Source organism: Notolepis coatsorum (genome assembly GCF_963971535.1).
Source record: "Notolepis coatsorum genome assembly, chromosome: 13".
Lineage (NCBI taxonomy): Eukaryota > Metazoa > Chordata > Actinopteri > Aulopiformes > Paralepididae > Notolepis > Notolepis coatsorum.
In genome coordinates, this window is record NC_140177.1 from 2313544 (window position 1) to 2438729 (window position 125186).

General features: G+C 42.4%; 2 protein-coding genes across 4 annotated transcripts in view; both read right to left on the reverse strand.

Moving 5' to 3' along the window:
* Nucleotides 1-7330: 7330 nt before the first annotated feature.
* On the reverse strand, nucleotides 7331-116314 carry spire1a (spire-type actin nucleation factor 1a). Of its 3 annotated transcripts, XM_084327943.1 has the most exons (18): nucleotides 115689-116314; nucleotides 104107-104144; nucleotides 69259-69498; nucleotides 63114-63239; nucleotides 53440-53523; nucleotides 49599-49763; nucleotides 41507-41593; nucleotides 39628-39757; nucleotides 32830-32877; nucleotides 31491-31642; nucleotides 29891-29972; nucleotides 27317-27459; nucleotides 17803-17832; nucleotides 15879-16016; nucleotides 11388-11458; nucleotides 11247-11274; nucleotides 10875-11038; nucleotides 7331-9362 (listed from the first exon to the last, which is right to left on the reverse strand). In XM_084327943.1, the coding sequence occupies exons 1-18, from the start codon at nucleotides 116119-116121 to the stop codon at nucleotides 9086-9088; spliced, it is 2436 nt and encodes an 811-aa protein (XP_084184069.1). In that variant the 5' UTR covers nucleotides 116122-116314; the 3' UTR covers nucleotides 7331-9085. The 3 variants fall into 3 exon arrangements, with proteins under 3 accessions (XP_084184069.1, XP_084184071.1, XP_084184070.1); XM_084327945.1 differs by lacking the exon at nucleotides 32830-32877; XM_084327944.1 differs by lacking the exon at nucleotides 17803-17832.
* An 8751-nt stretch (nucleotides 116315-125065) lies between these two features.
* LOC311238851 (brain and acute leukemia cytoplasmic protein) overlaps nucleotides 125066-125186 on the reverse strand; it is a gene marked incomplete at both ends in the record, with an annotated part of 4164 nt that continues 4043 nt past the window's right edge. The window contains one exon of the mRNA XM_084327051.1: nucleotides 125066-125186. This exon is cut by the window's right edge and continues 5 nt beyond it. Coding sequence (XP_084183177.1) covers nucleotides 125066-125186 — 121 coding nt within the window.

Consider the following 125186-nt stretch of genomic DNA (forward strand, 5'->3'; position numbering starts at 1 on the left):
GTTTTGCATGAACAATATTACGTCGTCCGCATATAAACACATTTTTTGTTGTGTGCCCTTGATTACGATTGGTTCTATGGATTGGGATTGTCTTATATATTGTGCTAAAGGCTCTAATGATAGATTGAATAGTCCGGGACTAAGAGGACAACCCTGTCTGGCAGAGCGTGATACCGGAAAGATTTTGGAGATGATTGTGCCTGTTGTAATCATAGCCGATGGGTCTTTGTATAATACTTTAATCATATCAATGAATCCTTTTCCTAACCCCATCCTTTCTAATACTGCCCATAGATACGACCATTCCAGCCTGTCAAAGGCTTTCATAGCATCCAGGGACAGCATCGCCTTAGGTATGTTGTCATCCTTGTCGGCATCTAGTACGTGCAGTATTCGTCTTATGTTATCAGAGATCAGGCGGCCTCTTATGAAGCCAGTTTGGTCCGGGTGAACTAAAGACGTCATATGCTTTTGTAATCTGATGGCTAATACCTTAGAGTACAGTTTGATATCGGTTCCGAGGAGGCTTAAAGGTCTATAACTACCGCACTCGTTGGGGTCTTTGTCTTTTTTAAGGAGGACTGTTATGAGTGCAATATTGTCATTCTTATGGAAGTTCCCCTCCTTGACTGAGTATAAGATCATATTTAGTAATAAGGGACCAATTATGTCCCAACAAGAAAGGTACATTTCTGATGGGAAACTGTCTCTTCCAGGAGCCTTACCACTTTTCATTGCGGTTATGGCCTTCTTGAGTTCCTCTAGTGTGATCGGTGTTTCTAACTGTTTAGCGTCATCCTCTGAAAGTTTAGGGAGAATAATTTGATTAAGATATGTGTCCATTTTGTTTTGATCGAAGGTCGTTTCTGCTTTATATAAGTCGGAGTAGAATTCTTTGAATGTATCGTTTATTTTTACAGGATCTGTTACAAGTACTTGTTGTGCTCTAATGGTAGTTATATCTGCAAATTTTGCATTAATTCTTAATCGCATGGCTAATAGGTGACTAGGTTTGGAACCATGGGAGTACTGCTGTTGTCTTGTGCTGCGTATTTGTATTTCCGATTGTTGTCTGTATATGGCATTGATCTCTATTTTTAGTACGTTAACTTGATTCTCTAGTCGAGTTGAGTTGTTGTATTTTAGAGAATTAAATAACGTTGAGTAAAGCGTTTCCATCTCAGCCAGTTTTGTGCATTGATTCTTGCGCATTTTGGAGGAAAAGCTATCCGTGAAATCTTTGATCATTCCCTTTACCGACATCCATAATATTTTGGGGTCTTGCACCGAGTTTGCATTCTCCCGTTGGAATACTATAAGAGCTTCTTTGAGTTGTGTAATGAATTCCTTGTTATTAAGCAGCAACGAGTTAAATCGCCATCTTGGGGCTCGGGAGGATCCTTTTGTGTGTGTGTGTGAGAGCAAGAGAGAGAGAGAGAGAGAGAGAGAGATAGTTCTCCAACTTGTGTGAGTTGCAGTGATCTCCTGGTTGTTCCCCACCTAGGTTATCTAACTATTGCGCTGCTGCAACTAGAAACACTGGCCTGGCCTGCTTCTAAGTTCAGTGGCCTGACTGAATAAAAATAAAATATTGAAATCTTTTTTATTAAATTTTTTTATCATCTGGCGACCCGACTTTAGATTTATATATATATATATATTACAGAGAATTTGAGGGGAAAGTAGGTTAAGTGAAACGTTTAAAGGATAAGGCCAGTGTAATATCAATTTCTTTCTTATTGTCAACATAGCCTATGGAAAGACCAACACCCACAATGCATTTCTTCTCATTTCTGATCTATCAGGCCAACAGCAGGTTATAACTCATATGTCCAGAAGTCGATTGTTGTCCAAAAACTCCAAAGGCAACTGTTGTCAAAAAGTGAGACATTTGATTGAAAATGTAACTAATGTATACAAATATACCACCATAATGTACATGCCTTGACCTGCACATATAGTCTGTCATGACGCCCACTTTTAGTTATCGTCAGTGAGGTACATCCTTACCTGTTACTTCAGCAATGAAGTATCAGAACATGATGAATGGAATTGAATGAGATATGATTATTATCTCTGACTTGTGGGGAACTGCAACACCCTACAAGTTCCATTCTGATTAGATTTAATACATCTGTACAACATTAACTGCATTTCTTAAATGATTGATCTTTATGTCATAAACCTGACATGTCATCTTGTCCTTTCAAAGTCAAATATTCCTTTACTTAACAGGCAGGAGTGTGGAGAGACAGGCAGGAGTGTGGAGAGAGACAGACAGGAGAGACTGGGTGGAGAGAGACAGACAGGAGAGACTGGATGGAGAGAGACAGACAGGAGAGACTGGATGGAGAGAGACAGACAGACAGGAGAGAGACAGACAGGAGAGACTGGATGGAGAGAGACAGACAGACAGACAGGAGAGAGACAGACAGGAGAGACTGGATGGAGAGAGACAGACAGGAGAGACTGGATGGAGAGAGACTGGATGGAGAGAGACAGACAGGAGAGAGACTGGATGGAGAGAGACAGACAGGAGAGAGACTGGATGGAGAGAGACAGACAGGAGAGACTGGATGGAGAGAGACAGACAGGAGAGACAGACAGGAGAGAGACAGACAGGAGAGACTGGATGGAGAGAGAGACAGGAGAGACTGGGTGGAGAGACAGACAGAATGAATGACGTTTCAAATGTAATGTAAATCACAAATGTACATATTCAAGGCAAGCTCACACACAGAATCCAAAATCAACGACGAAAAAAAGGAATATATCCTTTACAAATTCTTAAAAACTCAATTACATTTTAATATAAGAAAGAAAAACTTTAAATATGCTGCAAGATATACTTTTTTGAAAGAAAAAACAAATGTTGGAGAGAGGGTGGAGAGAGAGACAGGAGAGACAGACAGGAGAGAGACAGACAGTAGAGACTGGATGGAGAGAGACAGACCGGAGAGACAGACAGGAGAGAGACAGACAGGAGAGACTGGGTGGAGAGAGACAGACAGGAGAGAGACAGACAGGAGAGAGACAGACAGGAGAGAGACAGACAGGAGAGAGACAGACCGGAGAGACTGGATGGAGAGAGACAGACAGGAGAGAGACTGGGTGGAGAGAGACAGACAGGAGAGAGACAGACAGGAGAGAGACAGACCGGAGAGACTGGATGGAGAGAGACAGACAGGAGAGAGACAGACAGGAGAGACTGGATGTAGAGAGAGACAGACCGGAGAGACTGGATGGAGAGAGACAGACAGGAGAGAGACTGGGTGGAGAGAGACAGACAGGAGAGAGACAGACAGGAGAGAGACAGACAGGAGAGAGACAGACCGGAGAGACTGGATGGAGAGAGACAGACAGGAGAGAGACTGGGTGGAGAGAGACAGACAGGAGAGAGACAGACAGGAGAGAGACAGACAGGAGAGAGACAGACCGGAGAGACTGGATGGAGAGAGACAGACAGGAGAGAGACTGGATGGAGAGAGACAGACAGGAGAGACTGGATAGAGAGAGACAGACAGGAGAGACAGACAGGAGAGAGACAGACCGGAGAGACTGGGTGGAGAGAGACAGACAGGAGAGAGACAGACAGGAGAGAGACAGACCGGAGAGACTGGGTGGAGAGAGACAGACAGGAGAGAGACAGACAGGAGAGAGACAGACAGGAGAGAGACAGACAGGAGAGAGACAGACCGGAGAGACTGGGTGGATTGGTGTTTTTGTAGTTGTGCACAGATTGGAAAATGTAATTAAGATGGTCCCTTCCTCTGATACTATTGTTGCCCTCTGATAGAGCCATATGAAATCCGCGATCACGGAATCGCGGACGGAATCGCGGAATTGAGCAATAAAAATGGAATCAACTGTAAATTAAAAAAAAAAAAAAATGTGTCAGTGCTGTAAAGTTTAAACCTTTTTAAATCTTAGACAAACAAAACACTTTGCTTTCATGAAATATTGTAAGCCGTCATTTGAGGCTTTATAAAAGCAGCACAATGAACACAAATCTGTCTGTGCCGAGTCCGACCTCATCTTAAATAACAGACAGCATTGCTTGTTGTAGTTAACAAAGAGAGGCAGAGTTGATTTTGCACAAAAATATATATATATCATTTATATTTTTATATTTTTTAATAATAAAAATTTATTTTCATATTTGAATCCCATGCGAAGCTTCAAAGTATTTAAGACAGCCCTATTAAATGGACTGTTATATCTTATTAAATTGTGGACATTTATTAATTCCCACTTATTAGACACTATTTCTGATGGTAAAATGAGCGTACAAAGCAAAATACAGAATTCTGAAATATTAAAACGAAAAAAACGGAATTTGGAAAAAAATTAAATGGAATTTGGAAAAAAATAAAACGGATTTCATATGGCTCTACCCTCTGACTCTGAGATAAGATAGAGATACTGGATAGAATGGGCAGTTTTTGTGTCTACAGTGACATCTTGTGGTTGTGAAAAGACATTACAGGGAAATGCTTGGTTCTGTATGAGCCCCTGAGAATGTGCTTCATACAGTAAAAAGTAAAAGAAGAATAAAGTCCCAACACTATACAAATATACAACTAAAGTACAACCTAAGGTACAAAAATGCAAAAAAAAAATAAAATAAAAGCTAAATGCAAAAATGAGCTTTGGATGTAGTGCAATTTTTTTTTCTAATAAATAGATCAAATATGGTGTAGTGTTTAAACAAACAAAACTTGATTTTCAGTCTAATTGTCGTTCATGTTAATGCGGCCCTTGGTTATCCAATTCGGTAGGTAGGGCCGTGAAAAAACTAGGGTCCTAGAAATGCGCGGGTCCCATGACTGCAGCCTCAGGTACAGCAGCAGCAACATGCTACTCATGATGCCCGCTCTCCTGCAGTGATGCCACACATTACTTGTAAAAAATTATCTGATTAGATTATTCCTTTAAAAAGTTATCTAGTTACTTTACTGATTACTTGATTATCAAAGTAACTGTAACTAGGTTACGAAGTCGTCGTCGTCGTCCCCCTGCTGCTGCCACAACATAAGAATGACAAGTTTTATTTTTTATAATGCTTTATTGAAAGTGCATAATGTCATAAATCATGATTGGCTGCTCAGCCATCAGGCCATATAAGGTCACAGCTGTCCACTGCTCAGGCACTCTAGGACAGCGCACGGTTCCCAAACGAAATAAAATAGAAAATGTATATAATATAATTTTAATTAAAAAAAAATTGTAAAACCGTTGTGTAATATAAAACATGGTATTATAGTTTGTTATTCTCATGTGTGTGTGGCTGTGTGCGTGCGAGGGCGAGCGCACGTCCCATCTCCGGTCTAGCTGACTGTACCCCTGGCTGACTTGGAAAAGTAACTGTAATCAGATTACTGGCTTGTAAAAAGTAACAAGTTAGATTACTATTTACTGAAAAAAGTAATCAGATTAGAGTAACTAGTTTTACTGGCATCACTGCTCTCCTGATAGGATCATCCATGTCGGACACGTTTTTTGATTGATTGATTGAACATTTTATTAAGATTGCAGAATGGGTACAATACAGTACGGCTCAATACACACAATTGTTAAGGGGATGCAGACCAGAGAAAGACTTTCGTCTTGTTTACATCAGGGTCCCCCATTTTCAATTCATAATGACATTTATGACATACACGACATACAGATATGTATCATTCATGACATTTATGACATAGCCTACAGTACTGTTACATTTATGACATACAAGATATACAAATATACAGTAGTGTTTAACAGAGATCCTAACTGAAAATATATACATTCAAGGGGGAGGAAACTGTACATTAGGAGGGGGTTGGGTGGGTTTGGACATTTACGGGGGCCAGTTTCGAATGGCAGCCTCCCGTATAGGTGCTCTTTGAGGGCGGTTTTGAAGGTGGGTAGGGATTCTTTTACGGCTGTGGGCAAGTCAAGGACACACATCTGTTCTCTACCTCCTCCAAGGGGGCTATGTTTTAACCCCAAATATAACTTTGAATTGGGCGCATACAAAGTATATGATGCCTTGTTCATAAAGACATGAGTTACTTTAATATAAGATAGGATAGGCTTTATTGTTCATAAAGACATGTTACTTTAATATAAGATACAAATAGGCTATAATGTTCATAAAGACATTGGTTACTTTAATTTGTCGAAGTGTCCTTAAGATGACCTTGTTGGCACCTTGCATGGTTGCCTCTGCCGATGGTGTGAGTGAATGGGTAAAATGTGAGGAACAAAATTGTAAAGCACTTTGGATAAAAAGCTCTATATAAATGCACCATTTATAAAGACATGAGTTACTTTAATATAAGATATGAAAGGTTTTATTGTTCATAAAGACATTCGTTTTCATCATGTAGTACATGTTGGAGAGATTGGGAGCTGTGGAGGAAAACCATGGTTGAAACCTTTTTTTTGGTTCTGGGAAAATGGTTTACTTGAACACTAGTCATTGTGCGTATTTTGTCATTAATGTTTAACTATTATCCCATCTGTCCACTTTTTGGATGCCTTAACACTGCCCTACTTTGAGGAAAGAACCTGGGGACCTTTGTGGCCCACATGGTAAAGACTTTAATCACACAACCTAATGATAATATACCATGAATATATTGAATCACACAACCTAGCACAGCACAAATGCATGGAAGCGGATATGGACCAGCTAGCTGCAGCTGTTGATCAAAAAACACCTCCTGGAGTTTTAAGCTAGGCTAGCTGATCCGTATCGGCTTTCATTAATTTGTGCTAAGCTAGCCTAGCTTCCGGCTGGATAGCCTTCTACTGAACACACACGAGGGTAAATCGGTAAACCCATCAGGAAGACAGTAAGCTCATTTCCCCATAAAGTTTGTGTATTCTTTTAATTCTAGTCTAAATAACTAAAACTAGTAAAAACTCAATCGTGGTCCTTGGACCTGTGGCCTAATCATGCAACAATCTGCTGGTTTTTGATATGAAAGGGTTTAACAACCACGGATGTAGAATATACAACAAAGCCATATAAAAGTGTGAGACTTTTATTGTAGTTTCTTTAATAATAATAAAAATTAAAAAAAAAAAAATCCCAGTACAGCATGCACACCATTCATTCCTACCTGGGGTCTAGTCAGATGTGACCTACCACTTCATTGGAGCAAGACATCGTCTCTTAACCCTTTCACTGCCACACAACAGCATGTTAACCCTTTCACTGCGACAATACACAGAAGGTTAACCCTTTCACTGCCACACTACAGAAGGTTAACCCTTTACTATCACACTACCGACGGTAGTGTGATAGTAAAGGGTTAACCTTCTGTAGTGTGGCAGTGAAAGGGTTAAACATGGTGATCTATTCCTTTCCCAAAAATGGGCTAAAAAAAAAAAAAATCTAAAACTCAAATATAGCTAGTGATTTTGCGAGTTTATGCACGTGCATGCACATGTAAAAATGACGGATCATGAAAGCAGGATGGAAAAGCAGGCTGTTTCATGTTTATTACAATGACAAACTATACACATAAAAAAGTCAGTGTAAAGAAATAATAAATGTGTTCTACATTCAGTTGGTTATTTCGTTTTTGGCCTAAAACTAACCACTCACTCAGTCTCTGACACACACGCACACACACACGACAAACCCTGGGAAATGGCACTGCGGACACCCCCCGCCCCCCCACCCCCCAAAAAAAGAAAATTAAGAAACTAAATTAATTAAGACAAAGTCAACATAAACAATACATTGGTCCGATAAAAGTGCTGTCTATAAATGTATCTGAACGGAGATGAGTCCATAGTACATTTCCCCAAGGGGATCAATAAATGTATATCTTATCTTATCTTACATACAAAAACAAATTCAAATTTTATTATTAGCTTAACGGAAAATAAAATAAAATTAAGGATACAGATATAATAAAGATTTTAAAATCAAGTCGAGATTTTGATATGTACAGAATGTACGCAATGTACACAATCATAACCCAACAATTGTATACACCGATCACCCAGCTGGTAAAATGATGGATGGGGATGGGGGGGGGGCACCAAAACACAAGAGTCCCCTTTTAATACCCCATTTAATCTTTTTACAATGTACAATAGGTCCATAATTATACAAGTATTCAGAGGAGTTGTTATTTTGGCACAGAATTTAAAACATAACCTTACCAAGTGGATAAAACCCACCCAGAAAAACTGACCACTCGCTTTCCAACGTGACACCACATCATCATCCGAGAGACTAGTAAATATATATATATTATGTCAAATCTCTTAAAATGTGACAGAGGAGCGGCTAAAAATGAATGACATTTGGCATAATCTCATTGGTAGAAAGGAGAAGAAAGGAAGGGAGAGTCAGAGAACTAGCCAGACAGACCCGACTAGTGGATCTGCGGAGCGTTTCTGTCGGTTAGTTCTCCCTGAGTGCTTGGAGTAAACAGGAACTGGAGAACGTATTTACAGATCAAGATTTGAATGGGCCTTCATACTATTTACAAATTAATACTCCACTGTCCGGTATGTGGAGCCACAGTATCATAAGCTTCTTTTCATACTATTATTATTAATTTATTTATTATGTATTATTTATTATTACTACTATATATATATATATATTATACATTCTCTTGCTTGGTTCACGATGGCAACCTCAGCAGCTACCATTACCTGGTCCTAGTTTACCAACCGACAAATCCCCCCCAGATGTATGACCGTCACTGATTGGAATGAACCGCCTTCCACTGTTTTTCAGACAGCCAATGAACTTATAACAAAGGGATTCCAAACCTATGCATGGCTAGTCTCATGGCAAGCACTATAAAGCAAGCCAACTTTCCTGAGAGGGGGCGGGGAAAGGTAGGAGAACCCATGCTAAATTGGGGGGGGGGGGTGGTTTGAGTCAACCCTCGACACTGATCACCATCATCATAAACATTACAGTGATTCTGTAATTAGATTAGTCTCAAAACTAGACTGAACAAGAAGATGTCATTCAAGAGAGTCGTTTTCTTCGTTTTAACAGAGTTGGCCAACGCTTCCCATCTTTCTGGGGGGGGGGGACACATACAGGGGGGGCGATGGCCACTTCCTACACCTCCTTGATGCTGCGCTCGGAGGGCCTGAAGTTGGCCGAACTTGGCGACGACATGTAGAAAGACTGAGTCTTGCGTTTGAGGCGGGCACGCTTGGTGGCCAGCGAAAGGTTACGTTTGCTGGAGGAGATGATCTCGGTGATGAACTTCTTGCAGTCGACGCAGACTTCCATGGTGGCCCAGTCCTCCGTCAGCTCCTTGGGAAGCTCCAGCTCATCGCGTGACCCGCCCTCCAGGCTGCTGCTGCCGCCGCCACTGGTCAGTTTGGACGACCTGGAGGAAGAGGAGAGAAGGAGGAGGGTGAGAGACAGATCTGAGCCTGCATCCACAGAGCTTGAATGGATAAGAGGGGGCCTTTCCTCGTGCATCATGGCGATTGACCCGTGACTCAAACCCCTCCCTCTTTTCTTGAACCTCCATTCACAACCGATGCTTCCCTCGGACAGACTTAGTAAGATCAAGAAAAGAGGGCGGGGCTTGAGACGGGTCAATTTGCTTTAGTCCACTTTTACAGGCTACTCTCGCAAGGCTGACTTTCTGTCGGATTTCCGGTCAAAAAGACGGGTAAAGAAAGGCAAATGGAAGAAAATTAATGAATACACAGAAATAAAGATGAGGTATACTGTAAACTACCTGCCCACTTCTGCCATTGTTATTTTACTTCCAATAGACTGTTTCAAATTGGGTTTATTTGATTTACCACTGGGAATACATTCCTGGCACTGTAAGGCTGTGGCGGTCCATCTTTCTACAGGCACACACAAGTGTCCTCTGGCACAGGGACACAGAGATGGTGCAAAACAGTCCACTTTATTTGAAGAGAGATGGCGAGATGGTACAAGCCAGAACAGAATGGCATGTGCCGACATTTCAGAAAGCTCTTCCCCCCCCCCCAGTGTGTGACGGGCGGTTTGACTTGTGTGCATCCACCACATCGACGCACGACAGCCAACCTTGCTGCCGGGTCCAATTAGCTTGACCCAGGAGAGGTGGATTCGTCAATATTTAGGATTTAAACACGCAGCCGCTCGACTGGAGGAGCTCAGAGGACCAGTCCAGACCAGCAAAAGTATTATTTGCACGCATGGCTTATTTCACTCGGATTAAGCTGCGAAGGAAGTCACAGGGTGAAGACACGCACCGCTACAGCCCTCGTGTCTGGAGAAATACGTTAAAAACCACCGCAGCACTTGACATTTCCTACCCTCTTTCCCCATCCATCTTTCTCGTTGGCGATGATAACAAAAAGCAGCATTCTGCTGGCGACTAGGTGGTGTAGTGGGCAAGGCACTCGCCACCAATGTGGAGACGCTGGGTTCGCCTGTTCGAGCCCAGCGCTCCACATTGTTTTCAGTTTAGCTGGTCGTCCGTACTAATACACATTGGCCGTATTACGGGGTGGGAAACTGATGGGTGGGGATCGGGCGTTGTGGACAGCGACTCCTACAGGTCGGTTGGTGCGCCTGCGCAGTAGAATCAGAAAGTGTCGGGGGCAGCGTGAGCCTCCCACGCGTTACTCCTCGCCACTGAGAGATCGAGCTGCGCAGGTGAAAAGATGCGACTGCTGTTACCTCAAGTACCGGAGGGGACTTGTGCTATGTATGACTTAGTCCACATTGCAGCCGGCTTGTGGGAGGCAAGAAACAGCGTCCGTGACAGGGGGGGGGTTGAATTGGATGATACGAAATTGGGATGGGAGAAAATATAGAAAATGGGAGAAAAAGTAGATTTATATATATAAAAAAAAAAAAAAAAAAAAAAAAAAAGCATTCTGCTATAACGTACTTTGATGGGGTCCTACGCAGGCTGTGTCGGTGGTGTGCGGATCCAAAGGGGGACGGGTCTGACGGGGCGGGGGTCGAGGATGCGCCGGTCTCCTCCTTCACCATGGCGCTGGGACCCAGTGAGTAGATAGGCAAGGTGGCGTAGGGCTTAGAGGGCAGCCTCATCTGAGGTAAGCATGGTAACAAGGTTATTATTACATAAAGAGTATTTCATAAAAATGTGGCAAGGCAATACACTATGTGAACCCCCTATCCTATATGATATAATATGAAAAACTCCATGCAATGTTTTTATTATTAGCATCGTGGATTGGCCGAGAGAGGTGTCGACGTGAAAGCAGTGCTGAAGCAGAGGTCAAGAGAGCCCGCCTACCTTTTTACAGCACTGGGAGCAGACGGGCCTGGAGGGGAATACACCACAAGAACTTCGAGTCATTACTTTCATCAACTACTGCTGCACCAAACATGAACAAAACATGATGTTTAGTTGTAGAAAACCGTGATTTCATTTTACCGTTTACAGAACTGGCAGGTGTACGACCAGGTGAAGAGGGAGAACTTCTTGGTCCGACACGAGAAGCAGAGCTAAGGTGGAGGGGAACAGACATTTAGACAAACAAGGTGTCCGACATTATACTTAAAAAGGCCCCAATAAGTGATCCAAAATGTGTAGCCCCCACCACAGAAAATAAAAAAGGGACACATATTTTCAGTCTCTAGTTGATTGACTGAGTTCTTGATACAAGGACTAACACAACTAGACAACAAGGACTAACACAACTAGACAACAAGGACTAACACAACAACAAGGACTAACACAACAAGGACTAACACAACACAACAACAAGGACTAACACAACTAGACAACAAGGACTAACACAACTATACAACAAGACTAACGCAACTATACAACAAGGACTAACACAACAAGGACTAACACAACAAGGACTAACACAACACAACAACAAGGACTAACACAACTAGACAACAAGGACTAACACAACTAGACAACAAGGACTAACACAACTAGACAACAAGGACTAACACAACAAGGACTAACACAACAAGGACTAACACAACAAGGACTAACACAACACAACAACAAGGACTAACACAACTAGACAACAAGGACTAACACAACTAGACAACAAGGACTAACACAACAAGGACTAACACAACAAGGACTAACACAACAAGGACTAACACAACTAGACAACAAGGACTAACACAACTAGACAAGGACTAACACAACTAGACAACAAGGACTAACACAACAACAAGGACTAACACAACTAGACAACAAGGACTAACACAACAATAAGGACTAACACAACTAGACAACAAGGACTAACACAACAACAAGGACTAACACAACTAGACAACAAGGACTAACACAACAACAAGGACTAACACAACTAGACAACAAGGACTAACACAACTAGACAAGGACTAACACATCTAGACAACAAGGACTAACACAACTAGACAACAAGGACTAACACAACAACAAGGACTAACACAACTAGACAACAAGGACTAACACAACTAGACAACAAGGACTAACACAACTAGACAACAAGGACTAACACAACTAGACAACAAGGACTAACACAACTAGACAACAAGGACTAACACAACAACAAGGACTAACACAACTAGACAACAAGGACTAACACAACTAGACAACAAGGACTAACACAACTAGACAACAAGGACTAACACAACTAGACAACAAGGACTAACACAACAACAAGGACTAACACAACTAGACAACAAGGACTAACACAACTAGACAACAAGGACTAACACAACTAGACAACAAGGACTAACACAACAACAAGGACTAACACCCCTAGACAACAAGGACTAACACAACTAGACAACAAGGACTAACACAACTATACAACAAGGACTAACACAACTAGACAACAAGGACTAACACAACTAGACAACAAGGAATAATACTAACAGACAGGTAGTGGGACCAGTATTATTATGAGACTATTAAACCAGTATTATTATAGAACTAGCAGTGGGACCAGTATTATTATAGGACTATTAAACCAGTATTATTATAGGACTATTAAACCAGTATTATTATAGGACTAGCAGTGAGACCAGTATTATTATGGGACTAGCAGTGAGACCAGTATTATTATGGGACTAGCAGTGAGACCAGTATTATTATAGGACTAGCAGTGAGACCAGTATTATTATGGGACTAGCAGTGAGACCAGTATTATTATGAGACTAGCAGTGAGACCAGTATTATTATAGGACTAGCAGTGAGACCAGTATTATTATAAGACTATTAAACCAGTATTATTATAGGACTAGCAGTGAGACCAGTATTATTATAGGACTATTAAACCAGTATTATTATAAGACTAGCAGTGAGACCAGAATTATTATGGGACTAGCAGTGAGACCAGTATTATTATAGGACTAGCAGTGAGACCAGTATTATTATAAGACTATTAAACCAGTATTATTATAGGACTAGCAGTGAGACCAGTATTATTATAGGACTATTAAACCAGTATTATTATAGGACTAGCAGTGAGACCAGAATTATTATAGGACTATTAAACCAGTATTATTATAGGACTATTAAACCAGTATTATTATAGGACTAGCAGTGAGACCAGTATTATTATAAGACTATTAAATCAGTATTATTATAGGACTAGAAGTGAGACCAGTATTATTATAGGACTATTAAACCAGTATTATTATAGGACTAGCAGTGAGACCAGTATTATTATAGGACTAGCAGTGAGACCAGTATTACCGTAATTCCTCTAATAGTAACCGGGTCTCAAATACAAGCCGGGTCTCTATTAATGGCCGGGTGCGCTCTTGAGCTAAGCAATTATAAGCCGGCCTCCTAATACAAGCCGGGTTACTAATATACTGAGCTGCATACTGAGCTAGTTACTTGATTTCACTTTGAAAACGTTGAAATGACCAGTGACCACCTGTAATTGCACTGTTTACTATTTCATACAGTACTTGGTTTCAATAAATGAACCCAGTACATTTTACTGGGTTCAAACTGACACAAAATGTTGATTTATTCATTATGATCCGTTTGAAAATTTAAAATATAGGCCTCCCTCTTATACAGGCCTCCTCCTAATACAAGCCTGGTACCCGCTACAGTTGAAACAAATACAAGCCGGGGTTACTATTAGAGGAATTACGGTATTATAGGACTAGCAGTGAGACCAGTATTATTATAGGACTATTAAACCAGTATTATTATAGGACTAGCAGTGAGACCAGTATTATTATAGGACTATTAAACCAGTATTATTATAGGACTATTAAACCAGTATTATTATAGGACAAGCAGTGAGACCAGTATTATTATAAGACTATTAAACCAGTATTATTATAGGACTATTAAACCAGTATTATTATAGGACAAGCAGTGAGACCAGTATTATTATAAGACTATTAAATCAGTATTATTATAGGACTAGCAGTGAGACCAGTATTATTATAGGACTAGCAGTGAGACCAGTATTATTATAGGACTATTAAACCAGTATTATTATAGGACTATTAAACCAGTATTATTATAAGATTATTAAACCAGTATTATTATAGGAGTAGCAGTGGGACCAGTATTATTATAAGACTATTAAACCAGTATTATTATAGGACTATTAAACCAGTATTATTATAAGACTAGCAGTGAGACCAGTATTATTATAGGACTAGCAGTGAGACCAGTATTATTATAGGACTATTAAACCAATATTATTATAGGACTATTAAACCAGTATTATTATAAGATTATTAAACCAGTATTATTATAGGAGTAGCAGTGGGACCAGTATTATTATAAGACTATTAAACCAGTATTATTATAGGACTATTAAACCAGTATTATTATAAGACTAGCAGTGAGACCAGTATTATTATAGGACTAGCAGTGAGACCAGTATTATTATAGGACTATTAAACCAGTATTATTATAGGACTATTAAACCAGTATTATTATAAGATTATTAAACCAGTATTATTATAGGAGTAGCAGTGGGACCAGTATTATTATAAGACTATTAAACCAGTATTATTATAAGACTATTAAACCAGTATTATTATAGAACTAGCAGTGGGACCAGTATTATTACAAGACTATTAAACCAGTATTATTATAGGACTAGCAGTGAGACCAGTATTATTATAGGACTAGCAGTGAGACCAGTATTATTATAGGACTATTAAACCAGTATTATTATAGGACTAGCAGTGGGACCAGTATTATTATAGGACTATTAAACCAGTATTATTATAAGACTAGCAGTGGGACCAGTATTATTATAGGACTATTAAACCAGTATTATTATAAGACTAGCAGTGGGACCAGTATTATTATAGGACTATTAAACCAGTATTGTTATAGGACTAGCAGTGGGACCAGTATTATTATAAGACTATTAAACCAGTATTGTTATAGGACTAGCAGTGGGACCAGTATTATTATGAGACTATTAAACCAGTATTATTATAAGACTATTAAACCAGTATTATTATAGGACTAGCAGTGGGACCAGTATTATTATGAGACTATTAAACCAGTATTATTATAGGACTAGCAGTGAGACCAGTATTATTATAGGACTATTAAACCAGTATTATTATAGGACTATTAAACCAGTATTATTATAGGACTAGCAGTGAGACCAGTATTATTATAGGACTATTAAACCAGTATTATTATAGGACTATTAAACCAGTATTATTATAGGACTATTAAACCAGTATTATTATAGGACTAGCAGTGAGACCAGTATTATTATAGGACTATTAAACCAGTATTATTATAGGACTAGCAGTGGGACCAGTATTATTATAAGACTATTAAACCAGTAATATTATAGGACTAGCAGTGAGACCAGTATTATTATAGGACTATTAAACCAGTATTGTTATAGGACTAGCAGTGGGACCAGTATTATTATAGGACTATTAAACCAGTATTGTGTGTCTGTACCTTTCCTTTCTTGAGGGCGTTGTAGACTTCCTTGTACTGCTGGAACTTCTCCAGCTCAGCCTTCACCAGCACCTGTCTGATGTGCATCACCTCCTCCACGGTCAGCGCCAGGCACTCCACCGGGTAGCAGAACTCCTCCTGGAGGGAAGACAGACGTGAGCGGCACACTCAGCAAAACGGCTAGGAAAAAGGTGCCCTCTGTAAAGATTTTAAATCGTTTTTTTTTTAATAGAGGACAGTGTAATCGAGTATGATTGGAGTGGGATCGGCAATGTGATTTACCGGTCGAGTCTAGACGGCCATCACACCCGTCTGACCGGTAATGACGACAGTGTATACTCATTGTTTTATGTATATATATATCCCACATAATTCGTCACCGGATAATCGTTCCTAACGATTTAAAATCCTACGTAGTTCACCTTTAACCTTTGTGTAGGTAAGCAAATTGATTTCCCAAGAAGGCACAGCCGCATGGAGGTGATTGTGTCGATTGCCAAAGAAAAATGTAAAATGCAAAGACGCCAACATCATGTCGGGGTCTACGAAATGAAAGCCATTACCCCCATGTGAACAAACGTGCCCACAGTGTGAATAATGTGCATGATGATGTGAAGGCGGGGGCCAGGATCAAACACCAACTCAAAACACCCAAGTGACCAATCAAGGAAGTGGTCAACTTTAACGACCACTTCACTTATTTTCAACCACATCTCAATGTATTTGTCATAATACAAAGTACTTGTAGTGTATTTTTAGTACACCGTCTCGGAGGCGGGCTCTTATTCACAACCCCAACACCTACGCCCGATGATGCAGTCATAAGTAATGCAGCAGCCAAGGAAACTAACGCGGTAGTCCTCAGTGCCGCTGCCCACGAATGAATCATCAGGCCTGGGACCGGGGGTGTGGTGAATAGAGCCAGGGTGCCGATTAGTGTATGTAAGCACTGGGACTAATGTCAGTACTTGGAGATGTGAAAATCTGTGAAGTGGTCCATTAAACCACAAAATAGGTCAAATCTTTACTCATCCAACACTTCATTTTTACCCTTTTATATTATTAAACCTGCACTGGGGTTTCTATTATTAAACCTGCACTGGGGTTTCTATTATTAAACCTGCACTGGGGTTTCTATTATTAAACCTGCACTGGGGTTTCTATTATTAAACCTGCACTGGGGTTTCTATTATTAAACCTGCACTGGGGTTTCTATTATTAAACCTGCACTGGGGTTTCTATTATTAAACCTGCACTGGGGTTTCTATTATTAAACCTGCACTGGGGTTTCTATTATTAAACCTGCACCGGGGTTTCTATTATTAAACCTGCACCGGGGTTTCTATTATTAAACCTGCACCGGGGTTTCTATTATTAAACCTGCACTGGGGTTTCTATTATTAAACCTGCACTGGGGTTTCTATTATTAAACCTGCACTGTGGAACAATATTGCTTCAGTATTAAGTGAAATCATGGAGTTGGGCTGAACAAAAGAATGCTGAACAACACCAATGCATGAAAAACAGAAATGAAATACGAGCTCTTCTGATTGGACACGACCACAAATCCTTAAAAAGGCTACAGTATCCCAGGCTAAAGTCAACTTGCCTAATGATTTTGATTTTCTTTTGCCATTTTCTCTTAACCTCTCTTGGCCACAGGGTGGCAATGTTCCATAGTGCAGTTTTAACGTGTGGCTCTAGCATTGCTTTACGGTGGCCCCATTTTCCATTCAAATACATGACTGACATAAGATCCCATAACACTTGTGCATCTCGATTCTGATTGGTTTAGTGGAAGGAAGTATGGGTGATTGGTTCCCCACACCATTTTAGTGTTAAAAGAGTGCAGAGGTGATAATGAAAGGGAGGCAATGGGCATTAGTTGCAAATGTAATTTGATCATGTAATCACAGTGACATACCCCGCCCTGAGCACCGCTGGACAGTTCCACCTGACCATTAGAAAAGAAAATACACATCACATTGAAAATATAAATGTCTATCCAAACTAATTAGATGCTCTCTCCCCCCCTCAATCTCTCTTATTCACCATGTACGCCCTGGCCCCTTCTGCAATCGTTTCTTTACTTCCTATAGATGGTTCCAAAGTCACATTGTTTTACTTCCTATAGATGTTCCAAAGTCACATTGTTTCTTTACTTCCTATAGATGTTCCAAAGTCACATTGTTTCTTTACTTCCTATAGATGGTTTCAAAGTCACATTGTGTCTTTACTTCCTATAGATGGTTCCAAAGTCACATTGTTTCTTTACTTCCTATAGATGGTTCCAAAGTCACATTGTGTCTTTACTTCCTATAGATGGTTCCAAAGTCACATTGTTTCTTTACTTCCTATAGATGGTTCCAAAGTCACATTGTGTCTTTACTTCCTATAGATGGTTCCAAAGTCACATTGTGTCTTTACTTCCTATAGATGTTTCAAAGTCACATTGTTTATTTACTTCCTATAGATGGTTCCAAAGTCACATTGTTTCTTTACTTCCTATAGATGTTTCCAAAGTCACATTCTTTCAAAGTCACATTGTTTCTTTACTTCCTATAGATGGTTCCAAAGTCACATTGTTTCTTTACTTCCTATAGATGGTTCCAAAGTCACATTGTGTCTTTACTTCCTATAGATGGTTTCAAAGTCACATTGTGTCTTTACTTCCTATAGATGGTTTTAAAGTCACATCGTTTCTTTACTTCCTATAGATGGTTCCAAAGTCACATTGTGTCTTTACTTCCTATAGATGTTTCCAAAGTCACATTCTTTCAAAGTCACATTGTTTCTTTACTTCCTATAGATGGTTCCAAAGTCACATTGTTTCTTTACTTCCTATAGATGGTTCCAAAGTCACATTGTGTCTTTACTTCCTATAGATGGTTTCAAAGTCACATTGTGTCTTTACTTCCTATAGATGGTTTTAAAGTCACATCGTTTCTTTACTTCCTATAGATGGTTTCAAAGTCACATAGTTTCTTTACTTCCTATAGATGTTCCAAAGTGACATTGTTTCTTTACTTCCTATAGATGTTCCAAAGTCACATTGTGTCTTTACTTCCTATAGATGTTCCAAAGTCACATTGTGTCTTTACTTCCTATAGATGTTTCCAAAGTCACATTCTTTCAAAGTCACATTGTTTCTTTACTTCCTATAGATGGTTCCAAAGTCACATTGTGTCTTTACTTCCTATAGATGGTTTCAAAGTCACATTGTCTTTACTTCCTATAGATGGTTTCAAAGTCACATTGTTTCTTTACTTCCTATAGATGGTTTTAAAGTCACATCGTTTCTTTACTTCCTATAGATGGTTTCAAAGTCACATAGTTTCTTTACTTCCTATAGATGTTCCAAAGTCACATTGGAACATCTATAGGAAGTAAAGAAACAATGTGACTTTGGAACATCTATAGGAAGTAAATAAACAATGTGACTTTGGAACATCTATAGGAAGTAAAGAAACAAAGTCACATTGTTTATTTACTTCCTATAGATGTTCCAAAGTCACATTGTTTCTTTACTTCCTATTAGGGATGCTCGATATTGGCTTTTTTACCGATACCGATATTCCGATATTGTCCAACTCTTAATTTCCGATACCGATATCAACCGATACCGATATATGCAGGGTTTCCCCCCCCCAAAAAACTGAATAATTTCAGGTAACTAATAATTTCACTGGATATATATATAACAAATATTGTTATTGTTTTTTTTCTTTTTTAACCGATACCGATATTTTCCGATATCACATTTTACTGCCGATATCGGCCGATAATATCGGTCGGCCGATAATATCGGACATCCCTACTTCCTATAGATGTTTCCAAAGTCACATTTTCTTTACTTCCTATAGATGGTTTCAAAGTCACATTGTTTATTTACTTCCTATAGATGTTTCCAAAGTCACATTGTTTCTTTACTTCCTATAGATGTTTCCAAAGTCACATTGTTATTTACTTCCTATAGATGTTCCAAAGTCACATTGCGTCTTTACTTCCTATAGATGTTTCAAAGTCACATTGTTTCTTTACTTCCTATAGATGGTTCCAAAGTCACATTGTGTCTTTACTTCCCATTAGGGATGTCCGATATTATCGGCCGATATCGGCATTAAAATGTGATATCGGAAAATATCGGTATCGGTTTTAAATTTATTTTTTAATTTTTAATTCTTTTTACATTTCTATAGAAATGATGTCCGATATTATCGGCCTACCGATATTATCGGCCGATATCGGCATTAAAATGTGATATCGGTTGATATCGGTATCGGAAATTAAGAGTTGGACAATATCGGTAAAAAAGCCAATATCGAGCATCCCTACTTCCTATAGATGGTTTCAAAGTCACATTGTGTCTTTACTTTCTATAGATGGTTTCAAAGTCATATTGTTTCTTTACTTCCTATAGATGTTCCAAAGTCAGTTTTACTTCCTATAGATGGTTTCAAAGTCACATTGTTTCTTTACTGTACTTCATATAGATGGTTTCAAAGTCATAGTTTTACTTCCTATAACTGTTTCAAAGTCACATTGTTTCTTTACTTCCTATAGATGGTTTCAAAGTCACATTGTTTCTTTACTTCCTATAGATGGTTCCAAAGTCACATTGTTTCTTTACTTCCTATAGATGGTTTCAAAGTCACATTGTTTCTTTACTTCCTATAGATGGTTTCAAAGTCACATTGTTTCTTTACTTCCTATAGATGGTTTCAAAGTCACATCGTTTCTTTACTTCCTATAGATGTTCCAAAGTCACATTGTTTCGTTACTTCCTATAGATGGTTCCAAAGTCACATCGTTTCTTTACTTCCTATAGATGGTTCCAAAGTCACATTGTTTCTTTACTTCCTGTGTAGTGTACCGAACAAATACAACGGTAGGGCTGAACGATTAATCGATTTTAAATCGAAATTTGAAATGATGAAATTAGCAAATCGCAAAAAAGAAAATATCGCAATTCTTTCTTCTTTTTTTTACCAGGAAGTCCCATTGAGATACAAGATCTCCTTTGCAAGTTGTTGTTATTGTTGTAGGAACGGTTTGGGAGAGGGAGGTAAGGGGTTTTAGATTGTGTGCTGTGGTTTAGACTTCAGAGAGGGAGAGTAAAGTACAGAAGAAAAAAAAGGTACCGTTGGGTACCGGTATCGATTCCCAGGTAAAAAGAAAGATTTTCAGGCTCGGTGTCCCGAACAGACCCACCGTGTAGGCCAGATGCAAGACGCATTTTACAATAAACCTCTGTGGGGCTGCTTAAAAAAATATATTTTTATCACAAATGTAATCGCAATCGCAATATCCATCAGAAAAATCGCAATTAGATTATTTCCCAAAATCGTGCAGCCCTATACAACGGTATGTTAACCACTAACGACCGCCCACCGGGGGCTGTTTTTTTCACAATCTAATATAATTATTATTATTTTTAAATTAAGTCGATTATTAATTTCAACATAGAATATTTGTTGACAGGGGCGGCTGATTGGCGCAGTGGGCAAGGCGCTCGCCTATAATGCAGGAGACGCTGGGTTCAAGCCCAGCTCTCTGCGTTGCTACCGGCTGGCCGGTCATTCATATACTAACACAATTGGCAAGTGTTAGAGGGTGGGAAAGCCGGTGGGTGGGGATTGGACGTTGTGGACAGCGACTCCTACAGGTCGGTTTGGTGACACCGGTGCGACGGAAGCAGGAAGTGACGGGGGAAGCGTGAGCCTCCCACCCGTTACTCCTCGCCACAGAGTTCGAGCTGCTGCGGTGAAAAGATGCGACAGGCTGCCTCCTCGTGTACCGGAGGGGACACGTGATGCAAGGCTTCTGTCCTCACTACAACCGACCTGTGGGAGGCATAGTCTAGCAACGTTCAAGACAGGGGAGGGAAGAATTGGATATACGAAATTGGGATGGGAGAAAAATTGAAAATGGGGAGAAAAAGTGGATAAAAAAAATAATAATATTCGTCGACAGCCCTACAAGTACAATTAGTTACTGCACAGTGCACACTACATCACCCATGAGTGGAACATAGAAAGCCAAACTTTCCCCCACATGCGACTTCAAAACCGAGGTACGTACCGTCGTTTTTGTGTACCGTTACACCCCTACTTCCTATAGTATAGATGTTCCAAAGTCACAACAATAACAGGGAGAACAACCGGGAGAAATCTGTGCCACGGTAGAGATTTGATTCTACTGGATGTACCGGTAGAGAGCTACTTTTAGGCTCTTTGAATGTAAAAATACTTTACATTTGTAAATGTGACAAACAAAAAAAATACTAATTGGTTGGAAAGAAAGGTGCTTCGTCCATAATTTGGACGTGGTTTGGGTTTAAGAGAGTTTTTGGCGGGGCGGCTACGTGGCGTAGTGGGCAAGGCGCTCGCCACGAAATCTGGAGACGCTGGGCTCGCCTGTTTGAGCCCAGCGCTCCACATTTGCTTTCAGTTTAGTTGGTCGTCCGTACTAATACACATTGGCCGTATTAGGGGGTGGGAAACTGATGGGTGGGGATCGGGCGTTGTGGACAGCGACTCCTACAGGTCGGTTGGTGCGCCTGCGCAGTGGAATCAGGAAGTGTCGGGGCAGCGTGAGCCTCCCACGCGTTACTCCTCACCACTGAGAGATCGAGCTGCGCAGGTGAAAAGATGCGACTGCTGTTACCTCAAGAACCGGAGGGGACTTGTGCCATGTATGACTTAGTCCACATTGCAGCCGGCTTGTGGGAGGCAAGAAACAGCGTTCGTGACAGGGGAGGGTTGAATTGGATGATACGAAATTGGGATGGGAGAAAATATAGAAAATGGGAGAAAAAGTGGATACACAAGACACAAGCATCGCTAGCAGAGTCATTTTCCAGCGGCTATCCTATAAGAAAAACAAGCAAGCAGTGTAAGGACATTAGCGATTCCAAAATGGAGCACCTATGTAAGGACATGGTGCCAAGACCAGCGTTCCACCTGCATTCGCGACTTAAAATAGATGTGTGCGAACCAGAAAAAACGATTTAGGAGCACATGTGCGAATAAAGACTATATGCTACAAAGTGACAGTTCAATGACCTAAACTAACGTTGCTAATATCAACTAAGCTGATCCCAAATCAGCTAAAATAACCCTGGAGCCGCTCATATCGGCACTCCGATCGTTATGATGGGGGGAGGGGGGGGGGGGGGGGGGGGGGGGGGGCGCTGAGCCCAAGATACTTTCTTTCTCTCCCTCTCTGTACATTCAAGGATTGTAAGTAGTCAAACGTTACACTATTAAAAACTAACTGGATTAGCTGAAACATTCTAAAATCAAAACGTCTGCTGTAAGCCATTCGCCCTCTTGTGTGTGTGGAGTGTTGTCCTACAAGCTGACAGTTCAATGACCTAAAGTAAACTAACACTTAAGTTCAATGTCAAGTTTGTCATAATATACAGATAATACTAATGGAAGTGGCGGCTGGGTGGCGCAGCGGTCTAAGCGCTCGTCACCAACGCGAGAGACACCGGTATCGAATCGGGCTGTCAGCGTTGCCTCCGGCTTGGGCCGGCCGTCATACTGACTCAATTGGCAGAGTCAGCGGGAGGGAAGCCGGTGGGGTGGTATCCTGGTCGTTGTAAACAGCGACTCCTACAGGTCGGTCAGGGCGCCTGCACAGGTAAGGACAGGAGATGGCGAGGGTAGTGTGAGCCTCCCACACCTCGCCAATGAGAGTCCGCGCTGGCAGGTGAAAAGATGTGGCTGGCTGACTCCGCATGTATAGGAGGGGACATGCGATAGTATCCATCAACCCTCCCTACGACGACCAGTGGGGGGCAACGATCAAGACAGGGGAGGGGGAAATTGGCACGACTAAAATTGGGATGGGAGAAAAACACAGAAAAAGGAGAAAAAAGTAGATACAAAAAAAAATAATACTAATGGACGAGCCCAGTAGAAACCTCATAGTTAACCCCCTGGGAATAAATTGTTGCCATCCCAGAGTCTTGTACTGCTCCTAAAAGCCTTGCTTTTTATTATTATTTTATTATTATAACAAACAAATATACCGTGATATACACAGTTACCGTCCAAAAATCGAAATATACCGCGATATAAATGTTAGGTCATACTGCATTTCCCGTCGCAATGTTTGCTAATGCAATAACTGAATATACTTTATATAGTTAAGAGGTTAATATTTATTGTTATATTGTAGAAATGTGCACATCGAAATGTCTGTAAAGTCTCGACGACATTGAAAATGAGGGCGACCTCGATTGTCTCGAGTATAAATAAAGGTCGATGATGACTTTGGTCCAAACTGTTCCCTAGCAACAGAATTCTTAGCTAGGTTATTATCTTGCCAACAAAGATATTTGTAAAGAAATAACAAGTAGCTTGGCATATTTCATTCAAACTACGTCAAAGGCTAATATCTCTTTCTAGATACAGAAGGCTCATATAGGAAGCTGTCCCATACAGCCGATAGAGCCCCCACGCTGAACCCAGGGAGGGGGGAGAGCCCCCACGCTGAACCCAGGGAGGGGGGGAGAGCCCCCACGCTGAACCCAGGGAGGGGGGAGAACCCCCACGCTGAACCCAGGGAGGGGGGAGAGCCCCCACGCTGAACCCAGGGAGGGGGGAGAGCCCCCACGCTGAACCCAGGGAGGGGGGAGAGCCCCCACGCTGAACCCAGGGAGGGGGGAGGGAGAGCCCCCACGCTGAACCCAGGGAGGGGGGAGAGCCCCCACGCTGAACCCAGGGAGGGGGGAGAGCCCCCACGCTGAACCCAGGGAGGGGGGAGAACCCCCACGCTGAACCCAGGGAGGGGGGAGAGCCCCCACGCTGAACCCAGAGAGGGGGGAGAGCCCCCACGCTGAACCCAGGGAGGGGGGAGAACCCCCACGCTGAACCCAGGGAGGGGGGAGAGCCCCCACGCTGAACCCAGGGAGGGGGGAGAGCCCCCACGCTGAACCCAGGGAGGGGGGAGAGCCCCCACGCTGAACCCAGGGAGGGGGGAGGCCTCATTACATTAGTCTAACAATATTCACCCGACAAAAGGCATAATAAAAAGTTATACTTGACTTTTCCATTTTCTATCACACACACACACACACACACACACACACACGCAGGGAGGTTCAATGCTAAGGAAACAACAAGATGGGATATGGCGGAGTGGGCATGGTGGAGGTGACATGGTGGAGTGGGCATGGTGGAGTGGGCATGGTGGAGGTGACATGGTGGAGTGGGCATGGTGGAGGTGACATGGTGGAGTGGGCATGGTGGAGGTGACATGGTGGAGTGGGCATGGTGGAAGTGACATGGTGGAGTGGGCATGGTGGAGTGGGCATGGTGGAGTGGGCATGGTGGAGCGGACATGGTGGAGGGGATGACCAGGTTACCTTGGCGCTTCTGGGATCCTTGGGCAGCTGCGGGGTTAGGTAAAAAGAAGGAGATTACTTGGAGCCGAGTGTCCCTGCTAGAGGAGAGGAAGAGGAGGGGAAGGCTAGAGGAGAGGAAGGCTAGGGGAGAGGAAGAGGAGAGGAAGGCTAGGGGAGAGGAAGAGGAGAGGAAGGCTAGAGGAGAGGAAGGCTAGGGGAGAGGAAGAGGAGAGGAAGGCTAGAGGAGAGGAAGGCTAGAGGAGAGGAAGAGGAGAGGAAGGCAAGAGGAGAGGAAGGCTAGAGGAGAGGAAGAGGAGAGGAAGGCTAGAGGAGAGGAAGGCTAGAGGAGAGGACTGCTAGCTCATGTCATGTAAGCAAAGAGGGGAACATCGCATGGGAACAGATGGAGAGAGTTGGAGAGAGAGAGAGGGGAGAAGAGTTGCAGGCTAAAAGGACAAAGGCTTCACTGTTTGGCATCGCTGTATATGCTATTAGTGAAGCTCAACTCAAGGGAAAACACGTTCTTCAGTCCGTGAGAGAGAGTGTGTGCGTGTATAAATACAGAATGTATGGGAAACATTACCTCTACTTAAATCATGTTACACAACCGTTTTTAAATAGTTAAAGTTTGAGCAGGGGGCACGAGTAACATACAGATTACTGCATTATTAACTACTCAACTCCCCTGGGATTCCTGTTCACTTGTGTACTAGTCTCTCGTAGTAAAATAATATAAAGAACTTACACATTTGAGCAGGTTGATCAGTTTCCCCATGTCTGATTGTTAAACTGACACAACCATTGTGTCTGCCACCAAAAGACACAGAACCATTAATTTTCTCTCGATTCATCTGCAAAGACATTTAACTCCACTCTGACGGCAGTTATAACTTAGCTACGTCTTTAATTAATGTCCTCCGCTTGCATGCTGTAGAACAGTGGTCACCAGCCGTCGATCGCGATCGACTGGTCGATCTTTGAGACTTTCCCTGTAGATCTTTCCAGAAAAAAATAAAATTACAAAAAAATAAATAGATTTTTTTTTTATCTTTCCCCGAGAGTCCACATTACAGTTCTACTTTTGTTTTGATGTGAAAAGTGATGCTGCACTTATCACTGACTGCACTTGGCACTGACTGAGAAAGTACACATTACAATTCTACTTTATAAAATGCCAATTGTAAATATGTTTGTCAATGTTAATAATATGAGAAAGTCCACATTACAGTTCTACTTTTGTTTTGATGTGAAAAGTGATGCTGCATAAGATGACTGCACTTAGCACTGACTGAGAAAGTACATATTACAGTTCTACTTTGACGTTTTAATGTTGGACCAAAGAATTGCATGTAATTAGAATACAGGCAAATAAAAGTCATTTAGTTTAAAGTACAATCTTGGCTGTCTTTTTCTCTCAACGCTTCAATAGGTAGATCTTGCCTTCACCAAAAAAAATAAGTGATCTTGGGCTTAAAAAGGTTGGTGACCACTGCTGTAGACATTTCTTCTGTATCAAAAGTCTATGAATGCCACGTAAAGTAGGCAACATGGTGTACAATTTGGAGATGTACAAACGCGAACCATTGTTTTTATCTGGCAACACTAAGGTAACTGTATTCCAACGCAACAAACGGTTATTTTTCCTGGCTCTCTCTCACACACACACACCTCACAGGATTTCAGAGACTTTCATTTGGGTGAGCAATCCATTTCCGGAAGTCTCCCCCTCAACATTCCTACTGTCTCAATAAAGTAAAAGGAAAGTAAATATATTATACGGGCGTGGACCAAAGTAAGAAAAATAAACATAATCTACTAGCATTGCTAAATCATTATTATTTTCAGCTTCAGCTTCCAATCCCTCCAACAACAAAGGCGCTATGGGCTTCCTAAAATTGGGGACCATCCTCTATTTTAAGGCCAAGTGAAGTCAATATGGCTGCATGACATCATGACCGGTGATCTTCAATCAGCTCTCCTCCTCTTCTTGTAGCCCCCCCCCCCCCCCCCCCCCCACACACACACACACACACACACACACACGGATGAACCCCAGTATAAGTGGCCCCTGAGGTCAACGTACCAAAGACTTGGAGACCTGTCTTGAAGGAGCCAGGAAGGGCTGTACGCTGGTGGGGCTTGCCTTCTCGATAGTGTGTCTCCTCTGGGGTGTCTGGCGCTTGTCCGGCATGGGGGTGGACGACATGGGCAGGAACCTTGGGGGAGCTGGAGAGAGAGAGAGAGAGAGAGAGAGAGAGAGAGAGAGAGAGAGAGAGAGAGAGAGAGAGAAAGGGGGAAAAGGGTCTCAACATTAAAGGAAAACGCCAACATTTTGTGAAATTAGCTTACCGTCTTCTCCAGACTGAGGGCATTTTCACACCTGTAGTTCGTTTGCTTTGTTCCGATTCAGGGAGACACAGGGACTATAATGATACAATGTTGCACTTGTCCCTTAGTTTGTTTGTGTTCACACGACTGTGTTAACAGCGGACCAAAACAAACGCACGCGCGAGCAAACCGTCACTCATTGGTCAGATTTTGGGGTGTCCCCCCCCCCTAACCCTGAATCTCCGCGTTACATTGAAATCGGGGAGGGGAGAGCGGGGGGAGCAAATGAATGAATGTGGATGAGAGCTGTGATGTAAGTGGTTGCAGATACGGCTGTGGGGGTGCTAGAGACATGATCGAATAGACTTGTATGCACCAGAATCTCCTGAACACGGCGCGAGCCATTCCTAAATCGATCAGAACTAATTCGGCAGCGAAAAAGCCCGTTTTTAAGCAGAGCATCCCCCATGCACATGCGCAGATTGCCCACGGATTGTGATGCAACGCACACCCGCCCTGGACTGTTCCATCAGAGGGGGGAGCTTCGGTGGCCAGTGTCCTTTCAGCCGAACAGGATAATGAAACAATGATCCCACTAAATGACCAGACGCGTCTTATGGCGACATCTACAATTACCTCATTGAGTCTCCAGGTAGACTAATGTTTATATTTAAGTGCAGTGGTCTGTAGCCACTTACATGACCATCGAAGCTCCCCCCTCTGATGGAACAGTCCAGGGCGCGTGTGCGTTGCGTCATCATGCAGCGCGTATACAGTACGGCAAGTGAGTTGCGTCGGTTCGTTAAATCGATTGCATTCTCACAGCGTGCGAGTCGCGTCGGGTTCGTTTGGAAGGCCCGTTTGGAAGGCCCGCTTGTTTTGTTCCGCAACAGAATGCGATTGCTGTGTTCATATATGCCCAACTGAACCGAAATAGGGGGTAAACGCTCCAGGTTTCGGAACAACAGCTCCAAACGAGCTAGGTGTGAAAACGCCCTGAGACAAGAAGATAGGTACCAGTTTCCTCTCTGTGCGTTCAGTAGAAAGCTATCTGGCTGCATGTTAGCCTAGCTTAGCACAATGAATGGATGCGGACATGACAGAGTAGCCTTCGGGAGAGGTGTTAGTTGGACAATGGCTAGGCTACCCGGTCATGTCCGCTTCCATTCATTGTGCTAAGCTAGGCTAACATGCAGCCAGATAGCTTTCTACTGAATTTTGACCATAAGGTGAACCGACACGGTGTACATTTGGTAGAGCTGTCCCCGACTAAGGATTTGGATAGTCGACTTTGATTGACCGAAATTTTCCGATAGTCGACTGGCAAACTACCCCCCTGAATGCAAAAAAATTATAATAATAATAAATTATTTTATACATGTATATATTTTTTTATCATTCCATTTGGGCTGTGCTTAATGTCTGAAGGAGTCGAGTGAAGGCTCCTTGTCCTCTGCAAAAGCATGCAATTGGTCCACTGATGGATACATCTTGATATTTGTCTAGTCTAGTGTGTTCATTAGATGGGTGAAATCCTCTTTCAGTGCCTCCAGTGTTTTCTTAGGCAGTTAGCCTCGCTGGCATGCGCACCATTAGCGTTAGCCACGCTTCTAGGCCTCTTTGCTTTTGGAAAGGATGAAAAAAAATAAAAATTATAATAATCTTTATTTTTTTTTGCATTCGACTAAGAGGTTGGCAGTCGACTACGGCTCCTTTCGATCGATTAGTCGACTAATCGGGGTCAGCCCTAACATTTGGTAAGTTTTTTTGCAAACTCTTTAGACGATGGAATAGTACCATCACAATTCACGGAGACTAGGGCAGCTGGGTAGCGCAGTGGAGAATGCACTCGCCTACCACCGCAGAGACTCTGGGATCGAATCCAGCGGTCAGTGGTACCTCCGGCTTGGTCAGTCGTCCCTACTAACACAATTGGCAGTGTTAGCGGGGTGGGAAGCCGGTGGGGTACAGTATGTGTCCTGGTCGTTGTAAACAGCGACTCCTACTGGTCGGTCGGAGCGCCTGTTCAGCAGGGAGGGGATCTGGGGGTAAATAGCGTGAACCTCTGCATGCGTTACGTTCCCCCAGTGAGAGTCCTCGCTGTCAGGTGAAAAGAAGCGGCTGGCTGACTCCACATGTATTGTAGGAGGCGTGTGGTAGTTCTACACCCTCCCCAGGCCGACAGTGGGGCAATGCGCGCAACGACCAGGAAGGGAATTGGCATAACGACTAAATTGGGATGGGAGCAAAAATACAGAAAAAGTGAGAAAAAATATATATATAATAATAATAATAAATAATAATAATTCACGGAGACCTGAGCTCTTACATTTCACCCCCACGACCGACTCTGGAGACGTGTCCTCTTGCATAGATGTAGACGGGCTGGAAGTGCTCCGCGTGGGCTCCTCCTAGTGTCAACCAGAGGAAGTGCATATCACACCGTTACCAACACAGACCAAACCAACACAGTTAATCCATCAGACATACTGGTGATGACTAGAAACAATATTTAAAAACACAGATGTGTAAACCGAGAATTCAGAGTGACGTTTCCCAGGGGATATCGTGGCACTAGGATCATCTTTGATCTTAGTACGGCCCTTCTAAGGTTTCTCTCCTCCACATTGCCTGTGGTGCATTTTTTCCTATTGCTAGATTTGAGTGAGTTTTTCGTTACCTTCGCGTGGGGTATGTCTGGGAGTGTTGCATTTATTTATTTTAAATTTTTTGGACTTCATGGTGTTTTTGTTTTGTTATTGATTTATTGTGATGTTTCTTCTTGACTTGTTTAACACATTGGCGGCCACTGGGATGAGTCTAATATCACTAGAGACGACCAGCATATGTAAACAGACTTGGGGCTGTTTGTAGAGCTAAATCTATACTTTATAGTATTGCTATCTGTCCATTCTCATTGTCAATTGAGACCATAAACCGTCCCTTCAAAAAATGTCATCAATACGTTCTCATTTTATAGCGCCGTGAATATAAGCGTTATACGGCATTTGGTCTAGTATATTTCCTGGAAGGCTAGATAAAGGGCTAATAGCTACTAATGTTATATCCAATGGCATTTCCGTTATATAGAAGCTACAGTTTAAACTCAAACTGCATATGATCGGTACGATCCTCAAGCATGTATGCATGAAAGGGGGGGGGGGGGGGGCGGGGGACGTGGTTTCTTATTATTGATTAGTGATTACCAATAACCGTGTTCGTCTAAGTAGCCACATAGGCCGATCGCCTGGATGGCTATCAAAACAATGCCCGATCGGGTTGTACTTTACGTGAAAAAGATCTTACCATGAGCCGGTTGGATCCCCCCGAGCATTTCCCCGTTATCGATCGCCATCTGGTAGATCGATATGTCCATTGGCTGATGATAAATCCCCTTATTGCATAGTGAAATCCGCAATCCAGGTGAGTAGAAAACTACATTAGAGATAAAAAATAAAAAAAGACAACTTCGGCCACAGGGAACACTGCATTATCGCGATAGCGCCCCTAAGAGGATCTGGCCGGTAATGATCTTACTTCTAAAAAGGTGTGACCCAACATGTTTAGGGTTCGATTCCCACCTGGTATCACCCATAGTGAAAGTGTATCAATTTGCATTAGTGGGAGGGGCTTTGGATAAAGGATGCATGCTTTTGGGGAAACCATAGCCAGGTGTCTTTGCCGTGCGGAGGTGGTGGTGGTGGTGAAAAGAGAGACGTCCCAACGACGACATCCGCCGTTTACCGAGGGAAGACGGTTTAACCCTTTCACTACCACACTACAGACGTGATAGTAAAGGGTTAACCTTATGTAATGTGGCAGGCAGTGAAAGGGTTAACCTTCTGTATTGTCGCAGTGAAAGGGGTTAACCATTTGGTAGTGCGGTAGTGAAAGAAGGGTTAAGACGTGACCACCACCAGTGATCTTACGTCGGAGCCGGAGCTGTCCAGCTCGGCCAGCGTGGGCGCCTTCAGGAGCCTCTTCCTCTGGCCGAGAGCCCCGCCCACCCCGTGACCCGGCGGCGTGCCACTGGCCAAGGAGTGCGTGCTGTCGGCCAACTTCCTGCGGCCGTCGGGCGTGTCTGTGGGCAGAGGAGGAGGAGGTTCAGAGTCAACCAATCACAAGAGAGAGGCCAATAGGTTTTTTTTAAGACATGTACAACACACACCAGCGTGAACAATGCTGAGTCTATGGTGCCGGTCAACCATATCCCCCTTCCCATCTGGACAAGTGGTCATTGTGCTTCCTGTGTGAACCGTAGGCGTCTTTGCACGGCGAGGACACGGGGTGACAAAGACGGTGTCCTCAAGACAACATGTGTCGAACACGATAGGGCCGTGTGCCCTATGTGTGCCCTATGTGTGCCCTATGTGTGCCCTATGTGTGCCCTCTATGCTAATGCAGCAGTTTGTTGATGGTTTTACCTAAATAAACAGACGTAACAAAACATAATGTGATGCAACATATCATTGTGTTTAATTAAGGCCGAGACGATGTGCCATTTGGAAGAATCGATAAATCGGGACAAAATTATCGATAAATATCGATATATATTTGTATTATTATTATTATTATTATTATTATTATTTAAACAACAAATGTATGTTTATTTTGCAGCAATTCTTTGTCGTTGCCGCCATCTTTAGTGTTACAGATTTCCCTCCATTCAAAACCACCACAGTGATCCTTCTCATGTTACAGTCGGTGGTCTCTGGATGTGATGGAGGAGTGCACTGCATGTTGAATGCACGGTGCAGAGTTGCAATTCAACTGAATTTACATGAAATGGGGATGTTTTAACTAAAACAGGCCACAAGACCTAGTATTTTAGTATAGTATAAAGTATTTAAAACATAAAAAAAAATGAAAATGTACACATGCAAAAAAATCTATTTCACGCAGTTATCGATAAGCGATATATATTTAAAAAGTACATTCATAATATAATCTCATCCGTTCTCCATTCAAATGGCTGCTGAACCACCAAAGGTGACCAGACCTCCCCTCCTGTGAGAATGAAGCTCACACACACACACACACACACACACATACGTCAAAGGGGTGAGGAGCAGACAGTAATTATTATTACTGCACCGGAAAATATGATTGTTCGTTACGTCTTTAGTGGAGGGACGCTAAATGCGACACACAACAAATGGCAACAAGACGACACCAGTCCACCATCACACAACCAAACAAGGGGTGAAGGCAGTTACACACACCTTCCAATACCAGGTGCGGCATGGCGACACTTGATGCATACTTTACCTGAGCTGCGGAATAAATCCTGTGGGGTGCTGATGCTTTTCCCTGCGCCTGCGGAGGGAGGGAGGGATCGAGGGAATATAGCATTCAATATGACCCCACAGTCATCATGACATAACCAACATCATCCTTCCTGAGGACAGTCTGGTGCGCTACACACGGGTCACAGCCAGTGGGGGGTGGTGGGGGTTACAACCAATCAGCACCCATGGTCGGTCGCAGAAGGTGTGAATCGAAGCGCGATTCTAGCTGGCAAAACATTGACGTGCAAACACACAATATAAACTGGAAAACACAGCCGATGCTCAAGGGGTGAATAAACAGATTAGTAGTGCGTCAAGATGCCACAGACACCATGAGTGGAAGCAGCGGATGAAGGAGCGAGGGGTCAAAGGGCAAACTTGAACATTCTACCCTACATTCACCCGCCCGGTGGCGGTATAGCAGCGCTGCGTTCAGGGGCGACACACTGCAATGTGGAGTTCCAAGTGTTACGTGAGGAGGCGGTTATGCAACTCGTCATATGCCACAGCGATGGTGGATTAGGACGACGGGGTGGGGTGGGGCGGGCGGGCGGGCTGGCGGGCTGGCTGGAGGCAGGGTGGCGATATGAAGGTAATCCCTCATCACTGACAACAGATCACTCCGCTAAGTGGCTAGCACTGCTAGGGCTTTTCGAATGCCGTCAAGTACAAAATAGTGTAGTTAAATTATTTTTTATAAAAACAAATAATACATTTGGTGAATTAGAAATGGGTGTAATGGGCTGCAACTTAAAACCTCCCAATTAGCACTGAAACTGACTTCAATCCAGACGTACCTAAACCGAGTGAACGGTGTGGTTTCTGGTCATCACAGATTAACTAAATTGCAGGGCTGCTGACTCATCCTTTGCTCTAGTCAGTGGATGTCTAACTTTGGCATCAACAGCTACAGCTAGCGTGACAGTTTAGTGGTGAATGTCTGATTTGGCATCGACAGCTAGCATGACAGTAGAGTGATGGGTGTCTGAGTCAGCATCGACAGCTAGCATGAGTCAGCAGTGCGTTTTCAAACACACTCCACGCGTCACAAGAGTGAAATGAAAAAGGAGATAGGGGTGTGTCAATCAAGTGAGGGCTGGAGCACAAGCAAAAAAACAAACACAAACAAACAAGTGAAACAAGATGTGAACAAATTAACTTATCGTACAGAGTGCAATGTGTGCGAGTCGCCACTAGGGGCGCCAACAGTGAATGAGTGACATTGCCGGTATAACATTGCATCTAACAACAACGAGCAGGGGGACCGCACACATCATCAACACATACATCACAGGTGAAGCAGGAAGATCTTTACCTGATGAGTCAAAACTGTAAGACATGCTAAGCGGTCGAATGACTGAAAGATATGGCCATGTTTAAAAAGAGGAGAAAGGAGCAAAAGGGAAAGAAATAAACAAAGAAATCAATGAGGCAAAATGGATGGCAAAGACACTTATGCATGTTGAAACGCACTTCACTCGCTTGAGGAAATGGCACCCTCTATACTTCCCCACTTAGATTCTGTTTGTTATTGTACACACACACACACAAAAAAACACACACACACACATTGAGGTGGACAGGAGGCGCTAGCAGAGCCTTTATCCTGCTGGTATATCAGTGGTAATGGCAACAATGACTTATTTTTTTTGCAGCACACCTGTGCTGACAATTCTGGAAAAACGTGTGAGCTTCCAGCAGTCAAGCTTTTGGGGCTCTAAAAGGTCCACTCTGTAATGTCGTCAAACAGCGACCTTTAGGCAAAAGAAGCCCGCTTGGTATATTGCACTTTGTTTACATGGTAAATAAATGGATTGCATTTATATACCGTAGATTAAGATTTAAGTTTATTTATAAAAAATTTACCCAGGGACGGTGCACATTAATCAACATCTTCAGTTTCCACATCAATGTAAATGAGCCAGAATTGCATGTCTTTATGATGTGGGAGGAAGAAACCAACGCGAACACGGGGAGAACATGCTAACTCCGGCGTTGTCGTGCCTTCTTCACTACACTGTCAATGTGTGTGGTCCATGTCAAGTCCTCGGATATGTGGACTCCGAGGTACTTAAAAACTGCTCACTCTCTCGACCGGTGCCCCGTCGATGCTGAGGGGGCTGTAGTCCCTGACTCCCGACCTCCTAAAGTCCACAATCATCTCTTTGGTCAAACACCAATGGCGGAGGCAACCACGAGAGGTGCCAACCTGCTCATCGGGAGCAGTTAGGGGATAAGTGTCTTGCTAAAGGACACGCTGCCGGAAGGAGCCGGAAACTAATCAGGACCCTTCTGATGACCGCTCTACCTCCTGAGACACTGTCTAACGCTAACCTTCAGATTACCAGACGACCTGCTCTACCTCCTGAGACACTGTCTAACGCTAACCTTCAGATTACCAGACGACCTGCTCTACCTCTTGAGCCACTGTCTAACGCTAACCTTCTGATGACCGCTCTACCTCCTGAGACACTGTCTAACCCTAACCTTCTGATGACCGCTCTACCTCCTGAGACACTGTCTAACCCTAACCTTCTGATTACCAGACGACCTGCTCTACCTCTTGAGCCACTGTCTAACGCTAACCTTCAGATTACCAGACGACCTGCTCTACCTCCTGAGCCACTGTCTAACCCTAACCTTCTGATTACCAGACGACCTGCTCTACCTCTTGAGCCACTGTCTAACACTAACCTTCTGATTACCAGACGACCTGCTCTACCTCTTGAGCCACTGTCTAACCATAACCTTCAGATTACCAGACGACCTGCTCTACCTCCTGAGACACTGTCTAACCCTAACCTTCAGATTACCAGACGACCTGCTCTACCTCCTGAGCCACTGTCTAACGCTAACCTTCTGATTACCAGACGACCTGCTCTACCTCCTGAGCCACTGTCTAACCCTAACCTTCAGATTACCAGACGACCTGCTCTACCTCCTGAGCCACTGTCTAACGCTAACCTTCAGATTACCAGACGACCTGCTCTACCTCCTGAGACACTGTCTAACCCTAACCTTCAGATTACCAGACGACCTGCTCTACCTCTTGAGCCACTGTCTAACCCTAACCTTCTGATTACCACACGACCTGCTCTACCTCCTGAGACACTGTCTAACGCTAACCTTCTGATTACCAGACGACCTGCTCTACCTCCTGAGCCACTGTCTAACCCTAACCTTCTGATTACCAGACGACCTGCTCTACCTCCTGAGACACTGTCTAACCCTAACCTTCAGATTACCAGAAGACCTGCTCTACCTCCTGAGACACTGTCTAACCCTAACCTTCTGATTACCAGACGACCTGCTCTACCTCCTGAGACACTGTCTAACGCTAACATTCTGATTACCAGATGACCTGCTCTACCTCTTGAGCCACTGTCTAACCCTAACCTTCAGATTTACCAGACGACCTGCTCTACCTCTTGAGCCACTTTCTAACCCTAACCTTCTGATTACCACACGACCGCTCTACCTCCTGAGACACTGTCTAACGCTAACCTTCTGATTACCAGACGACCAGCTCTACCTCCTGAGACACTGTCTAAACCTAACCTTCTGATTACCAGACGACCAGCTCTACCTCTAGAGCCACTGTCGCCCCGCCTCATGTTATGTTTTGGTCTGATGTGGGGTTGGAGTTAAGTGGGGATAGCTTTGTGGATGGGTCGCTATTGCTTGCCCCACCTCAGGCTCTGCCAAGAGGTCTGGAGAAATTCCAAGTATAATAAATGACTCATCTCCAACCCACACATCAGACAAAAACAAAAATAAACAAAAGTGCAATACCAAACAGGGATCTTTTGCCTAGAGGTTGCCGTTTGACAGCAGCGTTACAAATTCTACCTTTATGGCATGCTACAGTATATATGCCCGCAATACATATGGATTTGTAAAAATACCTTTCATTATGTACAATTATGCAACAGTTTAGTGATATTGCCCTCCCAATGACCTTAACAAGAGGCAGCCTGTGCATTATGCTGCATTGTACTGGGCAGTACATTTTTACATTTAGTCATTTAGCTGACGCTTTTATCCAAAGCGACTTACAAGTTCTGTACGACAAGTCATCAGGAAGGGCACAACTCTATCAGCTGAGTAACAAACCTCTTAAAGCCTTAACCCTTTCACTGACGCACTACCAAACGGTTAACCCTTTCACTGCGACACGACAGGTTAACCATTTTACTGCCACACGACAGAAGGTTAACCCTTTACTATCACACTACTGACGGTTAACAGTCTATAGTGTGATAGTAAAGGGTTAACCTTCTGTAGTGTGGTAGTGAAAGGGTTAAAAAAATATTAGTATTGGCTATGAACTCTGGCTAACCCTGCCGACCACCACATCGTGACCTGTGCAGACCATCCAACTCTGTGACCGTCTGTACAGTAGCACTTCAAACAACCCCGACGGTGGTACATTCTCCAAACATTACAAAGAAACACAAACTAAAGAAATCGCCATTTTGATCAGTCAGGCTTCGCAGCAGCACCTGCCCCAAAAGGTTAGAGAAGCAGGCTTGTGATCGGAAAGGGTTGCCGGTTTCAATCCCTGAACCAGCGGGGAAATCTGAGCTGGGGAAGCTCCCCACTTCCTGAACAACTACCAGCGAGGTGGCCTTGAGCAAGGCAAACGAAGCCCCAACTGCTCTGTGGCCAACAGTAGGAGAGTGTGGCTGTACTGGGCAGTCCCCAGGTAACGTTATGTGTACGAGCGCGTTTGTGTGCAAGTCCTGCCTCCCCCTGCAACTACTAATTACCATTGCTGTGTAAATAAAGTGTTTTTAGTCGACTTGCCTGGTTAAATAAGGGTTTAAATAAAGCCATTAGCCCAAATAAGAACCATTTCACAAGAACAATCTTGTTTTTATAGCAACAGTCTAGAAAATATTTACCCTCCCATAACCTCCCCCCCCCCCCCCCCCCCCCCAAATGTCGCCACTTGCAACTATCCACGCCCAATGAAACCGCTGACCAGAATGAGTGGAACCATGTAGGAAGACATTAGATTAACAGCCATCATGACGACTGAGGTTTAGAATCATGGAATAAATTTCAGTTAACGGTTCCGTCCTGCATTGACGACGCAGGGTTATTATGCTAGTAAAGAGCAGCCATGCAGAAGGAAAACAAGACACACTGGATTAGTGTCAGTCAATGGGCTAATGATGCACGCCAATGGTGGATGTCCTCATTTGTCCTCAGAATGTCTCACACTGACATTCACACAAAAATGTTATATCAAATATTGCATGCTCACACAAAATCTCACCGGCCACAGGTAAGAGCAATTTAACGTCAATTTCAGCTTGGTTGTGCATTTTTCTCATAGCCATCGCCCTGATCAGTGTATGCTGTTGTACTAACGAATGCCGTTATTGACAATCAATTAATCAGAAACGACGCCCCCCCCCCCCCCCCCCCCTTTCATGCATGCATGATGGAACATAATATACCGATCATATGCATTTTTTTTTTATTGTAGCGTGTATAGGGACGAAATGCCAATGGATTAAGTATAATATGCGTCGCGGTCTATTACTGGCCTTCCAGGAATTACCCTAAACTCCTCTAAATCCATAACTTATATTCACCAGGGTATAAAACGGGAATGTATGGATGGAAAAAAATATTCCTTATTCACATCTTGAACGATAGATACTCGATGCCAAATGGGCCATAGTATTGAATATATAGCTATAATATTTAAATAGTTATAAACCCGCAAACAAGGTGAGCGACTCCATAGGTTTAATGCGTTGGCAGCACATAAGTCATATCCCGTTCCCAACGTGGCGGTCAATGAGTTAAAGTGACAGCCCTATAGCAGGATGAGCCACAGGGTGGAACAGTGTAATGAGTAGACGACAGACGTGATACATGCAGGCTGCCCTGGAGCTGGAGGAGGAACAACAACCAGCCGTGACTCCATTCTGAATCATTCAATGACTTGAAACCTCGGCTACTCATCTGTGGCATTGCATCCTACGGGTACTAGGCATGACACGGCCATGAGAATACCATCACAGCTGAACTGAGTTTGTATGTGGGCGCTGCACATGGGTTCTTGCTATGTACATGTGTGCGTCTGTATGTGAATGTGAGGGCCTTATGCAGGGGTGTAAAAAGTACCCAGATTATTATACTTGTAAGTGAAAGTATGGGTACCGTCTCAAAATCGTACTCAAGTAAAAGTCAGAGTATCTGGCTAAAAAGACACTTTAATAAAAGTCAAAAGTTTCTACTTTTAAATGTACTTAAGTACTAAAAAGTCAAAGTAAAAACTTTTTTTTATTACGGGGCAATGAAATGTTCCGTTTCGTCCTCTTCATCACTCGTACTAGCGTTTGTGGCCGTCTTCTGTAGCTCGTCACTCTGACCGTCTATGATGGGGATTTGATTGGCTGGTTTTAAATAAAGTGCGGCCGCAGGATTAATAACGTTAACGTTAGTTCGGCCAGATAAACAAATATACTAATTAAAATGTTTGGACCTGTGAGATTTGTACTTTGTAGGTCTGCATTTTAAATGTAATGAGTAAAAAGTATGTTTTTTTTCCTCTGAAATGTAATTGAGTAAAAGTACAAGTATACAAACATAATAATACTTGAGTAAAGTACAAATCCCCAAAAAACAGTACTTAAGTATTGTAACAAAGTACAATTACTCCGGTACTTTACACCCCTGGCCTAATGCATGTGCCTCTATGGCAGTCAAAGGCTCAGGTATGAGAGTGTCATGCGTCTGTGGGCGTGTTTAGTTATCTCACCCAGGCGGTTTCGGCGCACCATGTCTGGCGAGACGGGGCGGAGCTTCCTCTCAGCCTTGATGCCCTCCAGCAGCCGCTCGTGGAGGCTCCGGGGCCGGGGGGGGTGGGGCTTCAGCTTCCGGGCTGCCGCCTGCCATGACAAGGGGGCGCTTTGAGTCAGGGGCGTCGTTTTGGTATGGCACTCGCCATACATTGGCAAATTAATATATAAAAAAAGATTTAAACTTTTTTATTTATTTATAAAAATGTTTAATGTTGATTTAGATTTCGAATGTCAACATTATGAACGAAGCTTCAAACTATTTGGTACAGCCCTAGCATGTTTTGATATTAAAGGAAAATGGAGATACGGACGTTTTTTAATCAAAGGGCAGCAGAGACAAGTGATACAGGGACACAGGTGGTCTTACAATGGCTTAGTGATTATAACAGTGCAGTTCAGCATTCAGTAACCCATACTCTTTGTGAACGTGTTTTTGATACTACATTCTGTTGAACGCACACCTCAAAATCATACCTAAGGAAAATTGGCTCAATTGCAAGAAAAATAAATAGACAGCTATGATATTACATTCTGCTCAGCATAATTTGTATGCAAAATATTGTGGTTCCCTGCTTTAGTCTGTTGACACATTTCTATACCAAATGATTTTGTAGTCCTGTGTCATACCAAAATGTCATACAAGTGAAATTGTATAGAAACAACTCACCAAACACAACTGATTTGACAAAAAAAAAAAAAAAAAAAAAAAAGCCACCCTCCCTCCTTGCCATACCTTGGCTCTTACTGAAATGATGCCACTGCTTTGAGTTAACACCTGGTCATCGTCTCCGGGGCGACCGTGGTGAGGTTTACCTCAAGTCCCTGGACAAGTCCATGACTGTGTCATTATCAGCATGGTATTGATTGACAGGCAGCCGTTATTATTGCCACTCGAGTTAAAAGGTTAAAAGTAGGGATGTTTTTTTAAGAGCCCAACTCTTAATTTCCGATACATGCAGGGTTCCCCCCCGCCCAAAAAAACTGAATAATTTCAGGTAATTAACATTACATATCTCTTGCCGTGGAATTAACACAACATTATGCATACTTTTGACAATAATTAAAATGAGAATTAGTTCTTACTTGCTTGCCTGGGTAAATAAAGGTTAAATAAATGTAAAAAAAAAAAAAAATTAAGAATATTTGAAAACCGATACAGATATTTTCCGATATCACATTTTAATGCCAATACCGGCCGATAATATCGGTAGGCCGATAATATCGGACATCCCTAGTTAAAAGATATGTTTTTTTTTTATTTTAAACACATTCTGGTGACCGTATGGATACTTGATTTTAAACACATTTGACCGTATGGGTACTTGATTTTAAACACATTTGACCGTATGGGTACTTGATTTTAAACATTCTGGTGACCGTATGGGTACTTGATTTTAAACATTCTGGTGACCGTATGGGTACTTGATTTTAAACACATTTGACCGTATGGGTACTTGATTTTAAACATTCTGGTGACCGTATGGGTACTTGATTTTAAACATTCTGGTGACCGTATGGGTACTTGATTTTAAACACATTCTGCTGACCGTATGGGTACTTGATTTTAAACACATTCTGCTGACCGTATGAGTACTTGATTTTAAACACATTCTGCTGACCGTATGGGTACTTGATTTTAAACACATTCTGCTGACCGTATGAGTACTTGATTTTAAACACATTCTGCTGACCGTATGGGTACTTGATTTTAAACACATTCTGCTGACCGTATGGGTACGTGATTTTAAACACATTCTGCTGACCGTATGAGTACTTGATTTTAAAAACACATTCTGCTGACTGTACGAGTATGGGTACTTGATTTTGAGAACTCACAGGGTTGAGTGGAGGTCGTGACCTGATGAAGTCCAGGATGACCTCATGGGCACTCTTCTTTAATCTGGGAGGGATGGCGCCGTTGACCTGGATTAACGTGGGAAGAGAGAGAGCAGTGTGTTACGATTACCATCGCATGATCACCATGGCATGATCTCAGAGACCAGGGGATTACAGTTTTCCAAGAATCTCACTGAACTTGAACAAAATTAAAAAGATTTAACAAAATTTTTTTACCCAATATTTATAACCGAGTCACAGGTCTAAACCTAATATTTAGGTTTAGGTTTACGGATTCAAATCCAAAACATCAAGATATACAGTAATTAAAATGTCTTCATTAGCTACCTTGCTAATCCTGCTTTGTGAAATACTCTCCTAAGCACAACAACTAGAGGGCCAAGGGCAAACTAACAGCAGCGTGATCAGCATTCCTGAGAGACTTTTATGGTACAGCTCAGCGAGCACCACATGCACTTCGTCCATCAATAACCTCTTATCTGACAAGGATACGTTTCATCCATCAATAACCTCTTATCTGACATTAGGATACGTTTCAAAGGTCTGAGGTAACGCCTCTGTATAGGGAGGTGTAGTCCGACGTCGCTTTTGACCGCCCGCGAGGTCCACCCGTATAGGTATTTAACTATTTATCATTGGGAAAATGGATTATCGGCTATTGTAACAATTCTGCCTCATGAACATTGGAAAGCTTTCCGGCGGGAAACGGTAATAAAGGAACCACTACACCTCCCTATAGAGTACCGATATAAACCCTGCATACAGTCAGTGTATAATGGAGAGCAGTGTTCCGATACCACACACACACACACACACACACACACACACACATACACACGGGGGTCAACGGGGCCTTGAGCCCAGTGGGGCATTACTCTTCTTCAACACAGCTGTGCTAAAAACAGCTCCACAAAATTATGTGTTTTTTTTACTTTATAGCCAAGTCCCGATACACACCATGAAAGAATGTTGTAAAATATGTCGTCTGATGGGATAAGCAGCAAGGGCTATACATTACAGATGCAACCAAGAACAATGTCAAATATAAATCAACATGTCAAGGTAAGATGTTCTATTGGAACAACAACATGGAACACGGATACATCGGTGGCACTTTGACCAACAATAACGATGTATCGGCGGATCAGTCTAGCCCTAGTAAACCGTGGCACTGAGGACGATGGTGACGTTATACAAACAGTAGGTCATACACAACATTGGTAACAAACACCAATTCCAATCAAGAAAAACTAATATATATGTTCCTCTGCTTTCATTTGACTCGTTTCCTCGTGTCCATGTTTGTTGAAAAGCGCTTCTAAATAAAAAAAGGCATTACTAAAATGCATCCATCACACTGACTAGCACATTACCTATATTACCCACAAAAAAGAAAATGTGTGTTTTACATGGAGACTTGATGGAAGACCCAGTCGAGCTGATCCACAGTCTCAACTTTTAAAAATCAATAAAAAGGTGTATTGGAGATTTACGGTAAATAATAAAAAAAAAGGGGGAAGAAAATCCAAATGATGAATTCTAATATGTTATTTCCGTGGCCTCGGGACAGTTCGCTCAATATTTGTGACCTACTCTCTCCCAGAAACCAGAGGAGTTAGACCTACTCTCTCTCTCTCCCAGAAACCAGAGGGTTAGGGTTAACACACTACACACACACAGTACAGCCACACAGTGGCGGCCGGTGGGTACTTCGCCACTAGGGGCGCTATACCAAATATTTTGCAAACATGTACAGTACAGTACTGTACCACGCAAGACTCATGGCAAGACGTGAGCGATTCGACTCACGCTCACGGCAATGAATCGGCTCTTATGAACGAGTCGCTCAGCTGTTACTACAACAACACACAACCAGTCAAATAAAGTATAGTCTAGACTCTAATTCACAACTTGAAACACAATATAAATAGAAAAGTTAGAAACAAAACTTGCCCGTCTCCAAACACAGGCAGATCTCTCCCTCTCTCCTTCTCTCTCTCACACACAGCGCGACGTGGAATCGATTCGTTACACAATCAGACCTATTATATACCAAGAATAACTTCAGTATGAGTACAGGGCTGTACACATATTTTGCATATTGTTAAACGAGCCAAGGCTAGCTATTAAACTATCGATATGAATCGAAAATCTGGGACCCTGATGTAAACAAGACAAACGTCTTTCTCTGGTCTGCATCCCCTTAACAATTGTGTGTATTGAGCCGTACTGTATTGTACCCATTCTGCAATCTGTTAATAAAGTTCTCATTCATTCAAACATAGACGATATTGAACAAGCCATAATCCACGTATTTTCAATCCGAGAGAGCTGCAGTAGTTAAATCAATGAGCCATCGACATAGTCAGTGTGGTAAGTAACGTTATTATTGCATCCAAGATTGATACACGGCTGGCTAGGCAGTTACAATCAGCAATGTCTCGCTTCATGAATGGCCAGCAGTAGTACTGCTCCTAAAAAAAACTATTTACAAACGTTAACGTTAAGCACAGAGAGAGAGAGAGAGAGAGAGAGAGAGAGAGAGAGAGAGAGACTCACTGTTTAGTTGAAACGTCCAGGGCAGGAGAGCTTGATAAACGTGTATAATCCGCCATATAGCTTGTTAGCCAAGTGTTAGCTGAGCTCGTTAGCACAACACTCAACAAGTACATTCCTTTGTCCATTTCCGCTCGAACAGACTGCAAACTACCTGGCGTTCTATCGCCATGCTCTAAGACAAACTCTAACCTTAACCAACTTTGAAAGAGTGCCTAAGCTTAACAGTCTAAAGAACTTGCAGTCACGGCAGTGACGGCACGCTCTAAGACAAACAACCTAGACCAACCTAGGAACCAAGCTAGAAGCTAGAATTGGAACATTAGAAATTGGATTCGGCCAATCAGAGATCGTCTCTGTGAAATTCTGCCATGGAAAAAAATACTGGCGTCGGCCAATCAGAGAGCGTCTGAGCGAAATGCGGCTATGGAAATTCTTCACGGAAGTTCACGCTGCTGCCTAGACCGCTTCAAATCGCGCTCGGATTCCAACATAATAGTCATATTTCAACGCACAACGCCGTATGCACTGATTGGCTGTGACGGAGACAGCGATCAAACTGTGACGCGCACTCAGAGCGCTATCGCTTCTAGCCCGGGCGAGAAATACGAAAAAATAAAAAAAAACGTCACTTCCTGCTCATGAAAACGATGTTTTTTTAATTTAGATAATAACGTTATATTGTGCATTGGAAATACAAACACTTAAAATGAGTAAATATTATTCATTTTAAACATGTTTATATTATTTATAGGGCTATAAAACACAAAAACGAAAAAGTTTTATTGTCTTCTTCTCTGATTTAACAGCAGCTGGCCAGCAGGTGGGTCGGCGCCCTTGCGCCCCTAGTGGCGAGCCGCCACTGCAGCCACACCACCATGTGAATGCAACACAAGCCAGTAAGTACCCACCACCCTGTGAATGTACACGTAACAAATAGTAATCTCCGTTCTGAAAGAAGACATGTTTCTGTGCACTCAGAACACCCCCCCCCCTCTCAATTATGTCACCTATAACATCGTTACCAATTCATCGTCTATGGAGCAGCTCCAGACTTTATACTCGATGACATCACAGGTTTTAGCACTCTAGTTTTTGGATGTGGAAGAGTGGTTCGTTTCTCATATCTTTGGATTTTCTAAGATCATAGGAATAACATGCATGCATTCTTAAAAATTGGACGTAGTTCCCCTTTAAAAGATGCATTGGGAGCTTGTCATTGATAAATGTGTACTGGAAGGAACTAAGAGTAGGTTCTACTCCGTGTTCTAAAACATGTTTGACCGCATTCGAGAAAACATTTGCTGGTAAAGCCTGGACAATAGTTTTCATTGTATTGCGAATAAACAATATCATTTATCATTCCAGACAAGAGAATCTTTTTTCATTCATGACTAGGGCTTGGTATCAATGGAAAGATTAGTATAACAATACTGGTTCTCATTCCAGTTTTAAAATACCATGATACTTTTGTAGCATGAAAGCACTTTGTTTAAAATGTTCAGTCCTCCATCTATACAGGAGTCCATCTAAACCCGAGTCCTCCATCTATACAGGAGTCCATCTATACAGGAGTCCATCTATACAGGAGTCCATCTATACAGGAGTCCATCTATACAGGAGTCCATCTATACAGGAGTCCTCCATCTATACAGGAGTCCATATATACAGGAGTCCATCTATACAGGAGTCCATCTATACAGGAGTCCATCTATACAGGAGTCCTCCATCTATACAGGAGTCCATCTATACAGGAGTCCTCCATCTATACAGGAGTCCTCCATCTATACAGGAGTCCTCCATCTATACAGGAGTCCTCCATCTATACAGGAGTCCTCCATCTATACAGGAGTCCTCCATCTATACAGGAGTCCATCTATACAGGAGTCCTCCATCTATACAGGAGTCCATCTATACAGGAGTCCTCCATCTATACAGGAGTCCATCTATACAGGAGTCCATCTATACAGGAGTCCATCTATACAGGAGTCCTCCATCTATACAGGAGTCCATCTATACAGGAGTCCATCTATACAGGAGTCCACCATCTATACAGGGCAGACATACCCGTTTTTACAGGTGGGCCCTGAAAAACTGATTTATATCCATCAACTTGAAGAAAAGTAACCCAACATTTTGAAGGACAGCGATTTCTTTCGATACCTTGTAATCGTCCTCTCAAACTCCACCCTCTTTTCTTGTTCCCTTTTCTCGTTCTCTTCCTTAGTTTGTCAGAGGGAAGCAACCGTTGTGATTGGAGGATCAAGAAGAGGGCAGGGTTTGAGATAGGTCCATTCATACTGTGAGTGGGCTTGCTACAGCATGATCAAATCAAATCAAATTTATTTGTAAGGCCCGACAACACACGTTAACACATTGCTAAATTGACATTACTATGGCCCAGTCAACATCGATTATCTATCGTTCAGAATGTAGGAACGTTTAACCTTTTCATTCACACATTCATACGAAAATACCGTCTAGAATATAAATATGTTTTTATCGTTTTCTGCAGTAATTCCTAGAACGTGAGATATAGGCATAAATGCATATATAGATTATCAAATGCCGTTTGTTGCCGATCCACGCTATATTAAAATTTCAACTGTACATTATCCTAAACGTTATGACTGATCATGTGCGGATGGACGGAGGGTCATTTATAATTCCGTGATAGTCGTTAAATGCTTTATGTAGTATGGGTGATATATAGATCCGAGCAGTTTGCATGGATAATAATAAACAAACAGGCTGAAAGTAACGTCAGCATCCTCTTACCGTTGGGCGATGAGACTGGAGCAAAAAGATCCCAGTTATTTGATGGGGATCGAGTCGATCCATTTCCGGTTTGTATAATAACAATACACGCCCAAATCATGTCGATTATTGAGTTATGGCAGAGATCCATATCCACGGTGTGTGGCTAGAGTCCTGCAACGATATGCGAGTGGCCGGACGCATTTAGGAGACGCACCGATATCCAACCGGCCATTTCCGGTTTGGCAACTCGCCGATCATCCACCAGGGGGCAGTATTGAAGCGTTGCAGAGTTGTGCCGGCTCACACAGCATCAGACCAGGCTCCGTGAGGGAAATATGAATACCATGGCAAAAATATGAAATATGATCTCAATAACGTCGTACGCCGTGGATTGGCAGAATTCGCATGCACTTGAAACACGTCATACAACGTGATTGGCGGGGAAAGTGTTAATGTCCCCATGGGCCAATTAACGTGTGTTGTTAAAATGATGGGCATCATTTTCCAATAGCGGGCCCAGCTGGTAGAGACTCTGCACACGTAACACTCACTTTAGACTAGGGATGTCCGATATTATCGGCCTACCGATATTGGCATTAAATATCGGAAATTATCTGTATCTTTTGGGGGGGGGGGGGGGGGGGAACCCCGCATATATATCGTATCGGAAATTAAGAGTTGGACAATATCGGTATATCGGATATCGGTAAAAAAGCCAACATCGAACATCCCTACTTTAGACACTTTAACACTACATTATATGTATCTATTATTAAAGAGATTTGCACTACATTCATACCTCATTTGAAATTGCACCTTACCACAAAGTGTTGTACCTCATTTTCTGCATTGTACCTCACTTGTTTACTAATTTTTACTACTTTAGATTGTATATTGTATATTCCTCTTAACCTTTTTTTTTTTTTTAACTTACTTTCTTACTTTAAAAAAATTATTTGGTATGAAGTACACTCTCAGGGGCTCATACAGAACCAAGCATTTCACCGTGAAGTACCTGTATTTTATTGTGATATTTAATAGAGACAAGAACAAACTGCAAGGTGTTGTCAACCTTAGCTCAACAATTATCGGCAGAACACAAAGATCCCGAATGCAGTTTTACAATGCTCAAGTGCTCAAGAAAGCACATAAAATAATTGATGACCCCACACATGTCCTTCATGTGTGTTTTGACCTGCTGCCCTGAGGAAAGCGCTTTAGACAGCCTGCCTGCAAAACAAACAGAAGAAAATGTGGGTTTGTACCAGAGGCCATTCGACTGGTGAATGGCCACAGTACAAGGAAAGGTCAGTTTACTAACGTGCACCCTTTGACCCCTTGATTTTAATATTTTTGACGAAAGTGCACTTTTTATACCGACCGAATCCATTTATTTATTTATTCGACTGACTGATCAATAGTGGCAGTGTCATGTCTTTTATGCTTTGAAGTGTCATGTATGTCTCGTGTCCCCTTTTTCTTTTGCCGTGTCATGCCTTAAATTGCCCCTTGCGGGACTAATAACGTTTTTTTTTATTGAATTGAATTGAATTGAATAAACAAACTTGAAACTTGAACTTGGTGCAAAGTCTAGGTCTACACGCTCTACATGGACAGAGGCAAGCTGGTTATCTGTACCAAGACAAAGGCAGTTAGAAATGCCTCTACTATAAATCATTGGTAGAATTAGGGTAATGGATGATTAGTAATAAGAGTCTAATAAAAACATTTAGACTAGATTTAGGTCTAAATAAGACCAAACGCCACATGGGTAAGTCAGTGTTTTTTGGAACCCCCAGAACCTGGAGGATTAATTAGAGACCTCACATTTTATTCTATACAATTAAAACGTTTATTTATTCATTCAGCAAAAGCCAGACTGAGCAAATGGTAAGGTCAAACCTATACCTTTGTGTAACGGAGATACATGTCTATCGTCTACACATTTATTTGGTCTGCACAGAGAGCTGCAGTGGGGTGTTGTGCTAGGCAGCAGTTTCGACTACAGTTGCCTTCCTGTTGGGGTTTATTCCCGTTTGCCAATGACGTAATGTAATGAACCTTGGCCAGGTATATCTCTATGACCGTGATAAACAGTTGTTGTACAGCTTAGAAAAATACAATAACTACTACTTTCCTTTATTTGGAAGTCCCAAATAATGTCAACAACGGTCAAGACATAAACGATGCCTCGGCTGTAGTGACAGTTCAGTTCTAGAACTCTGTGGTCAAGTTGAAACCAGCTACAGTCTAAATACAGACTTAAAACTGTATTGCACATTGCATTCTACACACTGCTAAAAATGTGCACATTGCTCATCACACTTTTTTGGAACTGTACATGTTTTTGTTATTCAATTTCATATAGTATAATACCTACATCCTGATCTGCAATGCACACTTTTTAAGAACTGTATATAGTCATCTTTATTTTAGTCATCTTATTTTATTCTACGCTAAATGTATTGTATTGCACAGCACACTTTTTAAGAACTGTATATAGTCATCTTTATTTTAGTCATCTTATTTTATTCTATGCTAAATGTATTGTACTGCACACTTTTTAAGAACTGTATATAGTCATCTTTATTTTAGTCATCTTATTTTATTCTATGCAAACATTTTTGTATTTGTATTATTGGAATCCGCTATAGTCGAGGGACCACTAAATAGATGTTCACTCTTCTCGCTGTAGAGTACTGAAACAAGTGACGCTAAAGGAATCTGAATGGGTCCAGCAGAGTGCAACCCTCACCATGACCGTGCGCAGCTTGAAGCGCTGCGAGCGGATGTCGTCCATCAGCATCTCGTAGGGCGACAGCTGGAACTCGATGGCCAGCGGGTTGTACTGGCGCTCCTGGACCTTCTTCAGCTGGACGCCGTGACGCAGGTCCCTCATCACCTGCACCCAGAACCGCGCCTACGGCACAACCACACAGTTGATAAGTTTTATCTTACACATTATTTTCAGTGGAACAGGGACATGCATAGTATACCCATAACACCAGAGCCAGCATTGTTGACCTGCGTATTCCAAGGTTCAAAACAAATATGGGCAAATGTTCTTTTAAATTCTGGGGGAGCCACAAATTGGAATTTGCTACCTTCACAGCTAAAATGCATCAGTAGCAGACACAATTTAAGAAAAAAGTCAAATCATGGCTCCTTGACAATGTCAAAAAATAGATGCATGAAAATGTTGTCTGATACATTGTTGCCTGTGGCTACGTTTGTACTGCATTTAAAATGTTCAAGTCTATGTAGTTTGTCAAATTGTTATTTGTAGTCATGTTTTGTGTCGCTTGTCTGTCTGAGACCAAGGACCACAATGGAAATAAGTCTCGACTTTTTTGTGTAGCATCCTTGACGTTTTTCTGGAATCTTGTATTTTTTTAAATGTCTAATAAAATAAAATAAAATTTAACATAGCTGTTGTGTACATGGTTGGAAAACATAGTTAATAGATACAGTGGAAAGGCTGTAAAGGTAAAAGTGATGAAGTGCTATGGGTGTATCCATTAGGGATGGGTACCGCTACCGAATTCGGTACTTTTAAGGTACCGAACCGAAACACGTCGGTACTACCGAGTATCGATTCAAGTGAGATACCGGAGAAAAAATAAATAAAAAGATTGAATTTTTCTTTTTTTTTTACCTTTTTTCTTTTCATGTCAACGTTCACACGCACAATATATGCTTACCTAGGATTTGACTTGATTCAACAACAAAGCAGTCGGAGCAATGGCAAGCCGAAAACGGTCTAAATATACAGTTAAGTTAAGTCAGTTACATACACAGTGAGGTTGGCAAAGAATGTCTATGTGGTTTTCGGATAGTACTAGGGATCCGATCACGTTTTTTTGCTCCCGATCCGATCCCGATCATGTGATTTTGAGTATCTACCGATACCGATATTTCCCGATCCGATCAATTTTTTATTTTTTATTTATTCAACAAACATGACCATGTTCACGTCTTAAACTCATACTGAGGCCTTAGTTTTTGTTTTAAATTGCATATCATCATTCATTTATTTATTGTCACACAGAGCAGAAGAATTTTGCCAAAACAAACCAATAGTATCCAGCTGCAGAACGGCAGACCAGCCACACTCTCAGACCCAAACGCATTTCCTTTGATTTAATAATACATCAAATGATTTATGTCAAGGATTGCAATGCCTCGCTTGAATGAAGTTAACTTTTCACCTGGATAACGTCAACATTCAGGGTGAATGTAATGTGAGAAATTGGGATTAAAAAAAAATTATAATAAATAAATAAAAATTATTTGGGTCCGAGAGTGTGGCTGTTCTGCCGTTCTGCAGCTGGATACTATTGGTTTGTTTTGGCAGAATTCTTCTGCTCTGTGTGACAATAAATAAATGAATTTAATTTAATATGCAATTTAAAACCAAAACTAAGGCCTCAGTATGAGTTTAAGACGTGAACATGGTCATGTTTGTTGAATAAAAAAAAAAAGTATCGGAAAATCACGTGATCGGCCCCGATCCCGATCACGTGATCGGATCGGGACATCCCTAGATAGTACCATACATTGGTGCTTGGTAGAGTTGAGCGACGTGGCCACAAAGAGTCATTTTTGCTTGCGGCCCGAAGCGTGCCAGAAACCAAGGTTTAATGTACGATTCAGAATAACTTTTGAGAATATCTCAGGCATGAGGAAAATAACTTTAAAAAAAAAAAGAAGGAAATAAAGCTTTCACTCACTGATTTTAGGAAGAAAAATGCATCGTAACATTTTGCACACCTGCTTTCTCTGGACAGGTGTGTAGGAGAAGAATGTTACGTTGAGAGAGAATAGTCCTGCATAGAGCTGCCATGGTTACCACATTGCCGCGGCAACGCAGTGCAGAGGATGATTATGTCTTATTCACAGCAGCTGAGTAGATGTAAATGCACTCATGTGTAATGAAACGCAGATAAGTGCATGCAATAGCAACTGCACATTTTGAAAGATAAAAAATAGAGCTGATGGCGGATCTATTTGAGGTGGGGGGGGGGGGCAGAGAGGGTTGCATCCTCCCGGTCATCATCACGGGACGTTCAACACTCCGGTCATCATTGGCAGAGGCATCATGTCCACACATATACTGATATAGTATTTTTATATTTTTTTGTATCCACTTTTTCTCCTCTTTTTCTCTTTTTCTCCCATCCCAATTTCGCTGTGCCAATTCTCCCCTCCCCTGTCTTGACCGTTGCTCGCATATGCCCCCCACTGGCCGGTTGTAGGGAGGATAGAAGCCTTGCATCACATGTCCCCTCCGATACACGAGGAGGCAGTCTGTCATATCTTTTCCCCTGCCAGCGCGGATTCTCATTGGCGAGGTGTAACGTGTGGGAGGCTCACACTACCCCCGCCATTTCCTGTCTCTGCTGTGCAGGCGTTCCCCAACCGACCTGTAGGAGTCGCTGTCCACAACGTCCAGATTACCACCTATCGACTTCCACCCGCTGACTCTGCCAATTGAGTTAGTATGACGGCCGGCCAAAGCCGGAGGCAACGCCGACAGCCGGATTTGAACCCGGTGTCTCTTGCGTTGGTGACGAGCGCAATGTCCGCTGCGCCACCCAGCCACCATATCATAGTATTTTCTGTGTTTTGGCACATTAACATTATGATCAATGCTCTCATCCACATGTATACAGATATTTTTGAAAACTGAGTATTTTCTCTGCAACCAGGACCATGGAGAGATCCCTGCAGTCTGCCTTCGGCTGAGTTCATAATATGTGCGTTTTTGCGTCGCAAAAATGGCATTTGAAAATGCCCTCCCAGACTATAATAGAAAAGCCACCATTCTGAGCTCTGCTTCAGGGATAAAGAGGTATGTGGGTCTAGGATGATTTGGGGAGGATTTTCTTTATGGCGGTTACCGCGATGGTTTGAATAATTGCTTCATAATTTGTACGGTAAGGGAAAAAATCGACACCATCGTGGCAGCTGAACATTTGGGTCATACGACCATCATCAGGCGTTATCGGTCGTTATGACCGAAAGGTTGTCTGTTATGAATATGTTGTGTGAATGTTGAAAAGTGAAGACTGTCTGCAGCAGCGGGACTACCGGTGTTCTCTTTTAGGACGAAAAAAAGTGATGGCCTTACAGCTCGGAAAATATCCCAGTAGAATCACCATGGGTATGGTAGGTACCCATGGCGATTCTACTGGGATCGAAAAATCACCATGGGTACCATCATAATATGTCCCAGTTAAATCACCATGGGTACCATCATAGTGTCCCAGTTAAATCACCATGGGTACCATCATAGTGTCCCAGTTAAATCACCATGGTTACCATCATAGTGTCCTAGGAGTTAAATCACCATGGGTACCATCATAAATAATATATCGCAGTTAAATCACCATGGGTACCATCATAGTTCCATTATTCACCATCTATGGAGCAGCTGCAGGATTTGACGTTCAATGACATCACTAAATTCTTCTCTCTTTGGAGTTTAGTTTAAAAACAGATTATTCATATATTCACACATGGAAACTGAGCTAATTAGTATTATACAAGTTAACATATTATGGCAAATCTTGCTTTTAACAAAAGATGCCTCTTACCCAATCAGCATTCTGTAGCTCCGTGAGCTCCTTCGAGGGGTCCTCCCGTGTCTCGAGGGGTCCTCCCTCCATCTTACGCAAGTTCTATCCATCCCAGAGGAAACAGAAAGGAGGGGGGGGGGGGGAGATAAAAGAGATGAGAAAAAACATTCATGAAGTAGCCCAGTATAGTATGATCACATTTAACATTTAAAACAATGTTAAAGTTGTTTAAGTCAAAGTGAATAGATCTTTGTCTGTGAAACACGTAAAGCCACGGGATCAGCAGTGTTCCACCCATACTGTCTGCCAGGTTTGTTAATCGATGCCTTTTTTCGTTTCACACGAGCATCGTGCGTCTGGTTCAACACTGACAATGTCCTGCTGGGAGCAAAAATCAATGGTGAACGAATGACAGCTTTTAATCTCCATGTAAACGCCAAGTCCTCTCTGTAGACTGTGCCAGCTAGAAGGGAGGCGCCAATACTGGCATCCCATATCAGGCTGATCATGTATATACACACAAAGAAAAAAGGATGGGTACTGTGTAAAAGTAAAGGATGGGTACTGTGTAAAAGTAAAGGATGGGTACTGTGTAAAAGTAAAGGATGGGTACTGTGTAAAAGTAAAGGATGGGTACTGTGTAAAAGTAAAGGATGGGTACTGTGTAAAAGTAAAGGATGGGTACTGTGTAAAAGTAAAGGATGGGTACTGTGTAAAAGTAAAGGATGGGTACTGTGTAAAAGTAAAGGATGGGTACTGTGTACAAGTAAAGGATGGGTCCTCTGTAAAAGTGATGAAGTGCTATGGGTGTATCCATTAGGGATGGGTACCGAATTCGGTACTTTTAAGGTATCGATTCAAGTGAGATACCGAAAATAAAATAAAGTTTTTTTTTACCTTTTTTTCTTTTCGTGTCAACGTTCACACGCACAATATATGCTTACCTAGGATTTGACTTGATTCAACAACAAAGCAGTCGGAGCAATGACAAGCCGAAAACGGTCTAAATTGTAGTTATTTGAAGTTTGGATTTTTTCTTTTCACGACTGAGGTAGGTAAATTAAGTTTTTTGAGACTAAAGTACCGAAAAAAGGTACCGCTGGGTACCGGTATCGATTCACAGGTACCGGTACCGTATCAAATGTGAAAGGTACCCATCCCTAGTATCCATATATAGAAGGGCTTGGATGAGGACTCTAATGAGGAGGAATGTTAAATATGATTGTTAGGTAAATATAGATATCTATATATATATATATATATATGCACGACTACAGTGTGCTTAAAGGAACACGCAAACATTATGGGAAATGCACTTGCCGTCTTCCTGATAGATGCCAAGTAACGCTGTGTTCAGTAGAAAGCTATCCGGCTGCAAGCTAGCCTAACTTGGCACAAAGGAATGGAAGCGGATAAGGACCACTAACCTAGCTTAAAATCACGAGAGAGGTGTTTTTGGCTAATGGCTAGTGGTTCGTATCAGCTTCCATTCTTTTGTGCCAAGCTAGGATAGCTTGCAGATGGATAGCTTTCCACTGAACACAGAGGAAATTGATATCCATCTTCTTGTCCGTCTTGACTGGAGAAGGACAGTAAGTGCATTTCCCATAATGTTGGCGTGTTCCTTTAAATACAGTCGACATACATAAGCCATACATTTACATCTGATGTGGTGTCTGCAGTGAAGTACTTTAGTCCTCCGGTCATCAGGATTTCACAGTGGAGACCGACGACACAACAGTATATCCTCAGGGACTGCAGTCCTCTCTCTCGCCTGTCTTCCAACACACACCATGTTTTCATTTCTGTCTTCCAACACACACCATGTTTTCATTTCTGTCTTCCAACACACACACCATGTTTTCATTTCAGTCTTCCAACACACACACACACCATGTTTTCATTTCTTTCTTCCAACACACACCATGTTTTCATTTCTTTCTTCCAACACACACCATGTTTTCATTTCTGTCTTCCAACACACACACCATGTTTTCATTTCAGTCTTCCAACACACACACACCATGTTTTCATTTCTTTCTTCCAACACACACCATGTTTTCATTTCTTTCTTCCAACACACACCATGTTTTCATTTCTGTCTTCCAACACACACCATGTTTTCATTTCAGTCTTCCAACACACACACACACCATGTTTTCATTTCTTTCTTCCAACACACACCATGTTTTAATTTCTGTCTTCCAACACACACCATGTTTTCATTTCTTTCTTCCAACACACACCATGTTTTCATTTCTGTCTTCCAACACACACCATGTTTTCATTTCTTTCTACCAACACACACCATGTTTTCATTTCTTTCTACCAACACACACCATGTTTTCATTTCAGTCTTCCAACACACACACCATGTTTTCATTTCTTTCTACCAACACACACCATGTTTTCATTTCAGTCTTCCAACACACACACCATGTTTTCATTTCTTTCTACCAACACACACCATGTTTTCATTTCTTTCTACCAACACACACCATGTTTTCATTTCTTTCTACCAACACACACCATGTTTTCATTTCTTTCTACCAACACACACCATGTTTTCATTTCTTTCTACCAACACACACCATGTTTTCATTTCTTTCTACCAACACACACCATGTTTTCATTTCTTTCTACCAACACACACCATGTTTTCATTTCTTTCTACCAACACACACCATGTTTTCATTTCTTTCTACCAACACACACCATGTTTTAATTTCTTTCTTCCAACACACACCATGTTCTCATTTCTTTTTACCAAACCAAGACGCGCAATTCCTCATCCTCAACTACAGCTCTATGGCGGCATCATCTCCGTCTCCAAGCCTGGTTAATTAAACAGGAGCTATTCATTCTAGGCCAGATTCATCAAAACATGATCTACTCCCTATTCTAGGGCATCTCTCTCTCTCTCTGCCAGACCCCCAGATCAAAGGGAGAAGGAGAGCCTGGAGGATTGGCTGCCGACTTTGGCTTTTTCCTACTCCTCAACCCCCCCTCCCCCCCCCCCCCCCCCTTTCATCTTCAACGCCCCCCCCCCTTTCATCCCCACCATCCCTAGTTCAGCAGCTCTTCAATTCCTTCCCAGCCCACTCTCTCTGCATGCCCCCCCCCTTTCACCCATCATCAAATCTTCCAATTCACCCCCCACCATCTCCCACTACCACTACCCCCCCCCCCCCACCTAGTTTCTGCATCCTCACTTCATCTCAACTTCTATTGACTTCCACCATGTCTCTTTCCCTCCCATACACACAGCTAAATAAACTAAAGGGAGAGAGGGAGGCAGAGAGAGAGAGAGAGAGAGAGAGAGAGAGAGAGAGAGAGAGAGGCAGAGTGACAGAGAGAAAGAGAGAGGGAGTGAGAGGGGCAGAGGGAGGGAGTGGGAGAGAGCGACAGAGAGGGAGAGAGAGTGACGGAGGCAAAGTGACCGAGACAAGAGATCTGTGTCAGTCTTCAAATATAACCGGTGTGTGTATTGTGTTACGCCTCCTCAACAGTTATAATGATATAACCTGTGTGTTGGTGATTATATAACCGGTGTGTGTATTGTGTTACGCCTCCTCAACAGTTATAATGATATAACCTGTGTGTTGGTGATTATATAACCGGTGTGTGTATTGTGTTACGCCTCCTCAACAGTTATAATGATATAACCTGTGTGTTGGTGATTATATAACCGGTGGGTGTGTGTATTAGTGATTATATAACCTGTAGTGTGTGTATTGTGTCACGCCTCCTCAACAGTTGTAATGCTATAACCTGTGTGTATTGTGTGTAGTATTAGTGATTATATACAGTGTGTGTATTGTGTGTCACTCCTCCTCAACAGTTGTATTGATATAACTATGTAGTATTAGTGATTATATACAGTGTGTGTATTGTGTGTCACGCCTCCTCAACAGTTGTATTGATATAACTATGTAGTATTAGTGATTATATACAGTGTGTGTATTGTGTGTCACGCCTCCTGAAGAGTTCTATTGATATAACTATGTAGTATTAGTGATTATATACAGTGTGTGTATTGTGTGTCACGCCTCCTCAACAGTTGTATTGATATAACTATGTAGTATTAGTGATTATATACAGTGTGTGTATTGTGTGTCACGCCTCCTCCTGAAGAGTTGTATTGATATAACTATGTAGTATTAGTGATTATATACAGTGTGTGTATTGTGTCACGCCTCCTGAAGAGTTGTATTGATATAACTATGTAGTATTAGTGATTATATACAGTGCGTTTCTGAAGGCCTCAGCAGGAGCCGTGCCGCACGCTAAGCTCCTTACAGTAATAACGAGGCACCACGGTGGCTTCGTGTAACCATGATGCATTACATAAGATGAAACGCAGGGAGAAAGACCACAGCGTTCAACACACAGCAGGCAGCCAGTGCCGCTGGATGATATCAACCTGTAGAAACTAGAAAGTGGCCTCGTCTGCCCTCGACACCAATTCAACCAGGTGGAACCAGAGCTCAGTGGTGCGCTGGCTCCGTCTCTGAAGTGACATAACATTGAGAAGTTCAATGAGGAGGTGGAATCATAATCAGAAGACAAGGCAGGACTAATGATGTCCTTCTGTTTCATAATGATCTTTTATGAATTGAAGAAAAAAATAAGAAAAGGTGCAGCCACCATGACAAAAGAAATGGAAGGCATTTGTGTTATGTGCAACAAAAGCAATATCTACCAAAGTGTGTGTATGAGAGAGAGAGAGAGAAAGGAAGAGAACGCAAGAGAGAAAGAGCAGGTTAAAAGAATTCCCAAAATGCCTCCCGAGGTCAACGTCATAATGACGGTGAATCTGACACACCCACCTTTTAAAAAGTAATCACATGAACATGTGAGCCATTAACAAAAGCACAAAGGGTCACAGATAGATAGAACTGGTCGTACACAAAGTGAAATGCTTATGAGCCGCCACTAGGGGCAGAGTGGCTAACTGACTGGCTGTCAGGCTATGGGGTGCTTCACATCTATAAAAAAAAAGTACAATTAGGATTAACTAGGGCTGGGTGATATGCCCAAAATATAATATCACAATATGTTTTGGAGTTTTGACTGTATAACACCATTTAACGATGACATTTTCCAGTAGTGGTCGACTGATTCATCGGGCCGATCTTTGACATTTTCAGATAATCGGCATCGTCCTGATTACCGAGCTCACTAGGCCGATACACAAAACCTGTCTGCAGACACATCTTACTCGGGTGGGGAAATAAATAAGCCTCATCAACCACCAGGATCTGCTTTCCTAAACACATTCAAATGTAGACTATACAATCCAGTCTCAACAGAACCGTCTGTCCCATGTCTTATTTACTAGAAGAAGAAGAAGAAAATATTTTTTATTGTATATAATGTATTATAGTGAAATGGATGTTGATGGATGTAGTATAACCCTGTGATGTGCTCTTGGTTCTATGTATTAATAGGTTGGCCTCTGGGCTTCAGCCTGGCCTGTGTGACTGGGTGTGTCTCTCCCCTTCTCACAGTCATAACATTATATTATTGCTCGAGGGGCTGTAATATCTGACTCCAGTGGAGGGTTCTCCTCTCCAACCGTCGATGTATCTTGACTGATCATTAGCAAAAAAAAAAGAAAAAAAGGTCTCCTTGATGGATAATAAACGTAATATGTACCCTCCTCTGAATCCCTCTCTAAGCTGCCCTAGTGTCTCAAAGGGAAGAAGAAAAACTAAAAAAACAAGGGGACTGACTATTTTCTTTTTTTTAATAGTTAAATAACATTTCCCTGGGGCAGCTGGGTAGTGTAGAGGTCTAAGCACTTGCTTGCCACCAGAGAACCGGGTTCAGTTCTAGGGATGGGTGCGAGTAATGTTTTCCCAGATCAAGTACTCGAATGAATTACTCTAGTGCTCAAGTAATTGTTTAGGGAAATAAATGTTTAGAACGCATCTCAAAGCGCATGGCAGCAGCAATAACAAGATTTGCACGGAGTCACACACACTACCGATTTTATTATGTCTCGCTCCAGAGACAACATAATGCACAGCAATATACCCGATGCTTATCGTTACCATTTGTATTAATTACATCATCTCCACTGTCTGCAACAGGTCTCTCCGCTCATGGAACGGCAGGTCCGTATCAATACTAGTCTATGAACGCTATGCAAAGTTGGCGACATATTGTTGGCACAGTTTTGAAATGCAAACATAAACAGTTTTTATCTTTTAGATAATGTTAAGCTAGCTTTCAGCGCAACAAAGCTTTCATGATGCGCTCAATCTCCAAAAGCTAACCAGTGTCGTCTTCCTGCAACAACTCGCACCTCGCTGGATTTCAGAGTGAGAATTCTGTTTCAGTGGCACAAAATGAGCACTTTGTTGCTTAAAAAAGAAAATCGAGCACCCTCAAAAACCACTCGGGTGCCGTTTAAACAGTGAGTACTTAGTTGTACCACCAACACAATTGTCAAGTGTTGGTGGGTGGAGGAAAGTCAGTGGTCTGCGAGTCTTGGGTCATTGCAATAGTGCCTCCTATTGGTCGGTTGGGGCGCCTGTTTAGCAGGGAGGGGATCTGGGGGAGATAGCACAAACCTTTGCGCGTGTTAGACTCTCCAAGTGAAACTAGAGAAGCAGCTGAAGACTCCAAGTAGGCATGCGGTAGTCTACACCCTCCCCAGACAGACAGTAGGGCAGCATGTGGTAGTCTACACCCTCCCCAGACAGACAGTAGGGCAGCATGTGGTAGTCTACACCCTCCCCAGACTGACAGCAGGGCAGCATGTGGTAGTCTACACCCTCCCCAGACTGACAGCAGGGCAGCATGTGGTAGTCTACACCCTCCCCAGACTGAAACAGCAGGGCAGCATGTGGTAGTCTACACCCTCCCCAGACTGAAACAGCAGGGCAGCATGTGGTAGTCTACACCCTCCCCAGACTGAAACAGCAGGGCAGCATGTGGTAGTCTACACCCTCCCCAGACTGAAACAGCAGGGCAGCATGTGGTAGTCTACACACCCTCCCCAGACTGAAACAGTAGGGCAGCATGTGGTAGTCTACACCCTCCCCAGACTGAAACAGTAGGGCAGCATGTGGTAGTCTACACCCTCCCCAGACTGAAACAGCAGGGCAGCATGTGGTAGTCTACACCCTGCCCAGAACGACGGCAGGGCAGCGCAAAGACCAGGAAGGGAATTGGCATAACGACTAAATTGGGAGATAAGAGCAAATTATACAAAAGGCACAAAAAACATTTGGAATGAGGACGGTGGAGACTCAACCATGTACAATTACAGTATGTGTAATAAGCAGGTCATTTAGTGTTTGTGTCTAGTCTACACAGTCCTCGCATGCTTATTCCAAGTAACTGTACGTGGGCCGCGTGCCAATTGATCGACGATCGTAGTCGGAAGAGCTACTTGATGATCCACTTCACCGAATAGACAACAGATTGGAAGGAATGTGTGTTGTGTTGTGGCGCCCGTGGTGTCTGTGTCACCTAGCCAGGCTGAGGACATTAGGTCATGTTTGTCATGATGAGGAGACAGTGGACCAGAGGAGCTCACTGGGTTAATCCTCTTTGCCGTCAGTCAGTCAGTCAGTCAGCTAGTAGAGTGGCTAGACGGAGAAACACAGCAGGGGAGAGCAAAGCAGAGACACCAAGGAGGGCCAAGCCAAACAGAGTCTTAAGGATGACTTGGCAACCAGCTAGTGTTTTAAATTTTAAAGGTTTTTACTAGGGATGCTCTATTGGCTTTTTTACCGATATACCGATATTGTCCAACCCTTAATTTCCGATACCGATATCAACCGATACCGATATATGCAGGGTTTCCCCCCCCCCAAAAAATTGAATAATTTCAGGTAATTAACATTACATATCTCTTGTTGTGGAATTAACACAACATTATGCATACTTTTGACAATAAATAAAATCAGAATTTGTTCTTACTTGCTTGCCTGGGTAAATAAAGGTTATAGAAATGTACAAAAAATATTTTAAAAAAATTTAAGAATTGAAAACAGATACCGATATTTTCCGATATCACATTTTAATGCCGATATCGGCCGATAATATCGGACATCCCTAGTTTTTACATTTTAAAAAGGTTTGCATTTCATACCTCATTGTTTGCATTTTGTACTTTAGTTTGTATATTATGTATAGTGTTTGTACTTTATTCTTTTAACTTTTTTACTGTATGAAGTACATGTACTTCTCAGGATGAGGAGAGCATTGTGGGCAGCAGAGTCTTGGACATATTGGAGCTTATTGAGGATGTTATTTGATGAGCCATAAAGGATGCTGTTGCAATAATCAAGCCTGGATGAATGCATGGACCAGTGCTTCAGCGGCAGAGAATGACGGGGAGGGTTGGGGACAGGCCCGATGTGGTGAAAGGCTGTTTCTGTGATCTGGTTTACATGGGGGAGGAATGACAGGGAGGGTTGGGGAGGATGCCAAGGTTGTGGAAGTGAGTGGAGCAGGCGACGATGGAACCATCGATGTTTAGGATGAAATCCTGGGTGGTGAGGGAGTTCGGTCTGATTTCAGAACTGGTGATTATTGAACCGAGTCAGCGGCTGTATTTGACCACAACTTTATTACACCATTCATTGGCACTGGCGATCATGGATATAAACGGCTTAAACTGGTTTGTGTGTGCATGTGGGAACAAACGCCTGTAGTGTTCTAGTGACTTGCGAGCAGCTTAACGATAGCATAAATAATGTGAATTGAGTTTTATATTTACTTTCAATCATTTCCGTTTCTTTTCACTCTCACATCGTCAAATGTTGGTTAATTCCTTAATGGTGAGTCATATGATATCTGGAACATTCAACTCTATTCCAACCACGAAGCTTATCACACATGTAGCGGCTCATCAATACTAGTAGGGGTGTAACGGTACACAAAAACCACGGTTCGGTACCTACCTCGGTTTTGAAGTCACGGTTCATTTCGGTACAGTTTCATTTTGGGGAAAGTTTGAAGAACGTGGCTTTTCCACTCGGGGGTGACTTAGTGTGCAGTTACTGTTAAGTAGGGCTGTCGACGGATATTCTATATTCAAATTAATAATAATTTGTAAAAAAAAAAAAACATGTTTTGATTGAATTAAGTTCTGCATGCAAAAAAAAGTAACGTATTCGTTGTATTCGTTCGGTACACAGAGAGTACTGAACTGAAGGTCCGTTCTGAAACGGTTCGGTACGAATACGTGTACCGTTACACCCCTACTAGCAAGTCAATTTGGTCCACAAGATCTAATTTAATGGCCAGTCATTATTGTTGTTGGCCTGCAACTTGTACAGCAGTGAACAGAGAGTGATGGTTTCAGTCGAACTGTGTGGCTGGTGAACAGCTTGGACTACAGTTTGCTGCGTTTGCTAGTATCAACGGCTGACGGGAAATCAAATGTAGAATGTTCTAGAACCGTGTGTGTTCTGCACTAGCTGGCCTCTGACATCTCGGGGTAGCTCAAGTTGTGTTTCATTTGTCACATAAGGTACATGTGACATGTTGGGAGTTTTCCTTTAAACTCTTGCTTTTGACCCATATCTTTTAGCAGTGTGAAAAGCGCTATATAAATCCAATTTCTGCAACTGCAATTATCACTCTGCAGGCGCTGCTTCTCGGTTCCCGCTACTACTAGCAGACATCCGGGAGGCGCCAGCAGGCCCAGAAGACGAGGGGGCGGCGCTCACCTCCTTTGCGCTCTTGATCTTCTCCAGGAAAGTCCGCAGCTCCCTGGTCTCGGTGAAGAGGGCGCGGCACACCGCCTGGTAATGGTCGGGGGCGTCCGACGGGCTGGGAAGGTGGGATGTACATAGCTGTAGAGAGAGAGAGAGAGAGAGAGAGAGAGAGCGTCAGGGTTACATGTTGGTGCCTGTGTAATAGTCACCACTAGTGATGCATCACCAATATGCTATAACTGGTGAACATCATTCATGTAGGGCAAGTGCACATAGTTATAACACAAAATAGATCAATAAAATCAACAACAAAAAGAAATATATGAACTAATCCATTACAGGAATTGCATTCCTCTAACACATAAATGTATGTTTTTGTATAGTAGTCATTAGTTAGTATAGTAGTTACATATAGTTAGAGTAGACGACAGAGTACAGCAACTTGCAATGGGCCTGGTCTACAAGATACACTACGCGACCAAGGTACATGTCAAAATACTTCCCAAAGGTCAGTGAATACCACGATCACAACACCAGCACCAGAGGGAGCTCCACAAATCATGTTAAACCCAGATTCGGCTCAAACAAGGGACTAAACACGTTTCGCAATTATGCCACATCAATGTGGAACGCCCTACCCAAAGCTGTAAAGGAATGTGAATCACTACCCACTTTCAAAAACACTCTCAAAGAACACCTACGGGAGACTGCAATTCGAAACTGGCCCCTAGAAATGTCCTAACCCAGTTGTACAGTAAATGACCAAGTATGGCTTTGTCAGTATTCCAATGTACAGTGTACAATGTCCCCCCCCCTACTCAACCCCCCCCACCTCCAATGTACAGCCCCCACCCACCCAACCTCCCCCAATGTACAGTTTCTACGTCAAATGTATATACACTCTTTTTCTGGACACTTTTTGTATCACAAACAGTACTGTATTTGCAAATCTGATATGTCATAAATGTAGCAGTACTGTCTATCTGTATGTCATATATGTTATGATGAATTGAAAATGGGGGACCCTGATGTAAACAAGACGAAAGTCTTTCTCTGGTCTGCATCCCCTTAACAATTGTATGTATTGAGCCGTACTGTATTGTACCCATTCTGCAATCTGTTAATAAACTTTTCAATCAATCAATCATGTATATTGTATAGTAGTGTATAGTGTATATAAGACTCATTACCTTTAATTTGTAAGCTTAGCATTGTATAGTATTTTATCTTAGTACCTTTTATCATGTCCATCTATTATCTATTCTATTATTTGTATTTTATTGCACAACCAAGGCGGGCATTGCCACCTTCATTTCACTACATGTCTTGTGTATGTATGTGACTAATAAATAAAATGTTATTACAATTATAGGCTAGTTCTTTAAGATTTATGAAAGGGACCCATATTCGTCTTGGACTTAACCTCTTAACTGGCACCGTTTTTAAGGACGATTTGCCCACCGGCGCGACACGCCACTTCTGCGACCTCTAGCGGCTCGGGTGTGCATATTCTTTAAAGCACACACACTCCATTTGTACAACTGTAACCATCTGGTTTAGCCACCTCCTGAAGCAGGGAAGGGAAGGTGATTTCCAGTTAATTTATTAAATGATTTTGGCAGCCAACATTCCAAGCATTTAAAACCAGTTGTTCCTCTATGTGGTCCCCAGACCAGCCTCTGAGACAGTCGGCTCAGAGTCATGTGGAACGTCCCTTTCATAGACTTTAGAGAACCATTGAAATATACTTGACCAAAGAGACAAAAGACAGCTGCCCTGCAGTCCCGTCCATGATCCACATACTTTCAAGTCATGCGTTTTACCATCAGTCATTCGAACCAGACATGTAGCTTCTCTGTACATCGCTGGCATGAAATCGGTCCCTCCCAGAACCTGACGGTCCGGTAACTGTACCTTTCACACAGACTTGCGTCAAAAGCATGCCCCAATTTAAAAATGGCGTGCAAAAACACACGTTCCATTTAAAGTCATGACCCGCGTGGTACTATTCCATTGTGACAACAGCAACCAGCAGGGCCTGGTAGGAAAAAAACATCCAATTATAAATCGGGAACAAAAAGAGAAGAACCGGACGGGTGACATTTTTCCACCTGGGCTCGGTGCTGCTCAGGAATGCCTGTTGTCAGCACTGTGTCTTCTTCCTTCTCAGGTACAGTAAGTAAAGTAGTCACAGGAGGAGTACGTAATAGGGGTGGGAATCACCAGAGGGCTCACGATACGATAGTATTGCGATACTAAATATATTGCGATACGCTGAGTATTGCGATATTAATATTGCGATATATTGCGATTTATTACCTTTTTTCAACTGCAAAGTCAAACTTTGTCAACGTGTTTTATCTAATAAAATAATGTTCAGTCTGTTCATCTCACTTCAATCATTTTTATTGCAGAACATGGTATTTTCTCAAGCAGACAGATGTCACTGTAATCTGTGTTGCATGTACCTGACAAACTGAACCGTTTGTATTACAGAGTCATATTCCAACTTAACTGAATGTGCACACGTGTGCATGTGTGTGGACTACTGTACTATTGCAGGTATTTAAATGAACAATGAAACGTCCAATAATTTTTTTTTTAAATAAATAAATAAATAAATATCGATACTTGGCGTCCCTGTATCGATACAGTATCGCCACGCAAAGTATCGCGATACTACCACGTATGGATATTTCCCCCCACCACTAGTAAGTAAGTAGTAACGGAAAGTCACAGGTAAACCTCAGCAGTGGGAGTGTTTTGAAACAGCACTGTGTAAGTGTTTCCCACAGATTCTTATCAGACAAGAACAACGACACAGATGACAACAGTTTTGTATAGGGGACATCGTGAGCAACTGTAAGCAAGATAACCTCCGAGGGGACCTAGAGCTGGAAAATTTAAGCCAAAAAAAACGGTAGTGGTTCTTGTATAGTAAATAGATGGATATAGCAAGATAGCATAAGGATATATAGTATAACTGTAGATTGTATAGTATAGTAGTGTACATAATACCCAGTGCCTCATCCGTAGCTAACATTGTATTGCACTATCGCAGGACCTTAGCATGTCTTTTACCATGCTTTTTGTAAACTTTATGTACATTATACCCGTTATGTCTTATTCTTATTGCACAAATGTCTTATTCTTATTACTTGTATTATTGCACAATCGCTGCGGGCATGACCACCCGCATTTCACTGTATGCCGTGACAAATAAAACTCTTTACTTGAACTTACATTCTGCAAGTAATCTCTCTTTTAAAAAACTGTTCCACATCAATCTGCAGCCACAGATTGAAAAACTATGAAGATGAGGAACTGGTCTTTAGCTGTTCCACAGCCAACTCCCTTACGCTAAAGCAATGGGCAAAGCCCTATGCTACATTAAACATGACCTCTGAAGTGCTTCCTCTAGCATAACCCGTCACATTCGTTCATCCTCAGCCCTCCCGGGACCCTCTCACCTACTCCCACCTATCTCCGTCACGGATCATCAGATGAGATCATGGGAGTGAAGAAGGTAGGCAGGGAGGCCAGTTAGGAATGTACCGTTTCTCTCATCTAGCCACGCTCGGGGTTCCCCACTCTTTTTGAGAAATCATCTTCCAGGTCTTTTCCCCCCGTTTTTGACGATCTACAACAGCACTTGGCACAGCTCACAAATGGTAATATAATTTACCGGTAGTATAGACACATTCAACCCCAGTTTTATTCCTCATTTTTTAATGATGCTGGGTGCATGATGAAGTGTTTCACATTACAGGTGAACACACCAATCACAATATGTACGTTTTGTAGTCATTACAGTTACAGCACCAAAAAAAAAAAAAGCAGAATAAGCATGAGCTTGTCAAATGCCATGGTGGCCAAAACAAAGGGAGTGTGGTCCACTGCTATAATCCTACCAATATACGACAGTATATTGTATATTTGGGGCGACAGTGGCTCGGGAGGTAGAGCAGTCGTCTGGCAATCCTGAGGTTCCCGGTTCGATTCCCGCTCCTCCCGGGCAGCGTGTCGATGTGTCCTTGAGCAAGACACTTAACCCCTAATTGCTCCCGATGAGCAGGTTGGCACCTTGCATGGTTGCCTCCACAGTCGGTGTGAATGAATGGGTAAAATGTGAGGAACAAATTGTGAAGCGCTTTGGATAAAAGTGCTATATAAAAAAGCAGCCATTTACCATTTAGTCGAGTTTCAAACTAAATGCACACCTGGATTTACATAGGCCATCTGAGTGAGGGGCTAAAATACAATTACAAATTTACAGGACAACTTTTTCCAGGTTTTCCATGGCTGGAAATCTAGTGTCTGAATTTCCAGGTTTTCCAGGACAAGTGGGAACCCTGATGCTGTACGAACACAGTGAAGTACATACTCCAGAATGCAATCGTTGCAGTGTTTAGGCGGCTAAAAACAGCCAGGCAAAAAAAAAAACACACAAAGCCTGGCACCGGGTGTTCTACACAGGGTTCAGGGCCATAAGTTCCTAAGCCTATTCCCCCAAACTGTTTACCGAGCTATAATTACCAGTCTCCTATTTCAGAAGCTACTGGAGCAAATGCGAGTGTGGAGGTCCCTGCTGGGGGGAAATCATGACCGTCTGAACGGCCCTTCGTAGAGTCTGTTGTTTCCTTTGCTGCCATTTGTTGGTATGGAAACCTTGGCATTAAACAGAAGAATGCCCTTAACGGGATTATGAGGGGGGGGGCTAGCAAGATTGTAGGGGGTACAATTCAGCTGTCTGGGTCATATATATGACGAGCAGGTGCTCAGGAAGGCGTCATCGATTAGAGCGGACAGCTCTCACCCCCTAAATCCGGAGTATCAATTATTGCCTTCCGGCCAACGTTTGGAGACCCCTGCAGCTAAAAACAATAGATACAAATTCTCATTTATACCTACCTCCATTCGTGCCATCAATGGAGGAGGCAGGAGAGGGCGGCTTTGAGGTGGGTGGGTGGGTGGGTGGGGGGATGGTTGTGGTTGCTTGTTTGACTGTTATGATCTGATCCTGCGACCATGTACTCTATAAGTCTGTCTGTGTTCTTCTTGTTATGCATGTTTGCTGTGTTTTTATTTATTTTATTTTTATTTTTTATCTGCTGTAACATGAATTGCCCAGTTTGGGACATACTAATAAACTTGGCCTCGACTACCTGCTCTCATCCTCTCCTCTCTCCCAATATCATGCGGTATCTGTTGGGGGAAATCATGACCGTCTGAAACGTGCTGCTCTACTGTGAAAACGCACTCCGTGCACCCAGGGAGCCCGGCGTCTGGTACTGTGGGTTAAGCTCTCATTTCCCAGATAAAGAGACAAAAGCTGGGCACTTCCTCGTACCATAACCGCTGGCCTAAATCAGTTGTTTGTGGAGAGCTTTTCGGTCGAAAAGCAGCTCTAGATTTCAGTGCCACGAGGACATTTCGGTTCACACATTACCTTGTATCTCATCGTCAAACCAATATGAATGGATTTCAGTTGAGCAAGCTGCTCGTCTTTTCAAAATCAGTTTCAAGGACAAAATACCTTAACATTCTAACATCCTGATCAGCACATTCTTTAAATATATATTTTCCCATATATAAATACAGTACCAGTCAAAAGTTTGGACACACCTTCTCATTGAACTTTTGACTGGTACGGTGTAAAATATATATATATACATACATACAGGTGCAGCTCAATAAATTAGAATATCGTGGAAAAGTCTATATATTTAGCTGTATTGATGCAGTGATTTGTGCAAAAGGAGCCCCAACCAAGTACTGAGTGAACACACTTTTCAGAAGGCCGACATTTCTATATAATCTTTTTTTTCAAACTTTGAGATACAGAATTTTGGGCTTTCATGAGCTGTAAGCCATAATCATCCTAATCATAAAACAAATAAAGGCTTGAAATATTTCACTTTGTGTGTAATGAATCTATCATCTATGAGAGTTTCGCTTTTTTAATTAAATTACTGAAATAAAATAACGATATTACCACGATATTCTAATTTATTGAACTGCACCTGTATATACACACACATACATATATATATATATATATGCGTGTGTAACATAGTCACATTTGTTGTCTTGCCATGCTGGCGTGATGGCCTAATGTCCTTGAGAGATTACTAAAGTGTCCACGGCCCAACCTTACCGTGATGATATCCCGGTAGCCGCGGATGCTGCGGACCGTGCTTGCTGGCTCCTCGTCGCCCTCGTCTTCCTCCTCGGTGGCCTCGTAGCCCTCGTCGGGGCAGGGGTCGTGCTCCGCCTCCGATGTGTCGGTCATCATGTCGATGAGGCGCTCGAGCGGCGGGCTGAGGTCACGTTCCTCGCTCTCCTTCAAGCCGTAGTCCAGCGCCTTGTAGATCATGACGCCCAACGACTCGATCACCTGCAGGAGGAAAGGAAAGAGGACTCAGTTCATATTGCAGGTAAATATATTATTCGACTGGTTTCTATAGGTGCTACACAGCAATATATCGCAATATTTTGTGTGCCGATTAGTGATGCACCGATGTGAAAATTGTGGCCGATACCGATAACCGATATTAATATTGCTGTTCTGGCCGATACCGATATTTACCGATGTCGATATCTCTGTATAGAAAACACTTTTTTATGATAATCAAATAAAGAGCTATTTTCCAAAACGCATAATTTTTTTTACTTTTGTAACTTATTTTCAGAAATGACTGATATTTTGAAACTATTTAAGGCCAAAACATGTAAAAAGAAGGAAAAAAAAAAAAAAAATTATATCGGCCCTATCTTGATATCGGACCGATACCGATGTGTAAAAAAACGGCCATATCGGCCGATATTATATCGTGCATCACTAGTGCCGATATATATGGATCCCAGTTTTGCTGCAATAAATTTCTTTTTATTGCAAATGTTGAAAGTTTCCGGTTGGGGACATAATCTGCTGTTGAAAAAAGGTAATAAATTGCAGTACATCACAATATTGCAACTATAGTATCGTGATAATATATCACGGGGCTGATCCCCCCTTGAACGGACCTTCTAAGGTTTCTCTCCTCCACACTGCCTGTGGTGCATTTTCTTCCTCTTGCTAGGTTTTAGTGAGTTTTTCCTTACCTTCGCATGTTGCATTCATTTATTTTTATTTTAAATTTTTTGGACTTTATGGTCTTTTTGTTTTGTTCTTGATTTATCGTGATGTTTCTTCTTGACTTGTTTAAAGAAGAAGTGTCTGGCCCCATGGGGACATTAACGTGTGTTGTCGGGCCTTACAAATACATTTTATTCGACTCCCACCCTACTGGTTTCAAAGGCGAGGGGGGTATTTCACAAAGCAAGGCTTCAGTTCAGTTTGTCAGATAACAATATCACTGAATAACTCCTGATGTGTTGTCCAGATCGAAATAACAATTGTTGCCATCGATATGACAGAATCATATTCATAAAACTAATATTCAAAGTAACATTTTACAGATTCAAATCCATAACATAATGATATAGTAAACTTCGTTAAGTTCTGGCTAAATTGCTAATCCTGCTTGGTGAAATATGAGCCACTGCCTTTTCCCGTGTTTTGCATCGTTTCTACAGAAGTATTGTGAAAAAATACTGTATGTGCATTGTGCCTTTTCTGTAGTACAGCTGCAACAAGAACCCTCCCTCTTGAAACGAACCATTCAGAATTGCAGCTTCACATTTTTGCTCGCATGTCATTTTAGATATCTTATTTGTTAGCTTCATTATGCATTGTGTGTCGAGTACTGACTTTTAATCATTTTGTTTTGCAACAATAATTGTTTTTTGTATGTTTTTTTGTGTGGACCCCAGGAAGACTAGCTGGTTGCTATGGCACCAGCTAATGGGGATCCTTAAAATCTGAATCAACGTAGATGTGCATCAAAGATCTATATTACATTATAACTTGAAAAGGACTGAAACATCCCCTTTAAAACAATGTCAATGAAAATCTCCATCACATCACAGAACAAAATGTTTTAGTCAGGGACTAAAGGACCTAGTGTGTGTAGCATCTCTGCCATCGTGTCCCAATGAGAACAATTATCCACCATAATGGTTGTTAAAAAACCACTCACCCAAAGATTAAGTTACATTTTTAGGATGCCACTCCCTGGGTCGTCAGATTTACGATAACAAATTACTCCATTCACATCAACAGATATAAGGCCACAGTTGTCCAAGCAATTTGAACATTAGACATAATTGTGCATGATTTCATTGTTGTTCCCTGACAAAACAAAAGCATCGCTAAATATGGATCTGAGCCACGAGTCTTCCCATTTTCAACCTCTCAAATTACCATCAGACAGGAGACGAGAGAAAGCCATCAGACTCGACAAGACAAAGTCATCACTCGACAAGACAAAGCCATCAGACTCGACAAGACAAAGCCATCAGACTCGACAAAGCCATCAGACTCGACAAGACAAAGCCATCAGACTCAAGACAAAGCCATCAGACTCAAGACAAAGTAATCACTCGACAAGACAAAGCCATCAGACTCGACAAGACAAAGCCATCAGACTCGACAAAGCCATCAGACTCGACAAAGCCATCACCCTCGACAAGACAAAGCCATCAGACTCGACAAGACAAAGCCATCAGACTCGACAAGACAAAGCCATCAGACTCGACAAGACAAAGCCATCAGACTCAAGACAAAGCCATCAGACTCAAGACAAAGCCATCAGACTCCAGACAAAGCCATCAGACTCGACAAGACAACGCCATCAGACTCGACAAGTAGTAGTAGTTTATTTTTTTCAGTCATCAAAAAAAAGTACAATATACATCATCATTTATCAATATTTGATTATTTACAGTGACTGAAAAAGGTACAGACTGAAGCATAGTGCTTATATGTGCCTGTCCTATATTCTTACCAAAAAAAAATATATATTTTTTTTTACTCCAAAACAGTATTATAAAGAAAAGAAAAAAAAAGCAAAACAGTGTTTTTCACCCTTGTAGACGTAGTTTTTCAAAATTTAGCATAAAAAAAAAAAAAAAAAAAAAAAAATGTAGATTCCAAAACAGTATTCTAAAAGAAAAAAGAAAACAAAACAGTGTTATTCACCCTTGTATTTTTCAAAAATTGCTTTACAAACCTTTTTCTTAAAAACCAAAATCGAATTACTCATTCTTAACTCTATATCCGCATTGTTCCACAAGTTAACCCCAATAATAGAAATACACCTCCTTTTACAGTAATCCCTTTCTTAGCCATCAGACTCGACAAGACAAAGCCATCAGACTCAACAAAACAAAGCCATCAGACAAGACAAAGCCATCAGACTCAACAAGACAAAGCCATCAGACTCAACAAGACAAAGCCATCAGACAAGACAAAGCCATCAGACTCGACAAGACAAAGCCATCAGACTCAACAAGACAAAGCCATCAGACAAGACAAAGCCATCAGACTCAACAAGACAAAGCCATCAGACAAGACAAAGCCATCAGACTCAACAAGACAAAGCCATCAGACTCAACAAGACAAAGCCATCAGACTCGACAAGACAAAGCCATCAGACTCAACAAGACAAAGCCATCAGACAAGACAAAGCCATCAGACTCAACAAGACAAAGCCATCAGACTCAACAAGACAAAGCCATCAGACAAGACAAAGCCAGACAAGACAAAGCCATCAGACTCAACAAAGCCATCAGACTCAACAAGACAAAGCCATCAGACTCGACAAGACAAAGCCATCAGCCTCAACAAGACAAAGCCATCAGACTCAACAAGACAAAGCCATCAGACTCACAAGACAAAGCCATCAGACTCAACAAGACAAAGCCATCAGACTCAACAAGACAAAGCCATCAGACTCAACAAGACAAAGCCATCAGACTCAAGACAAAGCCATCAGACTCAACAAGACAAAGCCATCAGACTCGACAAGACAACGTCGACAGTGGCTCAGGAGGTAGAGCAGTCGTCTGGCAATCCGGAGGTTCCCGGTTCGATTCCCACTCCTCCCGGGCAGCGTGTCAATGTGTCCTTGAGCAAGACACTTAACTAGTGATGCACCGATGTGAAAATTGTGGCCGATACCGATAACCGATATTAATATTGCTGTTCTGGCCGATACTGATATTTACCGATGTCGATATCTCTGTATAGAAAACACTTTATGATAATCAAATAAAGAGCTATTTTCCAAAACGCATAATTTTCTTTTACTTTTGTAACTTATTTTCAGAAATGACTGATATTTTGAAACTATTTAAGGCCAAAACATGTAAAAAGAAGAAAAAAAAGATTAAAAAAAAATAAAAATAAAATTAAAACTGTTTTTTATTTTTTATTTTTTTAATATCGGCCCTATCTTGATATCGGACCGATACCGATGTGTAAAAAAACGGCCATATCGGCCGATATTATATCGGCGGCCGATATATCGTGCATCACTACACTTAACCCCTAATTGTTCTCGATGAGCAGGTTGGCACCTTGCATGGTTGCCTCCGCCGTCGGTGTGTGAATGCGTGTGTGAATGCGTGTGTGAATGTGTGAGTGAATGGGTAAAATCATAAATGTGAGGAACAAATTGTAAAGCGCTTTGGATAAAAGCGCTATATAAAGAAGCAGCCATTTACCATCAGACTCAACAAGACAAAGCCGACAAGACAAAGCCATCAGACTCCAGTAGGGCTGACCCCTATTAGTCGATTAGTCTACTAATCGGTCTAAAGGAGCCGTAGTCAACTGGCCAACATCTTAGTCGAATATATAAAAAAAATATTATATATTTTTTTATCATTCTTTCCAAAAGAAAAGAGGCCTAGAAGCGTGGCTAACGCTAATGGCACGCATACCAGAGGCTAACTGCCTACGAAAACAGGCACAGAGGCACTGAAAGAGGATTTCACCCATCTAATGAACACACTAGACTACAAATATCAAGATGTATCCATCAGTGGACCAATTGCATGCTTTTGCAGAGGACAAGAAGCCTTCAGTCGACTCCCTCAGACATTAAGCACCCTCCACAGCCTAAATGGAATGATAAAAAAAAAAAAATGTAAACGTTTAAAAATTTTTTTTTTTTATACCAATAGTCGACTAAAGGCACATTTTGGCCAATCATAGTCGACCATCCAAATCCTTAGTCGGGGACAGCCCTAGACTCCAGACAAGACAAAGCATCAGACTCCAGACAAGACAAAGCATCAGACTCCAGACAAGACAATGCCATTCTTTTATTCACTGTCTGTGGCACTGCCAGATGACTATTGGCTAGTCAAAATGTGCCGTTTCAAGATAATGAAATTGACAGGTAAGTGCTCGTTGCAAACAAACCTGACAACTTCCAGTATCTAGGCCTCAGGACCACGAGGCGCCCATTATGACTATAATTACCATCGTCATCTCAGGTGCTGGAGGACACTGAGGAAGTAGCTATTCAGAGACAGTAAACAGTAAACCTGGTTTTGGATTAGAGATAGGGTTGTGCAAAAAGGAACATCCATCAAGTTAAGCGAATAGACACACAGACTCGTCCAGCTTATAGAATCAATGGCACCTAGGCTAAGCCATATTTATGAGCAACAACGCAGGTTAAGCCCATTACTTTAACAAAAGGGTACAGCCAGGAACCATTGTGTAATGCCAGAGATTGGCATTTAGCTCCTACGCATGCCAGCTGCACAAATGGGCAAAGTGCCATGTACTGCAGCAGCCTCAGCGGGTAATGATTATCTTCTCATACAGAAAGGAAAGTGAAAGGTGAGGTGAGGTGAGGTGATAAGACCTGTGAAGTGAGTCTGTGATGCCGGGGAGAGGGAGGCTTGGTAAGTGCCTGCTGGCTTCAGGGCAGAGAGCGCTCACTGAAGGGTGGAGTGTTTACTGAGCATGTTTGGGCATTAGCAGACAAGATGAGAAATCATTAGGCAACTTGACAAAATGCCCCATTCAATATTCTGTTGACGCAAAAATTTGCAATATTTGAAAAGATTAAAAAAGATTATCTGGAAGAATGAGCAATCATTAAGTCCATAATATAATCAAGTGTACACTTGCCTCTATGCTTGCGATTGCCATGTTAGCATTTTATTTAGCCCATGTCCCAACAACTATACAATCTCTCCCGGACTTGAACCAACCGGCTAACACACGCAACCATTGACCGCATTCTTTCCAGAGAAAGCTCAGGTTGTCTGCAGTGTTATACCGTTCTCATAGCGCATCTCCCGCCAGTCAGCTGGTAATCCTGCGAAACTAGGGCTAAAATAAATATCCTAAGTGTCTTATCATTATGTAACCTTATAATCCATCAGCGGGCCGCGGACATGGGCACTAGGGAGCAGAACAGCTACGGGACCGTCTGAATGATTGACAGCTTAGGGATGATGGGGGTGTCTCAGGCTACACAAGGATGCAATGGTTGGACATTCACAACATTGCAGAGTCATCATTCAGGTCTTTCCTCTGTTGCCAAGTGTAGCCTGCTGTAATGTGGATGCCTTTTAGCCAGTACCCTTCCGTCTTTAGCCTAGAACAGTGGTTCCCAAACTGTGGTGCGCGAGCGCCCTCTAGGTGGTGCGTGACATAAAAATCTTAGTCAAACCTTTAGTATTATGGATATTAAACATGCTGGCAGAGTACATGCATCCATGTTGTCGTGAACATTTTAATTAAATAAAGAAATTCCCTATCCATAGTCGCCGTGGGAAGAGATAAAATAAAAAATAAAATCTGTGCACGGAGACCAGCAACAATTTTTTCTAACAGAAACCCATTGGGGGGTGCGTCAGCTAGGTCGGGAGGTGACAGGGGGTGCACGGCCAAAAAAGTTTGGGAACCGCTGGCCTAGAATAAGTAGAGTAAGAAGTCATATTCTAGGGTATTAGCAACACCATGCTGCCCTGAGGAAAATGCTGATGTAACTTCTGTTTGGGACTACGTTAACCGCTGCGCCGGGGTGTTGCTAGCTACCTAGCTAACGTTAGTTGGTTGCTATTAGCAGGATGCAAGCAGGAGCAGTGGTATGGTGTTTCCAAAGACATGAGAGTAATGGCTAGAAGGAAACCGCCTTACAAGGGGCTGTGAACACAGAACAAGAGCACTCTGTGTGCGTTGCATTGTGGGACTCCTGGAGACACTGCAGCTTTATAAATGTCCGCCATCTATGGACGAACTACCAACAAAAGATCAACGTTCACGAGTTAAGTTGAAAACATTCACTTCTATTGGACTAAATCTCTCACTCACACATCCACACACCGACGGCAGAGGCAACCATGCAAGGTGCCGACCTGCTCATCGGGAGCAATTAGGGGTTAAGTGTCTTGCTCAAGGACACATCGACACGCTGCCCGGGAATTAGGGCTGTCCCCGACTAAGGATTTGGATGGTCGACTAGGATTGGCCAAAATGTGCAGTTGGTTGATAAAAAAAAAAAACAAAAAAAAAATAAGTACAATATTTTTAAATCATCATTCCATTTGGGCTGTGGGGGGTGCTTAATGTCTGAAGGAGTCGACTGAAGGCTTCTTGTCCTCTGCAAAAGCATGCAATTGGTCCACTGATACATGATACTGATACATCTTGATATTCGTCTAGTCTAAGTGTGTTCATTAGACGGGTGAAATCCTCTTTCAGTGCCTCTGTGCCTGTTTTCGTAGGCAGTTAGCCTCTGGTATGCGTGCCATTAGTGTTAGCCATGCTTCTATGCCTCTTTTCTTTTGGAAAGAATGATAAAAAAAATTAATTATATATATATATATATATATATATATATATATATATTTTTTTTTTTTTACTAAGAGGTTGGCCAGCTCCTTTCGACCGATTAGTCGACTAATCGATTAATAGGAGTCAGCCCTACCGGGAATCGAAACTGGAACCTCCGGATTGCCAGACGACTGCTCTACCTCCCGAGCCACCGACCCCAGAATGGTTCTCCCTGTACACCCATTGGCTTGATGAGTGAAAAAGATTCACAACTCTGAAAAGGGGTTGTAAAATCCAATTTGGCAGTGGCACAACGCTAATCAGCGGCACAAAAGCTCTCTGGCCAATAATAATTAATGAAGGCCTCTGCCGGATAATCCGATGATTTATGCCCGCCAGGGGAAAAAAAACAGGGTGCCAGTCCAAACGCAGGATTAGAACAGCTTGAACTTGTTCTTCAAAAAGACCTAAAATAAATATCCACTCAATCCAGGGAGACGTGTGCCCTGGAGTCAGCCAACTGAAGTCAGGGGCTGGGAGATAGTGGGCCTGGAGTCAGCCAACTGAAGTCAGGGGCTGGGAGATAGTGGGCCTGGAGTCAGCCAACTGAAGTCAGGGGCTGGGAGATAGGGCCCTGGAGTCAGCCAACTGAAGTCAGGGGCTGGGAGATAGTGGGCCCTGGAGTCAGCCAACTGAAGTCAGGGGCTGGGAGATAGTGGGCCCTGGAGTCAGCCAACTGAAGTCAGGGGCTGGGAGATAGGGCCTGGAGTCAGCCAACTGAAGTCAGGGGCTGGGAGATAGGGCCTGGAGTCAGCCAGCTGAAGTCAGGGGCTGGGAGATAGTGGGCCCTGGAGTCAGCCAACTGAAGTCAGGGGCTGGGAGATAGTGGGCCCTGGAGTCAGCCAACTGAAGTCAGGGGCTGGGAGATAGTGGGCCCTGGAGTCAGCCAGCTGAAGTCAGGGGCTGGGAGATAGGGCTGGGAGATATGGCCAAAGAATCACCACAATATTTTCCTTAGTTTTGATGGTATAAGGGTATTTGACGCTATAGCTATAAAACAGTTTTCTCGTTTCATCCTATTGCAAATGTTGGGAGGAGCAGGGAGGGGAAGAGGAGGAGGGAGGGGAAGAGGAGGAGGGGAAGAGGAGGAGCAGGGAGGGGAAGAGGAGGAGCAGGGAGGGGAAGAGGAGGAGGGAGGAGGAGGAGGAGGAGCAGGGAGGGGAAGAGGAGGAGGGAGGAGGAGGAGGAGGGGAAGAGGAGGAGCAGGGAGGGGAAGAGGAGGGGAAGAGGAGAAGCAGGGAGGGGAAGAGGAGGAGCAGGGAGGGGAAGAGGAGGAGGGAGGGGGAGCAGGAGGGGAAGAGGAGGAGGAGGGAGGGGGAGCAGGAGGGGAAGAGGAGGAGCAGGGAGGGGAAGAGGAGGAGGGAGGGGGAGCAGGAGGGGAAGAGGAGGAGGAGGGAGGGGGAGCAGGAGGGGAAGAGGAGGAGCAGGGAGGGGAAGAGGAGGAGGGAGGGGGAGCAGGAGGGGAAGAGGAGGAGGGAGGGGGAGCAGGAGGAGGGAGGGGGAGCAGGAGGGGAAGAGGAGGAGCAGGGAGGGGAAGAGGAGGAGCAGGGAGGGGAAGAGGAGGAGGGAGGGGGAGCAGGGAGGGGGAGCAGGAGGAGGGAGGAGGAGCAGGAGGAGGGAGGAGGAGGAGCAGGGAGGAGGAGCAGGGAGGGGAAGAGGAGGAGCAGGGAGGGGAGGAGGAGGAGGGAGGGGGAGCAGGGAGGGGAGGAGGAGGAGGGAGGGGGAGAGGAGGAGGGAGGGGGAGCAGGAGGAGGAGGGAGGAGGAGGGGAAGAGGAGGAGGGAGGGGGAGCAGGGAGGGGGAGCAGGAGGAGGGAGGAGGAGGAGGAGGGGAAGAGGAGGAGCAGGGAGGGGAAGAGGAGGGGAAGAGGAGAAGCAGGGAGGGGAAGAGGAGGAGCAGGGAGGGGAAGAGGAGGAGGGAGGGGGAGCAGGAGGGGAAGAGGAGGAGGGAGGGGGAGCAGGAGGGGAAGAGGAGGAGGAGGGAGGGGGAGCAGGAGGGGAAGAGGAGGAGCAGGGAGGGGAAGAGGAGGAGGGAGGGGGAGCAGGAGGGGAAGAGGAGGAGGGAGGGGGAGCAGGAGGAGGGAGGAGGAGCAGGAGGAGGGAGGAGGAGGAGCAGGGAGGAGGAGCTGGGAGGAGGAGCAGGGAGGGGAGGAGGAGGAGGGAGGGGGAGCAGGGAGGGGAGGAGGAGGAGGGAGGGGGAGCAGGGAGGGGGAGAGGAGGAGGGAGGGGGAGAGGAGGAGGGAGGGGGAGCAGGAGGAGGAGGGAGGAGGAGCAGGGAGGGGGAGCAGGGAGGGGGAGCAGGGAGGGGGAGAGGAGGGAGGGAGGGGGAGCAGGAGGAGGAGCAGGGAGGGGGAGAGGAGGGAGGGAGGGGGAGCAGGAGGAGGAGGGAGGAGGAGGGGAAGAGGAGGAGGGAGGGGGAGCAGGAGGAGCAGGGAGGGGGAGCAGGGAGGGGGAGCAGGAGGAGGGAGGAGGAGGAGCAGGGAGGGGGAGAGGAGGGAGGGGGAGCAGGAGGAGCAGGGAGGGGGAGAGGAGGAGGGAGGAGGAGGAGCAGGGAGGGGGAGCAGGAGGAGGGAGGAGGAGGAGCAGGGAGGGGGAGAGGAGGGAGGGGGAGCAGGAGGAGCAGGGAGGGGGAGAGGAGGAGGGAGGAGAAAGGGAGGAAGTAAATAATGTAATTAACCACAGTCAGAAAATCCAGCACCAGCTAAAAATGTTTTATAGCAAACCATTACTCATCTACGTATCCAGGTCTAAAAACCCACCATTAGGTGTTGCGTGGGTGCTCCAACAGGAAACCCTTTATACCAACATATCTATTCATTTCCCATTCTTATGAGTCATGCACACAAGGGTGCCCAACACATACAGGCTCACAAGACACAAGAATGAAGCATAAAACTGATAAACACACTTAAAAGAAACATGTACACCATGAAAATGAAGACTCAATTGACCCCATCTGCAAACCCTGCCCTTTTTCTTGATCCTCCAATCACAACTCTTGCTTGGTTGAAATGGGGTCAATTTATGGTCCATTCATAGTCTTCAACATGACTTAAACAAGTCCCAGGCTGTGTGGTAATTGCTTGTGAATCATATATGTAATCTTTTTCCATCCTCGTGAAGAAACAAATCCCCCTCTGTAATGCCAACACACAGGAATGTGTATGCGATCCGACTGGAAACATTGTCCGATGTGTGTAGCATGTTACTAGGTGTGGCCCCCAAGGTGTGCATGAGTCAAAAGCACTTTGATTATGCTCTGCTCTGCTCTCGTAGATCAAGTCTCGACTAACCTCACGTGTGAAAACAGCCCACGTTTCCATATATAGCAAACACTTTCTCAGGCGGAGCAACCTGCCGAGTCATCCAGAGACGTCACGGAAGAACGCACAAGGGACTCGCTAAAAACTTGGCATCTCGTTCACCACATCATACACCGCGCGTCCAATGGGCAGTTAAGGTGGCGTGTGTGAGGTCCAATGAGGTTTATGGTTAAAGGGAGAACTTCGGTATTTTTAAACCTGGACCCTATTTGCACCAAGTTCTCTTTCGTCGCTATATTTATTTCACTCATTCATTTCATTTTTAGCTGCCGTTTATATTGTATATAGTCCTGTATATCGTGTGTGTACATTGTGTCCTATATGTTAATTTATGTTTATAGTGTCGATCTTTTTATATACACCGACCGGGGGAAGGTGGAATGTAATTTCATTTTTCTGTATGTCTTGCACATTATGGGAAATGACAATAAATTGATTTTTCCAATGTGTGGGGTCTAAATAAATAATTAAGACAATTTTTTTTTATATAATTGGCATCGAGGGAGATCGCTTCAGCCAGCAGACACAAAGAGGGCTAAAATGTAATCACGCTGGGCAAACATGCGCGTCAAAATATGTCCACTAAAAGAGCATTTTTATTTATTTTTTGCCACCAATCGGCTGTGTCTGAAGACTCCATTACATTAGAGTCCGGCTCAAACAGAAGCCTCGCTCGGAAAATTCCGCGAGGCGTGAGTTGTTGCAGGAAGTGTACAGCGTTGGTGAGGAAGATTCGTTTGTCTTGTTGGAATACAGAAAGCGTTGCGTTATCCAAAAGATATAAAACAATGGTTTGTGTGTAGTACGCATATCCAAATTGTACCAAGAAAATGTTGAGCCGAGTGCCAAATATACAGAGATAATATACTCTAGTCCTATATCTATATGCACACAGTCCTTTCTGAAGAATTCCTTTGCTAGGAGAAACTTGGACCCAAGCATATTTCCTGTCAGCTACAATGGGCAAAAGATACTACATGAAATAAATGTGGGCAACATTTATAATGTCCATGGTGTCTTGTTTTAAAAAGGTCTATACAAAACATTAGCAACCCGTGCTCTGGAGTTTAGAATGCAAAGTGGTTATTCCGTCCTTTACAATGTAATGTATGGTGGTTTATTAATAAAAACTTTTAAAAAGGCAGTGACCCAAATGACATTGACATGGACCTTTTATGTATATCAACTTCAGTCATGATTAAGGAGAGTTGTTCTACTCACTATCCAGCACACACATTATATCATTTTGAGCCTTGAGGCATGGATTATGGGAAAGGTGCATGTTCCTAATACTTTGCATACTGACTGTACCGGTATGCTGAGAGTGCAAGTGTCAAGTTGTCTCCCCTTGGGGGGGGGAGGAAACAAAAATGAGGTTCCAATGATCTTAATAACATGTCCCAGAAAGTAAAGTCATGAGCTGAAACTTAAGTAGTAGCCTATGCGTGGCTAACAAGAGTTCTGCACCGCAAATGCCGGAGACGCACACAAGAGCATTCCGCAAGTTTCCAATGAACAAGCTCCTTATATATCCCCGTCTGAGTAACCCCTAGCTTATATCCCCGTCTGAGTAACCCCTAGCTCCAAGGTAAGTCTCTCTTGCGCTGCACAATGCCGATAGTCACGACTTGTTGTGAGCAGTGTTGTGCACATCATTGTTCCAAGAGCGATGAGACCTCAGGTTTTTATGTCTGCCCTCTGTGTGTCCAGACTTCCCATCGTGGTATCAGATGGAGGGCAGTTTCCTCCAAGAGGTCGTTTTCCTTACATAACCCAAAAGTATCTCGGCCACTGGTTTCCCGTTAATAACGGCAAGAGGATTCATCTTGGGAATCGATGACGAACACAGGTGCAGCTCAATGAATTAGAATATCGTGGAAAAGTCTATATATTTCGCTGTATTGACGCAGTCATTTGTGCAAAAGGAGCCCCAACCAAGTACTGAGTAAACACACTTTTCAGAAGGCCGAGATTTCTCCATTAAATTTTTTTTTTGTTGATTGGTCTTATGTAATATTCAAACTTTCTCCGATACTGAATTTTGGGCTGTAAGCCATAATCATCAAAACTAAAACAAATAAAGGCTTGAAATATTTCACTTTGTGTGTAATGAATCTATAATCTATGAGAGTTCCGCTTTTTGAATTACTGAAATAAAATAACTTCCACGATATTCTAATGTATTGAGCTGCATCTCAGTATATGACCAGGATCCTGCACTCGTAAATAACAAATAATCTCCTGAAGGCAAGGAAGTAGAGGATGATCTAGTAGTCATCACATTTTGCACCTTGAACGTCACAGCTGTGGATTAGTACTATACATTTGTCATATAATATCAAGAATGAATGTCTAGAGGGACAGGACAAAAACCTACAACCACAATAGCACTTTATGAAGAGACCATTCATAAAACCTGCTGAAATGGAAACCACATGCGACCGGTGGCCATGTTGAAGGCATTTCAAATGTCCTCAATTTACAAGACATGACCCTGTTCGTGTATATAGTATAATATAGACCAGTGGTTCTCAAACTATAGGTTGCGACCCAAAGAGGGGTCGCTGGTAGGTGACAGTGGGGTTGTGCATTGGCAAGTACATTTTTTTTTTAAATGTAAACTTGTATTGATAACATAGTGCTGTAATAAAATGTTCTAATAAATATGCATGATCAAGTTCAACAACGTGTGCTTTTATTTTGATATTCCTCAATTCCACGTAAAAAAATTACGCAATACATTAAGTGTGGGATCCCCAAAAGAACATCTAAAATGGGGTTGTGGTATAATGTCCCACTGGGGACATAATAGACAGTCACCTAACCGAGCATGTGACGGCTCCTTTAAGACTCTGGGTTGAAGGTGCAAGAGAGGGGGGTTATGGGAAACGAGAACAGAGAGTTTGAGTTTACATGTTCAGCTGTAGCCATTTAATGTAACCACTGTCTAGATTTATTTTATGTTGGGAAAGTAAAGGGATTTGACTCGACAACCTTCTACACATACATTCCTGTATAGGACCTATACAGGTAGTATAGTATAAGACAGCCATTTGTAAAGGTAGTATTGTATAAGACATGTGTTCGTAAAGGTAGTATAGTATTAGGGATGAGCATCAGTTTTCAAGTAGTTAAATGGAAAATAGTAGGGCTGTCTTAAATACTTCGAAGCTTCGTTCGATGGACATGGGATTCGAATATGAAAATAAAATTTGAATATATAAAAAAGATTTTTATTTTTTTTGCAAAATCAACTCTGCCTCTCTGTTAACTACAAGAAGCAATGCTGTTTGTTATTTAAGACGAGGTCGGACTCGGCACTGACAGATGTGTTCATTGTGCCGCTTTTATAAAGCCTCAAATGACGGCTTACAATATTTCATGAAAGCAAAGTGTTTCGTTTGTCAGTGCTGTAAAGTTTAAACCTTTTTAAATCTTAGACAAAGTGCTGTACAAGTCCCACAACATAAAAAAATATATATATATATATTAGATATATAATATATTCAAAATTTGTATTTTAATTTTTTATCTCGAATCTCAGAACACCAAACCCCTGCTCGTTTCCCTAGCTGTTGCCAAGAAAACTATCCTCTTAAACTGGAAGACAAGAAAAAATGTGAATACTGGGCAATGGTTGGGCCTCGTCTCAAATTACATATCACAGGAAACAATCTCAACCGTGGATCACATCGAAGTCTCACAATTTAATAACATCTGGGAATTGCTTGTGGATAATCTAGGCTCCTAATCACAGGAGATTGCCCCGTGAGCCATCCACTCCATAACCCACCCTTCTCTCAATCCCCCTCCTCACCCCCTACTTTACTTACTCCCCTCTCTGCCCCCCCCCCCCTTTCCCTAGTCATGTGTATTCGTTGTCGTCCTTCATTGTCCTTAGTTGTAATTTGTTTGTCAATGTCTAGTCTGAGTTCTCCCCCTCCGAGAGAGAGGGCAATGAAATGTCACTATTTTTCTTATTTTACTACACTTTTTATAAAATTTTGCACTAAAACGTATAATAAATAATAAAGTTGTCCCCCAAAGAGGGGGGGTGGATGGAGTGCCCTCAAAAAAGGGCCGGAAAAAAGCGAAATAAATAAAAATCGAATCTCGGCCCCGAAGCTTCGAATTCCAAAAAAAATATTCGAAGGTCAGCCCTAGAAAATAGATTACTTTATACAAATATAGTTTAGTCTCAAAATGTATTTTCTACATTTAGCTGACGCTTTTATCCAAAGCGACTTATAAGTTCCGTACGACAAGTCATCAGGAAGGGCACAACTCTATCAGCTGAGCAACAATGTTCATCAAAGTGTTGAGTGCTACAGTGTAAGTTAGTATATTATTAGGACAAGTGCATGACAGTAAGGTTAGTTAGGGTTAGATTTTTTTCTCTTTTCTAAGCTAGGAAGTGGGTGAACAAACGGAACCTTTAGCAGAAACTGCACTATTGATGACAAGTCAAGGCAGGTGCGTAATTAGGAACATCACTCACTGCTTTTCTCTCAGGCCAAAACAACTCAGACAGAGCAAGACAGCTGGGTCACTCATCGGTAAAGTTATCATCACCTAGGCAGTGTGTTGCCACATTTAGAGTGTAATTAGTGATGCACGATATATCGGCCGCCGATATAATATCGGCCGATATGGCCGTTTTTTTACACATCGGTATCGGTCCGATATCAAGATAGGGCCGATATTTATTTTTAAAAAAAAACTAAAAAAAAAAACTAAAAAATATATATATTTTCTTTTTCTTTTTACATGTTTTGGCCTTAAATAGTTTCAAAATATCAGTAATTTCTGAAAATAAGTTACAAAAGTAAAAAAAAGTTAGAGTTTTGGAAAATAGCTCTTTATTTGATTATCATAAAAAAGTGTTTTCTATACAGAGATATCGAGTACATTGGTAAATATCGGTATCGGCCAGAACAGCAATATTAATATCGGTTATCGGTATCTGCCACAATTTTCACATCGGTGCATCACTAAGTGTAATGGTTAACTTTTATATATAATATATATATATTGATTGCTTCAGGGACAGACTAGTTTGGGGAAAGTTATACACTTAATTCAAATAAAGAAAGCCTTGGTAAAGCAGGTGAAGCAGACTGACACACCAACAGTCAAGACTGGAATAAATGTTTCAAAAATGATTATATCGTTTCTTATGTTGTATAACATAACAACATCTCTTATGTTGTATATAAAAGCATTCCTCTGCATGATGTGACCCATCTTAACTACTTCCAAGAGCAGTGGGCACTGGGCAGTCACACAGTACGGTGCCCGGGGACCAACTCCAGTTGTAATGCCAGTACCTTCGTCATAGGGCAACGTCAGGCCCGGGTATATACCTACAGTAGCATGCCTGTGTGATGTGGGGGAAACCGGAGGAGCTGGAGGAAACGCACGTCGCCAACAGGGGAGAACATGCAAACTCCACACAGAAAGGTCTCCTGCTGGGGTTTCAACCCAGGACCTTCTTAGGGCGAGACAACCGTGCCAACCACTGCACGACCCCTTCAAGTAGCACTTCTACTACTCCTTGTTGCTTGAGCAGTCTCTTTTATCTACAAATTAGTATCATGTAGGTTTAGCATTCTAGGCTGTATTATACAGTCGAGGGGGCTTTCGGTGCACAAATATGCAAAGAATCAGCTGTGTGGAATGTCACCAGAACCTCTTATATATGCATAAGAGGATCTAAACTAATCCTGCTCAGTCCTGCGGAAAAACAGCACACCAAATCAATACGGCCCAATAACAACACCCGGACTCTCGCATAAATTGTGTACTATTTATACCAATGGTGGACCTTAGGTTCATGTATCGGATCGATATCTAGATCGATTACTGCTGCAACACGTTGAAGCAGACAGACTCCTCTGCCTTGAGCAGTTCCCAACATGAATGAAATGGGTCTCACTAGTCACATCTCGCCTTTAACCCTTTCACTGCCGCACTACCAAACGGTAAAACCCTTTCACTGCGACAATACACAGGCGGTTAACCCTTTCACTGCCACGTTTGCTCTACGGTATGGATTTTGAGTATACCGTGTAACCGGTAGTGCAGCTCTAAAATAGCAATGACGTCATGTAACCACAGCGCGACTATTTCACTGGCATTTGCCCCTAAAAATAGATAGATAGTTGTTTATACAGTGTGCCCCCCGGCCCCCCCCCCCCCCCCCCCCCAACCACCTCCAATGTAAATTACCCAGTATGGTAGTCAATATCCCAATGTACCCAACCCCCCCCACCCAACCTCCTCCAATGTACAGTTTCTACGTCAAATGTATATACTCCCTTTTCTTGACTCCTTCTGTATCACAAACAGTACTGTATTTGCAAATCTGGTATGTCATAAATGTATAGATGTAGCAGTACTGACTATCTGTATGTCATGTATGTCATATATGTCTATATGAATTGAAAATGGGGGACCCTGATGGAAACAAGACTAACGTCTTTCTCAGGTCTGCATCCCCTTAACAATTGTATGTATTGAGCCGTACTGTATTGTACCCATTCTGCAATCTGTTAAATAAAGTTTTCATTCATTCATTCATTCACACACAACGGTCGGTAGTGTGATAGAAGTAAAGGGTTAACCTTCTGTAGTGTGGCAGTGAAAGGGTTAAAAGTAGGGGTGTAACGATGCATCGATTAATCAAAATGCATCGATTCTAATGTGTTAGAATCGATGCATCGATTTGGAATATGTTAGAATCGATTATAATCGAAATAAAATATATATATTTTTTTTTTGTGTGTTGTTTTTATGGACCTATAGTCCATTCATGCTGAGTGAATCAGTTCCCCCAGCCACATTTGTGTATTCAAAAATGTTTGGGGAATTAACTGATCTAGAAAATGTATCGAATCGTGGTCAAATGAAGAGATTTCATGATGCATTGAATCGTTGCCTGAATAATCGTAATCGAAATTAATCGTTGTGAGGTTGCATCGTTACACACCCCTAGTTAAAAGAGATCCAAGGCAGGGAAACACTGCGTGAACTGTACGGAAACATTTACACTGCAATTCAAGTGAGCATCTCAAGCACTGGTGTAAGAATATAGGCTACATGTCAATGGATACAAATAACACCAATTAATTATATCTAATTAAATAGCATTACACGAAAATAGTGTGCAATATACAGTACTACTACTAGCAATAGTCATTGGAAAACAAGATTCTGTATTCATGCTGGCTGGCCTTGACGTCATTTTGGACCAGGCTGGCTGCTGCAGTCACATTTGCCGTTGGCAGCCGAATTCAAGAACAAGTGCTTTCTGAGTTCACAGTCACACACACAACAAACAAACAAGTACCCCTCAGCAAAGCAAAGACTAGCCAACTGAATACACACACAATACACTGTTAGATAACGAAATGCTAAATCCAAAAAGGTCTTCCACTGCAGCAGCGGATGCTCGGCCTGCAGCATCACTTGGGAGGTTGACCGGAACATAAGAAGACGACTAGATATCGACTCTAGGCAGCTACAGCCCCTCCTCCATCTTACCGCCTGGTCACAAACTGCTGAGCCTGCACTGGCCTGCCTCACTCCATCCATAGGTCTCTTCTTCACAGACGGTAGTTACACCCACACACTCACCCAGTCATCAGTCAGTCGTACTCACACGCCCAGTCAGTAGTAGGGATGCACAGATCCGACTTTTCAGTCCCGATACCGATACCTGGCTTTGGGTATCAGCCGATACAGAGTAGCGAAACGATACCATTATCAAAGAAAATTAAAAAAATATTCTAACCCTAACTAACCTTACCGTCCGTCATGCACTTGTTCTAATATACTAACCTACACACTGTAGCACTCAACACTTTGATGAACATTGTTACTCAGCTGATAGAGTTGTGCCCTTCCTGATGACTTGTCGTACAGAACTTGTAAGTCGCTTTGGATAAAAGAGTCAGCTAAATGACTAAATGTAAATGCTCATTGTTCAATTAATAAACTGTATGCCTCACTGTCACTGTGTGGAAGAGACTGGGATCATTCTTTTGTGCAAGGCAACATCAGGCTTGACTTAAAACATTACTTTCCTAACTTAGTGAAACTAAATGTAACAAATTAACACATAGATATAAATGTACTGAATTGTTATTTTATTTCTTATTATATATATAAAAATAAATAAATATTCCGATCCAGCTATTTTAGTGATATCGGGGGCGATATCCGATATCAATATCGGAGCATCCCTAGTCAGTAGTACTCACATGATGGGTCAATAGCAGAAACTGCCAGAGACGGAAAAGTTTACTTAAATGTTAAGTCCTAATTGAAACATCCAAGGCAGCTGCCATTCCTTGTCTTCGTTTACAGCATCCAGTATGACAGATGATGCCTAGACGCTGGAGGCATGATGCAAGATTGTGACATTTAGGTATTTTTTTTTATTATTAGATAATACAGTGGGGAGGGAGACTGGAAATACAGTTGAAGTAAAGAAGAGGATTGCATGCATTCCTCTAAAGGTCATGATGTTGATGGTATATTACGGTATGTATTTGAAGTCACGCGAGGGTTAATGGTACTCGTGCCCATTGAAAAAAACAAGAGCTGTTGAAATTTCCCAAGCAGGTAATGCAATAGCTTAAAAATAGATAAAACGTTCGTTATTAGCCAACCCTCCCCCCATGGGACACAGTTTACAAAGTAAGGTCATAGTAAAAGAGGGGAATATAGGTGCGGCTGGGTAGCGCAGTGGACTAAGCACTCGCCCACCACCGCAGAGACTCTGGGATCGAATCCAGCGGTCAGCGGTACCTCCGGCTTGGTCAGTCGTCCCTACTAACACAATTGGCAGTGTTAGCGGGTGGGAAGCCGGTGGGGTACAGTATGTCCCCTGGTCGTTGTAAACTGCGACTCCTACTGGTCGGTCGGGGCGCCTGTTCAGCAGGGAGGGGATCTGGGGGTAAATAGCGTGAACCTCTGCATGCGTTACGTTCCCCCAGTGAGACTCCTCGCTGTCGGGTGAAAAGAAGCGGCTGGCTGACCCCACATGTATCGGAGGAGGCGTGTGGTAGTTCTACACCCTCCCCAGGCCGACAGTGGGGCAATGCATGCAACGATCAGGAAGGGAATTGGCATAACGACAAAAATTGGGATGGGTGAAAAAAATACAGAAAGCCACAAAAAGATTATTGAAAGAGGGCAATATATTATCAAGCTCACACGCACTATGCAAAGCAGCCATCCAAATCTTGTGATAAATAATGTATTCTCATAAAATGATTTAAAAAAAAAAAAAAAAAAAAAAAAAAGCTGCTAAACAGCTCAGCATGTGAACCGCCATAGAACTGCCTAAACGAGAATGCACCCGTCCCAAATTAATCCTTTTAGTTGAGTTTTGCACGTTGACGTTACATTAAGTGGTAGTCTTTAAAACGGTCCCACAGGGACTCTAAAAACACAGTCAATCAGATAGATAGACAACTTATATGGAGGGGGGGGGGATACTGGCTCCAAATAACAAACTCCCATTTATCTCAGTCGACTGTTTAAGCGAAGGACTTTGATTGATTTGAGTCCATAACTTAGCTCCAGTCAAAAAAAAAAAAGTATTTGGCATAAGATCTGATCTTCTTCATAAATGTGACAGACGGAAGGTAAAACATGCTGCCATTCAGGTCTAGCAAGAGCATTAAATAGATGCCTCTCCATTGGGAGCCGTGCTCCGCTAGAACACGTCGACTTTAAACGGATAGGAGGGCATTGATCTATAAATTGCCTTTCTTGCATCTTTCTTTTGAGTCTTCGACCGTGCGCACGTCCCGGGATGGGGCGATGTTCTATCCAGGGGATAGAGATATGAGCCGACCAAGCCGGCCAGGCAGACACAAGGTGATCTCAGTGGCGGCGTCCATGGCAGAAAATCATTTGATGGATTAGTATAAAAGGCAGAATGGAACAGGATGAGGGGGGAAAAGGTCACAGACGTGTGGGTCAGTAGGGGAGCGAAGGGCGCCGGCGGGGGTGGAGTCAGTGAATCCAGTCATATATTACACTTCATCACTTCACACTTCAAAACACCAGGGGGGGGGGGTCCCACTTCAAGGGTGCACGCATGAATAAACACGCAGACGCACCACATAGCCGGTCGATGATTCAAGCCACGTGAGTTATGGCACAAACCTGTCCGTCAGTCACATGATAAAACTAATGAAACCGTGGATAAACTCCTGTGGGCCGTGAGAGAAAAACGCTCGCGTGTGGAAAATTACAACTGCTTCACACACACACACACACACACACAGCAGCAGGCAGGCATGCAGTCGGTTGTCAGGGCAGAGCTGAGCAACAGAGTGTGTGTGAAGTGAACCAGTCTTTGTGCAGACAAGAAGCCCGGGCCTGCAGAGACTGAGGCAAGAGGGATGAAAACGCCAAGTCTCAGACGCACACGCAATAAACACACTAAATACAGTACACACACACACACACACAAGCACTAGATACACTAAACACAGCAGCCTCACATTGCAGACACATGCAGCTTCTGTTCCACCAGCTGAGGAATGGGAGCAGTTACTGTACACTGGCTAGATAACAACAACAACAACAACAACAACAACAACAACAACAACAACAACAACAACAACAACAACAACACTAGGCTAGTGAAGCAGCTACACTCCACAGTCTGAGCTGGGACGCCTCTTTACACCGATGTGAAAATTGTGGCAGATACCACGATATTAATATTGCGGTTCTGGCCGATACCGATATTTACCGATGTCGATATCTCTGTGTATAGAAAACACTTTGATAATCAAATAAAGAGCTATTTTCCAAAACGCATTTTCTTCTTTTTTACTTTTGTAATTTATTTTCAGAAATGACTGATATTTTGAAACAATTTAAGACCAAAACAAAATTAAAATTAAAAATTATTTAAATAAAAATAAATTTGTATAAAGGATACAAGTGTGTCCTGAATTCACACTATGGATAAGCCAACCCTGAGTATTCTCAATAGACATCTAACTCACTTGAGACCAAGTCACTGTATTCTGTGAACATTGTACAACAGTTCAACACTTTAAAGTACAGTAGGCGGCCTTAAAGTATTGGTATTATATCGGCGGCCGATATTATATTTTGACATCGGAACGATACCAATGTGTAAAGAAAATGACCATATCGGCCGATATTATATCGCCGGCCGATATATCGTGCAAGAATAACTATACGACAGAAACCTTGAGAGGGGATGGATGAGAGAGACACGTTGGCTTGAGAATAATGCGCTGGGCAATGCACATCAATGTTTTATAGTTAAGAAATAGTCATGGAAAAAGTTTCCGGTTTGATACACTTCCTGTTAACATGCAGCCAGGAAGCGCGTCTATTTTGAACATCAATGGGATTAACATGACCCAGATATATCGATAGATATTTGAGGGGAGGGGGATGCATCCGATTATCGTTATATTATATTTACCCCTCCTACCAACCGGCCCTAGTCCAAGGGGATAAGGCTGGAATTTGAGACTCAAATTGAGGCAAAAAAAAAGCTATTTGATGATAGAACCCCCCCGATATGGTGAGGATTCCTTTAGCATTTTCACCCTCCAAGTGTCTGAGCACTGAGCTTTTTGTCTACCAAGGAAATACGGACAATACTTTCAGGCATCACACCTGCTCGACTCCCTCATGACTCAGAGCAGCGGTCCCACCTCTGTTCTCTTCCTTTGAGGCTACACACACACACAATTGTAGCAACCGTGCAAACTAGCGATGTGCCGATGAAACCGCTCTTATTTGACATGCCCTGGGTGGGAGTCGAACCCGGGGCGACATCGCAGACCGCTATACCAGGAGGTGAATTCACTTCTTGGCAATGTGTCTGGATGCCTTTTAAGGGGAGTGAGTTTACTTGCAGTACCACTACGTGCCACAGTCACTTCACAACACATGAAGTCCATCGTGACTGTGGATATACTCGCTGTACCTCCATTACACTCACCCCCCTAAACTCACACCACCCAAGGCATCCGGGTCACGGCACCACTGAAACCGCTCTTATTTGACATGGCCTAGGTGAGAGTTGAACCCCGGTCTCCCGCGCCGCGGGCGACATTGCAGACCGCTATATCAAGAGGTGAATTCACTTCTTGGCAATGTGTCTGGATGCCTTTTAAGGAGAGTGAGTTTACTTGCAGTACCGCTACAGATATACTCGCGGTACCTCCGTTACACCGATATGAACATTTGAGCAGATACCAATAACTGCTTTCCGTTATGTAAGGGATAATGTATAGCTACGAGGTCATTGTCGCAAAATAATTGACCGACACGGAGTTTAAAATACCGAGCCGCTTCGGCGAGGTGTTTTAAACGTCAGTGAAGGTCAATTATTTTGCGACAATGACCGAGTATAGCTATACATTATCCCGCTTATTACATGGCTAACTTACTAACAATATACCTAATTCATTTTACACCGACTCGCAACACTGGTTCTGGCTGCGTTCTGGCTCCGCTCGTCGCTCCGCCCCCTGTCATCGCCGGCAGCAGAACACCGGCAGTGTCTAATTGCACTGAAACAGTGTGTGTCAGTGGGCTTGATTGCGAACAGCTGCGCACTGCGGTCATTATTGTCCCACAGCGGTCATTATTGAAAAATAATGACCGCTGTCGGGGGGCTATTGACCAATCACAAGCAAGCATTTCGGCGAATGTGAAAACCCCATGTAATAATATGGCCATAATGTGTGGATATAAATAGAGTTGTTCCGATACCGATACCAGAATCGGAAATGCCTCCGATACAGCCTAAAATGCTGATATCGGTATCGTCAAAGCTATGCTCCGATACCATATGATGTAATTTATCAACAACACGTGTGGTATCCTCCTGCTGAGAGTGAGCATTATAAAACAAACGTGTTTTTAATCGACCGTGAATTAAAGTGTCAATGCGGTTTGTCATTTTAACAACAGATACTTTCTTAAATGCCATCGTCCCGACAGAGCCGTGTGACGGGGAGCTCTGATGTGTTCGCTTGCTGGTGTTATTTAGCATTAGCTGAAGAGCTAGTTTTAGCTTAATGTTACCTTGGCTAAAATTGGGACTATTCATAATCCAGCAATAATGGATGCAGACCTGCAAGCAAAGTACAGCAAGTTGGCACAGGAGTATTCCAAGGTAAATCACTTTACCAGTAACATTACATTCTTTCCATCTACCAGTAGCTCACGTTAACTGGCTAACCTAGCTCACGTTAACGTGGCTATCCTAAGTGTCGTCACTGATGGACAATTAATGACATAATGCGGACAGCCATACCGGTGATAATGTTTAGCTTTTAGTGCCAAAGGATAAGAGTCTGAGGCGGAGTCTCAAAAGAGAATGTTGAATATTTATTGTGCATTAAAAAAAATCACAACAGAGCCTCTGCTACTAGCTAACTGAAACTGAGCAGCCTGGATGGGAAGTGCAACAACGTATAACGTCCGTGCGGAACCAATGTCCCAACAACCATTCCGTGGGTGAACTCATTGAGCATATAGTTGTCAATTAATGATACTAATAATCTATACAATCACCTGTTGTTGAATAAATACCATTACTTTCAAGTTATTACTCAAAAACAGTATATATAAAACAGTATCTGTAAAAAAATAAAATAATAATTATAATTTATATAATATAATTTTTTTTTATTTGATTTATAATTTCTCTTTTTTAAGATTTTTTTTTTGAGTTTATCGCTTTTCCTGGTCAGACATGACCGACGGATGCAGTGAGGGTGAAACGGGAGAGAGAGCAGGGGAAGACATTCGGCAAATAACGGCGGGTCCGGGAATCGAACTCGGGTCGGCCGATCCGCGACGCAGCACGTTACATGGTGTGCTACTGGAGCACCCCTTAATTTGATTTTTGAATGTATGCACTGGTATCGGCCGATACCCAATCGGAAAGGAAAAAATGGTATCGGAACATCTCTAGATATAAAGATTTGAGCAGATAGTACCAATAACTGCTTTCCATTATGGCCATTACAGATGTGTCAATATGAACCTTTCAGCAGATACCAATAACTGCTTTCTGTTATGTCCATTACAGGTGTGTCGATAATATATGAACATTTGAGCAGATACCAATAACTGCTTTCTGTTAGGGCCATTACAGATGTGTGGATATGATGTGGTCTGTGTTACCGTTTGAACTTATTTCCATACAATTTGAAACATACAAAGTGAGGGAAACCATGAAAATAGTGTAATCCGTCTTTATTTCCGTTTCTGCAGTCTATTTCAATGCTGTTGTGCACATGTATGAAACTACCCATGCAAGTACCAAACAAAACCTGCGTGGCAAGAAAAAGCTGCACAACTAGCCAGAGAAATAACCATCAGTTTCACGTCTGCCCAGTTGTGCTCATCGGACAGATGCAGAGACTAGAGCCATATGAAATCCGTTTAATTTTTTTCCAAATTCCATTAAATTTATTTCCAAATTCCGTTTTAATATTTCAAAATTCTGTATTTTGCTTTGTACACGCATTTTACCATCAGAAATAGTGTCTAATAAGTGGGAATGAATAAATGTCCACAATTTAATAAGATATAACAGTCCATTTAATAGGGCTGTCTTAAATACTTCGAAGCTTCGTTCGATGGGCATGGGATTCGAATATGAAAATAAAATTAGATTATATAAAAAATAAAAAATAAAGATATTTCTTTTTATTTTTGTGCAAAATCAACTCTGCCTCTCTTTGTTAACTACAACAAGCAATGCTGTTTGTTATTTAAGATGAGGTCGGACTCGGCACTGACAGATTTGTGTTCATTGTGCTGCTTTTATAAAGCCTCAAATGACGGCTTACAATATTTCATGAAAGCAAAGTGTTTTGTTTGTCTAAGATTTTAAAAGGTTTAAACTTTACAGCACTGACAACGTTGAACAAAGTGCTGTACAAGTCCCACAACATTATAAAAAAAAAAAAAAGTAATAATAATTAATACTTATTCTTTTTTTACAGTATTCCATTTTTATTGCTCAATTCCGCGATTCCGTCCGCGATTCCGTGAACGCGGATTTCATATGGCTCTAGCAGAGACGCACAATACAAATCACTGATCCCTCAAACCACCCCGACCAAACTCCTGCAAGTAATCTAGCAACCTTTGGGATATACTCTAAAACAAACAAACTCCAGGCCAGTTGAGGGGTTTATTTGGTAATCCATTAATTTGGAATTAATTAGACCCATTAGGCTTCATGCATCAGCGGAGCCTGAAACACAGTACACATGGGTTTACTTTACACACACACACACACACACACACACACCATGACGTGTGGCAACTTCAATTGTGTCACCCCCCAAGTTGAACCACAAGGACGTGGCCGGACCCGTCAACCTGGGGAACCTCTAATGGGGAGGCCAACGCTAATCGCCCACTAATCCAGAAGAGACTAACAGGGTTAAGCCCATTTGTCACACTGCTGACGGCTCCTTAACCCCTTCAACGACTCATCCTGGATTCAATATCCAACTACTGGGGACGACTAGGGATGGGCACTGAGCCGACCGAATCACGTCGTCTCACACCCCCCCCCAACTAAACAACATGTAGCCTAAACCAAACAGTACGATGAGGCCATTGGTCAGTTAATGCCATTAATATCTTTGTACTAATGATGATCAATGTAGCGGTCATTAAGTTTGGTGTCAAATAGGGAGAAAGTGGGTCAACTCAACTCCAGTCTGATTAGAGCCAGAGGCCGCTCACACCAGGATTTAACACGCCGTCAAAAACAAGGGGTCTCAGCAGGACTGCAGCCGAAAGTGTGACCGTGTGTGGGAGGAGATGATGGACTAGAGTGCAATGGAGGCTGTGTGTGTATACAAGCAAGCACGAGTTAAATTCAACCGTGCAATCGATTCATATGCAATTAGGCCACGTTGAAGCCCCGAGTTCCAGATAACCACATCTGAACTTCAGATTTACAGGAAACCAACCAGACAATTCATTCTGTAGCAGAAACACAAAGACCAAAACAAAAAACAGAAAGACACTAAAAAAAAAAAACGTATTAAGTAGGATAAAAACAAAAACGTATTAAACAGGATAATAGGCTATCAAAACTGAAAGGTGCTGGTTATCGCATTGCCCAGAAGTAACGGGGGATTAAACCTGAGCTCAAAACCAACCATCTCAATCATAAGCAGGGGTATCTCGGTTGACCTCAATCCGTCACTGTGAATACTACTAGAGTACACGGGTACAAAATCCCAATCCATGCTATATGCACCCCTCTGCTAAAATGTCCTCCCTCTTCAGTGTATTTTGGCCTAGAAACCTAAACTTGGTTCTTGGGAGGAGGTGGGTTAGAATGCCCATTCTTAAAATGTTCCATATTAGAGAAAGCCAGTTAACAACAAGGAACAATCAAAATTTCAGTTAGCCATCACAAAAGGTTTAATCACATAACATCTAGCAAAAGTGTATCAAGGCAGGGAGGTGAATCCTTTAAGGAGACACCGCCTGGCCCAGTCCCAGCTTGTGGTCATGCATCTCTGCACGCCAACCCGCGTGGCCAGACCGACGACTAGCTAGGCACAGCCTACATCATGGGATTGCATCCGTCTCGGATTCCCCAGCTATGATTGGCCGAACGGAAGGAATTCTTTGGTCCAAATCAGCCATAACACACACACACACACACACACACAAACAGGATCCCGTGAACCTGCACACACAGATGATCACACAGTCTGCAAGACAAACAGCAGGTAGGGAGGATGGTCTAACACTACCAGACAGCTCAAGAGTCAACAAAGCACTAATTAGCCTATGTACACAGCACAGGGAGTGTGAAACCGAGGACTCAAGTTCCAATAGTAAGAGTATCTAGTAGGGATGCTCGATATTGGCTTTTTTACCGATACCGATATTGTCCAACTCTTAATTTCCGATACCAATATCAACCGATACCGATATATGCAGGGTTTCCCCCCCAAAAAAAACGGAATAATTTCAGGTAACTAATAATTTCACTGGATATATATATATATATATATATATATATATATATATATATATATATATATATATATATATATATAACAAATATTGTTATCGTTTTTATTTTATTTTTAAACGGATACCGATATTTTCCGATATCACATTTTACTGCCGATATCGGCCGATAATATCGGTCTGCCGATAATATCGGACATCCCTAGTATCTAGTTAGGCCCGACAAGATAGTAACTGCTACACACAAGCTTGTAACTGGAAGGTGACCCCGTCCATTATACAGAACTGCTCTTCAGTATGTAATGAAGTGTAGCACACGACTAGTACAGAGTGTGACGTGGAGAGCATTTTGTACAGAACACACTCCCTCGTCGTGATGCACGATATATCGGCCGCCGATATAATATCGGCCGATATGGCCGTTTTTTTACACATCGGTATCGGTCCGATATCAAGATAGGGCCGATATTTAAAAAAAAAAAAACACACAATCTTTTTTTTCTTTTTTTTTTTTCTTTTTTTCTTTTTCTTTTTACATGTTTTGGCATTAAATAGTTTCAAAATATCAGTAATTTCTGAAAATAAGTTACAAAAGTAAAGAAATTATGCGTTTTGGAAAATAGCTCTTTATTTGATTATCATAAAAAAGTGTTTTCTATACAGAGATATCGACATCGGTAAATATCGGTATCGGCCAGAACAGCAATATTAATATCGGTTATCGGTATCGGCCACAATTTTCACATCGGTGCATCACTAGTCGTTATACATAGCAAGCAGGGGCTCTTCTCTTGACAAACAACTTGAAACCGTGTCATATTTTTCTCCTTTTACTGAAATAAACACCTGTGGCTTGCTCGATTGATTGATTTTATTGTGGATTAGAGACATCATCCAAGGGATAAAAACATGCAAGCACTTATTTCCATCATGGTCCGACTCCCCGGCAGTATGCACTTTATGTTGGGAGACACAAGACAACTTGAATGCTGCATACCTCCGCTATTGTTACGTGAAAGGATATCCGTTGGAGCCCGGCACAAATATCTATGTGTAAGTAAGCACGTCCCCTGCCTGGGGTCCATCTGGGCCTGCTGAGCTGAGCTGTCTCGTATTTACATGATTCCACAGTTACTGGTGTATTTCCATTATGTTGGAGAGAGAAAGAACAGGCCAGGAAAGTCAGACGAAGAACCAGCAGTATTCCTTCAGGTTTTTTTTTTTTTTTTACTAGCCAACATGTTTGCCGACCACTCGCAGTATTCCATTTAATTTGGAATGTGAATATTATAAACGCCGGTCTTCTCACTAACTTTAGCTGCATCACTGAATATGGCAGGGGAAAACGGAAGGAAAGCTTCGCTTAAAGCCAAGTTGTCAAGCCAAACTATTTGCGCTATAAATGCTTAGGTTGCTAATAGCTCCTACGGTGGCTTCCTCTAAATATAGGCTATGTTGAGAAATGGCATTTTTTTGGCGACAACACCATAATACTCAAAACAAGCACAAAACCGTGCAGACCCATGGCGTTACCTGCGCATGCGTTAGACAAAACGCTCCTGCCAGATTGTCCATGAGTGAGTGAATGATGCCAATTTTCCATGCATAGCCCACATAGGCAAATAGGCGTGGGAAATAAAACATGCATAGCAGCAGCCATACAGAACAAAAAGAAATAACTGAGGTAATTACTTAAAAAGCATAATTGCATTACCCACATCATTTAATTGAAGACTATGAATAGGTTGATGAAAACTGTCTTGAAGTTTGACTGACAACTTAATTCACAGAACTTGTTCAACCAGGGCCCTATAAAATAGAAGTACACCCAACCAGGGGTGACTTAAAGGGGCACTTCACCAAAAACAACAATGCCGATTTATTTTGCACATAATCTCACAGACTCATCCAAAACAACTAATTTACTCTCAATAACTGCCAAACTAAATGAATGTGTTCAAAACATATGTTTTGGATGTGTTTGCGAGATTTTGCGAGTGTTTTTTGGTGACGTCTTTCAGTGCCACGGACGACATATCTCGTTTTATCAGCCCCCCCAGTGCCCACGACGATTATTATAGTTTTATTTCTTTATTAGCGATCTGAATTCATATTTCATCAACAGAGTCTCCCGTTGGTACACCAGCCCCTACAGGAGCTCAGATTGGAAAAAGCGCCCCCTATCGTCTATCCCTATGTAACTGCAGGTCAGTCGCTTAGACTGACCTGGGATCTGTAGATCTGTAGAGGCGGAGCCTTGTGCTGGCAAGCCGTCTGATGTACATGGAAGTGATCGCGGGACGGAAATCAGCCTGGAATATATATTTACAGCAGCCAATAATCAATCAATAAGCGTGATCGATATTTGGAATGGCGATCAGGAATTGGAATAATCTTTTTGGAGAACATCTGATCTAAGGTAAGGAGTCTATGTTACCAGTCTTGGGGTAATCTGAGCTGTATTCGCTGAGATAACAGCATGTCCCCTATGTGTGATGTGGCTGTTTGGCTGTGATCGCTGATGAGGAAATAAGTGAATAGATTTTTCAGCTCGCGTCTATAGCGTGCATACATACACATTATACTATCGATAATCTAGGGTTTATTTGAAAACTATTCATAAATAGGCCGAAAAATGTCAACGTGTTTGTGTATTCTAGAATATTCCAGTAAACGTCTTTTATCATGGAATCTTTATATTTTCCTTGAAAACTAGGGCTTTTCAAAATGCTATAAAACGAAAATGAACCGATAAAAAAACAATCCGTTTCGACAATGTTGACTGCAAACTAGGGATGCACAGACATTTCGGCACCGAAAGTTTTCGGCCGAAAATGGCAAAAAATGGCCTTTCGGCTTTCGGCCAAAAGAGTTTTTTCACCGAAAATATATCACCGAAACAGAAACAACCTAACAACCTTGCGTGTTGTTGTGATGATGTCGGGAGTCGCGCTGTTTCTATGTAAACTCTGCGCGCAACGCGTCCAATAAATGCGTCTTTAACATGCTTTATATCCTTATTTACTATATGCCGCGGTTAATCACTGAGTGATCTAATATGCATATTATTCAGAGCGAGAGGGGGGGATTGTGTTTCTCACATTGACGCTGTCCGTCTGTCGCGCGTCTACTGTGCCGAGTCAAGCGAGCACATTCAGCTGGGGACTAGAAAGGTGCGCTCAGTAGAGCACAGATGTCCGCTGCGCAGCCAGAGAAAAGATGGAATTAATGTACTGTATGCATTCAGAAGTGCTGAATAAATGTTTTATGGACCCATAATAGTGATTATTTATTATTTAAGTTAAGTTTTGCCATAATCATATATTTTTCCATAATCATAATGTTCCACAACATTGGTAAAAAAAATTCTATTCTATGAATCATTTTCGGCCTTTCGGCTTTCGGCCAACTGTTTTCTATTTTCGGTATCGGTTTCGGCCAAGAATTTCCCATTCGGTGCATCCCTACTGCAAACAAGTAATTGATAAGCGACGGGCAGATTAGACACATGGCCATAATTTAAAACATAGATTAGGCGTTTTTAATTCTTTACAATACAACAACTCGGTTCAACTGGAAAATCAAGTCAATATACTAAAAAAAGAGATTAACGCCATATACAGACAACAATCTGAAATGCAAATACGTAGCACAAGACAACAGCAGTACTCCCAAGGTTCCAAACCAAGTCACCTATTAGCTATGCGATTAAGAGTCAACGCAAAATTTGCAGATATAACTACCATTAGAGCACAACAAGGACTTGTTACAGAACCCAAAGAAATAAACACGACATTCAAAGAATTCTACTCCAACTTATACAAATCAGAAACGACCTTCGATCAAAACAAAATGGACACATATCTTAATCAAATTAACCTCCCTAAACTTTCAGAGGATGATGCTAAACAGTTAGAAACACCGATCACACTAGATGAACTTAGGGAGGCCATAACTGAAATGCAAAGTGGTAGGGCCCCTGGAAGAGACGGTATCCCACCAGAAATGTATCTCTCTTGTTGGGGACATAATTGGACCCTTATTACTAAATATGATTTTATACTCAAGTCAAGGAGGGGAACTTCCATAAGAATGACAATATTGCACTCATAACAGTCCTCCTTAAAAAAGACAAAGACCCCACCGAGTGCGGTAGTTATAGACCTTTAAGCCTCCTCGGAACCGATATCAAACTGTACTCTAAGGTATTAGCCATCAGACTACAAAAGCATATGACGTCTTTAATTCATCCAGACCAAACTGGCTTCATAAGAGGCCGCCAGCTTTTGACAGGTTGGAATGGTCGTATCTATGGGCAGTATTAGAAAGGATGGGGTTAGGAAAAGGATTCATTGATATGATTAAAGTATTATACAAAGACCCATCGGCCATGATTACAACAGGTACAATCACCTCCGAAATCTTTCCAGTATCACGGTCTTCCAGACAGGGTTGCCCTCTTAGTCCCGGACTATTCAATCTATCATTAGAGCCTTTAGCACAATATATAAGACAATCCCAATCCATAGAACCAATTGTAATCAAGGGCACACAACACAAAATTAGTTTATATGCGGACGACGTAATTAGGGATGGGTACCTTTCACATTTGAACCGATACCGGTACCGGTACCTGTGAATCGATACCGGTACCCAACGGTACCTTTTTTCGGTACTTTAGTCTCAAGAAATTTTATTTAGTCGTAAAAAAAAATCCAAACTTCAAATAACTACAATTTCGACAGTTTTCGGCTCGTCATTGCTCCGACTGCTTTGTTGTTGAATCAAGTCAAATCCTAGGTAAGCATATATTGTGCGTGTGAACGTTGACATGAAAATAAAAAAAATAAAATAAAAAAATAAAATTTAATAAACAAATATTTTTTTTATTTTTTTTTTATTTTTTTTTGGTTTCTCACTTGATTCGATACTCGGTAGTACCGACGTGTTTCGGTTCGGTACCTCAAAAGTACCGAATTCGGTACCCATCCCTAGACGTAATACTGTTCATGCAAAACCCCAACACCGCATTGCCTCATCTTCTCAAGTTGATTGAGGACTTTGGAGAATTATCGGGATTTAGGATAAATTGGCCGAAGTCGGCCTTCCTCCCACTTAACGCCCCGGCAAAAAGAAATATAACCCTCCCAGAAGATATACCGATGGTAAAACACTTTAGATGTTTGGGAGTTGAAATATTCCCTACCATAAGCCAAACGGTGAAGCACAATTACATAAAAATCCAAAACAAAATCAAATACGACCTTGTCAGGTGGTCAAAACTTAAAAACTCAGTACAAGCACGGATATCAATAGTTAAGATGGACGTCCTACCTAGAATCAACTTCTTCAGCTCAATGCTACCGTTACCCCCTCCAAAGGGTTACTGGAAAGAATTACACTCCTCCACATACAAATTTATTTGGAATAACAAACCACCACGTATAAAAAGATCCACCGCACAGAGAAACAAAGCAGACGGTGGTATGGCATTTCCAGATTTCCACCACTATTTTAAGGCGTACACTTTAAGACCACTGACAACATGGTTTGATCCCCAAGCATCAGTATCCTGGAGAAATTTAGAAGAAAATATAGTAGCTCCACATAGGCTGAAGGACATAGTGTACACCAAATTATCAATTAAGCAATGCGAACGGAAATTTGGCCCCATAATCACTCATGCGATCCGGATATGGCGTGAAACACAAAAAAAATACTCTATCCCACATAAATGGCATAATCATACTCCCTTATTCAATAACAATGCACTCTTGATTGGAAAACAACCTATAAGATTCCCTAGATGGGAAAAGCAAGGCATACACACATTAGGAGACGTTTTCAACAAACAGGGTTTTTGTAGTTTCGATGAAATACGCAAACGATTTAATCTCACCAAGTCCTCATATTATTTTTACGCACAGTTATTGGCATGTTTGAAGGCTCACGGTGTTCCATTAAGGATACCAATTGTACACCACAGATACCACAAATTCTTCTATGAAAGAGACATCGAGAGGTTTTGTTTCAGATTTTTATCATCAATTACTAACGGCCTCGTATGAAACCCTCCATCTAGACTCAGTCTGGAGGAGGGATATACCAGACCTGGAGATAGACTTTGACTGGCAAGAAGCCTGGGCAAATGTACGCCTTGCATCAAGGAACCCGGACCATCAACAAATCAATCTTAACTATATTCACAGGACATACTTAACTCCTATAAGACTGAACAAAATGGGTCTTAAACAAGACTCCAAATGCTCCTTATGTACAAATGGGGACGAAGGGACATTTATGCACATGTACTGGGACTGCCCACCAGTTAAGATATTTTGGAAAGAAGTGACCCAGCAATTGTCAAATCTCTTAACTCTGGATATACCTGTACACCCCTCTGTATTACTGCTGAATGATGTCTTTGAGCATGCAGTACCTCCACAACTAAAACCGGTATCACAGTGGCTAAAAAGCTGATAGCATCACGATGGTTACAACCGGAAAAAATGTGCCGGAAGGTCTGGATTCTTACATATCTCGAATCGATGCGATTTATCAAGAAATATCTACAGCAAGAATTTTGGGTCTCAATGAATCCAAAATGGCAATGTGGTTAGAAGTGGTAGTGTCTGGTTAGGAAAAAATTATAATGGTTGGATTATACAATGGGGGGTCCGGGAGAGGGGGGTACGAGCTGGAGCATATGTGTATTTGTATATCCTATTGTGTGTTGTCATGTTTGTTTATGCGTTTGTTTAAAAAATAATAAAAATAAAATACAAAAAAAAAGATTAGGCGTTTTTAACGCTAACATTGAAGTGGATGGTGGCATTCAACAGGGTAAATCAACGTTAATCAAAAGGCACTGAAAGTGTTAAGGAGACTAAACCAACTCACCTGTATCGACGTGTGCGGCGATTCCGAGCTGCGTTTCTCTGTAATGAGAAGACAGAGGGGAAGTGTTATTCACGGATACAACTCATGGAGTGTGTTCACATACATATATATATAATATATATAGAGAGAGAGAGAAATTGTCATACCCAAGTATATATTGCATATTTGTAAGCAAGGTTCCTCATGAGCATTACAGCTATGAAGCCCAGCCTCACATGCATATATTCACCGATTACAAGCACAGGAGGGTCCCAGGGTTGACCACAGTGTAAGCATGAAATATTAAAACTCCACATCTAGAGAGAGAGAGAGAGACGGAGGGAGGGAGAGACTGCAGGTGGCCACACGAGGGGGGCTGGAGGGCAAATTTGAGGAGAAATATTTCAGGCATTCGGTTGCCTCTCTCCTCTTTCAAGAGGAACAGAATAGGAGAAAACAATCAGGCAGGGGGGGGGGGGGGTGATTTAAATGACCATAACTACTAAATGCATTTGAAGTAGGTTAATAATGCATGTCCTTTGTATAATTGAAAACATTTTCGCCTGTAAATTAATTGCACGCCGCTGCCCCTGCCTGAGGCCAGGTAGAACCAAGGCCGATGGGGGTGCGATGGATGTGTTCAGGGATATCGGATGACAGCCACCTAAACAGTAAACACCTTCCCCCCATCTCCATGGGAACCATTCACTTAAAAAAAAAAACTTTATTCTTCCCATAACAATCCATTTTCAGATTAAATAACTGATAAATGAGCGAACAGCAGAAACAAAAAGGACCCGATGATCCCATTGTTAGGGCTATGATTCCATTATAGTTTTTTTATGATTAAGAAAATCAATTATGGAATTTAGCACATCGATGCAGGATCAACTAAATCCAAAACAGTAATTATTACATTAATTGATTAGCCCGTTTCTCCAACCCCTAATTGGTAAAGACATGACGACAACAAGCTGATCATGTCTAGACAAGTGTTTCTAGCCAATGACTGGAGCATGACCCTAGAGCAGAGCTGTGAAAAGACAGAATATTAAAAAATAAAATATTCCTTAATTCCTGGAAGACGCCGCCGCCTCTTCTGGTCTCCGATTATTACTACTAGTGTGGTAAACAAGTCTGTTTGAATGCAAGTTCAACAATCGGCGGGAGCTACTTCTACAGCACGACTCGTCTCCCAGGATCAACGTGAATACACCGTCCCTTATACCTACATAGAAAAACACCACAATTAACTCTGTCTCGCTTTTCTCCATCAAAACAAACAGACAAACGGCTAGGGTTTGAAAGCTCGGCGTTGCTAATAAACATTTTAAATAATTTTTTGGTCAACACTGCTCAGAGCGGCTTTATTTTCGTCTCTGGCTGCCTGAGATGTGATGCACCCAACGCCGGAAATAAAGCAGTGTTGACCAGTTTATAAGAAATATTTTAAATGTTTATTAGCAACGCTGTCTGTCCCGAAACCCTCGTGGCGTGCAACTGTGAGTGGTGCCTTTGAAATGCAATACTTGTACGATGAGAAAAGCGAGACAGAGTGGTATTTTTCTATGAAGGTATAAAGGGACGGCGTATTCACTCGGTGCATCATCACAGTCCCCGAAAGGGGCTAGGTTTGTTTGTTTCTTGGATGGTTTGAAATGACAAATCCAATACTGTGGGATTTTTATCCATACGTTTTTTATGTGAAATGGTAACAGGAAATGGAACGGTAATATTGTGCCAAAATGTAGTTTCATTTGCATTATAGGCTTCATTCTTCTCCATGGTATTCCCGTGGAAATAGGCGATTGTAAACTAGACGCCGGTGATCATCATTAAATTATACAACCGTAGCCAATGAGCTGTGGCATTGCACCATATTGGTTGGCAAGACACGTCATGGGAATTATACGAATAGTAGAGCCGCTATTAATGATCATTCAAGTAATCGATTCATCCAACGATTATTTTTTATCAATTAATCTCTGCATCTAAAACAATTACTTTAAGAAATATATATAATTTTAAAGACATTCCAAAATTAGGCGGCTGGGTGGCGTAGCGGAGATTGCGCTCGTCACCAATGCAAGAGACTCCGGTATCGAATCCCAGTCTCAGCATTGCCTCCGGCTTGGGCCGGCCCCTCATACTGGCTCATTTGGCAGAGTCAGCGGGTGGAAGTCGATGGGTGGGGATTGGACGTTGTGCACAGCGACCCCTACGGGTCGGTTGGGAGACGCCTGCACAGCAGAGACAGGAAGTGGCGAGGGTAGTGTGAGCCTCCCAAATGCGTTACACCTCGCCACTGAGAGTCCGCGCTGGCAGGCGAAAAGATGCGACAGGCTGCCTCCTCGTGTGCCGGAGGGGACACGTGATGCAAGGCCTCTATCCTCTCTACAACCGACCAGTGGGGGGCATAGTCGAGCAACGTTCAAGACAGGGGAGGGGAGAATTGGATACACGAAATTGGGATGGGAGAAAAATAGAAAATAGGTGTGAAAAAAAAAAAGACATTCCAAAATTGTCATTTGTCGACTTGTTTTTATTTATAAAAACACTAATTATGCTAAAGCATGTCATTTAACAGAGTCTTTGAGAGCATTTAACAATATTGGTGCTTCTGAATGAAATTCTTCATTGATTCAGTCCTTTTTAATCAAGGGTAGAAAGTAACCAATTACTCTTGTTGTTACTGTAATAATCTATTAGCTTTCGTTTTCATTACACTTTGAGTCGTTTTCAAAATCAGTCATTTTACAGTTACATGTTAAAATGGCATTAAAGTAAATAAATAAATAAATAAAAAGTAAACATAAAAAGAAAATGCAGGCTTTCCCATATAAGCTTTGCTCCAGTCAACGCGGTCATTCCGGTCAATTAGCAATGAGGAGAACAAGCTGGTGCTAAAGCAGTGTAAAGGCATGGAGACGGACAAGCCAGAAAGCAAAGCAGCGGAGAGAAATCCTACTGAAGTCCCATCAACTCTTAAGAAATTATTTGATTCCCTGGCCACATCATAGAAAAACAAAGGGACCACTTCAGCATATTATGCTATAAAAAGGCACTTCTTGTAATACCAATAGTGCATAAACAATAACAGGACATTGATAATGTAGTTGTTGCTGATTCAAGCGTCCCGTGCTCTCCATGGCAACGGTACGACAGACAGAATGTGCCAATTACACACATTTTCATCTGGGCTCGGCTCTCTAGTCCATCTCGTTATTCTGTTTTCAACAAGCATTGGGCTATAACACAATTGCAATTAATTTAATTACATCTGCATTCTTATATATAACACACTTGGAATTCATTTAACTACATCTGCATTCTTATGTGGGCTATTATTTGGTCGCACCTACTTATTGGTACAGCATGGTATATTAATTAGCGATGTTGTTGAGGACATTTTTCCACCGGTTAACAAACTCATGGCAACACACCGGTGTTACCGGTTACACCAGACATTTTGCGTTGCGTTTAATTTCACCGACGTTTATATAAAAGAAGAAAGGATGCCAGGCTTCACATGCCAAGCGTGCTAGTAACATTACACCTAGTGACCATGAAGAGAAATCTGACATTAGGCCAAACGGTGAAGGATCAGTAATACAACAGAGCTGCCGCCACGGAAACAGTCATGTCAACAAACTCACAGTGCAGACTAGGGACGCACCGATCCCACTATTTCAGTCCCGATACCGATACCTGGCTTTGGGTATCGGCCGATACAGAGTACCGATCCGATACCCATAATCTAACCCTAACTAATAGGGCTGGGCAATTCTTGCTCACAATTTTTCTCTCCAAGAATTGAGATCACGATTCTCTCACACGATTCTTATTTTTTCAATAAAAAGATTTATTGCACTCTTAAACAGACAACATAACATATGAAAGTGGTTGACTTAAACTTAAGTCTCTTGTAACATAACTCAAGTCAGAATCGTCATCATTTAAAAAAGTTAAGTAAAAAGAAAAAAAAAGAGATTGCATAGGTCTATGAATCGAGATTTTATTTCGATTAATCGCCCAGCCCTACTAACTAACCTTACTGTCATGCACTTATCCTAATATACTAACCTACACTGTAGCACTCAACACTTTGATGAACATTGTTACTCAGCTGATAAGAGTTGTGCCCTTCCTGTTGTACAAAATGTGTAAGTTGCTTTGGATAAAAGAGTCAGCTAAATGACTAAATGTAAATGTAAATACCCATTGTTCAATTAATAAACTGCATGCCTCACTGTGTGGACGAGACTGGGTTCATTCTTTTGTGCAAGGCAACATCAGGCTCGACTTAAAAAACATTACTTTCCTAACTTAGTGAAACTAAATGTAACAAATTAATGTACTGAATTGTTATTTCTTATTATATAAAATATAAAAAGAATATAATTTTTTTTTTTTTTTACCGATACCCGATCCAGCTATTTTAGTGATATAGGGGCCGATATAAATATCGGAGCATCCCTAGTGCAGACATATCATTGAAGATATTGAGGTGGTTTCCAACCCGAGTGGTGCCCGAGTCTTTAGGTGCACATTATGCCTACTGGTTAAACTTTAACGTTACAGCTGGGCAGTCAGTTAAGGGCAAGGCCATGGGTAGGTAGGGAATTTATTTTATTTTATCTTATCCCACAGCGACTATGGATAGGGAATTTCTTTATTTAATTAAAATGTCCACGACAACATGGATGCATGTACTCTGCCAGCATGTTTAATATCCATAATACTAAAGGTTTGACTAAGATTTTTATGAAACTTTATTGTAAAAAAATTTAAGAGTTTAATTTTAATTTAAAAAAGAAATTAAACTCATAAAATAAATTGGGTCGCACCTAAATCGGCAGGGTCGGTCGGCAACCGGAACCAAACCATTATTTTTTTTAGGCCTAGTTTAACACTTTGAGTGCCAATGACGCTATATGTCGTTAGTTCATGCCGACCCTCGAGTGCTAGCGATGACAAATAGCGTCTTTGTCGTTTTCTTTTTTATTAGAGATTTGAATTCATATTTTCATCAATCTAGTCTCACGTTAGTGCTGCAAACTCTCTGAGCTCCATTGGGAAAATACCACCCCCTATCGTCTCTCCCTGTTGTACTGCACCCCATTGGATTAGACTGAATGAAACACATGGGGGGGGGGGGGGAATCCAGTTTCCTCATTTTACTTCTCCGGCAAGCCATCCGAAGAGATCCAAGTCATTGCCAAGCCGCAAAACAGCGTGGAATACATATTTCCAGTACCCAGCGCTGAATCAATAAACGCGATCGATATTTGGAATGGCGATCAGGAATTGGAATAATCTTTTTGGAGAACATCTGATCTGAGGTAAGGAATCTATTTTACCAGTCTTAGGATAATCAGAGCTGTTTTCACAGAGATATCAGCGTGTGCCCTATGCGTGTGTGTGTGTGTGCGTGCGCGCTGATCAGGAAATGAGAGAATCGATTTTTCAGCTCGCTTCTCTAGCGTGCATAAGTACACATACTATCAATAATCTAGAAAATAAAGCGTTTATTTGAAAGCGATTCATAAATAGGCCGAAAAATGACAACGTTTTTTTGTGTATTCCAGAATATTCCAGTAAAGGCCGTTTATCACAGAATCTTTATATTTTTCAAAATGGTATAAAAACGGAAATGAACCGATTAAAAAACAATCCGTTTCGACAATGTTGACTGCAAACAAGTCATTGATAAGCGACGGCCAGATTAGACACATAGTTTATGCGTTCACAACGCTATCATTGAAGTGGGTGGTGGCATTCAACGGGGGGGGGTAAGGCACACCGCATGGCTGGTAATCAAAGTGTTAAACATGGGTCATTGCAGTGAACCGATAACCGCCCTTTGCTAAATGTTAAATGTTCTGTGTTATTTACAGCTCAATGAAATAAGGTAGTAGTCCCTATAAGACACGGTATTGTCATTTACTCTAAATAACTGTCAAACTAAATTCGCAGAACGGTTTTAGAGTTTTAGGTTGTCTTGTGAGATTATGTATAAAGTAAATCAGCATTGTTTTTAGGTGAAGTGCCCCTTTAAAATCAAATGTAATCAAAGTAACATTACTTTTACTCGAGTAGGAAATGTTTGTACTTTTCCCTGTTTTTAGCAATTATATTTTTGTAATCAATTTAGTTGGTTAAATTAAGCTACATCAACACACGTGATCTCTGCCCAGCCCCTATTGTGACATGATTTACTGAAACCTGGAACGCTCCACATGCTCATAAACACAGACTCGAGGGGCAAAAGTACAGCGATTGAAGTCAACCAGAAGACGTTGATACCAGTCCAAAAGGTAATAAATAAATAAAAATCGCCTCCTCTTTTAAGTGCCACAAATGACTTGAACGTATCCGTTAAGGATCATTTCACATTCCAGTGTCACCCTTTGACCCCTTGGATTAAATTTTTTTTACGAAAGAGCACCTTTTTTGTACTGACCGAATATATTTATTTATTGGACTCGACAGATCAACAATGTAGGGATCCCTTTCTGGCAGTGTCATGTCTCTTGTGCTTTGAACGTGTCATGTATGTCTCTTGTCCCCGTTTTGTCTTGAATGTGTAGGAATGCAGCCGTTTGCCATATCATGCTCTAAATTGCCCCTTGCGGGACTAATACATTTTTTTTATAATTGAATTGATAAAGGGATTGAAGGTCATGTATGCCCCCTCCTGAATCTTTCCTTTCACACGAGCTCTGCAACAGGACTGCCCGCCCCCACCCACAGCACTGCACATCTGTTGGGCAATGGGGCAGTGGCACTTTAAGACATTTTCCATGACTAAAACTATCCTAAATGGCTCTAGTTCTTGCTTCTAGAGAGCAGCACCGTTGCATATATGCTTGTTCGTGTCTGTACAACTCACTTGTTTTTAAAAAGCTGTAGCTGGCCATAGAGAGAGAGGAGGAGGGGGGAAAAACATTAATCTAGCCACATTCACCTTGGAAACACTAGGTCCTCTGTTAGCCTGGGCCAGGGCTGGGTGGCTAAGCCATGACGTTAAGTCTCTCCTACACACGGGGTAAGTAAATCACAGTGGGCATATTTGGAGCAGCACAGGCCGTCACCCCGGACTATCCTCTCAGGGAGAATAATACCAACCCCTCCGTCTTAATAGAAAAGGTTTTGAGAGAGTGCGACACACTGAGCCCATGTCACATTTTTCTACTCGTTTCAATTTGCCTTTCAAAGCAAAGACTGGCCTCTACATGTATAAAATAAATAAAAATAAAACCTGGGTGAGAATGTTTTGAATAAGCCTACTTTGGTCTGTGTTTAATCACATAACAAAAATAGGAATCATCAAGTGCATCAGAGAACTCGTGATCGGTGTAGACGGTGAATTAAATGAGCTTCCTCACTGGGTAACCAAAATGTGCTCATGCAGCAATTCAAGACTTGGGCATAGAAAAGTGGGAGTGACCATTTTTGTTTAGCTATTCTCCACGTGAATTGATTCGATTGCAGCGGAAACATCTTGCATCGGTGATAGGGATGGGTACCTTTCACATTTGAACCGATACCGGTACCGGTACCTGTGAATCGATACCGGTACCCAACGGTACCTTTTTTCGGTACTTTAGTCTCAAGAAATTTAATTTAAATTTAATTTAATTTAATAAAAAGTCGTAAAAAGAAATCCAAACTTCAAATAACTACAATTTCGACAGTTTTCGGCTCGTCATTGCTCCGACTGCTTTGTTGTTGAATCAAGTCAAATCCTAGGTAAGCATATGTTGTGTGTGTGAACGTTGACATGAAAAGAAAAAAGTTAAAAAAAATTAAAAAAAAAGTAAAAAAAGAAAATAAAAAATATTTATTTTAATTTTTTTTTTTTGGTTTCTCACTTGATTCGATACTCGGTAGTACCGACGTGTTTCGGTTCGGTACCTCAAAAGTACCGAATTCGGTACCCATCCCTAATCGGTGACGGAGGTAAAAAATAAAAACTACACTAGAAGTATGTGCCGCTTATTAATCCAGTTCACTCGATAAGCACATCGATAAGTAAAAGTAAAACACTTGCTCATTTGTTGAGACTAGTGCCCATTCCAAAAACATGGCCATCCCACCATCTGAGCCAAATGGCACCAATTCCTACACTGAACTGCCTTGGGTCCTCAGCAACACAGCGCTGTGAAGTCAACCGGATGATATGTGAGCCACAGACACGCACGCAGACAAGAGATTCCTTCTTTTATCGTTAAGATTGATTGTCCACTGACCGTGGCAGCAGCAAATATGACTCTAGACTACACCACAAGGGATCACAGCGGTGGGGCTTCATCGGTCGGACAAGTCGCCTGGGCCAAGTCCGCCGTACCGTAGTGGCCGTCTGGGTTGTCTGTCAAATCATGTAACCTAAAAGCGTTCCGTCAGCTAGCCGTAGTCTACGCACTCGTACTGGGGGGTAGTGACCTCCTGGAGCCTCTCAGCTACACAGAGCTAGTAGAGACTGGCAGCAGAGGCTGGGCTGAGGCTTCTGCTTAATAGGCCTCACGTCTTTCTCATCTCTGGGTCTAATGAGAAATCAAGACGGAGGGCAGAGGCGTCCCAAAATACCTCCTTGCCTGTAACAGCTGTGTGATTGATTGATTGAAAACTTTATTAACAGATTGCAGAATGGGTACAGTACAGTTCAATACATACAATTGTTAAGGGGATGCAGACCAGAGAAAGACTTTCGTCTTGTTTACATCAGGGTCCCCCATTTTCAATTCATTCAATTTCAATTTCATAACATATATGACATACAGATAGACAGTACTGCTACATCTATACATTTATGACATACCAGATTTGCAAATACAGTACCGTTTGTGATACAAAAAGAGTCCAGAAAAGAGAGTATATACATTTGACGTAGAAACTGTACATTGGAGGAGGTTGGGGGGTGGGGGGGGGGACTGTACATTGGAGGTGGTTGGGTGGGTGGGGGGGGTAGGAGGGGTGGGTGGGGGACACTGTACAACTGTACAAGCAAAACTGTACATTGGAGGTGGTTGGGTGGGTGGGTGGGGGGGGTAGGAGGGGTGGGTGGGGGACACTGTACAACTGTACAAGCAAAACTGTACATTGGAATATTGACAAGACCATACTTGGTAATTTACTGTACATTGGAGGGGGTTGTGTTAGGTAGAAGTGGTGGCAGGGGTTAACTTTTAGCGTTTGTTCTTCCACATCCAGCCCTATAGTACAGGTTGTAGTACTAAAGAGTCGAGCTTTGATACTTGATGGTATGGTTATTATAAAGCACTACATCGTGAGCACTGGGCCATACCATCCTTGTGCTTTTTTTTTGAGGGAAATTGAGCACGATTACGTTTTGGTAATTGCCTATTCTATCTGGCCGCCGGCCACGGTGGTAATGTTCTTACTGTGCTGGTGGCTCAGGGAACGTAGAAGGAAACCCTGCTCCTCGTCTCGATACCCCAAAGTCAAACCTCTCATAATGTGTGTGAACCTATTCTTGGCATATTATTATGTTCTATTTTTAGCAGTACACCGTTGCCACACTGACCGCTTGAAAAAAGAAGTGAAGATGGAAAGTCCCAATACAGATGCATAGCAAATGAAGTGCTCGTCTGAAACAGCATGTACGGGAAATTATTTCATTAATTCTCCCTTAGCCTAGTTGTGTGAGAAACTAATTGCCGGTTGCATAAGCAGCTCAATATTATTATGAGGAGAACCAGGGCTGAGGGGTTAGTTGGGGAGTATAAAGAGGTGAGGGGGGCAAGGCCAGGTAGCTAATACATTCCCAGCAGGAGGAGGAAATGATTAACCCCAGTGCCTGAGGCTGCATGTACGGTCTCCTCCTCCACTACCCCCTTTAAATATCACTTGCACACTGATGCCATGCCAGACCTGCGTCAGACAGTCCCACCCACCCACCCACTACCCCAGTGTATAGGCCTCGTCCCACTGTCCATATCCTGTCCAGGGTGGACACTTTCAATACAGAGAATTATATGTAGGTATATTTCAAGAAGCAAGAATATCTGTGTGCTTGAGTATTTTTTCAAATGCTCAACTTAAAAAAAGGTTTAAAGATTTAAAAAAGGTAGAATCCGGCGTCATGCCATCAGCGACATCGAGACAAAAGAGACCTGCTTGGTATTATTTAGTACTATATATTAGTTTACTTTTTTGTTTTGGACCGACGCATGTAGAGTTTAGTAACCGATTACACTGAGCCCCATCAACTCCTAGCCCCTGTCGTGACTGTGATGCACGCCAACAAGGTTTGGCCGGCCTAATCAACTCCAACCCCACACCAAAACTAGTAAAAATATAAACAAAGTAGTAATACCAAGAGAGGTCCTAGAGGTCCCCGTTGACGACATTAAAGTAAATAAATATTACAGATTTTACCTAACAAATAAGGTCACACACAGTGGTGCTCATGTAATGTCTAGACTTGTGTATCAGTGTAAGAAATGCAGGTCATGAACGCTTTTGAATGAATCCTAGTTATCCGACCCCTGATTAAGTTTTGCATTCTAGTATACATGTTTATCATCTCCGTGGATGCAAGCAGCCAGAAAAAGCAACGGTGCTGGAAGAAAGGGGGATGTTTGGAAATAGAGAGCGGTACTAGTTTCCTGCATTGGGAGTTCAACAGTAGCCTACCCCTACACTTAATGTTGGCTCACATCGATATCCTTTTGTTCTGGGCGCAAGGTGCTCTCCCCCTCTCTCTCCATCCCTCCCTCTCCATCTCTCCCTTGAATTGATCACATGGCCCATTGTTTACAGTGGCCAGCTTGACCGCCACACTTCAAACAGAAACATCCACTGCACCACATCATCACACGCTGAGAGAGAGAGAGAAACTGCGGTTTTGAAAATGGCAATGTGATATGTGTGTAAACTCATTATTTAGAATAATGTTTTGCTATCTCAGTGAGCTCCTAATCCCATGACGGCTATATACAAAATAGATATCCAACACCATTTTTTTTTCTAAATGAAGACTATGTGTGAATAATTAATAACTGCACCACCACCACCACGTCTGTAAACAAATGCACCACATGGCTTTAGAGGCTGACAACAAGAGCCACAATGGCTGCTGCTGTGTCGGGAGAGGGATGCTCCATTCATTCTCATGGTGGCCTTTTGGTGATGATTGTGTGGCACTGGAGGAGGAAGATGCAGCGTGTTCGCCACGATGTTGCCAGGCTATGATGACAATATTTAACAATAGGCTATTGATTGATTGAACATTTTATTAACAGATTGCAGAATGGGGTACAATACAGTACGGCTCAATACACACAATTGTTAAGGGGATGCAGACCAGAGAACGACTTTAGTCTTGTTTACATCAGGGTCCCCCATTTTCAATTCATAATGACATATGATATACAGTCAGATACAACAGTACTGCTACATCTATACATTTATGACATACCAGATCTATAAATACAGTACTGTGTGATACATAAACAGTACTTGATTGGGAAGAAACTGTACATTGGATCTGCTGTTTCAATGCACAGTTTGAAATCTAGATAGGAGGACAAATGCGACATTAATAAATGGCCCCAACACTTCTTCGGTGTGTTTATTACCTGCTGTGCTGCTGTCCTCCTCCTCCTCGTAGTGCAATAGAATAGTCCCGTCTCTCCGGATCCTCACGTCTCCCGGTCCTTCGATCAGCCTCGCTGCTCCTACTGCAGAGTCAACCACCGACACCGAGGTACCGGTACCGGTAGCACCGGGAGACGACTTGGAATGTCTCCTTCTCCGTCGGTGTTTTTGTGCAAAAGTTCTGCAACATTGATAACAAACCGCCCAGGCTTGCTCCTCGTTGATCGGCTGGCTGTACAAGATCAAGATCTCCTCCAAGGAAAGCTCCTCGACGAGTCCACCGGTACCGTCGCCGCCGCTGCTACAGTCCATGTTGACGAGTCCGTCCCCGGTGTTCAAATCGACGGTGAAACCGGGAGCAACGGTTGCTGCTGCTGCTGCTGGTGAAATCAACATGCGCTCGTTGTTGGCCATTCTTCTCGCATTTTATATATCCACGTGAATAAAAAGGTAAACGACGATCGAGGTGAAAAAAGCAATACACGATGGTAACAAATAATAACGAATAAATGTTTTCAAAGTAGTCCCTCCCGGTACATTATATTAATACCATGAGCTGTTGCTGCGCCGCCACGTAGAGACGCTCCGCGCTGCCATCAGCTGTCTGCTGTCTCCAATCGACTGATTGTTGCGCCGCAGCAGCGGTTTGTTATGAAGCATCTGTGACGTGCGCGCTCTCCGCGTGGTCTCTGTGCCTGCCCTGTTTTTAAAAATTCAAATTTCAGATTCAGAGTTTTTTTTTTTAACCTTTTATTTTACCAGGTAGTCACTTAACACTTTGAGAGCCAGTCCGTGTTTTCCCCTTTACCCCCTTGAATGCCCAAATCCACTCCAATGTTAATGTTAATATCGCCTAATCTATGTTTTAAATTATGGCTATGTGTCTAATCTGCCCATCGCTTATCAAAGACTCATTTTCCAGTCAACATTGTCAAAGCAGATTGTTTTTTTATCGCTTCATTTCCGTTTGATAGCATTTAAAAAATCACCCATTCTATGCATAATCACCTTTTACTGGAATATTCTAGAACGTTGTCATTTGTCGGCCTATTTATGAATCGTTTTCAAATAAACGCTAGATAATCGATAGTATATGTGTGCTGCTCTTATTTCCTGATGGCTTTTACAGTAAAAACAGCTATATCACATATAGGGGAAAAGCTTATATATCCGTGAAAACTAGTCTGATTATCCTAAGACTGATAACATAGATTCCTTACCTGAGATCAGATGGTATCCAAATGGATTATTCCTATTCCTGATCACCATTCGAAAAAATCGATCATTGTATTGATCAACCATGTATACAGTAGAACACATAATCCCCTCTGCTCTTCAGGCTCTGGAGTGATGCCAGTCGATGCCGGCTGCGTGAGTGAGAAGTAAAATGTGGAGTCAGAAATCCTTTCTCCCATTCACTTTCATTGAGTCCAATCCAAAAGGGTGATTTACCATCTGGGAGACGATAGGGGGCGCTTTTTTCACATCTGAGAGCCTGGGGTGACTGGATCTCCAACGGTAGGCTCGCTTGATGCAATATGATTTCAGATCGCTAATAAAAATTAAAAAAACGAATAAAACGAATATTCTCGTGATGGGCCTTCAACCCGGGGGGTAATAACCAGAGAAAAGCCGTGAGTGGCATTCAAAGTGTTAATTGAGATCAAAGATCTCTTTTTCGAGCAAGAGTCAAGACCTGGCCAAAATAGCAGCAAAACAAAAACTAACATACAAATACACTAAACACAGACAGAGAGACATAAAAGGCAAAGTGAGGCAATAGGCCGTATATGGTGAAGGCTGTATCGTTTCATCCCGTTCCCACCTCGGCGAATTACACAATTTTCACTCTGGGTGAAAGTTTGATTGGTGTAGATTTAGGAACAAAAAGTTCTCCATTGACAAAATAGCACATTTTGCGCAATCATTTTCGTAAAGTCGGGACTAGATCTTTCCTCCCAGAGAGCCTTGCTACTACTAGCCGAGTGATGAATGAAGCTCTATCTGTTTCACCTAACAGCACTATTGCTCCGTGATCATAGCCATCCATCTCTAAAGCGAACCACTATTTGTGTCGGAGGAAGCACGTGATAGCCTCCACTCTCCCAGACCGACTGTGGGGGGTAAGTGCGCAGCGACCAGGAAGGGGATTGGGAATTGGCATAACGACTAACATTGGGATGGGAGAAAATCGGAGGAAAAAGGAGGGGGAAAAAGATAAAAAAAAAAAAAAAAAACACAATGATTTACATTATTACATATGGTAACGTGGTTGTGGCTTTTACAAATAGTGGTTAGCTTTAGAGATGGATGGCTATGATCACGGAGCAATAGTGCTGTTAGGTGAAACAGATAGAGCTTCATTCATCACTCGGCTAGTAGTAGCAAGGCTCTCTGGGTGCCGCTAGCTGGTGTGTGACTCTCAGGCGTAAGCGGGGCAAGGGGGGCGTGCCAGCGTAGGGTCACGTGGGCTTAGTGGCCAATCAGGCCAACCCCGGAAATCAAATCCGTTGCGGAAGTGGTACACGCGTCCCGGCGCCATGGGCGGGCATTAGGGAGCCGGGCCCGCCCACTGAGTCAGCTGTGCCCACCCGGGTAAAAAAAAAAAAAATCTTTTCTTTTTTTTGTCAATCAAAGTCAACTATCCAAATCCATAGTCGGGGACAGCCCTAGTGGGCACTGATGTCAACAACAACACTACTGAAGCTAGCACGACACTGTGAGAATTTGTTTTCTACCCTCAAGAATGTCTTTACAGAACATCGCCTTAGTATGCTTCATCGACGCAACTAAGGCCAATTTAATTCAGTTGGCATTTGAGAAGGACTTAACAAAAAAGTTCAGGAATGAGTGGAGGGGCAGTGTTTTAAGAAGATTTCACTCTGTCCCCAAACACCGCTTGCCTCTCTACTTATGATGGTGAGTAGCCTGTGGAGGAATTTTGTTTGCTTTTTTATGCACCTTATTTTTGTCAGTTCAGTTCAGTTTGTCAGTGAATTCAGAAGTGTTGAATAAATGGAGACTTTTCAAAGATATAGAATAGAATAGAATAGAAATGTATTATCCTGAGGGAAATTTGACACTGCAAATCACTCAACATTAAACAGACAGAACAAGTCACAAATAAGAATAACAAAACAAATGGCCTAAGAATAGAATAAAATGAAATAGAATAAAAATAGAATAAAAGACACAGTAAATAAATACAGTAAAAATATACTGAAGTCTACAGTAGGTGTAATAATGCACAGTGCTGTTTAAAAAGTAAGAGTCCAGGAAGATCGTAACTGTCACTCTGTGCTCAGTGATGCAGTGAGGCACAGTGATGCATTGTATAGTCTGATGGCTGTCGGAATGAAGGACTTCCTGTGCCGTTCAGTGCTGCATTTAGGTAGTGTGAGCCTATAACATGCTCCTCCTGTCAGCCAAGTCTGTGTATAGTGGGTGGGAGGGGTTTTCCCTGATGGCCTGGAGCTTAGCAAGGTTCCTCCTCTCCGCCACCCTCGCTAGAGTCCAGCTCCACCCCAACCACGCTACTGGCCTTCTTGACCATCTTATCCAGCCTGTTTGTGTCCCCTGCTCTCAGTCCGCTGCCCCAGCAGGTCTGTTATATATATCAGTTCAGTCTGTTTTTGTATAAGTGAAAGTTCTTAAGATAGAGAGAAATTAGATTTTTCAATTGCCTCTCTGCTGTTTAGTTCAGCACCGTGGGCAGCACCAAGCAAGCCACAGCGCCGTTGTCCCAGCTGAAACGTATATAAGGGAACCTGTGTTGAAAAACCATTGTGCCCCCCCGAGAACATTTTATGCCCCCCCACTAATTTGTTTCTGCAGCCTGGTCTGGATTGTGTAAACAGCTGCGTGATGTTATCGTGTCATTCACGGAGTACATCTTGACGCAAATGGACAACAAACACATTCTAACACTCGCAAAATAGGTTTCAAAACAATGTTATATGCATTATACGCTACTTGATATAGGCAATCGATTGAATACAGCTGTGAAACGGGCGCTAACGTTCGTGTTACTTTCAGTGCCAGCAAGGGGCGCACGATTTAGTGTTTGAATGCCCACCATCCACTTCAATGTTAGCGTTAATAACGCCTAATCTATGTTTTAAATTATGTGTCTAATCTGCCCATCGCTTATCAATGACTCATTTTCCAGTCAACATTGTCGAAGCGGATTGTTTTTTTATCGGTTCATTTTCGTTTTATAGCATTTTGAAAAACCCTTGTTTTCAAGGAAAATAAAAAGATTCCATAATAAACGCCCTTTACTGGAACATTCTAGAACGTTGTCATTTTTCGGCCTATTTATGAATCGTTTTCAAATAAACGCTAGATTATCGATAGTATATGTGTACGTATGCACGCTATATAGGCAATCTGGAAAATCGATTATCTGATTTCCTCAAAGCCATCGCCCCCACACACACACACACACACACATAGGGCGAACGCTGAGAGCTCAGCGAATACAACTCTGATTATTCCAAGACTTGTAAAATAGATTCCTTACCTCAGATCAGATGTTCTCCAAAAAGATCATTCCAATTCCTGATCGCCATTCCAAAAATCGATCGCTTTTATTGATCCAACGCTACATACTGTAAACACATATTCCACGCTGTTCTGATGGTCCACAATGAATCCGATCGGCTCGGGTTACATGCCTGAGAAGTAAAATGTGGATTCCGGATTTTTCTTTTCTCATCCATTTTCATTGAGTCCATTCCAAAAGGGTGCATTACCATCTGGGAGACGATAGGGGGCGCTTTTTTCACATCTGAGCTCCTGATGGGGCTAGTTTACCAACGGGAGACTCGGTTGATGAAATATGAATTCAGATCGCTAATAAAAAAAGAACACGCTAATTGTCGTGGTGGGCATTCAGGGGGCGGGCTGATAACACGTGGTATGTCGTGGTGGGCACTGAAAGAGTTATAACCATACTGTACATTTAAATCATATCGCCTTCTATCTACACCAACAACACAGCATTTCACACCGATGCATGGCATCCTGTCGGGGCAATTATTCAATAAACCTCCATAAACACACAATCCGTGATGCATGCAGCACATTTGTATCAAAAACACTTTACTTTGTGATTCCCAACCTGCAATATTAAAGATGCTGGTACAATTTTCTAAAGATTGAGGTCGTACACAAAACAGTTCAGTAGATAGTAATGACAAATGTATTAATAATTAATTTGGAATAATGGAATAATGTCAAACAATTTACAAATCAATAAGTTACTCATTAACCTTTTTATTTTCCATTTAAAGACAAAATAGAATGCAGGTACAAAAATAGATTCAAGAGGTTTATTCGTCACATACATACACAAGTTTCATTTTTTATCACAATAAAATATAGTAAATAGTAAAATAGGTAGTTTACGATGAAATGCTTGGTTCTGTATGAGCCCCTGAGAGTGTGCTTCATACAGTAAAAAAAGTAAGTAAAAAGTAAAGTAAAGAGGAATATTCAATATACACAATATACACTACGGAGTAAAATGAGTAAAGAGTGAGGTGTGTGGAAGGATCAGTGTCAAACTGATCTCAACAAATAAACAAATCACACTACTACTGTATAATCCCCTCACCCTATACATCCACTATCATCTGAGTCATCCTCTAATGTAGCCCTATACTCCGTTTCCTTAGAAACATTTGCACAGTTTTGGCATTGACAAAGATCTGTACATGGTAGTTTTGCAGACACACATGAACATCTTCCTGTCTCACATTTTCCTTGTTTGCAACCGCAATGGACTACTTGCAACACACTATCAGGGGCCGGATTTGTAGTCATCCAGGTCACTGTTAACTCCCCATCAGCCCATCCCCCAACTAACCTTACTGTTATGCACTTGTCCTAATAAACTAACCTACACTGTAGCACTCAACATTTTGATGAACATTGTTACTCAGCTGATAGAGTTGTGCCCTTCCTGATGACTTGTCGTACAGAACTTGTAAGTCGCTTTGGATAAAAGCGTTCAGCTAAATGACTAAATGTAAATGTAAGATGTCAGTAAGGACCTTGAGCACACAACCGGGGATGCCATCAGGGCCAGCAGCCTTACATGCATTAGTCCTGACTCCTGCTCAGTGCGGTAGACATAGATTAGACAAAACAAAATGAGCAAGATACTGATCCAGAGCCTGCAGAATAATGAAAGACCCTCACCACCCCGACAACAGCCTGTTCAAGCTGCTGCGGTCAGGCAAACGCCTGCGAACACCAGCAACTAGGACAGAGAGACTTCGGCTCAGCTTCTTCCCCCAGGCCATCAGAGTCTTGAACACTGAACTCTCCACACACAAGCCCACATGAGCACACACACAACACACACACTATACGCTCACACACACTAGCAGTCATTTTAGCATGAACACACACATGCTGCACACGCTCACACTCATGGTCACTTTACACAATGAAAGGTCACTTTAAAAACAAGAACGGGAGTGGTTCTTGTATAGTAAACAGAGGGATATAGCAAGCTAGCATAAGGACACATACTGTAGTATAACTGTAGATTGTATAGTATAGCATTGTATAGTAGTGTACATAAGACCAAGTGCCTCATCCGTAGCTAACAGTGTATTGCACTATCGCAGGACCTTAGCATGTCTTACCATGCTTTTTGTAAACTTCATGTACATACCGGTATACCTGTTATGTCTTATTGTCATTACTGTATTATTGCACAAATGTCTTATTCTCATCCTATTGGATTCTTATTATTGTATTATTGCATTATTGTATTATTGCACAATCGTTGCGGGCAAGACCCCCCGCATTTCACTGTATGCTTGTATGCCGTGACAAATAAAACTCTTGACTTGACTTGATTTATTTTCTTCTTTATTAATAGACTATAGGTAAAGAAGGAAAAAATGATTGCGCACACATCACATTTCCTCCATCACATCTTCCATAAGAACTGATAATAAAATACAAAGAGCAGAATCGCATAAATGTTTTCCATCGTAAAAGTATACACATCTCCCAGGCATCAATCATCTCATGGCATCATTAATTAATGACTCCCCCCTTGAGCTGTACATTTTAAAATGCAGACGTTTAAGTTAACTTAAAGACATATTTATTACCAACAGAGTGGCTTTCCATTAGTCTTCTTCAATAAGGCTCAGCATTCTCCACTCAACAATGGCTTTCCTTACAGTTGTGGTTGTAGTGAAGTGGGCAATCAATAATAACACAACTCTGGACTTCATTCAAGACATATAGGCTGGTTTCAAACGCCACCTACTGGACAAAAACCTCATAATTCATCCAAACTACCACCATACCTACTCAGTCATAACCATGTTTATTATATCTATGCTCATAACAACAGGCAAACAAATTTTCAACATAGTTTCCTGAACGTTATTTTACTGCTCAATTAAATGGTAGTCACTTGTTGTTGGCCAAGCTGCAAAGCTGGGAACTCATCATTTTCTCCTTAAAAGTTATTTATAAACCTAGCCCTTACCTTAACCTTATTGGAGACCTCACGCCTAACCCTAACGTCAAATAGAGATGAGATTTCTTTTTATCATAATTTAAAGACAATGTTTGACTTTGTGGCTTTGCCAACAAGTGATGACCATCATGTATTGACTGGTGTACTGTAAACTGGACAGGCAGAAACATTCCATATTTAACCAAGCGTGTTGCTTCACATGCCATGTGGACAGTGGTGGTCTACAGCAGTGGTTCTCAAAGTGGGGTCCAGGGACCCCCAGGGGGCCTCGAGAGGTTTCCAGGGGCCCCCAGCAATATGGGGAATAGTTCCATTTCAGTCATATTTTATTCACTTAAGACGAGAGTACAATGAGAGAACGTGTGAGAATGACTACTCTGATCATAGGTATCACTCTCCCCACCCATGTACATTGTAGACAGTTATGGAATTCTGGACTAAATCATATATAAAAGCAAATATCTTCTCAGACTTCGTATCAATTTGGGGGTCCTTGAAATGAAAAAGGTTCGAGAACCACTGAGGGTTCAGGGCCCCGCCAGGTGACGTCTTTTTGTTCAGACCTAACCTTTGGTGTAGTTAAGGTTAATGAACTGAAACACAGCCCCAAGTCAGGCTAATACACCTGTTCATATTGGCTCACTACCTATCGCAAGCCTCAAAGCAACAGTTGTGATTGGAGGATCAATAAAAGAGGGCAAGGCTTGAGATAGGTCAGATGCGATACTCAATGGGCCAGTTTCACAGACACACAGTTATTAAGTCTAGTCCTACACTAAGGATTTCTCCTCAAAGGAGATGTCCATTGACAGCAAGTGTTGAGTCTAGGACTAGGCTGTGTCTGTGTGTCTGCCTGGCCTAAGATGTATTTATTGTTTCTGTTTGTCTTCATCCCATGATCCAACTGCTGGGACCCACTGGTCTACTGTGATCATCAGTCCGAGGAGGAACACCGGCAACCACCATTATAAGGCCAATTTACACCTTAATACACTAACAAATTATACAACATAAAAGAGCATGTAACTTAACTCCAGAGCACTGATCACAGTTGAGAATAATAATTAGTCAAAGAAGTAAATACAGGAATAGTTTAAAATGATAGGATAGGCACATGCGGATGCGGGTTTGTTTGTTTCGTTACCTTGCAAAGCCAAGAGTAAAAAAAATTGTCCTCAGCCATCCAAGTTTCAAATTTCTTAGACCTTGATATCTGAACAGCACTTCTGGCTCATTTAAATATACAGCATTTACTACTAGAGGTAAACAGCATTATCATTGGCTTCACTCTCTCGCCCTCTCTCTTTCTCTCTCTCTCTCCATGTCAGTCATTTAAAAGAAAAATAATACATTTGTACGAACAATATATGCAAATATCTGAGGCCACACAATAGAAAACACATGTGCTGTATTGAGATTTCCTCGTATGCAGAGACGATGGTCTATACTTACTGTAGTGTTCACTAAACATAATGGAAACATTATGCTCCGCGAGTGTGAGAAAAGCCTGGTGAAGAGAGTGCCAGTACTGTGTGTGTGTGTGTGTGTGTGTGTGTGTGTGTGTGTGTGTGTGTGTGTGTGTGTGTGTGTGTGTGTGTGAATCACTCAACGCTTTCACACATGCATTGGCAACAGCACATGGCACAAGAGACGTTGCGTCCTAAGATCTTTGGATGGAGACATAATGTCGGTCCTTATGTTAGCAAACTCTATGTGGGAGAGACGGTTAAGACCAACACTGTGTCACTCACACTCCCAATTTAAAAAAGCACCCCGTCTTCTCCTGATCAACTGCAATCGGTCATCCTCTTCTTTGTTAGAACCTTCTTGTTGTTTTCTTCTTCTTCTTCATCTTTCATCGCAGTCTTTCCTGGTTTCAGTGTCTCCACTGTTGCTGTTACTGGGGTGCTGCGCATCCTTAGTGGGAGCGGTGGTCTCCTTCGACGCTCTCTGTTTGGACTCCCGGGTC

What these genes read in the sequence shown, in the direction of transcription:
- spire1a (XM_084327943.1), bottom strand. Translation starts at nt 116,121, where the DNA reads ATGGCCAACAACGAGCGCATGTTGATTTCACCAGCAGCAGCAGCAGCA. An exon ending in CGCCGCACACGTCGATACAG is followed by an intron (nt 69,499 to 104,106) that starts GTGAGTTGGTTT and finishes TTCCTCCTGCAG; the next exon opens with GTGATCGAGTCGTTGGGCGT. An exon ending in AGATCAAGAGCGCAAAGGAG is followed by an intron (nt 53,524 to 63,113) that starts GTGAGCGCCGCC and finishes TGGGATGGATAG; the next exon opens with AACTTGCGTAAGATGGAGGG.